The sequence below is a fragment of the Eutrema salsugineum genome, unplaced genomic scaffold, assembly GCF_000478725.1.
Source record: "Eutrema salsugineum unplaced genomic scaffold, Eutsalg1_0 scaffold_10, whole genome shotgun sequence".
Taxonomy (NCBI): Eukaryota; Viridiplantae; Streptophyta; class Magnoliopsida; order Brassicales; family Brassicaceae; genus Eutrema; species Eutrema salsugineum.
Genome location: NW_006256908.1, coordinates 9,190,476 through 9,323,785, shown reverse-complemented (window position 1 = coordinate 9,323,785; position 133,310 = coordinate 9,190,476). Strand labels below are relative to the sequence as shown.

The following is a 133,310-nucleotide window of genomic DNA, read 5'->3' as shown; positions in this document are numbered from 1 at the left end:
ATTACTTCAAAATCAATCTTGTATTCAGATATGAGAAATCATTTTGATGATGCATATAAATACAAAGAACAATACTAGAAAGACAAAATCAAACCTAAATGGAAGAAAAATGATATTATAGATCCAGAATCACTTAAACCAAAATTCCAATATTATAAAACTAAACGACATTTTCCAGAGAATAAAAGGAATTATTATTAAAAACAGTTGAAAAACATCAGTCGCGGTTGAAGATTGCTCGATTAAACAAATGACAATTGGTGAGGGCCAATACGATTATTAAATCGATAAACACAGATAGGATATTAGCTCATAGGATTTGAGGATAGAATCGAGTGAGGCAAATATGCCATCAATAGAGGAAGCAAGGATAACAAGACCCAGATCCACACAAAAAAACTCACATGATACGTACCAAATCAATTGAGAGAAACAACGTAAAATTGGGTATTCGAAAAGCAGTTTAAAGAGACTCAATATTACCTGAAATCGAGAGAAAAATAAACTGAAGGAAGCCCCAAGCGAAAATGATACGGCTTAAGGGAAGAAGAAGAAGAAGAAGAAGAAGAAGAAGAAGAAGAAGAAGAAGAAGAAGAAGAGAGAAACAATTGAAGGAGAAGCGGAAATGAGGCAGAAAAATGAATGGAGAGTAAATAAAAACGGGTCCAAAGGCTTCGAATTCGGCTCACCTCGTTTTTCCAGTTCTAAATTTATTATCATAAATGACCTTTTTAACCCTCTGCGGTTATCGCCAGTTTTGCAACTCGGTAAATGTATGATTTTCACGGGGTGATTCTGGATTTTAGTTTGGTTCGGTTTGGTTTTAGTTTAGATTTCGGTTTGTCCTTTGTGAACATTATAAGAAAACGCAGTGGCCATTGTTAAAGTGTTAAAGCCAATGAACAAGAAACAAATAAAAACAGAGTTCCATTTGTGAGATCAATGCGTTGGTTTTTGGAGTTTCTCTTTGGTTTGTGGCAGAGTTCTGTAAGATTGATTGAAGTCTAGGCTGATAGGTCTAAAAATTTCACATTATAGAACATAATCACATATCTATATATCAAGAAAGTTGCACTTGATTTATGCATTTGCAAATAAGTTATAGTTGCATTCTTATTTTAATAGATTTGTTTTTGGACGTGGTTCTGAGTTTAAAGGAAACTGAGCCTTGTTAACAAATCTCGTAGGTGTTTAGTTTATTTTACATTTTATGTTAGTGTTCTTTCTAATGGGGAAACTAATTGAATTTGGTTAAAAAAAAACAAAACCTTGGGTCTATTTGTGAGGTTGCTATCAGGTTTAAGGTTAAGTAAAAATATATAAATCCCACCGTTCACGGCAAGGTTTAGACATTCAAAAGTGCTTTGATCGGGCTGAGAAACTTGGTGACTCTTTGATCTTGAGATTCAACGGTGGGATTTGCATCCCAAATTGTTGGATACTTTATCTTGCCTTGCCAGATTTTTTATTAACTTCTTTATTCAATCGAAGACCAAATGGCGCAAGTGAAACTTCCCCATGCATGGGATTTCGTGGAAGAGATATTCTCTCGTGTTCCACTTCAATTTCTAGCTCGACATAGAACCGTTTGCAAACAATAGAACTTGCCCATCCTCAGTTCCTCATATGGACCAAATCCAAGTGGTAAACATCATCTCAATGATGATTTATAAAGTTAGATGTTTTCAGTTCTCTCTGTTTTTAAGAAAGGTCAACTTTCAGTGTTAAGTTGACTCATATAAGATGGAGATTATGGAGATTATGGTGACAAAAAATCAAAATTGCTGGGAATGGAGATAATGTGGTAAGGATGATGTTCATGACAGTTTATGTACGTATTGGTCATTGTTCTTATCCAAGTTACTTCATTAGTTAAAATAACTTCGAAAGGATCCTTCGAGTGTTGTAGTGATGAAAATCAAAAGCCTTGCATTTACATTGTGAGGGGCGATGCACTCAAGAAGATTCAATTAGATTTTGTTTGATAATCAGTTTAGACATAGTACCTATGAATAGTTGATCATCTAAGACTCCTTCTGATGTTTATATAAACATCATTAAAAATGGATAAATATGTAGTTCTGATTTCTTATAACTAATCATTTGCTACTATTTACATGAGATTTTTGTATTCTAAGTGAAACAAATACCAGAAAAATGGCCAGTAAAATATGAAACAAATAAGGAAGACAATTTTCGTTCATCAACTAATTTTTTTTCTTCTGAAATTTAGCTTTACCTTATTCCTACTCGGTCCTATATATCAGTATTTTATTTAATTTCCATTTACTTAAATACATTTTAAAGTAACATATATTCTATTATCAATTTTCACAATCATTATTTATATTATTTTTAATTTTGTAAAAACTATTTTATTTAATTTCCATTTACTTAGTAACTAGCTAATATACATAAATAATTTTTACAAAATAATATAAATAATGATTGTGAAAATTGATAATAGAATATATGTTACTTTAAAATTTATATAACCCAAATCAATGACAGAATATGTGTTGTACGTGTAATGTGTAAGAGACTTCATACTTTTACCATTTGTATTCTACAAACATGAATGTACCACTCCTCATTTAGTATGATAGAATCCAAAAAAATCTGTTTCTAACTATTATATTTTTAACCTTTTTTCTACTGACAAGAGAAAAGCTTATTCTACCAATGTTTCTTACATTTACCAATTCTGACTGAAAATTACAAACATGAATGTATATTTTATTAAAAATATTAGAGATAAATCAGGTAAATAGAAATGAGTATAAAAAGAGTAAATGACGATATAACGACATAAAGTTTGGATGTCATAGCAAAACTTCATTTTAAACCCAAAAATCCTCAACCACAACCTTCATTTAATAAATAAGACGGCGAAAAATAACATGTTACCAATATCTTTTTTCGTAACAGTTACATGAAAGGTAAGATAATCCAAAATCGCCAAGAAACACCAACAAACATTTTCTTTACCTGCAATCTATTCCCATTTTCTTAAATACCCATCAATTGTTTTGCTAATGGAGTACAAATACTTTAGTATATTTATCATTTAATATGAATATATGATAGAAACTAGAAAGAAAAACAAACAACTCTTACAATTCATAATCTTTAAATTTGTTATCTTGAAAATACTCTCATATAATTTAATATATAGTAGATATTTTTATATTCTCTTGAATATTATATATAGATATCTTACTAAAAAATAACAAAATATTCTATATAAGATATTATTTATTTCAGCTGAAATAATTATTTATTTAGATTGAATGCAACCATAAATTATAGAATCTTCAATAAGAGTTGGTCTTTCTATAAAAAAATATTGTGTTTAAAATTCGAGTGGTGACTTACAGTAATAATCCTAGACTAACATGAAATATTAGGTAGTAATAAACAAAACCAATCCTAAGCCTAAAAAAATATGATTGGGCTTGCGGTTTTAATTTTATATCTAATTAACCGACTATCAAAATTGGGCTTACGGTCTTAATTTTTATATCTAATTAATCGACTATTAAAATTGGGCTTACGATCTTAATTTTTATAGTAGTTAGTTTTCTACATTAGCACATCAAAGACATCAGCTTAAGTTAAGTTACTATTTCTTCGATATTTAGCAACTTAATTTTTTGTTTTTCAATGACCTTCCATCCTTCAGATTTTCAGGACCGGCTCAGGTAATAAATATGAGTTAGATGTGAAATTAAAGTCTAACGGCAACAATGTTTTTTTTTTTCAGGGGAAAAAAGGTTAGAATGCAAAAAGCGCACATGGCGTTTGGAAACGTAAAGGCAGACGTCAATTTGGTGCTTAACTTGCGAGAAGCAGAAAGGCATCGGCGATAATTTGTTTATTTTGTCGCCGAGATATTAACGATAAATTATATATCATAACGGTATTATGCCGCATGATGTCACATCGGGGTCTCCTTCTGAATTAATCAGAGGGTTTCAACTTTCAATACGTTATGTATGCCTTTAGACTCTCCTAGCCACAACCAACAAACTCGCTCAAATCTCCAATTCCTAACAAACCTGAAAAAATGCTTAAGTCAAAAAAATATACCCAAAAAACAATAAAAAAGAAAAGCTGACAATTTTCCTGATTAATATTCTTTACCACGTTGGATCTATCTATATACTTGGATCAATCATTAATTATCAATTCTTCTTCTTCTTCTTCTAATTATCTTTTCTCTCTATCTCTCTCTCTCTCTATCAAGAACAAGAGTTGTGTTTATTCTCTCTTTTTGGTGTCCTTTTTTTAGTTTCTCGAGTTTTGTAGATTTATTGATTATGTCGGAGATCACGAGCCTGAAGAAAGAAGAGGTAACGTTAGGTGATGAGGTTTCAGAGACGACGAAAGAAGACGCATTTTCAGACAGTAAACTCGTGGTTGAGATTTGTCGGAAAAGGAAGAGATCAGATGATGAAAAAGAAGAAGAAAAAGAAGAAGACGTGGAGGAAGAGAACGACGGATTTAAAACACCGACTCGTCCGGAGAATAGAATTGTGGTCAGAGAATGCCCACCGGCGCCGAGGAGAGGCCAAAATGAGTGTTCGGTGATGCACAGAGCTGGTAAAACAATGTCGTGCCGGAGACGGTTGAATTTCTCGCCGGAAGATGCCGCCAGCTCGTTTATAACGGATTTGCAGTGGAGGACGACGACAATGACGATCAAGAAATAAGTAAGAGATCAGAGAGAGACAGATGTTAACTTTTAGCTCTTATGATTTTATTATGAGTCACGTTTGGAAAATATCCGAACCTTTTTTTTTTTTTTTTGGCAAAAAGACAAAAACAAATTACTTGATTAAATTGGTATTGTGATTTTTAAGACTTCTTGATTCTCAAATATAGATTTCTGCAACCCTATACCCAAAAAGTTATAGATTTCTGTTTCGAGATGATGATTATTTGTCCATTGTTAGTTTTTTTTTTTACTTATGATCTCGATGACGTTTACTATATGTAATAGTTTCCACCCAGCTATTTGCTTCTATTGCTGATGTAGTGATGTTGTTCAGATCAATTTGGTTCTCAAATTCGAAATAACTTAAACATGTTTCTCACCTTTAATCTATACGATTGCTTATATATAGTCTTATGATCTTTTAAAACTTGAATTATTCGTATGATATTAGAGTTCGAAGTGCACAATCAGCTAATTTGCTTATATTGCTGATGTTGCTCAGATTAATTTGGTTCTCAAAGTCGAAATGACTTAAATATATATGTTTCTTATCTTTGTGTTAAGCCAGTATGGTTTGGCGATTGCTTATATAGTCTTGTGATCTTTTAAAACTTGAATTATTCGCATGAAATTAGAGTTCAAAGTGCACATTCAGTTAGTAGTACTTAGTCAACAATGTAACCAAACCAATAGGCAATAACCTTGAGATAGCGCGCGTAAGCTACGTTACATATTTTGTTGACAACTGTATTTTTATTTATATTCTTGTTTACCAATATTCACTCACAACGAAGATGATATGGTAAAGTTAAAGTAGGTAAAAGAAAGAGAGAGACAGATAGAGAAATAATGAAAGTAGAAAAGGGAGAGAAACATGAAGAAGAAGACAGGACAAGAAAAGAGAATGGATATAGAATTTTATAAACGCTTTAGAGGTCGAGGCCTTATTTAAGTTCCTTCGACTTCTAAAGTTGGAACATCCAATGCTAATTTTATCTAAAAAAGCCTACGACGAGAACTCTCAATCGTCTCATCATACCTTAAGCTTCTTCCTTTTCTTATGGATCTTCAAAATCTTTTTTGTTTAATATTTTCTTTCTTTTTTTCCATTTCTTTCTTTTATGGCCGTTATGTTCGTTTCGTCTACGTTACTCTCTTCTTTTGTGTAGCTTTCGGTTTTGTTGACCTGTCTCCTATTTTGTTAATTAATTGACCATTTAATAATTTGATTGCAGCTTGAATGAAACGTTATGGTGATCTCATTCCAAACAAACAAAAAAGAGAGAGAGAGATGGGAAAGGGAGATATATATCTTCACTCTGCCTAACAAATATAAAAGATTACTAAGTTAACATGAAAATATGTTTGATTATATAGCTCATACTACAAAATTTCACACAAACAATTACAAAATTTAATATCGTTTTGCTCTTCTTTAAAAAAAACAGATTCTTAATCAAGTTTAGATCGAATTCTATATTAATTCGTGAGATAATCCGTACACATCAAATTTTGTCAAAAATTAAACAATTTTAACTAATAGAAATACTCAGTGTTGGTCAAATGGGAAGATGCTTAAAGTTTCCAGCCATATTACTACTAAGGCGTCGGCCCAAATTTTCTATTTAACAATATATAATGATTAAAAAAGTGTTTCTTCCATTGAAAAGTTAAGAAACATGTTTTTCTTAGGAGATAGAACATGTTTATTTGTGAGTATTATATATATATAGTAGATAGAAAAACTAGCAAAATTTCGAGTAGAAATGTATGTAGGAACGAATGTTAAAGACTTAAAGTAGTGCATCTCACATTGATATTGGTATATGATCAGCTGGTTTTTACCAAAAAATATTATGATCAGCTGGTTTGGATAATTGATATTGGTGATAACCTTGCCATTTCCTGTTAGTTGTTCAAGAATTCTTTTTTTTTTTTTTTGGGCAAGTTTTAAGAATTCTTTTCTTAAATAGTCGTTTTTTAGTTTTAGTTTTCTCAAGATTCTGCACGACAGTACGAGGAGTATTTAAGGAGACTGTTGCATACATAGAAGAATATTGGGATAAGGTTTTGCTACCAACATTTTTCAATTAAATTTTACCACAACTTGGTTTCTCATCAATGACGCGTAACATAAAAAACAAAAAAAAATCTGATTGATTTACTAGAACTATGGTTACAGGTTCCTCTTAAGTCAATCAATACAGTGTAACAAATATGAAAAATTTCGCAAATTCTTCGCATATGGAACATATGGAACATACGTACATACGGCATTTGTTTTGGGATTTATGGCATATGAATTTGAAACTTGAAATATATCGTTAGTCCATCTATTACGAGAAAAGCATTCAAATCTTTACCCCCAAGTTATTGCTTTTAAATTTTGATTGCACATAACCAAAGTTGTCTTTTACGTCTACTATCTAACTTATCATGCTTTGTATATATATTGCAACTTTTTAGTAATAGGATGTATACATATATAATGTTTATGTGTACAAATAGGAATACAGACATTTACATGTGACCAGTGCTAACTAAGTAAGCATGTTTCTTTGTGTATGCGTGTCATAAAATACTACCAGAACACTAATCAACAGTAATGGCACATAAAATTCGATTCAACCGAACTTCACACATAAAAATATATTATCCAAATTCTTTGACCCAAAACCCTCGGCCACTTTAGAACATAAACTTTTTAGAAGCTCAGGAAAAAAAAACAATTAGTCTTGACTCTTTTCAGTTTGACAAAAACCATCATAGCTCGAATTAAGAAAAAAAAAAAAACTAATTATCAAACGAGATTGCTTTGGGCCTGTGCCTTATTCCATCAAATATAACTCGGTTCTAATTTTATTAAGTTTCCATAGGTTCAATCTAAAAGCCCAATAAATATTTAGCTAATAGGCCCAATTGGTAAAAAATCCTAGGGTTTTCCTTTTTGTCAATGTATACATATAAAACTCCTTTTTCTCAGTGATCGTTGTTTCGCAGCGGCTGCTTGTTGATCAGAGAAGAAGGTACGAGATCTGATCACTCCCTCCCTCTCTCTTTGATATCATTGTTTAAGTTCTCAAATCCATTTCTTCATTAGTTTCGTTAACGATTTGAGTTATTGCAGGTAAAAAAAATGGCAGCACCACAAGTGAAGACCGGTTTGTTCGTTGGATTGAACAAAGGCCACGTCGTCACCAGACGCGAATTGGCTCCTCGTCCTAATTCTCGCAAAGGGGTAATCAATCTAGCTTCCTTTAGACTTGAGAACTAATAGAGTCTTATAGATTGCTTGAATAGTGTTTCTGTGTTTGAGCTCTGTTTGACTGTATCTATCTTGGTTTCATGTTTTGTCTTCTTTGGAAGACGAGCTTAGAGATGGGAATATAACTTGCTTTAATTCTGCCACCATGTGAATTCATTAGGTTACTAGAGCTTGAAATGTTGGATTCTACATGTAATCTTGTTAATGTTGAGTTTCTGAGCTGAGAAATAGTGTTGTCTTGTGTGATTGCGTTGTTGACATTTTTGTTTTGGATTGGCTGCATCTTATTAGAAAACGAGCAAGAGGACATTGTTCATTAGAACATTGATAAGGGAGGTTTCTGGGTTTGCTCCTTATGAGAAGAGAATTCAGGAGCTTCTCAAGGTTGGCAAAGACAAGCGTGCTCTTAAGGTTGCTAAGAGAAAGTTGGGTACCCACAAGAGAGCCAAGAGGAAGAGAGAGGAGATGTCTGGTGTTCTCCGCAAGATGAGGTATCATGTTGATTTCATCTGCTTCAAAATCAGTTCTTTTTTTAACTTTTCTCTTCATTCCTCGAGATGTTCATCCATTGTTATGCATATTCATTTGCTAAAGATATGTGTCTTATTGTGTTTTATCGACAAAAGTAATGTTTACTGAATTTTGGTTTTTGTCTATCGACTTGCAGGTCTGGTGGTGGTGGTGTTTCCGAGAAGAAGAAGTGATCATATTAGTCTTCCTTTTGCGTTATGGGAGCTATGTTATTTTTGAAACTCTTAAGTTTTTGTTCGGTCTTGCTTGTACTTCCAAAAACCTCTCTTTGCTGTCTTTTGTTAGGAATGCGGATTAATGTTGTTGCACTCTGTTCCGTTTTATTAAAGCTTTTTAAACTTCTTTTATTGAGAGAATATGGCAAAAAATGCTCTTAACTCTTTTATTAGAAAACTACGATCGAATCCTTTTTCTTAAAGAGCCAAATTATGCAGTGTCAATGCTGTTCAACATTGGGAAACTTGTGTTATTTTGGGGTTTGTGATGGTCCTAGCTTAGATCTCTAATCTTTCTGATCCCCACTTATCTATTGGTTTTTTCAAGAACTGGAACCGAGCGGTGTTAGAAGCTTAATAATTGGCTTGATTAAAACTTGGGGATTTCCACAGGCACTCAGAAACATCTAGGGAACTCGGTAAAAACTTGATTAAAGAGTAAAGTTGGGGATTTTTAGAATTCTTCCAACCCAAATAACCTAAAGTTTAATAACATAGCTAAATGGCGTTAGTAGCACTAACTGACGCATTTCTTTTTACCATTTTTTCCTACTTATTATTGCTAAGGTTTTGAATTTGGTTCCCCTTTGTTCGTTTAGGAGATCCATTATCAAAGTAGGCCCCAATAATTGTAGCCCAATAACAACCAATACGGCTTTATTTGTAGTAATGAGCTACAAAAACAATCTATTTAGGGCCTCTTCAAGGAATTATAAACTCGTAGCTCAATCAAATATGTAATATAGTAGTGTCCCTAACAGCTTGCTGGTGATGGGTCTTCAGAGATTCCAAAGATTTAGTCGCTTTGAATCAGTACTAGTAGCTTATCTATTCGGTGGCTGAGAGTTTCCAAGCTCGCTTGGTTTTTTTCATTCCCTTTAGATGCTCACGCGTTGCAATGTATGATGTGAATTTACATGTTCAAAAGTTACTATAAGTTTCTATTTAAGACTTTTGATTGCCTAAAATACATCGTATCATTTAAAGATAAGAAAAAAATGGAATTGTACATACATATGTGCATGCACAATTATATAAATACAAATACGCTTGTGTACTTTTTAAAGTGTGGCTAATAAGGAATCTTTGGTCTGAAGATGAAGAACGTGTGTGGTTGATGACAACGTGAGGAAGAAACGTGACAAGGCAATACTACTAAGAGATTATAATCCCTTCTCCACTTTATCCACATGTATGATCCTTATATTTACATCGATCAATCACACCTAAAAGATGATAGAGACTCTGACTCTAGATCCTTTTATCTATTTTAAAAAAAAAACATGCACTTATTCACATATCCAATCATATTTCAATTATATATGATCAGAGGTCAAGAGAACCAATTAATTTGATTACAGTTTGGCTAAATGTGAATCTGTAACTACCAAGTCATGTTCAACTCTATGGTACGTATAGAGAATTAAATATAATTAAATTTAAAATGTCTTGCTCTTGGCAGAAAGAGATTATAATCATATTTTGTTGCAAAAAGAAAGTCCATGTTCAATTTAAATCCTTAGAATATCCATTGGAAACTTGTGGCATTTACATATGATAGATGTTACCGTCCAAGCCGCCACAATATCGTTATCTACACAAGACACAGGATATTTCCACTTCAAAGCGCGGGTACCAAAAAGATGCAGTTTTTGTTACAAGCAATTGCTAACGCAACGTAGGATTTTTGTTTTCTCAGATTCGGCAAAGATACGAAAATGGAATCTCAAATTTCATTGCCCTCTCATCAGGTATATACTTAGAGTTATACTGACCAGACTATTGTTGACCATAACACAATACAAAATCAATTTGCTGATGTGTCTGCATGGTTTGGACTTTGATCCGTCTTAGCGGAACTGGTCCTAGACACCTACAAGTCGGATCAAAACCTAGCCATATTATACTGATTTCTACATATTCTTTTACAACATATAGCATAGATGTTAATGTTGTCGTTACTCGTTACGAATAAGTAACAATATTGTAACTGCCTAACTGTCTGTAAAAAATGCAACTCTACATTTTTTCTGTTAACATCATGAAACCTAAATTATTTTTTAATATTTCCAAATAGATTGTGTCTTAATCAGGCGTTTAGGAACTCCTAGACGCCAATTTATATATCATCGATGTTCTTTTTCTGATTTTTATTTATTTTTATATATAATCTGTTATCAATGGGCTGTCTCGAGCCGATCGATTGATTTACTTCTTTTGGCCAAAATAGACGTGATTATGTATCCAAGCGACGTGGTCAATTAATGGCCAAGATCTACGGTTTTTTTATAACACATGGCATTATAGTAGCTAGTATCCAAAATTGGGAAGATCCTTGCAAGTGTTAGGATATTCAACTACAGTAACGCGATAGCATGATTCAGAATGTAGATATTCTTATTATAACACTTGTACCATTGCCATCAAAAAAATTTCAACACATATACTTATACTATTTGTATTTTACTTTACCATCGATAAATTTGAAATTTCAATTAACTTGCTTTAACAAGTATTTGTATATGTCAGAGGAACAAAAATAATTGCGAAATTATATATGTTTCTTTATTTATAGTCACAGGGAAACTAAGTTATCATTTACATGCTGTAAAAGTGAAAGCTGGTACACAAAAATGCTGGTCGTCGTCTATATATGCCTAGACCTTAGGCAGAAATCAATACATATGTGTGTATATAAATGCACAGAAATGCATACAATATCAGGTGACAAGATTTAGCTTGGATTTCTGAGCCACATGCTACAATGCTTCTGTTGGGGATTCCTCACATATAGTACTCAGTCTTGCAAGTTATAATATCTTATATATTTTGATTTTTCCTACCCTAATTTGTTTCATTATCGAAATTTTTGTAATCATATTTAACCTCTTCATTTGAGTGGAAAATTGAGTTTGAACCCCAAGTCCGAACTGAGTTATAGTAACCAATATATCAATATCATTAATTCTGGTCACCTCACCTAATTCAAATTATTATGTCAAACTGTCAATATGATAACTTGTGAAAATAAACAACTTTTGATAGTATGTTGATGATTATGTTTAGTAAATCAAAATAGCCAAATTATGGGAGATTGGGCAGGTTTTTATTGTGTGGCTTAGCTTTATAGGTTTGAATGTGCTTTATTCCATATCTGTGAGCAGCATTGGTACTTGCAAAAGCAGAAACAATCATCTAATTTAGATTCCTTTCTTTCACTGTGAACCAATCCTCCCTTTGTTTAGGACCCAACAAAATAATTTTTTATATAATATATCTCTGTCCTTTTGTTTTTGAATAATCCTTTCCGCGAGGGACAAGAGACTACATATTTCTCATTTCGTCTGTTTTTTTACAACTTTGGTTTACGAAAAATGAATGTTTTTTATTTCTGTTGTAAATATAAATTTTCAGTTCTACTTTACTTATTACTATTGAAGTCAATGGAGTGTAATTCTTACTTAAATTGATAAACTCAACTAAAATCATAAAACATCAAATTTAAACAAACAAAATATTTTGAATAAAGAAAGAGAGATATAGGAAATTTGTTGTTCTTTTAGTTATATACAATAATGAATACAACGTTAGAGTTTGGTACTTGAAGAACTAAATAATACTATAGAGCATTATTATTTTATCATAAATAATTTAAATACTGTAAAAGATGAATTATCATGGATTCATAATGTAGAAAGACAGTTAAAAAAAAAAAACTGTAAGTGGAATGGAACAAGGGAGGAAACTAATAATGATCAAATCAATAGATACTTGAGAATGAGTTCTTCTTCTAACACCTAAACAGTGAAAAAAATGGATGACGTGGCCCACACAAACTGATAAAAAAGCAAATTTGTCGCCTAGTGAACTGTGTACACTCGTTCCAAAGCGCGTCAAACTGACATCTCAAGATTAAAATTCTCGTCCCGACATTGATTCTCTGCTTCTGTCCTTAAATGTTTCATAGTCACATGTAAGAAAACCCGGCCGTCATCTCAATTCTCAAGTTTTGCTAAAGTAACATCTAATTATCTAAACTGTAAAATCTTATAACACAAAATATACTATAAATCGTACTCAAAATGGTAAAAGACAAAATCACCAACACGCTAATAAACAACATACTGAGATAGTACAGTAAATCAAACACACAATTTTAATTTTTCTCACACAATTACATCTCCATCGTTCCGAAATCAACCAAAGTAATGCGTAAGAAATCTATTTTTTTTTTTGTTTTTTACTTTTGGACATAAATAATGAAAGATGAAATCATTAAACCTAAGATTTTTTAAATCATTAAACCTAAGATTCTTTAAATCATCTCCAACGCAGGATGACAAGGGTATCACAAGTGGGCTTGCATTTTTATAAAGATTTAAAAATTAAAAATGAAATCTATTTTCAGTCATACGATAAACCTGTATAACTCGGATATCACTAAACATGTGGCATTTTTTTATTGGCTCGTGGGTGAAAAAAAAAAAATAATCTAATATTATTTTATTTTGATGATTCAAAAAAAAAAATTTAATAAATATCTATAAACTCTTCTCATGAATACCATGGTTGGAGATACCTTTACTCTTAATTCAGTTTCGTCACTTATTGGAAAGTTTTATAAATTGGTTTCGTCAATTCAACCCAGTCACAACAATCAATTGTTTTTTAAAAAAAAAAATAATAATAATAATCGCTATCTACATCTCTTTCGTTCCTCCATTATATTCTATGTAGCCTCGCGAATAAATCAATATTCCTTGTAAAGATCATGTGTTTTCTTGTGTGTACACACATACCTTTCAGTTAGACCAAAATACGTCTAAAATAAATAACTTATAAACTTTGTATCAGAGGTTAAGATTAATCCTTAAAGCTGTTATATTTATATTGTTTTCTCTTATTTTAATTGAAAATTGATCAAGACATACACCTGGATGATCCAACCATAAAACCAGAACTATTGATTTCAGATTACTTGATTTTGGGATTCATTTCTGATCAAAGTACAGATTTGAAGGAAATATGCTATTGGGTTGATTAAATTTACCACACACATAGACACGTTTATTGTCCCTTTCTAAATATATTTCCGCCAAACTTAACCAGACCTATCAAGCCAAGACTTCTTCAGATTTAGTTCCTAATTCAGAAATATCTTTTCATCATATCATGAGTCATGACAAGTCTCTAATACGTCTATTTGCTTGGTTCAAGTATTTCTCTTGTCATTGCATGTAGTATATTTTTTTTGGTAAGTTCCAATGTTACGCGCTGATTTAGACAAATAAAAATACCCAATACTAAAAAACTACGTACATACTCGTCTTCATACTCTGGTTTAGAACATAAGGTACATGTACAAGTAGCGATGTGAGAACTTTCAAATCAACTCAATAGTGAATTAGTGAATCTTTTCAGACATGGTTTCTGGCGAGATTAATTAAGCTCTGTGTATCATATAGGAGGCTGATCAACTCGTTAGAGATTCACATACTATTTAAATTTTTAGTCTAATTTCTTCCAATTATACACTTTATTCAAAGTCGAAAGCAAACTACGAAGAAACCTTTAGACCAAAATAGTGTTTTTTGGTTGTTTCGGTTTACAAATTATATAGGCTTCTAAGTATGCCCGTTAAAAAACGAACTTACAAAATCTAATAATTAACAACACACATTATGATCTAGGACAAAATAAACTTAATGTTTAGACGAAAATCAGTGAGAAACTAATGAGCTTACGCAAAATATGTATCATGATTTTAATTAAGATTGATAGATATGGATTCATGTAAATATAAGTTACTAATTAAGTAGTTTTGATACTAGTGATCAAACTCAAAAGATTACAAAGCAACAGTGTTGACAAAAAAGAACAAAGGGACAGTCTCAGACACATCCAATAGCTTAAGCTACATATATAGAACCGTAGATCGAGAACAAGAGAAGTCGTAAACAACATCAACCAAAACAAAACGCAAAGTAAAACAAAATTAAACTAAAACTAGTAACTAGGGTTTTCATCAATAAGTACCCATAAGTTGTTCTTTTTTTTTTGGTTGGAATCAACGAGAAGAGCCGAAAGTAGAAAGATCAGTCCAGGAAGAGCCATTACCATTGACATTAACCCATTTATAAGGATTATCTTCAACTTTAACCGAAGAAAACTGTGACGCCAGAGCAGCAGAGATTGACGCAGAAGTTATCCTCTGCGACTCAAAAGGGTAAAACCCATTTGAAGATGGATTAGGATTAGAAGAATCCTCCAAGTTTCCACCTCCAAGACTCGGCTGCATATGATGTGACGTCGATCTCCATTCATCAACACAGCTCATAAGCGAGCCACCAGAATTTCCCATGTGGATTGACCTCAAGTCTTGATTCAATCCTCCGTAGTTCAACAAGCTCATGCTGTTGTCAGTTTTTGTATTATCTGTCAGATCTCCGAGATGATGGTTATAAGTAGGATTCATTTGCCTCCCCGGAGACAAAATCTGGCTCAAGATACTCTCTTGGCTTCCTCCGTAGTTCGCCGAGAGAATCGCGCTTATGGTGGATGCATTCCCGGAGGCGGCGGAGGAGAAGCTTGTGTTGTTGCTAGTGGCGGTGCTGTTATTATTGTTGCTGCTTTTACTACGCCTGTTTCTCCGGCAACCACCACCCACAGGGACGTTACGTAGGGCCCCGCCACGTGTCCAGTATCTCCGGCAGGTTTTGCAGAAGTGGCGTGGCTGAGTGAGGCTGTAGTTGTTGAAGTAGCAGAACTTGGTGTTGGTGGATTCGCATCTTGGACATTTCAATGCAGCCTCGGGCATGGCTACGTTTGCTTGTCTTGCTCTGTCCACCATGGATCCTGGTCGGATCGAGCCGCCGCCTCCGCTCCCATTAGACGGCTGCGGTTGTGGCTGAAGCTGAGGACGAAGAATATGACCGCCACTACCTCCGGTTGCTGAGGCTCCTGAGCTGCTCTGATTGTAATTGCTCGTAGGAACCTAAAATAAATTTTGATATTGATAAGAAATGAGGAATTGTTGAGGAAATTGGACAAGAATATTCAAGAACATGCTATGTAAGATATTTTTTGTGTCTTTTACTTTTCTTGCTTTGAATCAAGATTACTCTTTTAGAGTTTGATTCCAATATTAGAACATACTGATTGCTAAGCAAGAAGATTTTTTTCTTTTCTTCTCTTTTTGATTCTTTGAATGAAGATATCTCTTTTTGATTTTGAGTCAAAAATTATAACATATAATTGCTAAACAAGAAGAATTTTTTTGTGTTCTATATAAGAAGTGAATATATGGAATAGTTAGGCACTTACTTGTTGCCAGTTGGATGAATCAAGATAAGCTTGGATGGAGGAGAAAACCATGGTTATACTCTCTTTGTTTTTCTCTTTTGATTTTATTCTTCAAAATTCCTAAAGTAAAGTTATATTCTTTTTTTCGTTCCTCTCTTTTTCTTGGTGGGTGATATGAGAACTAGAGTAGCGGAATCAGACCAAAGAGAAAACAAAGCGCAGAGAGAATGAGAACGAAGGGAGAGAAAGGAAGGTTGAGTGTGAGAATGAAGATGGCTAAAATTTAAAGTGGCTGAACCTTTATATATATTTATGTCCACATATATACATATGTACATAACAATAATTTTTATTGGGAATATTGAAGAAAATAAGTGTCATATATATGTAATTATTAGGGTTTGTGTTCCATATGGGGTGGGACTGACATGATTCTTTTTGTTTTTTCGCTTTAACTAGGGTTTAAATTTCTTATCACTAGTTTCATATAATATATTATAGACGTATATTTTCTTAGTACATAAGCTTTTATCTTGTGCCTTGTGATGGCCATCGCATCATAGATTCACACATTTAGACCGAGATTTATAGAGTAAAATCAACTTCGCCTTACCCATAATATTTGACTTATATTAATATAATTGTTATATGATACATAAAAAGTGTTCTTGACATAATTTCTATAGAGTAGAAAATCATCTTTAGCCAGTTAATAAATTTAATATCGCTTTGGATTGCTTTGTATAATTAATCCATATATGACAAGAATACTTTTTTGTATTTAGTTAATTAAGTAGAAAACAATTCAAAGACAACAATGTAATCGAAATGGATGAACTCCTTCAAATAAAGTTAACCCTTGTCTTAAAATAATGATCACAATTTGTTTTGGTATATATATTGATTCAACTTAAAGAATCGAATAATCTCTCGTTAATAGTGTGATTATATATAGTTGATTTCTGTGTAGATTGATCCGAGTAGAATATATGGAGTGAATTTAGGAGACAAAAGTGGTAAGTAGACCGAACTTCGAGGTGTTACACAATGATTATAATAGGATCGTTGATCAGATAATGATTTAGTATAATTATTTGAAAACAAAAAAAGAAGATCAAAGAGATTAAAAATAGGAAAAAGTGGGTAATATGGGTGCTTTGGTCGTTGGACGACAGCCGAAGCATCGTGACCGGTCCATCATGTTCCCTCTCTCTCTCTCTCTGCTTTGGTTTGCTTTTGTCTGCATGGCAATATCTGACTCTCTCGTAGATGTGATTGATCTGCACGCTCCCTCGAACCGCGTGAATCTTACTCTCTACATCTCCCTGTACGTTGATGTTTGGGCCTTGGGTTCACTTTCCAAAGTTTCTTTAGCTACCCCACGCAAAAACATTCCCCACATACTTCGATAGATTTTATACAGTTATATGGATCAGTAAATCACCTAGTAAAATCTCAAACGGCAAACAAAACTAATTTTGCAGATTTTAATATTTGCTCAGTGGATTAGTTTGTCACTAAAAGTATATCTTGTGTTTTGATTTTCAGTTTTAGATTTTATGTAAAATAGTTTCGTAAATAATGTCTTCCATTTTCTAATTTTAGGATCACGATACAAATCCTTAGCCATCAATTTGTCTGCGGTTCCATAATTCTTACCAATTTCAATTTTTTTTCCTAATTGCTATCTATGTGCAATCATTTTGCAAGTTTACAAATACTACTAATGTGAATATTCCGAGTTTTAAGTTTAGTTTAGGTAGTTTTGTTTTTCTCTCTTTGTTATTATCCTATTCCTTTCCGCATATTTTGTTTTCGTCGATTTTGTCATTTTGCACCCTTACTATTCTGAACTATGTCACAAACAAATACTATTTTGGTAGCCGTTTTGATAATTCGATTACATGCTGATTATAATTAAGTGAGCTAAATAACAGGAACCACATTCACATTGGAACAAAGAAATTTTCAAGATGAGATTTTCGTTACAATAAGTATCAATTCCATCTACTTGATCCGTATTATTTTCTCATCATTTCTAGGATAAAATACATTCACATTTAGGATAAACAAACTATTGATGACGACATTTTGGAACAAAACCTAAATTTTCTAGTGTTTTTACTTTACATATGCGTAGGTACTCTTTAGACTAATGAGAACACAGATATTGCAAGGTCAACTTACTTTGCATGAAAATAAAATCAATAATCAAGAGTTAGACAAACAAAGAACTATTTACATTGCTTAGCCCTGAAACTCTCATGATCAAGAAGCCTAACCATGAGCTTCTCAAGCCTCTTCCAACTCAACGTTGGCTTAACAACCTCCATAGTCTTCCACTCTAATCCACCGTCTTTTTGACCAAGCAGCTCGTCATCGATCTTATCGAGTATGGCACCATCCTCTTGAAACTCCCTTGCAAATGGCGCACCGCTTTGGACCATGTCACGAAAATCCTCAACCGTTAGATTCAGGGCACGCTCTTGGAAAAGCGGATCCCAGTGGGTGTAATGCAAGTCGTGGTTAACCGTTGTGTTCTGATAATCTCTGTTGTTGCACACAACTGTCTGAAAATAGCCTTCCGATGACAAAAGGAAGTTGGTGTAGTACATCAATAGCGTTCTTGGGAGATTGTCCCATCCCCAGATGCAGAACTCGAGGAAAGGTCTTGTTAGAGCTACGCTTGTTGACCCTATAAGAAGAGATTCATACGCACAAAATAAAGGAGAGGCAACAATTATACGTTTAGGATGAGAATGAACAAGCAATGAGAGTAAGTGTTTTACCCATGAAAAGTTTGAATGATGCAGGCAAAGATCTTCGTTCTTTAGCCCAAAAGACACCAGATTTCTTCAAATGGTAAAAGCCAGGATCGATAATGATTGGTCTTGCTCTTTGGTTTCTGCAAAATTTACAGTTGTTACACAAGAAGCGATGCAAATGATCTGTTTCTGAATACAAAACAGAGAACATTTCAGGTAGGTATACATAATATTAGCTCCCTCACTCTTTCCAACCGATGTTGCTTGTGTGCTCAATGAAGTTCAGGTAGCGAGGCAAGTATGAGAAGATGTGCAAAATATCTGAAACCGAAAAAACACAAGAAACAAAAGTAAAATAAGATCACTGAGCTGTATAACATTAAATGATAGATCAAAACCAGAACCAAAATTTAGACGCATTCTTATGTTTTGAATTAAACTCCACTGCTCAGAGACTAATTAAAGTCAATACACAGAAGCCAATCAACATCATATGTCTTTTGTACAAGTCAATAGTGCAAGAACACAGGAAGTTCAACTTCTGTACTTTAAATATCGATTGTATTCTAACATTACCAAACTTGCTCTGATCGGATTCCGTTGAAGGACACATCGAACAGAGATTTGAGTAGTAAGCATTCAAACAAGACATGAATTTTGAGGTTAAATCGGGTTAAGGGGACAATCAAAAGCATTGAGGATTCTTAATTCCTTTACGATCCAATATTTTATAGGGTACAAGAGAACTCAAACACACCATATATGAGATTGATCAACCAATCAAGTAGACTCCTAACTTCTTCTTCATTTGATTTTGGAATACAGAACATTGATTCTCGTTAAAGAAAGACAAGAACATCCACTTCTGATTTTATTTCACTTTGAATCTCAATTAAACTTATCATTACCAAACCAAAACATATTTTCTGACAGCATCCAAACACGAAGCACAGATTTAGGGGAATGGTTTAAAGTTAAGTAAAGCTTTACCATCTTGAGGCATGAGAGGATAATCAGAGGAACTAAGATTAATAAACCAATCCCAATCCTTAGCTTTCTTCAACAGAATCGCAACCCCATGAAGCGTGCTAGCTAACATCGTTGGACCTTTCTCCGTCACCAAATCAGCCAAACCCATAACCATAACGTTCTTCAACTTCTTCTTCTCCGACCTCACATACTTAGCAAGCTCCATCCTTTCTTCATCCGAAGCTTGAAGATCAAGATGAAGAAGATAGTAATTTCTCGGATGGTGTATTGCCCTGAGCAGCCGCTTCACACGTTTCCCATCTCCTTTTGTCCCAGTTACCAAGTACGCGAGCCTCGGTATCTTCGGATTTCCGGTCAAGCTTCGATTTGGGGATAAACCGGAGGACGAATCGGATGGTTTTCGAGAGGTTAGTGTTAAACCCAGAAGGAACAAGAGGAAAACGCCCAACACTGAAATCGCCGGTCGAGAACAAGAGCGAGGAGATGAAATGTGAGATCTTTTCATGACTCGGTTACAAAAATCGACAGCTTTACGATTCTACGGGACATGAGAATCAGATCTGAGCCGGCCGGTGGAGAGAGAGAGAGGAAAGCCGGGAAGAAGACGAAAGTATGGGTTTTTTTAATTTTGAAAAAAAAAAAATTGGTTACGTGGTGAGCGCCAAAAACGTTATCGTTTAATGAGAAGAAGGAAATGAATATGAACCGTTCGATTATTTTGGGATCTTCATATACCGTAGGATGAGCTTGCTGTAGTGCGTTTATGTGAGTTGTCGAGAGACGAGAGTCAACGTCAGATTTCCCATCACACACACTTTAGTATTGCTTACGGAATTACGAAGCAACCAAAGAAAATAAATAAATTCACAGACGCATTTTTTTTTGTTTTTACGAAATTGAAACAATTTGTTTACAGTCACAAAAAATATTTCAAAAATCATGAAATCGAAAAATAAAATTACAAAAACGAGGACATAAAATAAAAATATCAAACTAAACTGGAAGCATCAGGCAAACCTTGACGCCAATCGTCATCTCTACTGGTCGCCGAAACTCGGCGGTTTCCGCCGCTACGATTCACGTTACCGTTACCGTTAACGTTAACGTTAACGTCAGCGTCAGCTTCGGTCTGTTTAACGGAGACGTCTTCACGGCAAATGGGACAAGTGGGATGATCTTTAAGCCACTTCTCAATACAAGACACGTGGAACGCGTGCTTACACGGGCTTAGTCGCCGGATCTCCTCGCCGCCGGCGAACACCGATAGACACACGGTGCATTCGTTCCCGATCTCCTTGGAAGGCGTCTCTTTCTGGAATTTTACGCCGGAATCTAGCGCGGCGGCGGAGGCAGCGTCTCTCTCGGACGTGATATCCACGGCGACATGAGGTGGATCGTCGGAGGAAGAGCTGGTGCTGCGGCGGGAGGAAGAGGAGTTACGGCGGCCGGAAGAACAGGGGACGGCGAAGAAGAGAGCGTAAGCTAAGGCGGGAACGGCGACGATTGCGATGACGGCGAAGATTAATTTGAGAGGAGAGTAGTCGATGCTCCGGGGAGACGCCGGGAACGGTGGAGGAGGTCCGATGATGATGAAGGTGGAATTGGAAGTGATGGTTGTGCCGGGGAAGACGGTGGTGGGAACTGTAGCGGAGGAAGTCGGGACGACGGCGCCGGCGCCGGAGCCGAAGGCAGTGGTATTATTGAACATACTAACTATTATTGTGTGATACTTATGAAATTGGTGGGGAAGAGAGGTAGATAATAATGGAAAGTGCTTCTTACTAACTAAGTTTGGTTTTGTTTTTCCAAATTGTTTTTTTTTTCTCGACGAATGAATAGTCGACAATAAATATTTGTTAAATAAAGTGAAAAAAAAAAACTAAACCCGCCACGAGTAGTAGCAATAGGTCTTCCAAATGTTATTTGTAACGGCAGTTTACTACTAGATAATACACTAGATTTTCGGCAGGTTTTATAATTTGACAATCTCTAATGCAACAATCACTTTCTTAACTATTTAACAACAAAAAGCATTTAGTTATTACAGAACTCTTTTTCTGTTAAAAAAAAAAACTACATGTTTTTCATTAGTTCACATTGTTTTATTTGATTTTGATAGCATGTCTAGAGACTAGAGTAGACTTTTCTGCTAATAGTTTTTATTTATTTTTATATTATTTATACAAAGGAAAGAAGAAGGAGCCAAGGAGGATCTTCTTTGGTGTTTTGTTATGATGGTTACATGGGAGTAGTGGTTGGAAATTTGGTGCTTGTCGGTGCCACCAAAATTGTTTATTCTTTATTTTCCACCTAGTAATAATTTACTTATCTATATCTCTTGGTCTTCAGGTTTTAGGTCGTAAGCTAATGGGCCAGTTAATTGAGCTTTGAGGTGTATTGTAGACTAAGCCCGACAGAATATGAATGGAATATTGCATCTCAGGTTGCTTTCGTTATTACTTTCAACAAATGTGAAGTGAAATAATGGACACAAAATAGAGTAAGGAGCTGAAGAAAGTTTGGTTCATCTTTTTATATTATTTATTTTTCCCATCAATTATCATTATAGGAAAATCAGTCATTTTTTTTTTAATATGTATATTTATTTGATTCAAATTCAATGGTTTCGGATGCAAGGTTCTATAAAGGGATCCGATCAATGTGTTTAAAATCATCATATATAACAAATATTCAACTAGCCATAAAATTCTCCAATCATATCGAGAAGTTGTCATGAGTGACTGGTCAAAACCTAGCTACATATATGCATAAGTAGAATTTATGAAGAACTGTGAGAAGTTATAAATGATTTCGAGTTCTATATAAATCGATCTCAGAAAGAAGTTGAATAGATTTCAGTAAAATGTATAAAGAACTTGATCATTTTGAATATACATACGTGCGTAAGTTATTAGGAAAGATGTGACAACAAAGATGTGATATGTTTTATAATTGAAGAGAGTCAAGGTCTTTGTCAAAATTGATCATAAGTACAGATTTTATAGTTTCGAAATTATGAACATAATAAATCAATAGATGATTTTTTTTTTCTTGCTACTTTTCAGAATTGGTCTATGTTAGGTATCAAAATCAATATAAGAATAGATAACACGATTTTTTTATGTGGAATTATTTTCAATGTAACACGTACAGCTAAGGGATACTCCAAAAATATACTAGTAGAGACCTTAATCACATAAACAGCCACATGCATTACATGAAAGTGCAGAACTTTGAAAAAAAAAAAAGATCAACAATATGTAATTCTCACAAAAAGGAACGTGTACTGCTCTGCTCAGAGCCTCGGGCTCTGATCATCAAACTTCCTACAAATGGGATGCAGAAGAGGTCAAGAGGGTACGTACAATTCAGTTGATATTTGCCATTCAACGAAAGAGATTATACGTTGTTGAAGAAAATAAATAGATGTTGTTGGATTAACGAAATAGGAAAAACATCATCTTCTTATAAGATTGACAGGATGGATGTAAACCAAAAAAAAAAAAGTGTTGACAGGATGTATTATAAAAAAAATAACATATTTTGCTTAAAGGATATAATACGGCTAAGAAACATTAGTTCTTAAAAAAAATTAGATCTCAATTAGATTAGAAAAAAATAGATTTAGACCCTGTTCGTTTCTGTATCTGGATGTTACATCTAGCTGCAAATGTCTAAATGTTGTTTGTTTTTTTTAAAAAAAATTTGTGTTCAGATACAACATCTGGATGCAAATTGATTAGCATCTCAAAAATCTGGATATTATAGATGCTGAGAAATAGAGAGTTCAGATGCAGCGTTTGCATCTGGTTCATGTAAAAAACGAAAAATCTTGATTTTCCACCAAAACGTTAATTTTTGGTTTTTCGCCAAAAATAAAAACTCTCTGTTTCTCGCCAAAGACGAAAAATCTCGGTTTCTCATCAAAAACACAAAATCTCGATTTCTCGTCAAAAACGAAAATTCTCGGTTTCTTGCCAAAAACGCAAAATCTCGATTTTTCGCCAAAAACAAAAAATCTTGATTTTCCGCAAAAAACAAAAAATGTCCGTTTCTCGCCAAAAACGCAAAATCTCGATTTCTCGCAAAAAAAAAAAATCTCGGTTTCTCGACGAAAACGCAAAAATCTCGATTTTTCGCCAAAAACGAAAAAATCTACGTTTTTCACCAAAAAACTAGGTTTTTCGCTAATAAACAAAATCTCGATTTTTCGCTAAAAGCGAAAACTCTCGGTTTCTCGCCATAAACGCAAAATCACTGTTTCTCGTCAAAAACGTAAAATCTCGATTTCTCGCCAAAAACGAAAACTCTTGGTTTTTCGCCAAAAACGCAAAATCTCGATTTTTCGCCAAAAACGAAAAATCTCGGTTTTCCGCCAAAAACGAAAAATTTATGTTACTCGCCGAAAACGCAAAAATTCATTTTTTGCCAAAAAAGGAAAACTCTTGATTTCTCGAAAAAACGAAAAATCTCGATTTCTCGCAAAAACGTAAAAATTTAGATTTTCCGCCAAAACAAAAAATTTTTGCTTTCCCGCGAAAACGCAAATCTCAATTTCCCGCTGAAAACACAAAATCTCGATTTCCCATCAAAAATGAAAAATCTAGGTTTCTCGCCAAAAATACTAAATCTCGATTTCTCGCCAAAAACAAAAATTCTCGGTTTCTCACTAAAAACGCAAAATCTTGATTTTCCGCCAAAAAAAAAACTCTCGCTTTTCCGTCGAAAACGCAAAATCTCGATTTCTTGCCAAAAACGCAAAATCTCGATTTCTCGCTAAAAAAATAAATAATCTCGGTTTCGCCAAAACGCAAAATCTCGATTTCTCGCCAAAAACGTAAAATCTCGATTTTCCATTAAAAACGAAAACTCTTGGTGCCGAAAACGTAAAATCTTGATTTCCTGCCAAAAACACAATATCTTTATTTTCCGTCAAAAACTCAAAATTCGAGTAAAAAATTTGTCCGTCAAGTAAAAATTCATGTTTTTCCACAAAAAATGCAAAAAAAAAATTTAATGTATATTTAAAACTTAATTTGGTAAAAATATTATTTATTAAATAATAATAATTCTTTTTAGTCATTTTATATATTTTGCATCCAACTATTTTTCTAAATTCACAAACGAATAATTTAGTATCTAGACGTAGCATCTTGATGTAAAACCTAGTTTCAAAAACAAACAATATATAGATATTGTATCTATATGCTGATCTAAATGCAAAATCTAGATAACAAAACGAACAAGGCCTTAATCTTAACATGGAAACTGTTCAGTGAGCAATTTACTAGAAGTTTACAATACATGAAAGTCATTTTATAGATGATGGATGTTTATTTACGACTTTGTAGTAAACAAAAAAAAGGATGTTTATTTACGACGACGCGAATCCTTGTTTTTTTTTTCTGTTAACGAAAAGAGAATCTAGTTGACGGTGTGTATATAATGTATACATTCACACAGACACATCTACAAAACGTCGAAGACAATAAACAGTAATAGTCACCGTTAAGTAACGGCGGAAACTTTCCACGGTAGCATCCAGGGCAGGCGTTTACTTCCGTCCGTTTCTCTCTCTCTCTCTGGAAAAAGAAGAAGAAGAAAACTAAGATTTGTTGTGTTGGCGAAGCCACAGAGAGTAATGATCGATTTTGTTAGCTAATGAGTAATGATGATGACGATACCATCACCATCGTGCTCCCCTTAGCTTCTTCTTCTTCTTCTTCTGGGTTTATTTGTGCTTATTCTACAAGGTAAACCATAAACCCCCCCCCCCCCAAAGGAAAAAAAAATCCTTTTTTTATCTTTCCTCCGTGTGTCCTTATCTACAAAGGCTTAATCCGATTGAGTATCTTCTCCAAGTTTCGATTTTTGTGGGTTATTTTAAGGATCTAGAAGAAAAAATTGGGGAATTTATGTGGCGATTCGTGAGTATCTAGGAAGGGTAGATAAAGTTCTTGTTATTACAAACTCACGATTAGGGTTTCTTCATTGCGGAGGATTACAGGATTGGATTTTGAAATTGGGAATTCAAGGGGTTTAAAGTCGGGTCCTTTTTCAGGAGTTTGAGGAAGATGAGAATTGCAAGTGTTATTATGGTTATTGGAGATGAAATTTGTCTCTGGTGTGAGCTGAAATGGTAGATACTTGGTTTAACGTCTTGACGATGGAGAATCATCATCCTTCAACTCTCTTGTCAATGGATTCAAGTGCTTCTTCTCATGAGGAGCTTGATTTGGAGATGAATAACAGGCAATCTCTTCTCTCTGGCCCTCCTGACATCAATCTACCTCTCTCTGCTGAGAGAAGTCCTCCTCCGCAGCCATGGAACCTGGATTCTTGCGACATTTTGGATGTTGGGTTAGGTTCACAAGCATACGAGACTGAGAATTACATGAGTGTTGTCCCCAAGGTTGGACGTAAATGCGCAAAACGTGTTGATAGTATCTGGGGTGCTTGGTTTTTCTTCAGCTTCTACTTCAAGCCTGCTTTGAACGATAAATCAAAGGCGAAAATAGTCCGGGACAGCAACGGGATTTCTGGTTTCGACAAGTCAGATTTGAAGCTCGACGTGTTTCTAGTTCAGCACGATATGGAGAACATGTACATGTGGGTGTTTAAAGAAAGACCTGAGAACGCTCTCGGGAAGATGCAGCTGAGGAGTTACATGAACGGACATTCTAGGCAAGGAGATCGTTTGTTTCCGTTTAGTGTTGAAAAAGGATTTGTAAGGTCTCACAGGATGCAGAGGAAGCATTACAGAGGTTTGTCGAATCCGCAGTGTGTTCACGGGATTGAGCTTGTTCCTTTGCCGAACCTGACCTGTCTTGACGAGGAAGAGAGGAAAAGATGGATGGATCTCACGGGTCGGGATTTGAACTTCACGATTCCACCTGAAGCTAGTGACTTTGGTTCTTGGAGAAACCTTCCCAATACTGACTTTGAGCTCGAGAGGCATCCACCTCCGTTGAAGAATAATAACTCTGCAAGCCACTCTAAGAAACTACTCAATGGATCGGGGCTCAATCTCTCGACTCAACCATTAAACCATTCAAATGGTGAAGCCACCGATCTATCTCCCTCGAGCCACAAGAGGAGGAAAGACTTGTTCTCAAATGGGATCCATGAGGAGCAATGTAGCTTAACCGTGAACCCTCCACCTCCTGCTATCGAAGTTCATCAGAACGAGCTACAAAACTGGTCAAATGAGTTTAGCGGGGCCATGAAAAACGTGTATGGACCAGTTACTGCTGCGAAAACGATCTATGAGGACGAAGAAGGCTACTTGATCATAATCAGCCTTCCTTTTGTGGATTTGAACAGCGTTAAAGTCTCGTGGAGGAACACTCTCACACACGGGATCATTAAAGTTTCTTGCGTTAGCACATCGCGGATACCTTTCATGAAGAGACATGACAGAACATTCAAGCTAACTGATCCAGCCTCTGAGCATTGTCCACCAGGAGAATTTGTCAGAGAAATCCCTTTATCTACCCGAATCCCTGAAGATGCAAACATCGAAGCGTATTACGATGGACCCGGATCGGTTCTTGAGATTCTTGTACCGAAACTAAGAGCTGGACCTGAAGAGCATGAGGTGCAGGTGTGTTTCCGTCCACATCTCGGAGGAAACGATCTTATGTTGACATAAAAGGAGAGACATTTGTTACAGTTTTTCTCGTATTTAGAAGCTTATAGGAGTCAATCATATCTCATTGATATTGGCCAACTCATATATAGGCGTTTTCTTTCACTGTTTTAAATGGTATTTTTCATCACAGTGCATTCTTGTGTATGTTGCGTTGGAATCAACCCTAGCAGATTCTCAGTTTGGAGTTTGTACAAAGAAAGAAAAATTGTTGTGATCTCAAATAGCACGTTATATGTATCCGTTCTGAGTGCTGATTATGACGTTCAATCAAATATGTAACCAACCATTTTTTACTATAATAAAGATATTCTCGTTCATGCAATAGAAATGAATCATATCTCACAGAATTAGATACAATCGAAAGCTACTGATTAAGATCAAGCAAGAGCTGTCGAAGTGCATCAGCAGAGAGAGGTATGTTCAAACACTCTTGTCCATCGGAGTTTCTCTTGGTCTTAACCAGTTCGTGGTCTTTAAATTCAGTGAGATGAGAGTTTAAAGTCACTTGACTGCTCACAAAAAAGCGTTCCCGAGAGGCTGAATACAGATCATCAGTGGGCATGCCGTCCTCATCTGGGTGAGAAAGTTGATACTCAGCAAGAATCTTAAAGACGTTTTGAGCGTTTGGTGTTAAACTCTGTAAAACGATGGCCGCTGTTTTGGCGGTTTGGGCTGTGCTTCCCTGTGCAAGAACCAATGGGAAGAATACACATTCGACCTTGTATGGTGCAAATGTTGGGACATGGTGCCATAGCCAGTTAAACTGTTTGTGCACCATTTTCTTGTCCCACACTACCAATGGATAAAAGAAACATCGTATCGTGTCAGAGAAGCAGTACACAGAATATCTTAAAAGAAGCAATAGAACTCACCCATTATATAACAATTAAAAGGAAAGGGACAGAGAGAGAGATGGAGAAAACTACTTACATAATGGAGCATTCACATGGTCAATAGAGGCAATAATGCGTATGTGTGAACAAGAAGCAAGCTGGGCGAGAGTTTGCTGTGATTCAGGATCCCTTAGAGCTGGGCCGTCAATGTTATGAACAACAACGCATATGAAGCAGTCTTTGTCTTCGGACTGTGAGCCATGCAGAAAGGAAAGAATTTCATCAATGGAGCGTGAAGGGAATGTTTCTTGACCTTTAGACAAGCTTCCAGAACTCTTTCTTCTACATTTCAACAGCTCAGACAGAAGATCAGCTAACGCTAAAAGAACCTGAATTCACAACAAAGAAAAGAAGATTTCGTTATTCTTCTAACTATTTTTTTCCCAACCTGAAGACAATAGAGGTGTGCCAGAGAAAGAATAGCTGCATCCAAACTGACAAAAGAGTACCTGTTTTAGATTTACTGAAGGGAGGTAGCCATTGATGACCACAACGGAATACTCAGTCAAAGAAGCAGAAGCAAAATCTTCAATTAAAAGCTTTTTAGATCCAAAGCCGTACATTAGAAGGCCAAATCCACACCTGGAAGCAGCAAAACGAAATGATAAGACACAAAAGCATGATGATTCTGATGGAACATAAGTGCCTAACTTCTAGAGGAGAAGGTCCAAGAGTATGAGCAATCAATGTCTTTAAGAGTTATGGAAGCACCAGAAATAGAGATAAGCTTTGTTTATATTTTTCTGAGCAATCTCTAACCTCTAAGAGGAATGTTTTCTACAAAACAGAAGCATATGCTTTGTCAAATACAAGATCCTTCTCACCTGAGCTCAAAGACCCACTTTGGGTACATAGTCTTGTAATCGTTCAGAAGCTCAGAAATCTCTTTCTCGTGCTTGGTTTCAATATTTAATGCTGTTTCTCTAAGCTCCTGAAACATCGAAAAAGTTTGTACATCAACTTGTCAAGGAAAGCATTTGTGAAAAAAATATATTTTGGGAGAACATATCCAAAATCACCTGCTCATCAACAATATTAATATCAGAGAGCTTGTGCGCTGACCGCTTGCTTGAGCCACCCAATTCTTTTGCCAGAAAGTAGTTTCTTGAGAAACCACATTCATCTTCTTCTATGTTTTCAACGTCCTCCATTCTCGTGAGGCAAAGTAAAGAGCAATGCAACCTTAACTGAATTCCTCACTAGTCTCCTGAGACAGCAGCCATAAGAAGGAATCACTGAATTTTCTAAGCAGTAAGTCAGAAACTTACAACAAGACAATGACTAAATAATTTATCAACAACTTAGTTTATCCGTCAAGCTTGAATTCTGAATTCATAAACTGATATACCAATCAGAAAAACCGAAAACGATGATTTCTAATTATGTTTACTTCTATTAATCCAAACACTGATAATCAAAAACAAGCAATTCAATGAACCACAGCCGAAACTAGTTAAGTAATCGCATCATTTGAGCAGAAATACAATGTCCCTCAATGAAAGCATACAGAACGGTCAACAGTATCTCTAATTTCACTAAATGGAGAAACAACATCAATGGAACAAGTATCAAACTGATTAGAATGAGATCAGACCCAATCACCAAAATCTACAGAACGAGAATTACCTTCACAGAATCGGGACACTAGAAGAACAAACAAGTAAGAGCAGAAAAGTCAGCGAATCGTGGATTCGATTGTGCCACTCGGGCTTCAGTGCAAAGGGTTTCGACGCATAGGATTATGTCGGCGAGGCTCTGACGAGACGAGAAGTCGAGAACCAAAGATGAAACAAAAAAAAAAAAATGCCCTACGATTATGCCTCTCAATTTTCCCGCGCGTTTTTCCTCATCTTCCCGGTTAATTTTTCTCCTCAATTAAATACCAAGGAAATCTACGGTTCATAGCTACCAATATCCGTATGACACGGATAACAACAAATCCAACGGTCCGTATGTTATGCCCACAGACGCTGGCCAATAAGTTTAACATACGCGGATCGATATTAACAACCGTCGATTAAAAATAAAATCCAACGGATCGTATCCTCCCAAAAGTATAAAAAAACAGAAAACACAAAGATTTGTGCTCTTATATATATGACTTCCCATCATCTTCTTCAGATCTACAAATCGCAGTCTCGTTTACACGTGTGGAAATCAATTTCATTTTTTTCTGATTCTAAAATTTTTCAGAGAGAAAAATGTCTGGGCGAGGAAAGGGAGGAAAGGGATTGGGAAAGGGAGGAGCAAAGAGGCACAGGAAGGTTCTCAGGGACAATATTCAGGGAATCACGAAGCCGGCGATTCGTCGTTTAGCGAGAAGAGGTGGTGTGAAGCGTATTAGCGGATTGATCTACGAGGAGACTCGCGGTGTTCTCAAGATCTTTCTCGAGAACGTGATTCGCGACGCCGTCACTTACACTGAGCATGCTCGCCGGAAGACTGTAACGGCGATGGATGTTGTCTATGCGTTGAAGCGACAAGGACGAACGCTCTACGGATTCGGCGGCTGAGAGGATGGAATCGGATTTTTGTAAAGCACGTCTGTTTTCTTTTAGGTTTTTGTTGATTCGGGAGTTTATGATCTCTGTCAGATGTTGTTAGGGTTTCGTTTGAATGTTTGAATGATTTTAGTTGAATGAAAAACGCTTATTTGATTCGTCATTGTACTTGTTTATGCTCCCTTTGATATTGATTATCTATTTTGGCTTTTTACAAAAAAAAAACTCAGGCATTGTTAGCCTTAATCGTGTTACCTTCATAATCAAACTGGTTAACATAACATCTCTTCATTGATTCATTCTCATATGTTCACTGTTAGATAGCTTTGACATTTCACATTACGGAATAAGTATGAGCATCTGAGGCTTCGTAATAAGAGTAGTTCCTTTCGAAATCCAAAACTGTTTTCTGTGCGTTTCCAACATCATTGTCTCTGTTCTTCTGCATGCTATTTGGGCTTTATATTATGGTTATGGTCAAAGGCCTATTATGATATTGAAGGCCCAATTGTGCAGGGTTTCGTCCTTTCTAATCATTCCCTTGATAAACATTTTTACCTACAAGTGGCATCATGAGTTATCTTTTTAATTTTTTTTTTCTGACAAGAGACCTGAGTTTTTTTTTCCCACAAATAGATTATAATAATTTAAACTTAAAAAAGTCAGAATACAAAGTGTTTGTCAACCAAAATGGTGGATAAGTACTATTTGGGGGAAAAAAAATTATTGGGAGGACCCTTCTTAGCTAAAAGAGTAGCTGCTTCATTTGACGATCATTTAGTATAATGTAAAACAAATTTTGTTTAAATTTTTCCAGGATAAAATATCCTTTGTCAAGTTAAAAATTGAGAGAAGCAAATCAACCAGAATTTTGCAGTCTCCTTGATATGATCATATCCTATTATCCAGACGTTTTGTAAAACGACATGAGTTACCTGTTTTTTTTCTTTGATCAAAGACATGAGTTACCATGTATTCTTCATACTATGAAAATCAACTCTCTTTACATCACAACACAAGTGTGACAATATTATTTCTTTGCATACGTAGGCTCTCTGTTTTATTGACGTTTACAACAACGTAGAGTGACGGATTGTGTTGTTAGTTTTGTTGTCTTTCTGTGTTTCCGAGTCAAGAAAATATTTGCTTAAAAAGAGTCACCTTTATAGTGAATTAGTGATTACTCTTTGTTTTTATGTCCTCAACTTCCTTTTTCGTTAATACGATCTGATACAAGGAGCAAAGGAGTTGAAATGTTGTAGTCACTTAGAAGGATTATTGGTAACGTCCACTATAATTGTTTTATAGCTAGATTCTTGAATTCTTAGCTCTTTTTTTTTTTAATAGTACAAATACTCTTTTGTTAGCTTTAAGATCACGTTGCCTGTTGCCATTCACCTAACTCCTTAACTCTACTTACCTCCCCTAGAAATGAGAATTGATGTTGTTTCTTTCCTCTAAATATATTTTTATTACAAAATTATAGAATAATTACAAGGACAATTTTTTTAATGGTAAATATATCCATTCCACAAGAATCCACGTTAAAATTGAAACCACAACGACAATTATACTTGCATCACACTAAATATTCTATAAATTTGCATCTAATAGCCTTATAGATTTTTGGAATCAAATTCCAGATTTCCTGATATAAAAGCATTCTAATTAACATTATAATCAACCAGTACTCACAAAAAATGAGAATTGATTATGTTCGATTTACAAACGACGCACGGCTCTGTTTAGTGTTTAGTTTCTATATCCTACATACCTTTTTGTGCCATACTAATTTTTGTTATTTTGCGTGTGTGGTATAGGGATTCAACACGTAGCCATCGAGTGCTTAAAATATACATTCGTAGTGACTTGAGCAAATTCTCCACATTCTAATTGGAGCATGCAGACTCCAATAAGCTTTCACCTTATTGGTTTGATGACTAAATTGGCAGGGTATCTACAAGTCTACTGAATAAACCATTTGTTAATGATCCCTTTACACATTATCTACACTACAAGTCTATGGTATGATACGTTAAAATATACATTAATGAGACATACGACAAAAAACCATACATTTTTCTATTAAGATTATGGTTTTGAAATCGAGAAAGCAGGGCCCAGTCGATTGATATCATAGTATATGCTCTCTATCCACTTATACTATTTTATTTCTTTGACAATCATCATACTACTTTCGTAGTTGTATTATATATATAGATCCGTAGTTAGTGTGCACTATGTTCCACTATAACACATGTGTGCGCTTTGGTTGAATGATAATCAAAGTATGTTCCTTTGTCGCATGTGATACTCTTCTTTTGCGTTGAGATCATTTTCGTGGCCCAGCAAGATTGTGGGTGGCTAACTATGTAGTTGCAATTAGTGAGAGACACATTTTTTATTGTGACTCTAGCAAATCGCTTCTATCAATCTTAGAATTTTAGAAAGCAAAGCTTCAAGAATATTTCACGAAATTAAATTTTAATAACTCATTTGAAAGAAGGAAAAAGAAAGAGTATTCCGAGAAAGCTTGGCACTGTGATTTACGAGTTTGTTCACAAAACCAATCAATTTAGGCTGAAATTCTATGTCAAAAAATTGATTATGGTGTGGACAGGTTGTACAGAGCTTACCAGATCATTGATGAGAAGAAGAAAAAGTTTGAATTTATTTTTTAAAGACGAATGTAACGAATTTATTCTAGGAAACAACCTAAACCGATTTGTAACGAACCGGTTTAACCCCTTTAAAAATCAACTATAGCTCGATCTTAAAGAGAAAGTAGAAATCCTTAACTCCTCCAGAGAGTTTTTCTAAGAAGACTCCGACTCGATCGTGTATTCGTTTGTGTAAATTTATGAAAACAAAAAGAAGTCTCCACTAGAGTTTCACATATCTAAAACTCAAGGTTATATTTCTTGAATTGTGGACCACACCCCTTCAAAATTTTTTTTTTTTGGTCAACTATATAGACATTTAAATTAAATATCCAGAATGCAAGCCTATGTCGGAAAAAAAGAGGCTAGGAAAAAAATTTTGAGTGGAATATTAGAAGAAACTAAATTGACTGAAATTGACTCTCTCTTTGGATTACTCCAAAATCAACACTCTATGTTAAATTTGCATTCTTCTAAGGACCCCACCAAATAAGTAGAAAATAAATCTGAATTCCACTAAGAATTGTTTTTTTTTTTTTTTTGACAAAACGAAGAGTGTCAAAATAATATAAACCTAGTTCGAATAGAAAATCATCGAAAATATCAGAAAAAAAAACACGTCATGAGTCCAAAGGAAAATTGCATAATGGAAATCAGTTCCAAACAAAACTTAAAAAATGATTCGATGGCCTCAAAGGCACTTCATTGTTCAAATGTACGATTAAAACTCAAATTCTGATCCCAAACGAAATCACCAAGCTATGACCGAATGCCTAAACGAGTTTGATATCCTGACAAATTAACGTACGGAAGACGGCAGTACGCAAGTTTCATTTTGGTACTTGACATGTCCGTTTACTATGTGTTGTTGTAGAGAATGTCCAACAAGCAACAACCAGTGGCCGGCGACGAATATATAGTTGATTTTTGAGATATATATGATCATATGACGTTTGCTCCTACAGTTAATATATCTGAAGAATTTTTTTTTTTTGAAATAATATATCTGAAGAAGTTACAACCTCATATTTTTTGTTAGAAGGTTAATTTGTATATCCGATAATGTTGTTACAAAGCACATGTGCCATACAGTGCCTTTTCCGATACTCCTATTACATACTAAACAAAACAAGGCTAAGCAGTGTGAAGAGAAATAGCAGAAGTGGAATTATTCCATAGAAGCAATTGTGGAGAGAACTGTGAATGTTGAGTTATACGAAACCAAGAAGTGAGAAAAGTGTCACCCTTTTATGCTGTCTGAGGAGAAGGAGAGGAGGCTGCATCTTGATCCAACCCGGAAAGATTTTCTCTTATGATTTGATCAAGACCTCGTTATATTTGAGGTGTTTGGTTATTTTGATAAATCTTGGGGATTGATTTCTTCTACAGAAATATCAGCTATGCTGTGTTTGCTTAGCTGAAATGAGCTAGTGACTATTTTTTATAATTAATATAATGACAGCGAGCGGGTAATCTTTTTTAAAGTAATGTTTATTTTAAGTATGTCAGTGAGCACGATCGATAATAAGGACAAACAACATCACAAGAAAACAAGAATATTGTTGACCTCCAAAAAAGAAGGAATGTTTTTGCATGATTTAAATACAAAAAGAAAAGAAAAATCGTATAGAATGAGATGCGGATCTTCTTCAAAAATCTATTGTTGCAAATCTTAGTGGCTTTTCATCAACCTTTCTCCTGTTTCCGTCTATAAAAGAAGTATTCCATCTTTCCTAACTTGTCATAACTTCTCCAATCATCTCCAAACACCCCCAAAAGAAAGAAAAAAAACAAAATATCTACTTTACATGCAAAAAAGAAAAAAAGAATTCGCCTTAGGTTCACTTTTTTGAAAGAATTGTGAGTTTAGTTATAAGAAAATGATGGTAAATCAAACGAACATCAAAGCGGCGTCGGATGGAGTATGGGAAGGAGACAATCCTCTGAATTGTGCCTTTCCTCTCTTAATAGTGCAAGTCGCAATCGTCCTCTTTAGCAGCCGCTTCCTTGCCTTCCTCCTCAAGCCCCTACGTCAACCTCAAGTCGTCGCCGAGATCCTCGTAAGCTCTTTACACACACTATACATGCATATTCCTCAATATACATATTGCTTACATTAACGTCGAGTTTATCATAATATTCTCACAGGGAGGGATACTGCTTGGACCTTCAGCATTGGGGAGAAACAAATATTTCACTGAACTAGTGTTTCCGAAATGGAGCACTCCGATACTTGAGTCAGTAGCAAGTATAGGTCTCCTTTTCTTCCTCTTTCTTGTTGGTCTAGAACTAGACCTAGCAGTTCTAAGCCGCACAGGAAAGAAAGCTTTTGCTATATCTTTCGCAGGAATATGTCTCCCTTTTGCTTTAGGCGCAGCTATCTCTCTCTTCCTCCGTAGAGCCGTGGAAGAAGATCATGACTCGGCAGGGTATTGGCAATTCCTTCTCTTCATTGGAGTTGCTCTTTCCATCACAGCTTTTCCAGTCCTTGCTCGTATCTTAGCCGAGCTCAAGCTCTTGACCACAAGCGTTGGCCAAACGGCCTTAGCAGCTGCAGCCTTCAACGACATAGCCGCCTGGATCCTCCTTGCCTTAGCCGTGGCTCTCCCCGGTCGACACGACCACCAGAAACACGCCTCTCCGTTGATATCCTTATGGGTCCTTCTCTCGGGTCTTGCCTTTGTAGTCTTCATGATTTTTGTGGTTAGACCCGCCATGAAATGGATTGTCCGGTATGATGGTGGCGCAATGCACGAGGCTTGTATATGCCTAACACTAGCAGGAGTCATGGTGTCCGGTTTCATCACTGACCTAATCGGACTACACTCTATATTCGGGGCCTTTGTCTTTGGCCTGATCATCCCCAAAAGTGGGTGTTTTAGCCAGAGGCTCGTCGAGCGTATAGAGGACTTTGTGGCAGGGCTGCTGCTTCCGCTCTACTTTGCATCTAGTGGACTAAAGACGGATGTGAACAAGATCAGAGGCGCTGAGTCGTGGGGGATCTTGGCCTTAGTCATATCCACGGCTTGCGCAGGCAAGATCATAGGCACCTTCGTCATGGCCATGATGTGCGCTATACCGGCTCGTGAATCCCTCACTTTAGGGCTATTGATGAACACTAAAGGGCTCGTTGAGCTAGTTGTCCTCAACATCGGTCGAGAGAAGAAGGTACGTGCTAGTTTACTTTTTACGCAACACCACAATATTATTTTCTATATTTATTTGCGCTTTTAATGGATTTAAGATGAAGCTAAATTAGTAAGCTCTCTATAATAATTCTTATAATTTTAGATTATCACCAAAATTCTAAAATTCTAAAAGTACAAATAACCTTTAGTTTTAGAAAGTGGTTATATAAAAAAAAAATTAATATGTAAGTGTTGATTTACTGGCCAAGAATATAAAAATGTTTAGTACGAAATATATGTTTTGGACTTGATGTCTAAATGTTTGTGATGTATCAGGTGCTAAACGAGGAGATGTTCGCAATTCTAGTGGTGATGGCTATCGTCACAACCTTCATGACGACCCCATCAGTCATGGCTATATACAAACCATTGAACAATCGCGGTTCGGACTCTACATCTGATGGTAAGGAGAAGTTACGCATCTTAGCCTGCTTACGTGATCCCCGAGACGTCCCTTGTATAATCAAACTCGTCGAGTCTTTTGCTACGTCCAATGAATCAGTCAAAGTATATGTGATGTACTTGATGGAACTCACTGACCGATCATCCTCCATCTCTATGGTCCAAAGAACTAGAAGAAACGGTGTGCCGTTCATAGACAGGCTGTGTAAAGGGAGGTCACTTGACGAGATAGAAGCTGCGTTCAATATATACGGACAGGCCAGGGACCAGAAGCAACAGAGGATAAGGATACGACATTTGAAAAGTGTGTCGGCGTTGGGAACAATGCACGAGGATATATGCAATGTTGCGGAACATAAGAAGGCATGGATGATCATATTACCGTATATGGTAAATGGATGGGGTGTGGTTAATCAGAGGGTGATGGAGAATGTTAAATGCTCTGTGGTTTCGGTTCTAAACCGTAGAGAGGCTGGAGAAAGCAGTGCTAGTATAGGCCAAGGGACAAAAAGAGTAGGACTAGTGTTCGTTGGTGGACCTAACGATAGAAAAGCACTTGAGATTGGAAGAAGAATGGCCCAACACTCCAAGATCATAGTAACACTCTTGCGGTTCTTGGATAAGACCATAACTTCTTCGTATTGTGAAAAGGTGACAAATCATTTACCATTTGAAGTGATGTACAAATTGTTTACATTTTTGATGATATAACTAATAAAGGGTTGTGATGATGCAGGAGATTGATGAAGTAGCAGTGGAAGAATTCAAGAAACAATGTGAAGGTGTAGTGGTAGAGTATGAAGAGATAGTAGGTGAGGGAAATTTAGCAGAGATTATAAAGGCAATGGGAAGGAGGAAGGAGTATGAGCTTTTGATAATTGGAAATCGACAAGTAACAAGTAGTTATGAGATGGGAAGAGTAGAGGTTTCAACACTACTCATTCAAGGAGGCAGTGAGAAGGATACAGCTAAAACTATTACGGGAAATGATGTTTGAGACTAGGGAAGAGGATCCAGATACTTATGTCCATACAATGCTACCTCTAAATAATTTATCAGTGGAGTAGAATTTGTTGTAGCCGGTTATAACACTTTTCTCTTCTGTTTTCTTTCTCTTATATTTAAACAGTAGTATATGGTTACAAGCGACGTAATATCTCAGATAATACTATTTTATCACATTATATTATATGAGTTTTGAGTGCTGGTTATAAAATCCAAATCAGATATGTTAATTACCATTTGAACTCTACTAATGTCTCCTGCAAGCAATAAAAATGAATCTTATCACAGAGATTTACAATTGAGGCAATTGAGTTAATTTGTTAATTCATAAGTCTCTCCAAACTTCTCTTTATCTAAAAACAATCTGTCTCCAAATTTTCGTGTTTATGTGAGTTTATTGCTCATTGATAATTACAAATTTACAAATATATCTAAAAAGTTTCATAAGATCCTTTTCCTTCAACTTTTTTTCGTAAACAAATGATTAGTTTTTGAATAACACTAGTTTGATTTTACTATTTCTATAAATTCTTGACTGAATAACGAGATCTTTTAGATTATTTTGAATCATTTTTATTAAATTCCAGGTTGAATAACATCAGTATTTCTTTATTACACAAAATAACATCAGATTTAAAGAAGACATTAAATAACATCTGAACTTTTCGGTGAAGCTGCCGCGAACTTCGCACGTGCCAAAAAACAAACACGGTACGAAAGAAAACGCGAGTTACCACGTTTATTAGCGAGCGAGCGAGCGAAAAAACGCATCAGTCTCATCAGAATCTGGACCTGGATCAGATCTGTTCGGGTCGGGTCAAAATCAGATCGGAATTAGTCGGTGATCGGAGGTCCCGGCAATCATGGCGGCGGCGAGACGATTACGAACACTCCAATCTCAGCCGGAGAACAAGGTATGCGTCGATTGCTCCCAGAAGAATCCTCAATGGGCATCGGTTTCCTACGGAATCTTCATGTGCTTGGAGTGCTCCGGCAAGCACAGGGGCTTAGGCGTTCACATCTCCTTCGTCCGATCCGTCACCATGGATTCGTGGTCCGAGATCCAGATCAAGAAGATGGAAGCCGGCGGCAACGAGCGGCTCAACAAATTCCTCGCGCAGTACGGGATCTCTAAGGAGACTGATATCGTCGCCAAGTATAATTCCAACGCCGCCTCCGTGTATCGCGATCGGATCCAGGCTTTAGCCGAGGGACGACAATGGAGGGACCCGCCGGTTGTCAAGGAATCGAACGGAGGCGGAGGGATGAGTAAGAAGCCTCCGTTGTCGCAGGGCAACGGAAACAATGGCGGATGGGATAATTGGGACAATGATGATTCCTTCAGATCTCCAACCGATATGAGGCGGAATCAATCGGCGACTGATTTTAGGGCATCGGGAGCTCGCGGTGCTCCGGCGAAGTCGAGATCGTCGGAGGATATCTACTCGAGGTCTCAGCTTGAGGCTTCGGCTGCGAACAAGGAGAGTTTCTTCGCGAAGAGGATGGCTGAGAATGAGTCTAAGCCTGAGGGTCTTCCTCCTTCGCAAGGAGGCAAGTATGTTGGATTCGGATCAAGCCCTGGTCCAGCTCCGAGAAGCAATCAACAGGGCGGTGATGTTTTCTCTGTCATGTCTGAGGTAAAATTCGATACTTTTGAGATTGATTTGATTAGATTGAAATGTTGAGTTGAGTGGATTCTCTCTTTTATCTATGTGATTGTGTTCATTTTACTCATCACATATGCAAATAGGGGTTCGGAAGATTGTCTCTCGTTGCTGCATCTGCTGCGAATGTTGTTCAGTCAGGAACCATGGAGTTCACTTCCAAGGTACTTTCTTTAATATCGTTTATGTTCTATCCTGTGCTTGATTGGCTTAGGTTGTAATCAGTAACTTCTTGAAACTCACAGTTGATTTAAAAGTGAAGACATTTCTTCGTAACAGAGTTCCATGTTAGTTTATACTGGGAGGGATCGTGAATAAATGTTTGGTATCTGATTGACAAAAGATATGAGGAGAGTCTTGTATTTTGGCTTAATACTAGAACACACTAAGTAGACTTAGCTCTCCTTTTCATTTCAAAGATTAAAAGATTAAGCATTCAATGTCTAAAAGGTTCGTTTTCGACATTGTTATAGAACACAAAAATTAGAGTCTTGCTTAGCTGCGTAGTCTTCTAGTTAGATCAACTAAACTCTGGATAGAGCATAATCTTCTTTACATTTCCTTTGCCAAATACTTAGCGAGAACCCTGGAGAGTAAGTCAAATTGAGATAAGAATCCTTTGCTCGTTGCAGGTCAAAGAAGGTGGCTTAGATCACACGGTGAGTGAGACTGTTAATGTTGTTGCGAGTAAGACAACAGAGATAGGACAGAGGACTTGGGGGATCATGAAAGGAGTAATGGCAATTGCTTCCCAGAAGGTTGAAGAGTTCACTAAAGAAGAAACATCATCATGGAATCAACAGAATAAGAACGAGGGCAACGGTTACTACCAGAACAAAACAGCAAATCCGTCTCTTGGAGGATCACATTCATCATCATCATCAAGCGGTCACCAGAACAATTATCGTAACTCGAATTCTTGGGATGACTGGGGAGAAGAGAACAACAATACCAAAAAGGAAGCAGCACAAAAGGTGTCGACTTCTAATGATGATGATGGCGGTTGGGCTGGGTGGGATGATGATAATGATACTAAAGATGATGATGGTTACGATGGCTATTATCAGAGTGCAGGCGATAAGAAATCTGTAGGTCACAATGGGAAATCAGACACTGCTTGGACTGGTGGAGGTTTTCTCTAGCGGTAAGCAGGAATCATTATAAACTTAATCGCAACATTTTGATATCGATACAATCGTAATAACACTCTTCTCTAAATCCACAGGTGTTTCAGGATTATGTTGAAGGAAGTTGTACAATTAAGGAAAAAGCAAAGCCTGTGTTGTGTTTGCTCTGTCACAAAGAGAGATAGAGCAGAGAGTGGTCATCTTAACCATTTGTAGCCATTACAGGTCTGTTTTTTTTTTTTTTTTTCACATTATCGATTGCTTGGCGTTCAAATCATCGATCGTCATTATTTGTTCTTCTACAATATATAGTTTCTTTATATCGTCATTATATTTGTACAAGGTTTTTAGGGGACTGTTTGCTAATCTATTTGGGTTAGTCTTCAGCTCTGTTTTTGAGATGCAAACTTTTATTTACTTGAAATTTGTAATGACCACAAACAATTTTTCCATTTTATTTTCTTCTTTCTCAATCATAGATCTTTTTTGTCAGGTTGCATTCCAATTTGGTTCCCAAATAATAGTCGTCTATTAATTTTTATTTTTTGAAAGAAATTCACACTGGATATTTTTCTTCTTTTCGTCAAAGGTAGAATACGTTTTATGTCCTCTAAATGGTGGTGTTTTTTTGGAAGAATCTAAATGGTGGCGTTGAGCATTGTTGAACAGTTTTAAAAGAAAATTATGTGTTCACACTCAGAATATTCGTTAGCCGAAGATATGTCTGTTTAAAATATTATGAAACGTAAGGAAGACTAATGGTATCATATTTTGTTCGTTAATATATGTTTCACAATTTTAAGTATCATTTTGGGTACAAAAGACGAAAAAATTAGATGAGGCAATGATGAGAGGATAACCAAAAAAAAGGATGAGGCAATGATGAGAAGATATAAAAAAAAAGATGAGCCAGTGATGGAGTTATATATAAAAGAAAGAAAATATCCCGTGAAGTTACTCAAGGAGTCAAGGATATGCAATTAGACTTAGAAAACTACAAACGGTTATGTTGTAAAAAATATGAGACAAAAGTCCATATGCTTATTTTTTTCTTTTGGTGCAAATCCATATGCTATTTGAGACACAAGAAAATATAAGTAACAATTTTTAAGAATATCAAAAGTCTGTTATGATAAAATGATCAAGGTTACAAGAATGTTTTTTATAGGTTTGAATGAAAACTTAATTTTGTAAAGTAGAAGGGAAAGTGGCAAATGTATAATATTAAGATTTATTTAGAGTTTTAGACTAGTTTTACTATATTAGTAGATTTTCTCCTTTTCTAATTATTCAACAAAATCTTAGCATTAAATATAATTAGCTGTCAGCTAAAAACTTAATGACCACCTGTCAACAGCAATTACTCTTCGATCTATCTACTCACGCGTGAGCCTATTTATAAGGCAAATATGCTCTGCTCCGCTCATTACCATCCATCCTACCTCTAAAAAAACTTCTTTTCCATTCTTCTTCACAATCTGCAACATTTTTGGTTAAAAGCTATGGGAATATATGGAATGGTGACAGGAAAAGCAGGAAAGAGTGGATTTGGATCAGCTTCAACTGCTGAAGATGTCACTCACTCCATTGACGCCAATCCTCTCACTGCCATCATCACAGGTTTTTTTTTTTTTTTTTTGCCATCTGATATTTTCTAAATTATGGAAGAAAAAAGAAAATTCGTTATTGCTATACGTTTTGGTGCCGTGGAAGACATGATGCCAAGAATAATAGAATCATTTTAGTCAAATTTACGAAGTTTTATGAATGTAAGATGTCCCTATGTACTTAATGGTGGAAGAAAAAGTCAAACTTCTAAGATTAGCCACACAAACTCCAAATGTCCCTATATACTTATAATGGTGAAAGAGTTGGGATTTTGTTTCTTCCTTTTTGAAATTTTAACAGCCACACAAACACCAAATTTCCTTTCCTTTTTCTCGTGATAGATTCTTTGTCATTAATCATACCTTTTTTTGGTATCTTCTCTCAATTTAAGTTTGAGCTACGAAGTACAGTTTTCGAACTTAATCCGAGACAGAAGCCTAGTTGTATATCAGTATTCTAGCTCTTTTAACAAAACTCGTTTAGTCTTTTTTTGTTCTTATGTAATTAAAGAGAATAGAGTCGAATTTAAACATATAACTAAATGAAAATAGAAAACTGAACACTGAAGATGTTTTTAAAAAAAAGAAAGAAACCTGAACCAAAATATGAGAAAATTTGATTTGATAATATTTTTGGTAATATGTTTTTTTTATTGTTTTAGAGGAAATTGTGAAAAATCCAATGTTTCATACAGTATACCATTGTTAGACATAAAGTGTGATTTTTTATTTGCAATGTTTCAGCTACTTTTTAGAAAGTTAGTTTTGTTTCTATGCATACATCTTAATTATTATTTTTTGTTCTCGTATCAACATACATCTTAATTTGTTAAAGCCGAAAAAATATAAGTAACCTGTGTTTTTAATTTGTACACCCATTTGTACGATCAATTTTCATTTTTTTTTTTTGCCTATCGTTAATGGACACAAAATTATAAAAAATGAAAATGAAAAAAAGGTGGAACAAGTGGGATTGGGTTGGAAGCAGCAAGAGTGTTAGGAATGAGAGGAGCTCATGTCATCATTGCCGCAAGAAACACAAAAGCTGCTAATGAATCTAAAGAGATGATTCTTCAGATGAACCCTAATGCTCGTATCGATTATCTTCAACTCGATCTCTCTTCCATCAAATCAGTCAGATCCTTTGTCCATCAATTTATAGCCCTTAATCTCCCTCTCAACATACTCATGTATGAATATTATGATTTTATTCTTTTCAGTGATTAAGATTATAATTTTGGGATATTTATATTTTTGTATTATCTTGGAAATGTTAGAAACAATGCAGGTGTTATGTTTTGTCCTTTCCAACTCACTGAAGATGGGATTGAATCACAATTCGCAACAAACCACATTGGTAAGATCTTATATTGTTCTATCATTCCTAGTAGGAAAACAATATTGAATTGCACAATATTTTGAGTATAGACGATAAATAAACCATTTTAATATTATTCTATATATATATATATATGTATTATAATGGAATCCAGGTCATTTTCTGCTGACGAATCTGCTTCTGGACAAAATGAAGAGTAGCGCAAGAGAAAGTGGAATCGAAGGAAGGATTGTGAATTTGTCATCTGTTGCTCATACTTATACTTACCCTGATGGTATCAAGTTTAATAGCATCAACGACCCTGATGGGTAAGTTTTAAATTAAAAAAAATTATTTTGAAATGAGATTGATGATTATATAAAATTTTCAATTAATGTTAAACCTATTGTATGCTGTCAATACTTAGATATTCGGAGAAAAAGGCTTATGGACAGTCCAAACTCGCAAACTTATTGCATTCCAATGCACTCTCTCGTAAACTACAGGTAACAAAGTTTCATAGTTACGCAAGCAAAAAGAAATTGCGATATCATATAATGATGGATATATATAAACTAATCAACTTAATATGATTTGGTTGTGTAGGAAGAAGGTGTAAACATCACAGTAAATTCGGTACACCCTGGACTTGTCACCACTAATCTCTTTCGCCACTCCGGTTTAGGAATGGGTACGCCGGTTATTTTTTATATTGTCATTTGAATTATATTATATATTTTTTTATGTTCTTAAGAATAATAAAAAAATCGACATTTACGTATTCAGCGGTCTTCAAGGCTATGAGTTTCTTCTTATGGAAAAACATACCTCAGGTGAATTTAAATTCTCTCAAATTCCAACATTTTTACTTTTGTTTTCTTGGATTCCTCTCTGTGATGTTTTTTTTTTTAAATATATATACTAAAAGTTGTTAATTTTGGCGGCAATGTCAGGGAGCAGCAACAACATGCTACGTGGCACTTCATCCTGATCTCAAAGGCGTCACCGGAAAGTACTTCGCCGACTGTAACATCACCACTCCGAGCAAATTTGCTACCGACGATTCTCTCGCCGATAAACTTTGGGATTTCAGTACCAAACTCATCGATTCTCTCCCCTAATTAATTATGAACCATCTAAGCAAGAATGTGTAATTTGTTTTTGTCATCCGATTTTCTTATACATTCACAATTTGTCACCCATACATTTTTACATTGATTTTTCATTTAGCACCGGATATTTATGCATCGAACGAATATACTAGAATTCGAAAAAAAAATCAACGAATAATATTGTGTGAAAACAAGAATAGAAGGAGAAAACTTAAATAAATGTAATAAAACCCCTAATATATTTCACTATATTTTGTTTTACCAATTATTTCTACAAATGAAATTAAGAGACTACAATACAAGGTTATAAAGGATGAACATAACCCAAACCATTTAATAGGCCTAAATTAATGGGCTTCTTCTTCCTCCCAAAGGCCCATAGTTCGTACGACGACGGCAGAAACAGCCACCACAATGGCAGCAAAAACCGGCGGCACAACGAGGTCCATTTTCGACCTCCGGAAAAGATTCGCCGGCAAACAAAACACCTCCGTAGGAATATCCAGCGGCACCAAAACAGCGGTGTCGGATCCGCACCGCCGCGAGAACTCCACCGAAGAAGAAGACGGGTAAATCGCCGACACGAAGGCGAACTCTGGTGCGAGCGAGATAATCGCGACGGTGATCGTCAGAAACGCCGTCCAAGTGATGCCGTAGACGAAAATCGGAATCCGCCACGCGAATCGATTGGTCAGAGACGAGAATAGACGGCGAATCATCGATTAAAGTTCAAAGGTTTCTTCTCTAACGCATGATCGTCTCTCTCTATTGAATTATACTTCCATTGATTGTGAATACTTCCGCCATAGAAATGGAGTAGCTTTGTAGAAAGAGAGGATAACCTAATCTTACCTGCTCTTTAGATTTCTTCAACGACGAATGAGGAAAATTGAAAACGACCATACTTATCGCCGTTTTTGTTACCGCTTGATGATGTCGTCATTTACCTTTTCAACAAAATGCATTTTTACAGTTTCATAACATTTATAGGGACAGATTTTCTAGCAAAGAAGAGAGTACAAAAATATCCGACCAACATCTTACAGTTTTTAAGTTCTCAGTGAGCTTACTCCATACCATAACTAAAGTAATTAAACTTAAAAGTACATGTTCTTGCAAAACTTACTGGTACCAGCTTAAATTATTTAGAACCTGGGATTGGCGATATAGGATTACAAACATTAGCTGATTAGAATAATGCATCTAGATATAGCATTTAAGTGCAGTTTCTAGATTTTGTTAGCTTTTGTATCTGGATGCGTCTAAATGCAAAATTGTTCGTTTGTGTTTTTTTCTTTTTAATAAAAAATTAGATACAAAATATGAAGCGATTTAAAGAGGCATGTTTTCATTTATAAACAATTAGTTTTAAAATGCAACAAAAAATCATTAAGCAACTTTTCTTTGTGGAAGTAGTATGTTTATGTTTTTTTTGGACACTCTAACAAAAACATCTAAAAGAAAAAGAAAAAGAAATAAAAAATCTCACATATATACGTGGATATTTCACCAAGTATAAATAAAGGTGCATTAAAATTGTTCTCGTCCTTTCTTCCAAGATGTTATCAGCAACTGCCACGATTTTCTTTCCTTTTGATGTCCCCTTTTTCTTTTAATTTACATAAAGTCACCCCATAAGTTTTAATTCTTAAATAATCTCCATATTTTTAAATGTACCACAAGTTCTCTATCGATCACCACAATTCAAAACAAGATCCAATTTTTCCTAATAATTCTTGTGATAGACTTAAAAACTTTGGATCTTGTAGATAGTTGTGAAATTTATCAGTATTATGTTTTTTTTTCTTAATAGAGTAAATCAATTAAATAACGTACACTGTAAGTCTTTAAGGGACTGTTTTGCAATTAACTATTTTGTTTTTCATTTGTGATTATTGTTTTCTTCTTTTGTCGCGTAAATACTATAAAAAACCCTAAAAATTAGTAGTACAAAGAAAATCACATTTTAAACCTTTAAGGTTGGAAAAGATAACAGTTTAAACCTTGAGGGAATTTCACTCACACTTTAAACCTTCATACTATTTATATATACACTTTAAACCTTCAATCTGGCCAATTTGTTCGAGTCGCCGCCGAACTTGACGGAACAGTAACGCGCTGTCACGGAATAATTAACTACCGTTTAGTTTACTAAAACGTGGGTTATTTCAAAATTATTTTTAATCAAAACTAAGTACTCAATTAATTTTTATCAATTAGAAAAAAGAAAAACAGCATAACCAACCAAATAAAAAAACCCAACTCGATTTGGGAATAGGGTTCGTCGTTGTTCTAAAACCCAGAAAATTGAAGGAGAGAAATAAGAAGTATTGGTGACAGAAAACGGACGAAGAAGACCATAGAAAGAAGAAAAGGTAAGTCTTTTATCTAATTAGTTTCTTTTCTGCTATTGTTGGGGACGAAGAAAACCAAAGCATTAGGACAATTTTTAATGCAACAGAAAAAGAAACACTGTAACGAAAAGTTTGTTACATATAGCCGATAGTTAAGACCTGAACGACCTAAAAAAAAAAAAAAACAGTGGCACCAAAAACACACTAATCCTGAGCATCTTCTTGTCCCTGGTTTTCTGGAGCGTGGGGGTTGAGTTGAGACCTATCATAAACTCTGTTCCTAAATACTTCAAAGGGACGATCCACATATGGGCTCCAAAAAGTTCCGATGCCGGACGGAATCTTCTCAGCCGTTTTTTTTATCTTCAGGGGTCGTCCCCTTGAAGGGTTTTTCACATGTGGTTTTACTTGATTTGATGAATCTGATGGTTGTGGGGCACTACAAATAACTGGAGTTGGTGAGCTTCCTTCACCTGCTATTCTAGACTTTTTTGCTTGCTGCGACATATGAGAATAAGTTACTAAGGCAAATTCAAAAAAAAATTGAATGAGAGATCAAAGACACATAAATTACCGGTTGTGAGCTACTTCCACTGACTGGAGCTTTTCTTCCTCTTTGCTTAGGTGGTGGTTTTGGCTGACTCTGAATTAAAAAAAAAAAAATCAATCAGAAGACTAATGAAGAACAAGCAAAAATAAAGACATAGCCAGAAGTTGTGTTACAAAAAAAAACAAAAATGTACCTCAGCTGGATGTTTACGGGGTCTACCACGTCTATTTTTCGGTCCCTCTACAACTACTGGTTCATTTTTGCAACTTGTCTTAATGTGACCAGCTTGGCCACATTGGTTGCAGTGTGGAATTCTTCCATGTCTTGTGGCTTTACCAGGATTTTGTAGAGATTCAAAAGGTTCCTTTCTCCTCTCTCTGGTTGGTGGTCGGCCTCTTGGCTTGCGAAACTCAGGTACACTAATTGGAGGTTTGTGTGTCTTCTTCCATAGCTTGTCACCATTGACAGGTTTGATATTTTCTTCATATGTTTTTTTCAAGACACGAGTGTAATAATAATCAGCAACGTAACGCACCGGATCATCTTGGTTATCATCTAGAACGCACACAGCATGCTTACATGGAATTCCTGGCATAAGCATTCAAAATAAATTAATGAGATATCTCAACAAACAGTGAATTAAATGAAAATATATTAACTCCATACCTGTAAGATCCCATTTGCGACAAGCACATTGATGAGTGGACAAATTCACCGTATATCCACAGTCAAATTCGTTAACCTCATACACACTCTTGCTGCTGCGTAATGTAGAACAATACTTCTTCTCAATCCTTGCTTTCTCCAATAAAGCCATTGTTATTGGTGTAACAACAGTGTCACACTTGTCTGCTTTTAGAGACCTCCTTGAAATTCTTCTCATAGCCTGTCTTCTTACATCTTGTAGCATGTTAAGCACAGGCTTCGCTCTTGCCATCTTGATGGTTCTATTAAATGCCTCTGATAAGTTGTTGTGCACATCAGCACAATGAGACTCCACATTGAAAAATGCCCAACACCATCGTTCTGGTTGTGTATCTAACAAAGCATGATACGCAGCAGGATCGTATGCCTCCACAGAATTTATCTTCTCCTCAAATTCGCATTCAGTGTAGCTATATGCAACTCCCCAAAACAGAGCCTTATACTCTGATCTTGAAAAACCTTTCTTTTTCCAATTAGCATATATGTGTCTAGCACACATACGATGCTCTGCGTGTGGAAGTTCAGCCTCTATAGCCAGCACTAAACCCTGCATATTCCATAATAAATCAGTTGATAAAAGTTTTAAAAACCTTTTAAACTAGATACTTCCGTGACTCAAGTAATTGATTCTAAATGAGGAGAATATTACCTTTTGCTTATCAGAAATAATAGTCAATTTATCTCCATTCCCTATGCCAAGATCTTGCTTAAGCTTCCTCACAAACCAACCCCAAGTGTCTTTGTTTTCGCCTCTAACTACTGCCCATGCAATAGGGTACATCCTATTATCAGCGTCTCTACCAACAGCTGCAAGCAAATCTCCATTCAACTCCCATTTGAGGAAACAACCATCTAAACCAATCACCGGTCTACAACAATTTTTCCAAGTAGTACATAATTCTTCAAAGCAGATGTAGAAGCAATCGAACATGTTTACGCCATTGACCTCGACAGTATTAAGCTCCGTGGTGATACGCGGATGTGTTCGTATGAGCTCAGCCTCATAATCCCAGAGTTTACCAAATTGAGTAGTTTGAGCTTCAAGAATAGAATCCAATGCAATACGTCTTCCTCTAAAGCACTTAGACATTGGAACCACGATGTCATACCTGGCTTTTATAGCATCTTTGATCTCTGCTGCAGGCAATGCAATGTTCCTTCTTATCTCTTCTCTAAATAACCCAGCAATGACACCTTGTTTCAACATTGAAACCCTGCTCGATTTCCCATGACAGTGTCGCATGTGACAAACTTTGACCATCCATTTGTTAATAGGTTTCTCATAGGAACAAAACACTCTGAACTTACACTTATCACCACAGCAAATCACAGCTATCCTGTTTGCTTCTGACTTAGCCATCTTTACATCATATTGTGTCTTCAATGAATAACGCAAAAGCTGCTCCTTAAACTCTAAGCCGCTATTAAACTTCTGAAATAGCCAAATGTATGGTTCCTTATCCAAATCGCCATGGAACTGGTCTTTTCCTTTCTTATTTCTCCTTCTTGCACGTTTTGGATTAGCCCATTGTTCCCATTCCTCCTCGGATTCTACTGGCGTATCTGGATAATTTGCATTCTCCTCTAAAACACATTCCTCCTCACTTTCTTCAGCTTCTCTCGCTGCTGCATCTTTTTCATCAGTATTTGTATATGCCTCTTTCTCTGGTCTTACCATTGAACCTTCCTCAAAGAGTAACCTAAAACGAGCATCGTTAGCACCATCACCAGCATCTAAAACAACTTCGTCTCCATCATCAGCCTGATTTACATTCTCATTTCTATTCAAATCCGAAGCTACCACATTCTGATCTCTAGATTCAGCCAATTTCTCAGTAAAAAATTCATCTTCACCATCGCCCTTGTCTTGAGCCTCAGCCTCAGCTTCACCTTCGGCATCATATCCTTCGTCATGTATTTCATCCTCAGATTGCTCAGGTTCTTCATCCTCTTTTGGCCTCTCCACATCTACATCACTGTCTGAGTTATACTCTTCATTCTGCCCTTCTTCACCATCTGAACTGAAGTTTCTATCATCATGAAGATCTTCACGTTCTATACTTGGAAGATGATGAATTGCTGCAGCCTCACTGTTTTCTGAAATATCATGCTCCATAAAAATGTCAAGGTGGGATGAACTTTGCCCTAACAGAACCAAAGGAAACATATCTTCGAGAGCATCATCAAATACATAGTTAACTGTCTTCAGCTCTTTTCCTGCCTCTTTGTACCATATGAACCTGATCGGTGCATTCAACTTTGCGTTAAGCTTGCAGAAGTCAGAAAAGAACTTCCATGTAATTTCTGAGACTTTCCAGTTGACAATTTCAGAACCCAACTCTCCATTGTAGCTGTATTCGTCACCTTCTTTCTTCATAGATCCACCAAAGTGGATTGTGAGTTTTATGGTCGAATTGTCACTGTAAATAACGAATATGAAGTTGAACGAAGATATATGAAGGAAGAGACATAAAAATCACAAACCCAGAAATCAATGAATGAAGAAGAATTGAACAGCATAAGGACGAAGAAAGCAACAATACCTCATTTCGACTTGAACGCATGTGACTCTTCGTTCAATTTTCTCCTATTTCTCTCCTTCAATTTTCTGGGTTTTAGAACAACGACAAACCTATTCCCAAATCGAGTTGGGTTTTTTTATTTGGTTGGTTATGCTGTTTTTCTATTTTATAATTGATAAAAATTAATTGAATACTTAGTTTTGATTAAAAATAATTTTGAAATAACCCACGTTTTAGTAAACTAAACGGTAGTTAATTATTCCGTGACAGCGCGTTACTGTTCCGTTAAGTTCGGCGGCGACTCGAACAAATTGGCCAGATTGAAGGTTTAAAATGTATATATAAATAGTATGAAGGTTTAAAGTGTGAGTGAAATTCCTTTAAGGTTTAAACTGTTATTTTTTCAAATCTTGAAGGTTTAAAATGCGATTTTCCCTAAAAAAAAATATCAGATAGTTTTTCTTTTTTTTTTTGTTTCTCTCTCTCTGCTTTGAAAAGTAATCTGGACCGCGAACAAAGCTTTTCGTTTCTGGTTCGTTGCCGCCTTGCACGTTCCTTCTACTTGCTTCTCTCTGCTTCTCTCTCTCTCCCATCTTATCTCATAGCCGTAACCCTAACCCTAAACTTCTCTGTCTTCCTCTTATCTCCTTCCAATTTCGTTCCGGATTCGAATCTCGTACCATCATCTGCAGATCTTTTAGATCCGTAATATTTGAAACCCGACCTCTAATTCCCTTCTGTTGATTGAAAGCTGTCTTCTTCGTTTGATTCCTCGTATGGATTGATTTTCTTGTAATTTCGTCGTTTCTGGGTTGAATTAGATTACTAAATCCATCTCTTCTGGATTGTATTCCTCGTCGGAAACCCGTAGTTTTCTTCCCAGAATTGGATTGGAATCTGAATTCGAGTTTTACGGATTGGATTCGCAATTCCAGTGGAACCGTTCGTGGAGTTGGAACTGTTCAACGCTTACCTGATTCGAATTCCAAAGGTTTCAGATCTAACTTTTAGTCAGTCTCAGTGCTGTTTCTATTGGATGCAATCGTGTGAAATTGAGCATTCCCGAAGAAGATTTCTCGGATGGGAGAAGAAGGAACTGTTTGTTTGGAGATGCCAATGGAAGGAGCTATGGTGGAAGGGAACTCATCAATTGGGGAACTGAAAAGAGAGCGTCTTTATACCGGAGAAGAAGCCATCGAAGGAGAAGATTTTCCCAACAAGAAACAAGCGAAAGAGGCTTCCAACGATGATATCATATCTGAGATTTCGAACCCCGTCGCATCTCCGGTAGAAAGCACTTCTCGATTTCGCGATGTCTCCAGTAAATCCGGTTCGGGTGATCCGGTCGAGTGCGGTGAGGTAACCGGTACTTGCTCCGGCAGTGATTTCGGCTCCGGAGAGACTATAAGCGACGGGAACGACGTATCCGTAGCAGGTAGCCCTCCAACAGAGCAATCGAGTGATGAGTTAGCTTCTAGTTTTGTGTTGGAGATTCCGAAGCATCTTAGCTCGACTGGAATCACGAAGATCACGTTTAAGTTCAGTAGAAAAAAAGAGGATTTTTACGATTTGCCCGTGAAAAAGGATCATGCATGGGACGGTGTCGCAGCTTCCCGGTGGGATGTGAAGATGCCGAAGAAGATTGTTTCTAGCAGCTACCCATCTAATGTGAAGAAGCTGTTGGCGACGGGGATTCTCGACGGTGCTCGAGTGAAGTATATTTCACTCCCACCGGTGGTAATTTCCGAAACTCTGTTTTTCTTGTCGATATTGGGTTTCGATTTTAGTTCATTTGTTGGTGACTTATAACTCTTATTTCACTTTTAATGGCTAACAGAGAGAGCTTCAGGGGATAATCCATTCGGGTGGGTATTTGTGTGGCTGTACGACTTGCAATTTCTCAAAAGTAAGTTTGCTCTTCGCGGTCGTTATGGTTTTCTTGTTTCTATGATTAGGTATGATTTAACGATGGTGCCATGTTTTGTTATGTAAAAAGGTTCTAAGTGCGTTTGAGTTTGAGCAGCATGCCGGTGCAAAAACTAGACATCCGAATAATCACATATTTTTGGAGAATGGAAGGGCTGTCTATAACATAGTTCAAGAACTGAAGACTGCTCCTCGTGATGTTCTCGAGGAAGTTATAAGGAATGTGGCTGGCTCTGCTTTGAGTGAGGAGGGCTTACAAGCTTGGAAAGGTGATGGCCAGGTGTCTAGATTTTTGGTGCACCTATGCTTTCTTTCAGCATTTTAAAGCGCTCTCCATAGATTTTCTTTTGCATTCGTTTGCTTTTTGATGAGTGCTGAGCCTGATTTGTTGTTCTTTCCTGCAGCAAGTTTCCAACAGAGTAATTGCATGTCTGACAGGAACCAGTTCATGGAACATTCCCTTGTCAGGTACTATACCTTCTACTTGTGTTTATTACTTGATCTGTTTTGCGGGTTATATTTGGAATTGATATTCAGTGATACTTGGACCCGTAGTGACTTGTTCTGTTTTTTAATTTTTCTGGCTAATGCACCCTAAGTTACCATTTAGTGTTACTATCTGAAAGTGATTCATGTGAAAGCTGCAGTTATCTTGGTCCTGATCCTGGTCAAGCTCTTGATGAAAGTCAGAGTCTCACTCCATGCTCTCTGGATAATCGTTATTTTCGAGAGAAAACATATGCAAAGGACACTTTAGATGAGCCGAAGCGGATAGCAAAGAAGTATGCGTCTTTGATATCTTCATTTACAAATTATTTACTGTAGTAATCTAGGTGCCACTTCTTGTCCTTGTGGACAATTATATAGGTAGGTAACGGAAGTTTATTTGGTCGCTAATACTGCAGGCTTACTTCTCATGTATCTGGTACGGGTTGCCATAAGAAAGTTACTGAAGGAAGCAATAGAAAAAGGTTTGTGTTGCTTTTCTATCATTCTCATCACTTGTGTCTGTTAGCATTTGAATCTTTAAACGCAATCAGACATTGATGAAGAAGATACAATCCTATGTTTCTAGGGACAATGATTTACATCGGTTGCTGTTTATGCCTAATGGGCTTCCGGATGGGACTGAATTGGCTTACTATGTGAAATCGCAGGTTTGTTATTCCAGACAAATTACATGTTCTGCTTATTTTCACTGATTGAGTTAAGTTTAGCTTAGTTAACATTTTTCTCCCCTGCAGAAACTACTACAGGGTTACAAGCAAGGAAGTGGTATAGTATGTAGCTGCTGCAGCAAAGAGGTAAATAATGGATGCAGTCGCTATGTGGATTGTCCATCAGACTCAGTTTGAACTTCGGAGATGGTTTTATTTATATGTTTTTTGTATGTATGTATAACAGATTAGTCCTTCGCAATTTGAAGCGCATGCTGGAATGGCTGGTAGACGACAACCGTGAGTTTTCTAATAAACATGTTATATTCCCTAATGTTGGAATGCGTATCTGAAGTGTTACTATCTTTTGTAGATATCGTCATATCTTTATCTCTTCCGGATTATCATTGCATGACATAGCCTTGTCATTGGCGAATGGACATGTCATTACAACTGGTGACAGTGATGATATGTGTTCTATTTGTGGGGATGGTGGAGATTTGCTGCTTTGTGCTGGATGTCCTCAAGCATTCCATACAGGTATATGTAGGATAAGCTGGAGTATAGTATTCTTACTCGTGTACTCTACTATATTAAAACACGTAACTTCTAGGTTTCAAACTGAAAGTTGCTAAAGCTCAGATTCCAAAATGATTTCCTAAATCAAGAAGCATACGAAACATTAAATTAGCTCTCTTACACCATTTTCGTTTGAGATTAAATAATAACTTACTGTAATGATTTCTGGAACAACATCTCTTAAATATCAACTCTCGTATTATTCTCTGGTTCTGATCCTTCATTGTCTCTTTTCATATGCAGCTTGTTTGAAATTTCAGTCTATGCCTGAGGGTACATGGTACTGTTCGAGCTGCAATGATGGAACTTTCTCTAGTAAAAAGGCTACTGCCCCTGATCCTTCTGGCAACTCTAAGCCTATAGTTATAAGACTGACAAGAGTCGTTAAAGCTCCCGAAAGCGAAATTGGTGGCTGTGTGTTCTGCAGGTTGGTTGCATACTTATAGTCAACTTTCTCGTATGGATTTTAACAGTTGTGAAAAATTTAAATACATGTGCAAGCGGCAAGCCACTGCACTAATCACTTTTGATTACTGTTCACGAAGTGGAATCTACATTTGGATGATTGTTTTCTGGAGACACATCTTTCTATATATCATTTGTGCCTTTGTGGTGCTTATTGCTTACTGTGTTTCGCTCTCGTTTTATTGTTAATAGGTCCCATGATTTTAGCATCGGAAAATTTGATGATAGGACTGTTATTCTCTGTGACCAGGTACTCTCTTGATTCCTGATTTTTTTTATTCAACTCTTCCCGTTACCAGTTCAGGCGTTTATGATAGCCCTCTTCTTCTATTATTTTGTAGTGTGAGAAAGAGTACCATGTTGGTTGCCTTAGAGGGAATGGGCTCTGTGATTTGAAAGTAAGTTGTGTAAGACTGTCTCCTTCTGGTTTGTGTTCACGAGGTCATTCAACTTTCTAAACTTCTTCCCTGAATGCTGTAGGAAATTCCACAGGAGAAATGGTTCTGCTGTAATGACTGCAGCAGGATTCACTCAGCAGTTCAGAGTTCTGTTTCATGTGGGCCACAAACTATACCTCCACTTTTGTTAGACATCATATGCAGAAAAGACAGAGAAAAAGGAGTATTTACCGAGAACGGGGATACAGTCCAATGGAGGATACTTAGTGGAAAAAGTCGACACCCAGAGCATCTGCGCTTGCTTTCACGAGCGGCTGTTATCTTCAGGGTATGTCTTGACTTCAGATGCGTTCCAATTATCTTTTGGTGTATTACCTGTTAGAGATGTGCTCTCGGGCTATATGTTCAATCAATTTCTCGCTTCAAAATTAGACCTTAAAAAAATACGTATAACAAACATGCCGCCTAATTCTTTGTCTGTGTAATCTTCTAGGAGTGTTTTGATCCCATTGTTGCGAAGTCTGGTCGTGATCTAATTCCTGTCATGGTGTTTGGGTAAGTTCGATGTAATAAATTCTGATACAATAGCTATGTTTTGACAGTAGTTGATTCGTCTTGTAAATTAATTCTTATGACACATTTGCAGGAGAAATATATCAGGCCAGGAGTTTGGAGGAATGTACTGTTTGGTCCTGATTGTAAAGTATGTTTGCTGCTGTTGATGCATTTTCTCTTTCTGTTTACTTCTGATTTTTCACTTACAACTTCTCGGTTTCCTATGCTAATCGTTTTTGTTCTCATGATGCGCCGTATAGTTCTCTTGTTGTTTCTGCTGCGCTGCTGAGAATTTTTGGTCAGCAAGTTGCTGAACTTCCAATTGTAGCCACAAGCAGAGAGTACCAAGGAAGGGTAAAGCTTGTGTTTATCCACTTTGTTTCTCTTCTCTTGTGACCTATGGATTAAATTACTTTACTGTGTAAAATGGTCATTAGGGCTACTTCCAAGGGCTGTTTGCTTGTGTGGAGAATCTTCTATCTTCTCTAAATGTTGAGAACCTGGTCCTTCCGGCAGCTGAAGAAGCGGAGTCTATATGGACAAAGAAGTTTGGCTTTACAAAAATGACTGACCAGCAAGTAAGTGAATTTTTTTTCTCGGATCACTATTTGGATATGATTGGATTTGTGTTTATTAAATTCAGTATTCATTCACACAAGTGGGAAAATCAAATAGTTTTAAGAGATCCATATGCATATGTACATTTGGTTTAGTAAGTATTGATATCCACCAATTGGGTAGCAAGATGGTAACAAACAATTACAAATGGTGTTTTGCAGTTGCAGAAGTACCAAAAGGAAATGCAGCTAACAATCTTTAACGGAACCTCGATGCTGGAGAAGAAAGTACCAAAGAGTTTATCCGAATCAACAGCTAACATCTAATCTGTAAAAGATTCCTCTGGAATTTGGTGTTCGGATCTTTCCTCCTTTTTTTTTTTTGTTTTGGTGCTTTCTGATATCTTTTGTAGTGTTTTGGTTCCTTTTTGAAAATAGATTGTAGGTTGACAAAGGAGTCCCATAACAGTTCCATGTTTGTAAAGACCAAAGAGAAGATAACAATAAAATAAATAGAACAGTCATAAGGATTTGTAGACTTGTGTAGAACCTACTAACTTATAGAAAATAATACTTTCAGTCATAAATCTTCTTTCGTTAAATAAGTTGTGTGAATGTTATGTGATATTGGATTGAAATGTTTAGCACAAAGTTGAACTAAATTCATGAGGAGAGATATTTGGTTGGTTGCATAGCTTCGGCGGTAGAACATTTGTCTTCAACGTAAAATGCAGGAAATTTATCAAAAATATCATTCTTTCATCTTCTGTTCACCTCTGTAAAACAGAGGAAACGGCGCCGTTTGAATGATTCGTTTCAGTTAATTAAAAAAATTAATATCCTTGATAAGCCCTAAAACTATTCACTCTGTTCTTCTCTCAATCTGTTTTCTTTCTCTCACTTGCTACAATGGCGTTCGTTTCCACTTTTCGCCGCGTCATTGCCGGATCCAACAGCCTTTTGTCATCGCCATCCTCCTGGGCTCGCCACTGCTCAACTCTTACAACTCCCAAGCTCTTCGTAAGCGGTAATTTCTCTCTGGAATCGTTTTTATACAAAAGTAGATAGATTCAGCTTTAGGGACGGATTCTGGAGTTTTGACATAGATGATCGGTTATGAGATATGCAAGATTGGATTGTTTTGGTATGTTCTCTTATAGATGCTAGGTGTTTGTTTGTGTTGTATGTGTATCAGTGTGGGATAATTTTGGGAAATGATCAACCAGAAGCTATCTCCTACTTGTCCACTGTAGTATTTTGTGTCTTTAATCAACATGAAAGTTTAGAACTTCTCTCCAATTTCCCATTTTCCTGATAATAAATTTTGTGAGTATTAAGAGTACTTGGAGGTTTTTGGTGAGTGTCATAAGGATGAGGAAGTTCTTAAAGAACAAGAATGTTTTTGAGTAGTGGATTTTCCTTAAGGACCGTGTTTATTTATTTGTCTGGATGGCTATAAATTTGTTTACTTTATGAGACTCTTTAAGGCCTTCAAGACAAGGAATTGTTATTCCATTATATGAAATTCTTATATCCTTGTGCCTTGAATAGGTCTCTCCAGACTCACAACAAATGAAAAGCTTCAGGATGCATTTGCTCCGTTTGGGGAGCTACTGGATGGTAACGCTACTCTCTCCTTTGTATTCATCACCTCTTGGATTCCTTATCAAACACATACATTATATCAAATCTCACAGACTTGCTATTTTGGTGTTGTTGCAGCTAGAGTGATCACAGACAGGGAGACCGGGAGATCAAAGGGTTTCGCTTTTGTGACATATGCAACGATAGATGATGCAGAGAAGGCCAAGGAAGGAATGAATGCAAAGTTCCTGGATGGTTGGGTGATCTTTGTGGATCCTGCAAGACCTAGAGAGCCAAGACGGCCTCCGCAGCAGGAGCATCATCAGGCTTCCGCTGGATCCGGTTTTACAACCAACAAAACTATTGGGTGGTGTAAATGAACAAAATCCAAACATTTTGGATCTTTTATTTAATGAAATGAAAGTAGCTTCTTTAAGCCATTCGTTTATCTGAGGCAGAGGCAAATCCCTCTTAGACCTTAACTTATGTTCTTGAAACATCATATGATGCAAAAGGTTACAAAACTGGATAAAGTTATGTAGTAGTAGTAACTAACAAGAAGAAGTCATACTCTTTTCGCTAACAATTCCAAACGCAAAAAAAAAGGAAAAAAAAAAAAAAAACAAAAACTGGATGTGGCAAAAAACGGCGGTTGGTCTCTAGGGTTTAACTTTTAATGTTTGATTTTCAGACAAAAAGTACAAAAAGAAGAACAGTTAATTAGAATCTGCAGCTTCCTGATCTCAAATTCAGCGACTTTTCTCAAAACGATGCATTCCTGTTATAATACTCACTTCGCCTCCCTCAAGCTTCCCCATTTCTTCGCGCCTAAGGTCTCTTCTCTCATTCTCCATCGCCTGATTGGTCGCTGATTAAGAAGAAAAGTTTTGAAATTTGGAAATTTTTTTTTCCATGTCTCAGAGTTTTGTGGCGTCTTCGCGGTGGGAATTAAGAGTGTTCGCAGTGGCAACCAGTGTTGAGGAGGCGTCTGGTCACATACCAGCGGCTCCAATTTCTCTACCTGAAGGCTCATGGAAACAGGTTTTTACTTTGCGTTTAAAATTATCATCTTTTTGATTCAAAATCTGAATCTTCTTGTTGCTATTGTTGTTTAGATAGCTGGTGGAGTTACAGCTGCTAAAGGGTTTAAAGCTGCTGGTATGTATGCTGGATTACGAGCTTCAGGAAAGAAGCCTGATCTCGCTCTTGTAACCTGTGATGTTGATGCTGTAGCTGCAGGTCCAATGCTACCTTTTGATTCTTGCCCTTAAATTGTATTCAGAGGTACAAAAATTCTGACTTTATTCGTGAGAATTTTATCAGGGGTGTTTACTATGAATGTGGTTGCTGCTGCTCCTGTAGTTTACTGCAAAAAGGTTCTTGATACTTCGAAAACGGTAATTTCTCTTCCTAATTATTTGAGTTTCAGACTTAGACCAAAAGCATTTTGTGCGTCCGAGCTTTGAACCAGTAAGCTTTGAAAATTTTCAGGCGCGTGCAGTGTTGATCAATGCCGGTCAAGCCAATGCAGCCACGGTAAGATATCTTAGATGTAGTCCGATGGTGTCAATAAGTAGAGATCTCGAGCTATGCTGTGTTACGAGTTAATGCATATTATACTGAAATAGCCTGAATTTTATACTTCTTAGCTATGCATCACTCATTTTTTGTTGTTACATGTATTGAGACCATTCCTTTTTCAGGGTGACGCTGGTTACCAAGATATGTTAGATTGTGTTGGCTCTCTTGCCACGGTATGCCTTTTGGTGTCTTTTATCCCCGTGTCTCTCGCAAACCTCGTATCCTTCATCATTGTTCTTTATTGTTGCAGCTACTTAAAGTGAATCCAGAGGAAGTGTTAATTGAGTCAACTGGGGTTATTGGCCAGAGGATAAAAAAGGTACAACAGATTTCTCATTAATTTTCCGTGCAAGTGGTCTATTAACTTTGCATCACTCGTAATTCTCACTCCTACGATCTCAATAACGTTTTGCAGAAAGAGCTTCTCCAAGCTCTTCCAACACTAATCAACTCGATATCAGACTCTGTTGAACAGTAATCTTCCCGTCTCTTTCTCTCTCTCGCAGCTCTTATGTTACAGTCGGCACTTTATATTTCATCCTCTTAACGAAATCAATTTGATATACAGGGCAGATTCTGCTGCTATAGCAATCACGACAACGGATCTTGTAAGCAAGAGCGTCGCAGTTGAATCACAGGTAGGTTCAAGAAACACAGTTGTGTTCTCTTGCAATTTCATATATCTTACAAATATTTGAGATTGCTCAGGTCGGAGGAACCACGATTCGAGTTGGGGGTATGGCAAAAGGCTCCGGAATGATCCATCCAAATATGGCAACTATGCTAGGTGTATGTTCACTTTCTTTTGGTCACAATATACACACATTGATGCTAAACAAAAACCAAATCGATATTTTATTTTTTTCTCAGGTAATCACAACAGACGCCCTAGTTGAAAGTGATGTCTGGAGAAAGATGGTAAAGGTTGCAGTAAACCGAAGTTTCAACCAGATCACAGTAAGTTACACAATTTGAGACATAGTTGTAAATGTGTTATTTTCATTTCCAGGATCTGATTAATGAAAGCATGGTCTTATAGGTAGATGGGGACACGAGTACTAACGACACAGTTATTGCTTTGGCGAGTGGGCTATCTGGATCACCTTTTATATCTTCTTTGAACTGTAAGGAAGCTGCTCAGCTTCAGGCATGCCTTGATGCGGTATGTATTGTTTTTTTTTTTTTTGCTATTTGTCGAACAGTTGTTCATAAGCTGATCTTAACATAAACTCCAAAAATATATATATATATATATATATATATATATATATATATATATATATATATTCTTCAGGTGATGCAAGGACTCGCCAAATCAATAGCTTGGGATGGCGAAGGCGCAACATGTCTCATTGAGGTTTCATAAATGTTTTAGTGAAAAACGTTTTTTTTTTCCCTACCCTCTGGTTGAAAACAAGCCTTAACGGTTAACACAAAATCACCAGGTAACAGTAAAAGGAGCTGAAACTGAAGCAGAAGCAGCGAAAATTGCACGCTCGGTGGCTGGCTCTTCATTGGTCAAAGTATGAGATCGGAAATAGAGACATACATGAATGGATCAAAGTGAGCCTTCTTGTTTCTAACTAATAGTAAACGTCTGTTGTTGCTGGTTGTGACAGGCAGCTGTTTATGGGAGAGATCCGAACTGGGGACGCATAGCTGCAGCTGCTGGCTACGCCGGTGTTTCTTTCCAGATGGATAAGCTTAGAATATCACTCGGGGAGTTTTCTCTCATGGAGAGTGGTCAACCTCTTCCTTTTGACAGGTTTATCTTACAACTGATTTTGTCCTCTCAATGGCAAAGTGAAGTTAGATCATGTTCTTACATACAGAGATGTATGTATATACACAGGGATGGAGCCAGTAACTACCTCAAGAAAGCCGGCGAGGTTCATGGAACTGTTACAATCGATTTGTCCGTAGGTAAGTGCTTGTTTTTAGTAGCCAATTAGATGAAAACCATGTGTTGTGGATGTGAGTTCAGTTTTGTCCGGTGAACAGGTGAAGGTGCAGCCACCGGAAAGGCGTGGGGGTGCGATCTTAGCTATGACTATGTCAAGATCAACGCTGAGTATACCTCCTGAGACTTCTGAGACCGAGAGACAGAATTTCATGTATTGTTGTTGTGTTATTATGATCTCAATTTATAAACTAATTTTGCTTCAAATAAGACAACATCATCAATAACAAAGTTTCATTGAGTTCTTCACAAAAGTGAAACTGAATCCCATATAAAAAAAAAAAAAAAAACAAACAAGCAACAAACTTCAAGAAAACTTCACATGTGTGTTTTTTATCATCCATTACCCGAAAAAGAAACTCACACAGAAAAGCTGTGTACAAGAAACACACACACAAAGAGATTTGTTGATTATTTATTTAACAAGAGGACGCCAAGCTCGTAGATGTGATGAAGGTGTGCTTGATTATGAGCAGCCAATGGCAATCAAGAAGATGCTGCAACTATAGGCATCTGAGTTACCCAATCAAATTTCTCGCGACTGTGTTTGCGAGAAGCTTGCTTCTTGTCCTTGCCACTACGAGAGGAAGAGTTGTCTTTGCTCTTCTGTCCTTTCTTTCCGGTCTTCCTGTGGTTGTCTTTGCTCTTGGGTTTGTGTTGCTGTTTCTTGCTTCTTGTGTGCGAAGCTATGGAGGGAGGAGGATCATACACGTCCTCAGCCCACGAAACACTTGACTTCCTCAGTGACAAGCCGTGCTTCTCCCGACTGCCTTTTATGGCCGGGATGAGAACAACTGGTGTCTGTTGTCAATTCACCAAACAACAAATAGGTGAGAAACAATCAGCACAGAATACACAGCCTTGGCTTGAGAGATGTGACAAGAGTAACACTACGAAATCAAATCTGAATGATCATAGAGAAAACACACATCCCAAGTCCACAGGACTCTTTATTTCTTACTAACGTACAAACTATGGAATTCCAGAAACAGTGATTTCTTAAATCAAAAGTTATCTCCTTGCTTGGACTATTTATGGAGACTATTGTAGACTTATTTGTACTGAGAAAGTGATAATAGGCTTGCACACAAAAAGAAACAAGGCACAAATCTATCTTAAGTAACACGAGGTGACTTACAGTAGTAAAGTTCTCATCCTTGTCGTCATCATCTGAAGATGAGGGAGGTAAAGTGGATTTGCCGAAATCTGTCTCAGCGGATTCTTCATTCGCAGTTTGGTTTATATAACCAGTTTCATCGCCATCAGACTCCTGAGAATCTTCAGATCCAGCAAACGAGGAATGCTTGGAGCCATTAGAGCACTGCGTGGGGCTCGAAGTCGAGATCCCAAAGTTTGCATCTTTGAAATCCAACGTACCACAAACAGAGCTCATATTCAACTATAGCAGATGATAGGTCACAGTAGCAGTAACTACAAAGTTCAAAGTTATCATGAGTAAAATGATCTTCATGCACAGATTTCATTCACAAACATGAGAAAAACGATCAAATTTAGCAAAAATTAAGCCCAAGAGAAGTCAAAGAGAGGAAATTTTCATACCTTTGTGGGTTGCAACTTGCAGATCGAAAAAGTCACCAACGATGAAGCAAAGATTCTGTATCTGAAGATTATGATTCACAAGCTTTTTCTTCCAAGTTGAGCTAGGAGAATCTCAAGGACCAGATGAGCACAAGAGATAAAAAGTTTGAAAGAGAGCAGCAGAGAAGAAGACTAAGAGTGGAAGAAAATCGAAATGTTAACTAAGATTACCACGCCAATCACACTTTTCAAGAGGTTTCAGACGATGCGAACACAAACCAGAATGATAAGGAGTCAACGAAGGAATCAAAGAGAGGAGAAGGAGAACGAGTAGCTTAGAGGGCACCGAAGGCATTATATCTATGCTCTCCGAAACCCTAGAACCGAACGGAAAAGCCCTAATTCTCGAATTTCGATCCAAAAAAAAAACGCAGAGATCTCAGAAACTTCGATGCCGACAGAAAACACCAAAAAAGAGAGAGGATAATTCTCCGAAATGACTCGCGAAACTCTAAAATCGGATCATGGAAACCAGAAAAATCAAAGGAGAAATGTATCCACACCTAATCTGCGCGTGAGGAGGAAGACAAAAGACAAGAAGCTAATTAGAGAAGACGGAGAAGAGGAAGAAGAAGACGGAACAAAGACAGAATATGACGTTTTTTAAATAGAAAAATAAGGAATCTTAGAATCAACGGCGATAGATGTGGCGGCCTACTTTAGAGAGATTCTCAACTGTACACGTGTCACAACTTTTTTTATTTATGGGTCATTAAGACAAGTTTTGTTCTAATGGGCCGAGAATCATAAATTGCTATTTGAGGAAACAAATTTTACCAAACTACCTAATCAAGCCCGTATGTTAGGCCGTCGATCTATAATCTGCGCTAACTGATTACAGATGCAAAGTCCCTTGATTCAACAGCTTATCCGTTTGTTTACATAATTTTTTACCTTTTGTTTATTATTATTATTTGAAAAAACACTTTTAGCGTTGTGAACAATGCGTTTACCATCATATCTTTTCTTTTTAAGAAAGCATCAATTTGGGAATTCTTAGTCTCAAACGCAAGTCATACAAAGAACACAAAATTCGCATTCTAAAACGCAGCTGTTACAATAATTAAATCTCAATGGGAAGGAATCGTTATATATCAGCTCTTCACATTTCCCATAAAATATCACGCGTACCTGTTACAAATTCAATAATCAAGAAAGTGTGGCAATAATGAGAACAAGTTCGGACTTTTTTGTTAACCAAAACAAAAAGTTTGATTTTTGATAATTGATCAAGTTGGAATTATCCACTTTTCAGGGAATCAGGCTATATAAAAAACAAACCCAAAGGATAAACATACTCTTCATAAATCTCGAATCAAACCCAAACATTAATCAGGAAATTTACAGAAAGAAATCTCTTAAGAGCTAGTGAATTTGGTAACAGCCTTGGTGCCTTCAGATACGGCGTGCTTAGCGAGCTCTCCAGGCAAGACCAATCTCACGGCGGTCTGGATCTCCCTCGAAGTAATGGTCGGCTTTTTGTTGTACCTAGCGAGCTTAGACGATTCCTGAGCGAGTTTCTCGAAGATGTCGTTGATGAAACTGTTCATAATCCCCATCGCTTTCCCGGAGATTCCAATGTCTGGATGAACCTGTTTCAGGACCTTGAAGATGTAGATCTTGTATGTCTCCACGCTCTTCTTCGATTTCTTCTTCTTCTTCTCACTCCCTCCTTCTTTTCCGATCTTCTTCTCCGCCTTTGGCCGCTTCTCCGCCGGAGCTTTCTCCGCTGGTTTCTTCTCCGCTGCCTTGGGCGCCATTAGAGATGATCTGAAATTTGAGTGATTTGATTGAGAGTGTTTGTTACGAGAACTTCGCGTCGATGATGAGTGAATGAATGATTGAGAATGAGATTTGTTTATATAGAGATATATGCTTGCTTTTCTATTGGATATTTGTGTTTCGCGAGGATTGATGACGTGGTAGTAATGAATGAACGGTCACGATTATCTGATCTCTACAATCTGCGGCCTCGGTCCTTATATTGGATTGGGCCTATGGAGTAGCTGAAATTGAGCCCAAGGTAGCAATTATATGATGTTTCACTAATTGAGTTGGGTTGTGCGGACTTGGGTTTTACTCTCCCGAGCTACGTTCGATTTAGATTTTGCTTCCTACATGTATTTCAAACTCTTTATTTTTGTACTCTCCTAAAGACTAATCCAAAATACTATGATAGTAATGGTTCATCTGTTTTTTGTTGATTTTTGTTTAATATTTGAATCAATAAACAGAAAAAATAACATTATAAGTTTTAAATATATAACAATCATAAAATAACTTAAAATTTGTATATTTATTATTGTAAATGTGAAATATGTGTTGTGGAACAAATAAAAAAAAAAGGGTAAGTAAGCCACACAATTTGAAACTGAAAAGGAAAGTTGTTGCGGTAGTTTTGGAAGATGAACTTGTTCTTGTGTTATTTTAAGATTTTTAAAATATATATCTTTGATGTAATAAATTTAAAGTGGGTCACATTTGGTTGTTTCATGCTTGATGCATGATCATATCCAGCTGTGATTTTTTCGCTGAATATAAATCAACACTGAGAGACATAGATTTCAAAGAAGAAGAAGAAGAGGAGATAGATATGGCCATGAATCCATGACCATGAAGAAGCCTCTGCAGGCTATGAAGTACAATGTGGTAACTGTATCTTCTTCTTTTTCTTGTTTTTGTTTCTAAAGTAGATGAGCTTACGTAACTATTCCTTCCCTTCTTTTAGCTTATCAAGATTGATAAAATGTTGGTAAAACAGGTTGATGCATTCACCGAGCCAAACTTTAAGGGGAACCAAGCAGGATCATGCTTTCTTGAAGAGGAACATGAGAGAGACGACGCATGGAACTAAGGCATCTGCTCATAGTGTATTTTCAAACGGTTTGGTTAATTCAGACAAGGTCGAGTTTGTAACACGATCAGGGATTCTTACAGCCAAGCGGGTTCCAGATACTTTAGAGCTCGGTAATAGTGAACTAAAAGGAGGATCAATCTTGATCAAATTGGATTTCCATGTGATTCCAACTTGTGATATCAATATCAGTGACGCCTCCAGCTTATTTTCCAAAGCCTTGAACGGAGCTACCATTGTTGATGTCCGAGGAACCACGACTGATAAAACTATATCCAAAGCAAGTTCAACCGATAAAAACATAGTATGCCTTGTTTCTCAAGAAACCTTTTCTATGTATCTGGTTTTCATGCGTGCTCCAGACACAGCTTTTGTAAGTCAAGATTACGCTAAAACAGAGCCCTTTCATCACCGTCACAGCTTTTCCAGTGAGATATACTCTCTGCTTCTACTTATCATAATGAACCTTCAGTGTTTCACATTTACGTCAAGCCTGAAATGTTGAATTCCGCGGCGAGAGATTGAAGCCATGCGTCGTCTCTCTCATGCTTCTCTGTAAGTATGCACATTGCTGCGTGGTTTCCCTTTGAATACTGATCCGGGAACCAAGCAGAAGTGTGCATTCTTGCAGAGGAGCATGAGAGAGACGACGAATGGCTTCAATCTCTCGCTGCCGAATTTAACATTTCTGGAAGAAGACATACAAGGAGTTCTAAAAGAAAGCACACATATGGATAAGAGTACTTTAGGCTTTGCGTAGGATTGGAACACTGAAGATTCATTATGATAATTAAGGAGAAGCAAAGAGTTTTTGCTCACTGGCAAAGCTGTGACTATTATGCAAGGCTCTCTCTTAGCATAGTTTTGACTTCAAAATTCAAGATTTCGATCGACATCTGGAAGCAAGATTGAATCAAGTTGTTTAATAAAATGATAGAAATCAAATGTATGATCATCTTCTTTATAGTGAACTTATCTAGCTGTAATGCTCATTAGTGAACATGTCTAGATAAGTTTGAAATTTTCTTCTTTGAGAAAAAACATAGTTCGTGTTTTTTGTTTTATTTTTAGAACTCTTACTTTTCCTTTGATTGGGTTTCCCCATATGCTAATAATATATGATCCATTTGTACTACAAATTTTGTAGTTCTGTGAAATATATTCAGCTGTGACTCTGTGATCGAGTGAGCCTGTGACGTAAGCAGGACTAAAATCCATTAGAATTGTATATTTTAACAACTCTCTTGCGCCAAAATGAGCTAACAACTCTTCTCATGTCTTTGTGTTGATATATCAGACAATACATTTTCTGTTGAAATTGGGATTGCTTTCCTCTAATTGTGTTACTTGACATCCGATCCGAACAAAATTAATTTAGTCCATAAACCACCTTTATACCAATTTATTTACCTCGATGCATTTTGGATTGCAATAACAATTACTGGTTGACAATTCATTGTGCTCTTGCTCTTCGTAGCCACAAACAGTATCACGATCAACCAAGCTGATCTGTCTCCAGGAACATATCTCCATATCTATATGTTTCGGAACCATAACTAATTAGTCAGTTTTTACCAAAAAAAAAAAAAAAACTAATTAGTCAGTAACAATCAAGAGAAGACAGGTTAGAATTTTTGGTATGTGATTGGAAATGATTTGCACGTCTCCATGTAATGGGTTCATCTTTTGCTTTTTTCTTTTTTTGGTCACAATGCATTTATAGGTGATACCTATTCTCTGCTTTATAGTTCACAGATCAAGACATACATACTTGCATCTCCTAATCGTCCTTTATTTTTGCTGATTCCATAATAAAGCAAAGCCAAATCGTATTAGCATTTAGATTAGCATAATTTACTTTCAAACAATATCCGTTTCCTTTTTATATTCTGCTTTATCAAAATGTAATTCGATAATCAACACGAATAAACCATTTGGAATCTATATATATCTTTAAAATAAGTTCGATGAATAAGCTTTTCTCATGATTGGTGTTACAACATAATCTATGAAGAATCTATTAATGTGTCATGATTAAAACTATTAATAATTTTTAAAAAAAAAAAGTTTGTGAGTGGTGATAATAGATAGGGCAAAGAAGCACGGAGGTTAATTAAATCTGATGAAGAACGCACCGAAGAAATAAAGCTGCAAGTGGTGATAAGACTGATGTCTGAGTCGACTTACACCATTTTTATGAAGACAGACACACTCCAAAGTAATGTTCCCACCAATCACCAACTACTTCACTTAGATTTGTTCTCCATATCTCACACACATCTTCTTCCTCACTCATCTTTCTAATCAGTATATATTGCTTTTTTTTCTACCTACATCTTTTCATTACTAATTACTTCATTTAAACTGCTCCCTTTTTAAAATTCTAAAATTAAGTAACTTCATTTAAAATTTAGAAAAACTGGCTTCTTGGGGTTTTAACACTAAACGAAATTATGAAGATAAATAAGTCTGATAATTATAGCAGACACTAGAGATTTCTCCTCATATTATACAAAAAAAGGCTTAAGTCATTATCTCCATAGCTAAGACAGCTAGCATCTGGCAATCTCATAGCTCATCATATTATATTTCTGGCTCTCTCATGAGTCTCATCTCATGTCCTGATATTTTACTTTAAATCTCATATTATATAAGATGTGATCTTCCTAACACGCATTTGTGATATGATATATCATATTGGTACATATCGACCTGATCCAATTATTGGACAATCATACTATCTCATGCAACATACACATATTAAATTAACTAAACTCTGATACTGTGCTAATGTACATATAAGAGTTCAAGTCAAAATAAATTGAAAGTGTGTAAATTAGCCTGTCCTTTGCATATTACTGTGTGATACATCTTCTATCAAATGTGAGATTCTTTACAATAGCAAGAAAGCGAAACAATGATTATAGACTACACTCCGAAAATGTAAAAAGAAAATAAGTGGTTTATACATTTTTATGTATGTTTCAGTCCTCAAACAAACGAAGAAGATTAGGATGAAATAATTGTAGATTATATAATATTTTTAAAATTTCCTTCCTAAGGAAATTAAAGGCTATAAAGAAAAGTTTAATTTAAAAATGGGTAATCGTTACACTGGCACTCGTGACCATTATTAGTGAGTATAATATTCTGAGACTCTCTAAAGCATGTCCCTAACAACACCATATATAATCACACTAAAGCATGTCCCTCCATATACAATCATGGCCAATAAATTCATGATGCCTATGTAGGTCTCTGGGGATTTGTAGCATATTAAATAATGTAGATATTAAATAGTGATATGAGATCGACTGAAATGTAATACATAAATCCATAATTTGGGAGTAAGAAAACAGACTGTTGAACGTAGTCGTGCATATAGGTATAATGGGATCTTATTCGGAGATCTATGAGCAAGTCCATTTTCATTTTCTAATGATATATTAGAAAATAAATAGTATAATTCCACTAAATAGATGTTCATAAGCTTCATTTAAGTTAAATCTTATAATTGGTGTATAATTTCTGATAAAAAGAAAGTACTTAAAGAAAGGCAGTGCCCATATGTCTTAAAATGAGGACCGCCCAAAGCATTAGCACACACAATAATGCTAGAAAAAAGCATTAAGACAATAATGTGGAAGAAAGCATTACAAAACAAGTTAAAAGAAAAAGAGCAATAGGGAAACTTGATCAGAAGAAGACGATCACTACGTATTTTTGTTTGTTGTATCTTTGACCATATAAATTAATGGATCCCATTCTTCACCTTTTGCTTTCGATGCCTACATTCAATTTGGAGCTTTCAAAACAGACTTAACTATGCGGTTTCGTATAGTACGTCACTACGTCCACATATATATCTAGTAGATATTATAGGTCATTAGATTTTAGACATGCGTTAGTTGGTGGAATAAACTCGCATTTACATTTAACAATCCTATTAAGTAGCGTATACGACATTATGAGTTTTTACCTTGGTTTTTTTGTAGATTTTTTTTTGTGTGCGTGTGTGTGTGTAAAATAACCCATTTTGTTTCTTGGAATTTCTACCCTTGTTAAAGTTTGGGATTTAAGGTGAAAAAGATAAGAGAATAAATAAACTGCAAATATATCAAAGAAAAATTCTTGATCGCTTTGAATTAATTGCAGTTCGTTTATTCTTCTCTTATCTTTTTTTTTTAATGGTGCACCACACGGAATCTTGCTTTTTTGTCAGCCCAAAAGGGAAAGAAGATGATATTTAGAATCCCCAGTGTTATCTTGCACGTCTCCTATTGGCTCTTACAAAGCACGTTTAAGGTTTTGGTTAACTTGAACTTATAATTATGTTAATAAGATTTTTTATATATGCATAGGACATATATATTATGTATATATTAACGTATATGTATGCATATAGTAGCATGTGTATGATCATTTTAAGATTTAATGTTAAATTGTATGTGTGGCTAAGTGGCTTGACTCAACTTTGAAAGAGTCCATTCTTTTTAACTAGAAATTTACACAGGGGGAAGAAATAAGTGCTGTCTGTTCATGACTAAAATATACTCATGTTTCTTTTTTGTTGATTTTTTTTAGTTTAAGAAAAAAAAACTAGTTACGTACAATTGTCTTTGGGATATGCTAATTCTATGTTGTGTTATTTTACTTTATAATTGTAATTAATTCATAACATTGTATATTTGGAGAATTAATTGTTTAGGATGATTTTTAAGTCATAAGAGAGTAAGAGACTGATCAGCAACAGAGAGCCATGTGGCGAATCTCTAGGAGGAGAGAAATTGTTCGGAAGGCCACCAACAAATTCCTTCACCCGGAGAATGTTTTCCCTCGTGTACATCTCACATGATGCTTTACAATGGAGGCACTTGTAGTTTTTATGTTTGATTTGCGCGTGTAGAATCATTAAAATACAGATGGGAATATGCATATGAACGTATCATGTGCAAACTTGTTGAGCCTGCATCTCTCATTTAGTGCGGAGTTACGAACCTAACACTCATGGCGTCAGTCACAAGTTTTTATGTTTAGTTCTAAGAAATGCTAATAGTTTTCTGTCAGTATAAGAATTTGTAACCGTATAAGAGACGTTTCTATCATCAACTACCAAACCAACGTAGCATATATAGCTCCCGACACCAAGCCCAATCATAAGGTCTATTACCTTGAGTTAATTAAGTAACCCTACAAAAACTCCCTTATCTCGACAATGAGAGGATGTCAGAAAATTATGCTTAGGCCAATAGTGTTCGGCAATAATAAGGGAATATTTCTGTAAAAGAACCAAACAATCCATGGGTTTGACTCAGTCTTTTTAAGTTTCAAACTATTTTCACATTCCTAAGCTTAGAGGTTTGGATTGCTTTTTATTGTTGTCCATTGCCCTTTTGGAGCCAATAATTATGAAGATAATAATAATTAAATACTCAACTGTACAATTGTGTATATCGTTTTTCGATCCTTAAATCGTACATGGATTCATACCTGCCAAGTGCAGAATAACGAATCAATATTGATAGAGAACCGATCCTACTTTCTCAGAAAACAAAGTTATATGCAAAGAAAACAATGAAAGTGATTCCACCAGAAATTAAGTGGCAAAATGAGAACAGTGCAAAGGACCCAAAATATTGGCAATTATTTTTTTTTTTGTTGTTGTCCAAAAAATATTGGCAATTATTCGCACTTACGACAATAATTATTCCATGAATTAAAATAGAATAGGAAAAACTTGATAAAAAAGGAAAAAGCAAAAATCTAACCAATAATAACTCTACCCAACAGTGTCGGTATATCGTGACTCATTAATCATTTAGATAGTTTATACTTTCTACTTGAAAGAACTCGACGCATCAACACCTATCCTAGAGTTAGGCGACCATAAATGTGCTTTAGACATTTATGAAAAACAAATAATACTACTGATGAAGAAAGTACAAAATCATAACTCTTAATTCCGAGCAGTCCTGATTCCGAGTACAGTTGAAGTAAATCTTAGTAGCTCTTAATTTCACAAAAGCTAGCCGCTAGAATTTTCTTGTGACGATATAATCACTTATACTTCTAATTTTTATATATAAAAAGAACTCGTGAAAACTCTCGCACCATCTAAACTCCGTCTAAAATCTCTTGGATTAAAGGTCTAATCATGTTGTAATGTTTTAGTAAAATTATCATCAAAAATGTTTGAAGATCGTTAATTTCGTAAAAAATATCCGATGAATAAATTCCAACCATAATTAGAACACTAAATACCAAAGTACCATTTAAAGTTACTATATATTTATTAGTGAAATAATAAAAGACTTAAATACATTGAAATCTAGCCTATAGCATTTCTATAATTCTATGTAACAATGCAATTCGATCTGTGTGGAAAATACATCTATGGTATTGGTAGTCATACAGTTAAGAACCAACGATGTACAACCAGGCATAAATACATTGTTAGAATCAAGAAAATAAATTGAATGAGAGAATATTGATACAAAGTGCGTTAGATTTCGATCAAATATGGGTACCCACAGCCAACTTTTTTGTTTCTTGAGTTAGGCTATGTGAAGATCAAATACAAATTCTCAAATTTGTACATCTTTTGGTTCTAGTTGATAAGGTAGAGAAATAGGGCCCATAATTTCAGGGTAGGGTATGACAACTTGCCTCGAAATATATAACAAACAAAAACAATAACATTCCACACATATTTTTATATTATATATTTACAATAACATATACACGTATAAGTTTCCGTAGAGAGAAGAATGTTAACATCACATCCTTTTATCCCTTTCCCTATATAAAGAGAGAAAACCAAGACAGTCATAACAAATCATCCAATTAAAACAAACCTACCTCCCATATCTCTATTGCTACTACTTTTAAATATAATTAACAGGGATAGAGAGTTAGATTGTTGATCTTAAGTTATTAGGATGGAGGAAGTAAAGAAGAGGGACTGTATGGAGAAGGCAAGGCCGTTTATTTCAGTGGTATTGCTGCAAGTAGGATTAGCAGGAATGGACATTCTCTCAAAAGCTGTACTAAACAAAGGCATGAGTAATTATGTACTCGTCGTTTACCGTCATGCCGTTGCTACAGTCGTTATGGCCCCGTTCGCATTCTATTTCGACAAGTATTTTCTACCTCTTTTCTTTATATCAACGTTTTTAATTCAAAATTTGGTTTGTAGTTTCAAGACCATGATCGTAGATTATCATTTAGTTTGATCTATATCGAAAATTGAGTATGCATTACATATTTTCTAAACGTTTTTGTTTCCATAAATATATTTATAATCAATGCAAGTGGAAAATGCATACGTAAATGTGAAGAAACAAATGTGTAGAAACAATTGCGACCCTGTTCAACAAAACGGATTATTTATTAAAAAGATGAAACTCATATATATTGGGTTTTATTTTTATTTTTAATTGTGTGGGGTTGTGCATGGACTTTTAGTGTGTTGAAAGGATGAAAATAGCGAAAAGAAAGAACGAGGCTTGTGACGTAGTTAATTTGATAAGAAAGGGTCAGACATATTGTAAAAGACAAAAACACTTGTAACGGTTTTTATCTTTGCTTTTCTGTGGCTTCCATCACTGCCATGCATTCAATGTGAGTACTTCACATATTTTTTAGTGCTTCTATTAAACATTTAATGCGTAATCAAATAGTGGTTATGCTCAGTACTATGATTGTAATCCAGTAATTTTGACACATATTAGGAACCAATTTGTATAAGTCCTTTTTTGACAATGATTCTAAAATAAGGATAAGTCCCTCTCCTTCATTAAAAAAAAAAAGGATGATACAAAGTGCGTTAATATATAGGTTTTAAAAAAAAGTATGTTAATATGGTTCAAAAGTTTGGAATCTCTATGGCTGAAAAAATAATTGAACAAACGTTCTAATATAATTTAATGGCTATGATGTAAAAAGCAGGAAAGTTAGACCAAAGATGACGTTGATGATATTCTTCAAGATATCACTTCTTGGTTTACTCGAGTAATATTTTAATTTAGTTCATCTTCATTCTTCCACAAATCTCCAATTTTTTTTTTTTTTTGGCTTGAATTTGATTTATTTTTTTCTTTCATGTTTTATGTAATATAACAGGCCAGTGATCGATCAGAATTTATACTACCTGGGGATGAAATATACGACGGCTACATTTGCAACTGCCATGTACAATGTTTTACCCGCAATCACTTTCGTCCTCGCATATATATTCGGGCTCGAAAGAGTGAAGCTACGGTGCATTAGGAGCGCAGGTAAAGTGGTTGGGACATTGGCTACAGTTGGAGGAGCTATGATCATGACTCTTGTAAAAGGCCCAGTTCTCGACCTCTTTTGGACTAAAGGATCCTCTGCACAGAACACAAATGGGACTGATATTCACAGCGCCATCAAAGGCGCAGTTTTGGTCACAATTGGTTGTTTCAGTTATGCATGTTTCATGATTCTCCAAGTAAGGCAGACAAATTTTTCTTTTTTCTATTTTTGGTAAAAATACTGATTGAGAATTTGATGATAAAACAATGTTTTTTCAGGCTGTCACGTTGAGGACTTACCCAGCCGAGCTCTCACTCACGGCATGGATATGCCTAATGGGGACAATCGAAGGAACTGCCGTGGCGCTAGTGATGGAGAAGGGAAACCCTGGCGCATGGGCCATTGGTTGGGACACTAAACTTCTTACAGCCACCTATAGTGTAAGATTTCAGACATGTGTCAGAAAAACCAATGACTCATATATTGTTTTGTAGGCTGTCAATAAGTTAAATTGTTGGAATGTAATATGCATGCAGGGGATAGTGTGTTCAGCGCTTGCTTACTATATTGGAGGAGTGGTGATGAAAACCAGAGGTCCTGTGTTTGTAACAGCTTTTAGTCCTCTTTGCATGATCATAGTAGCAATTATGTCGACTGTCATCTTTGCTGAGCAGATGTACTTGGGAAGGTAAGGAAACAACTAAAAAACAACATCAAACATGACTTTAATAATCAAGATTGAATTAAAAAATCATGAAAATTTCTTCTTCTTTGCCAGGGTTCTTGGTGCGGTGGTTATATGTGCAGGACTATATCTTGTAATATGGGGCAAAGGAAAGGATTATGAATATCCTTCCACACTGCAAACAGATGATGTATTAACACAACCAAAGTTAGAACTGATTAGAAATGGGAAGGATAATGTTGATCATGAAGTCATTAATGTCATCAAGCAAGGTGAACAAAGAAAAACAGTTGTAGAAACAGTTTAATTGTACAATCTCCGACACAAATGTTTTTCATGGAAGAGTCATTCTATTATGCTTCAGAGCAACTGTAGGATAGAATTACTAACTACAATGGGAGGAAAATAATTGTACAAGAGGATAAGAGATGGCAAAAAAAAAAAAGAGATGAAACTATTGGACTCAAGTAATAAACAATGAATATGATTATATCAGTGTTTACACCAAGATTGCTATCTATACCTTTAATGCATAGAATATATATCGAAAATGAAGTTACCATTCTCCTTATAATTAATTGTTTTAACCTCGTCATTCTTCACTATTTCACTAAAGATATTAGAAATGGCAAAGTTCTACCACATAGAGGCACCATCATACTGTTTAGAACTGTCTCGGAACAAGGAGAAAAGATGGCACTTAAGCTGAGTAGATGGCCGACAGTGCCATCTAAACCAGACATAGTAAACCCTGAGTCTGTGTTTATAATCTTCTAAATAAGTAGAAACCTAGTGAACAAACTTAAAAGCAATGTGAAACGCTATATATAATTCTCAATGAGAAAACTAAAAATCACTTCATTTATATGGAAAAGGAAAATGGAGAATAAAAGGATGGTTCGTTTTGAATATATAAAAATATTCATTCATCTTTAATTTATGATGAATGAAGTATATAATGTAAAATTGGGCTCATATTACTTCTCTAATTGAAGGGATGATTTCCCTTGGTAACGAGTTTATGAGCAATGAGTACAACAAGACTTTGCAAAGATGATTCAGAGTAGCTTTCCTTCTTCCTTCCCGTAAATACGCTGAAGTTCCCGTGTCGCAGCTAAATATGATTCTGAAGATACAAATTGAAGGACATAAAGACCAGTTGCTTCCGTATAAGTAATTCAAAAATAGTTTGTCAAAAACGGCATGAACTATTCACCTTTCCACAGTCGAAAGGATATTTGGTTGATAGTAGAGATTTGATGATTAGAAATTCCAGAGTGGATAACTACTCCATGACTGCGAAAGTGGTTGTAGCCGTCAGAGAATCATATACTATTTGGAAGCTTTCCTAGGAGCCTGCTATGGTCAGGATAAAATATTCTTTTGTACAAATGCGTACAACAGATCAAGCAGTTTAACCGTTTTTTTTCTTTGTTCTATGAAACATCTAACGCAATGGGGAAGGGGAGTTGTAGTAGGAACAAGGCATGTTATAACAGGAGGTATAAGTTCATTATTAATTATAGCTTCTCTTTTGTCTTGAACAATCTTCAATACGTACATGTTATTGAATTTATCTTTCTTCTGAAAAGAAATTCAATGTTACATCTCATGGTAATGGAACATTGTCCGCTTCTAGAGAATTCGTTGTCTTTATTTACTTAGCCAATGATGGCAATTTTGAGCAACCTCTTGTTGACTTCTACTGATGTGTATATGCGATTTTCGAGAGGGTACTTTAAGTTTGTTGAGTAAACGTTAGTGTGATATATATTATCAGGAGTTATATATCGAGAATGCCATCTATTGATGGAGGAACAAACAGCTTTCCGTTTACTAATATCGAATGTTCGTGCAAAAAAGCAGGTGGCTAGAAGTGAAGTGTTAGAAGAGGTAATAACGTATTTGAACGAACTAGAGAAAGGAAATAATTAAGAAAACTCATAATTAACTTGGAGTCGCCTTTGAACGAACTAGAGAAAATACATTGGCAAAATATTTAACTTCAGTTGATAGAACAAATGATATTACAAAAACAAAAATCTTTACATTTGCTTCACAAAAATGCTTCGAGTATTTTAAAAAGTTTTGAATTTCAATAACTTCCCTACAGTAGTGCTTCTTGGACCAGATCTAATTTTTAAAACTCACTCATTTTGATATCCATGTGGAAATTTCAATTCTGCTTGTTTTTTTTTTTTTGTAACAAGCTAGTCAATTATGCTTGTTTAATATTGCTCAAATCAACAAGTGTATAATATAAGAATTCGCATTATTAATAGTGATATTATAAATAAACTCTTTTAATAGTTTTTTTTTATAATATAATTAAACACAATCTGTTAAAAGATTCCCGCAGTGTAGAATTAAGTAATCGTGGCCTTCCACAATTTAGGGAATCTGTTGCTAAACAGATTATGCATTTGTTCTCTATAAGGATGATAAACCTCAAAACCTTATCGCCTTATTCCGCAGGTATAATTGAGTGTTTAAGAATTCAATTACTTGTTTACTATTCCAGTGTGAGTTTTAGGTGAGTACAGTTTTTTTGTTTTTTTTTTTTACAATTCTGGTGGTACATATAAGGAAGATGGCCTGCATAAAAATGGTGATGCCCTTTGTTTTAGTAATATTTCTCCAAGTAGGGTTTGCGGGAATGGATATTCTCACAAAAGCCGTACTCAATGAAGGCATAAGTACATTCATACTTGCTGCCTACCGTCATCTACCATAGCTATGAGCCCTTTCGCTACTCCTATATTCTTTATATAAATTTCTTTATAAAAAAACAAAATTGAATGTTTGGTCAGTGTCAATCATTGAATGTGAGTTCTTTACATTTTTTTACATAATTTTGTCATTACAAAAAAATAAACGAATTCAGTCAAAAATGGAATATGTATCGGTCGTTAATCCAGTAATTTTAGTAATTTTAACACAGATAGATGAGATTTGAATGAAGTTCACTTCTTTTTTTTTCTTTTCTTGAGTTTTCTAATAATTTTTTATTATTAAATTTTTCTCAATAAAGATTTTTTTTCTCATATGAACACAAGTCGTTAATAAGAATTTTAATTAGAATTGCAATAAAATATAATGTTTAATTGGTAATGATGTAAAAAACAGGGAGGTGAGACCAAAGATGACATGGATGGTCTTTTTCAAGATAACACTGCTTGGCTTACTCGAGTAATATTTCTTTTTTATTCAGTTCGGTTTTTCCAACACATTATCTGAATCCAATTTGTTTCAATTTGTTGCATAAATATTTTTTTCGGAATATAATAGACCAGTGATCGATCAGAATCTATTCTGTCTGGGAATGGAGTATACAACAGCAACGTTTGCAACTGCCCTATATAACACCCTTCCTGCAGTCACATTCATCCTCGCCTTGATATTTAAACTCGAAAGACTGAAGCTTCGGAGTATCAGAAGCGTGGGTAAAGTGGTCGGGACAGCGGTTACAGTTGGAGGAGCTATGGTCATGACACTTGTCAAAGGTCCAGTTCTCAACCTCTTCTGGACCAAAGAACCATCTGCACAAAACACAGCCGGGACCGATATTCACAACTCCATCAAAGGCGCAATTTTTGTCACAATTGGTTGTTTTAGCTATGCATGTTTTCATATCCTCCAAGTAAGATATTTAAGTATATGCATGTTTCAATTTTAGAAGGTTAAAACACACATATATTTTTTTAATTAATTTTAACGATGAATCAAAAGTTTTTTTCAGGCAATTACCTTAAAGATTTATCCGGCCGAACTCTCTCTTACAGCATTGATATGCCTAATGGGGACTATAGAAGGAGCAATTGTGGCATTAGTAATGGAGAGAGGAAATCTTAGCGCTTGGACCATTGGTTGGGACATGAAACTTCTTACAGTCAGCTACAGTGTAAGTTTTAAACATGTCTTAATTAGTAAAACAATGTCTCATGTTTGTAAGCTATTCCTCCTAATTTTTAAAATCATTCGGAATTATTTTAAAAAAAAATTAGGGGATAGTTTGTTCAGCCCTTGGTTACTACATTGGAGGAGTGGTGATGAGAACCAATGGTCCCATGTTTGTAACAGCTTTCAAAACTCTTTGTATGATTGCAGTAGCAATTATGTCAAGCATCATTTTTTCTGAACAAATGTATTTGGGAAGGTAAGTAAATACACCAAACAAAAACAACATAGACGAGTTAGATAATCAAGATAAAACGAAATATAATGAAATTTTTTTGTCTTGGTAGGGTCCTTGATGCGGCGGTTATATGTGCCGGACTTTATCTTGAAATATGGGTTAAAACCAAAGACTATGAAAATCCTTTCACACCACAAACAGAGGAAGAATCAACCCAACCAAAGTTAAAACTGATCAGAAATGGAAAGGATAGTGCTGATCATGAAGTCATTACTTTCAGCAAGCAATGTGAAAAGAAAAGAACCGTTGTAGAAACCGCTTAAAATGTACAATATCGGCACAAATGTTTTTGGTGGAAGAGTCATCTTCAGAAGCAACTTTAGGATAGAACTACTTACCACAATTGGAGGAAAAGAAATGCAAAACAAAAGAAAGATGACTATTGTATTCAAATAATAAACAATGAATGTGATTATTATAGTGTCTTCGCTACACCAAGAATGCTTCTAAAGTTATCATTCTCCTAAAAGTTAATTGTTTTTATCTCATCAGTTCTTCATTATCTAACCAAAGAGATTAGAAATGGCAAAATTCTACACATAAGAGGCACAATCATACTGTACCGAGTAAATGGCCTATATTGCCATTTAAACCAAAAATCATCAATCATGACTACTAAACCAACCTAGTGGACAAACTTAGAAGCAAAGTGAAAACTCTAGAATTGAGAATAGAAGGATGGTTAGTTGTGAAAATATACAGGTTTACATTCATCTTTAGGTTTTGATGAATGAAGTAATGTAAAACTATGCTAATATTAATTCTCCAATATAAAGGAAAAATCATTAATTCTCCACTGGTAGAGTTTATCAGCAATGCGTACAACAAGACTTTACATAGATAATTCAGAGTAGCTTTCCTTCTTCCTTCCCGTAAATACGCTGAAGTTCCCGTGTAGCAGCTAAATATGTTTCTGAAATACAGATGTAAGGACATAAAATTAGAAAAAAGACCAGCTGGTTTCGTTTACGTAATTCAAAATTATCTTGTCAAATATGGCATGAAACTATTCACCTTTCCACAGACGAAAAGATTTTTGGTTGATACTAGAGCCAGTCATTGTTGGGATAACATTGAACAGCATATCTTGTGTACTTCTGAGCTCTTGAACTATCCCGTAGATGGTTTTCCCATTCTCAAAGTATATATGATTATTTGGATGCTTTGTCTTGCAACCAGCGTGCCGTTCAAATTCATATGCATTGACCACCTGGAGAAAAACATTTTCTGTCAAGAGGCAGAGTCCTCAAGTAATCTTGCATGATTCAATACAATATGTAGCTTACCTTAGAGAAATTACATGAGTCGCATCCACATTGATATCCAGAACCCTTGATAACACCACGCAGCTCCTTCTGGAAACAGCAAAAGAAAAATTATAAACCAATGCCTTTGATTTGCAAATCTTTGGGAAATACAGCGCATTTATATTAGCTACCTCACGAGACCAAGCAATATATTTTACTGGAACTCCATCGAGCATACCGGTAGATAGCAAACTCCTTACATTAGAAGGAAAACTATTGCTCTGAACTTTCTTTGATACTTTTGTCTCTTCATTCTCCGCAGAAACAAGCACGTTGCTTCTAGATCCAACCAAATCTTTGCTAGCTGGATTTTCATGTAATTCAGGTGTGGACTGAGCCATCATAAATTCATACTTGGATCTTATCCTTGCAGAGTTATTTGCATCATCATCAATGGAACCACCAAAAGATATGATTGTACTCTGTCCCTTGCTACAAGAGTCTTGCACGACGTTACCGTTCCTGTTATATACACCATCCCTACATACAGGTGTGCTCTCTTTGTGAAACATGTTACCCTTTGATGCAGCACTATCGTCAACATGGTTATATGTTTGACCCATGGATATTACATTACTGTCAACCTTGTCGAAAGCAATATCAGAAGCAAAATTGTTACTATCATTGTAGGGAGGCAGCAGTATATTTTCATTACCCTTACTGTATGGTTGACCCATTGATATAAAGACGTCATTTTCCCTGTCATAACTTTCACTGATTATATTCTCTTCTTCCTTACCAAATGCAATACCCATGCACATGGAATTCTCATCAACCGGCCTGTACGCATTAGTAGACGATACAAAACTCTCGGAATCCTTCACCTGGCTAACTTTCACTTTTCTGATCCCACCATAGCTGACTGCAGACTGTGGATCCTCAAATGTGTGGGACATGGATAAAGCAAAGGAGTGATCACCGTAAGGTTCCTCAATCCCACTCCTTCCTGGAGTGACCTTCTCGGTGTCAAATAACCGTTCAGTAAATTGACCAGGAATAGACTGAAAACAGAAGGTGTTTCCCCATGATGGGACGTTTGAGTTAATCACTCCAGAAAACAAGTTGGTGGTAGGAGTTTCATGCGCATGTTTCTTGTTAATTGGAAGTAAATCTGCCTCTGAGCCATCCAAAAGCCATTGATGAGGACGCTTCGAAGCATTATCATAAGAAGCCATTTTGCCATCACTCTTAGCCATCCAAAAACTTTGGTTTGGAAAAGACTGCAACACAAAGATAAAAGAGCTGAGCATATATTGTCATCACTAGAGCTTACCTTTCAATCCAAGTAATAGCTTCAAACTCACAAAAAATCAATTAAAAATCAGACGTTATTCCATTACCAAATTACGAAAAGTGGACTCTTTGATACACACATGTTTCAATAACCAATCATAAAGCTTTGTCCAAGTAAATGATCTTGCCCGTATACTATTCATTTCCACTAAAGTTTCTTGCCCCCACAAAAGTTAGATATCTTAACGAGAAACTCGAAAAAAATTAATACAAAACCAATATAAAGTTTCATACTGTCATAACATATCCCTCGATTGTTCTCCCAATGTTTCTTCGTATGGGACCTTAACTCTGCACTTGCAGAAGTAAAGCAGACATTCAGAATTGAAACTGGAGAGTGGCTTCAACTTGAAGAATACCAAACAGCAAACGGAGAAGAAAACCAGATAACTATCGTAGCTCAATATGATCATCAACACAAACGATGTATACAGACAGAAAATTCGAATTCGTGACTACATAGACTAGAATCAAATCCACATTTCCCGTAAAAAAGATCACACTAACATAACCAGGTACCCGACAGACTCTTAAACTTCAAAATCGGAAGGTAGTGAGGTACACTTTTCAGATATTAGCAATCCTAAAAGCAAAACAAAAGAACAAGAACTCAAAAAACGAACAGTCCAACACACACTATTTATTTGTCCAAATAAGAAAGAAACTCACATCTGCAATATCGAGTCACCTGTGGCCAAATAAGATTTTCCACAATGTCGTCGGCGAAGTTAACTACAGAGAGAGGACGATCGGGAATCTCGCCGGCGAAGTGTGACCAACACTGCGATTTTTAAATTCTTTTAATTTTGTTTCGTTTCGATGCGTCGTCTCGGAATTATAATTTTTTCATCTAAAGCCTTCACTGCTCTGCACGACGATTGGAGAAGCTGAAACGATTTGGGCTTTTTCATGTTTGGGCCCCTTATGGAGTACATAATAGAAGTCGTTTTTTTACCATTTTACTTTTATTAAACAAAAGCGTATATTTTTTGTTTTACTTTATAAACAAAAGTCAACTACTAAAATTCCACAATTGTAAACCAAAAAGCTCCCTATCTTTTCTACACAAAATTTAGCTAATACAGGGAAACAAAGAAAAAAGAGTTAACCCAATATTAAGAAAAAAACTTAACAATCTTGCTTTTGCCAATTTGAAAGCTCCACTGTCCAATCCTAGGAATCCATGTGTCATCTCTTCTTTGGCAACATGAAAACATCCAAAATGTAACAGAAAACAAAAGAACAAAGAAACTAATAAATTATTAGGAAGCAGACGATATAAGTCTAGGGTGTGTGTCTATACAACTTTGTGCACGTGTGAGCAACAAGATCTCTTCAGCCTGGACTTTTCCGTGGCACGTGTATGGCAAGACCGGGTTAGGACGATGGTTTTGGTTAAGCGGTTTAGTTCTCCGGTTGGATTGATTCAGAGTTATAATATCAATATGAACCGAAAATAGAGATTGAACCCGGTCTGTGGGTCCGAGAATCTCGACTCTCCTCTCACGTACCAAATTTGTTTCAACCCGTCACCTTTCCACAGTATTCGATCACACCTGAAATAAATGATTTTGAAGATAACATTAGAAAAAAAAAAAAACAACATAAAATGTTCAATAAAAAAATGTCAATATTCATGTATATAATGTCTTTCGATGGTGGAAACTTACCAAGCTGGTATTCTACGCTTTTCCTTTGATTTTTCGGTTTGGACAACATAATTATCCGAGTTTATTAGATATTTATATGTTGGTGCGAAATAAATCCTTCCTTCTTCCCATCCCTGAAAAATTCTACCAGCTTTTTGTTCTATCTTTAGCTGCAAAGTGAAAACGAAAAAAAGAAGTTTTAGTTTAACTATACTCTTAAAAAAGTAATTATATAAACAACCAATAAATTTGAAATGAAAAGTTATTGACCTGATCTTTATCAAGAAGTGCTTCCCAATCATGATTCCTAAGCTGTTCATGCACGTCACTGCTCGCCCTTAGCCGATAATTCAAATCTCCGAGCCATATTACTTTACTGTAAACACAACCACATGATAAAACGATTAATATATATATTTTAAAGGAAATATGGTATTCGATTTCTGACGTTATAACACTGTTCGTAGACTTACTCGTGGTCCATTATCGTTTCGGGGCAAGAATCTTTAGAAGAACGCGAAAATCTTGTCCTCTTTAATATTTCCGTCACATCTAAGTTCCTTCGGACCTCGTCGCCTTCTTTTTCTCCAGACGTAAGATGCGTACAAACAAAGCATAAACTCGTCTCATGCAATGACATGCTGATCGATATCGAGCCCTACACAGAGTAATAAATGGTTGCATCGTTAGCTATTAAGCCTTAGAAGCGTTACAAAAGCTAACAATTAACTATATGCAAATCTTGGACTAACCTTGTTTCCAAGATATCCCATAATGCCACGACCAACGCATGAAACCTTGAGGTTGGTAATACGTTTCCGGAGATCATCTCTTACCCACACACACAAAAAGATCCCCACCATCTGTTTACTCGCTGCAAGAGAATAGCCTCGAGGAGGGGTCGAATTGCATGCAACTGAGTTATCATCCGGAAGATTGGAGAAGCTGAGACGGGGCTGTTGTGATGATTTCGTAAGTTCGATGGAGGTTCTGTGATTTTGAGAAAGTTCGAGGTCATTTTGTGATAAGTTGTTGTTGTTGTTCAAGGCTTCTCGGATCAAAGACAACCACTTAGCCGCAGGGCCATTGTCCTCGGCTCCAAGTACGTTTCCGGCATTTAACGGCACGATTTCTTGAAACCTAAACAAAAAATAAAGTCAATGATTATATGATTATAGTAACAAATATATTAAACGAAAAAGAACGTTAATTAATATGATTAGACGCATACCCTAGCACGTAAATATCGGCATCAGCGGGAGATTTAAGCCAATCTTTTAGGTCTAATCCTTCATGTGGCGACTTCCCTCCCACGTTCCATGTCCCGACGAACATTCTAATCATCAACAATTAAAACAAATTAGTTAATAACTATAGTCTAATTATAAATAAATAAAGAACTAATTTATACATAATACATGTATATATATAATCATGAGAATTATTTATTACTTGAGATCAAGTTTGTCATCAACACGTGTCACATGTTGTTCACCGGTTGATTGATTTATATCCCCATTTGCTTGGCCCAACCAACCTATCTCAACCACAAAACATAAACAAAATCAATTAAATACGTATTTTACTCTTTAAAAAATTATAAAATTATGATCAGACAAAGAAATGTATAAAACAGAAACTGATGAATTGACAATATAGCAAGTACACCTAAAACGGAAGACTTTTTGTTAACGTATAGGCTAAACCTAATTTCTCACCCTACATGTGGATACAGATGTTACAACTAATCTCATTTTATTACTTAACTTACTTTATAACACGATTTTCAAGAGAAAATCTCGGTTCCCTTTCAACGATTACTTGCCGTCGTTTTTAACACTGATGTCTAATACTGCTAAAAATGGACCCAAAGCTCTGTACGGACTGTCCCAATTTCAAGTACGGTTTCCGGCCAATAGATACGACGCCGTTTTCGATGCCCCAAAACTATATATTAAATTAAAATAAAAGTCTTGTTTTCATGAGCTGTTTATCAATATTAATAATTATTTTTACCTTGAAACTTTTCCGGCACGATCATGTAGTAATCACCGTCGGAGCAACTTTTCCTCCTCGTCTGAGTCAGCTCCATCTTCCCTGCAAATAGAAAAAAAAAATAAAGAAACAGAAAATAACAACCTCCGTTAAGTCGATGTGAAATTAAGAAAACGGCGCGGAGTCCAGTAACGAATTTATAAAACAGCACGAGCTTATCTATTACCTTTGACTGAGTAATCTGAGTGAAATTCGTAAGCGCTGCTACGTAAGTTTAGCCACTTCCTCACGACGGTTCTTGGCCAAGAAGACTGCAAAACGCGGCCGTTTTTTAGCGACAAGATACATAAGAAGAGTAGAAAACGACGGGTAGTTTAAGAACGTACCTTAGATTTCAAGATCTTCCCCATATTTCTGTAATAGAACGCTCTGCCGTTTTTTCCGCCACCGTTTTTTGTACAAAGTCAGAAACCAGAATCTGAGGATGATACAGGATGAGGATCTGGTAATTAAGAGGTAAGCAAGATATTAATACGCGTAAACGAAAACGAAATTAATGAAAACTAATGACGAAACCACTAAGAATAATATTTATTGAGCAATTTGGGTCCAATCAAAGAACAAGAAAGACAGAAATTAAAATTTAAAATAAGAACACGCAGACAAAATTTGAACCAAAAATAAATACTAGTAGCAAAGAAATTCAACGGGAAATAGAAAAAACCCTAGTTGCAGGAGAATCTGAGACAGATATTTTAAAAACTAGAAAAATAATCAATACCAAGGTCTTAATTAAGGAAGTAATTATAGTATAAAAGCATGTTGGAAAATACAATTAACACATGTCATGACGCGGAAGAAGCCATGTTCTTCCTTTTTCGATGGAAAAGACTTTTGGTTTAAGCTTCGTTTCTTCTTTACAGAGAGGAAAAACAGAGTAAACTAAAACAGAGGCAGATTTTCTTTTCTTTTTTCTCAATTATCTCGAAATAAAATACAGGTTTGGATTGACCTATATCCAAAAGTTGCAAATCTTACTCATTTTTACTTTCTTGAAAAATTAGAGAAAACAAAAGAAAACTGGAAGAATGTAAGATATAATTTATATTAATTTTGTGGAACAAAAAAAGGAATTAATGAGAAGCTAATTATCTGAAAATACGAGTGTACCTATGTATATATTTAAGGAACACAACTTTGCATTTGATAAATGAGAGTAAGGATAATGAAATGAAAAATATTTATTTAAAAACCAACTTTTTCTGTGGTATGGTGTTGAAGGAGAAAATAAGGAAACAGAGCTGTCATGAAGAGAAAAAACAGAGCAAGTACAGAAGACGAAAGGGCGCAGAAAATTCAAGCAACGACATTAGTAATTTCAGACAATAGACAGTTTGTCCGAAAACGACTTCGTCAACGAATAAATCAGAAATTACATCAGTAATAATTGCATACTTAAAGGAAGAGCTTTACTTACATGAGTATAAGCTATACAAAGCGATGTTTTGTGAACGAAAATGGAGAAGGGCCAGTTTAAATTTTGGGAGTTTTCTCGATTTTTTTTTTCCTCGTTGCTGAGGGAAAAAAGTTGTCAGAGAATTGAGAGAGAAAAGTTGTGAAGGATGAAGAGAGACGTTGTGCTCTTATACGGCGACGTTTTGAGGGGCCTCTGGAGAAGAACGGGTGAAAATGGCCGATCTGTCAATGGAATTTTTAAAAGTTGTGTTATGTGTGAGGTGGACTGATTGGACCAATATAGTCAATATTTAATGTGTGATATTTCAATAGTTAATGATACTTTACATTAACAAGGCGAGGTAAGATACGGAAATCGTGTTAAATCAGGTTTAGACAAAAAAAAAAGAAGTTTTGATAAGAACTAAGAAGCAATAAATGTAGTATATAAGTGTGAAACTGGAAACAACTTATAGATGGTTTTACATAAAATCATAAGATTACTGCTACAATACTCATCCATCAATTCGAGTTTAAAAGTTTTGGTTCTACTCTCGTAGATTTATAAGGTAAAAAGTTTTAGCAGATAAAAAATAATTTAGATTTATAGTTGTGTAAAATAATTTTGGAAAACTTACCATTTCAAAAATTAGATTGTAAAAATTTCAAGAAACTACGGAATTGGAGCCGATTCTGCATATTAGAATTTAGATCTAATTGTTTTGTTCTCAAATATTTGTTTTAAAAAATTAATTATGTAAAGAAATATATCCAACAATATATCTTACTAAATTCTAGAGATTTCAAAAGTGGGTGTCGATAAGACGAACAAAATTTTCCACAAAACAGGCAATGTGATTAAGATAGATAACTAAGCTGTATGGAAAAAAAAAATGTAAACTAGCTCCCTATTTATAATAAGATGTCGACACGGTAATCTAGCCAATTTAATCATAAGCCTTGTTATAGTTTTCATTATTTTTAAGCGTCTATGCTTTTGTGTGTACTACTATCGAGTTTTCACAAAGTATTAAACTATAGTATGAGTCTGGATATAATGTCTTGACGTATATTCGATTCATATACTGATAAAACACGATTCCAAAATGTTAATTACTTCTAGTGAAAGGGCATTAATTAGCAAGTTTCCATTCTGTAGTTAGTAAAAAAGAATGTAATTAATGGGACTCGCTTAAAATCACATAACCTAAGTATTTATGGAATACATAAGTTAAAGATTTATAAATTCAAAAAAAAAAAAAAAGATTTATAAACTCCAGTCAACTCCTTCGCATCTCTCTCATGAATATCCTTGTGCGTTTGACTTCTTGGAACAAGATTCACATTAAGCCCACGGTTTTGTATTATGAATATAATAAAAGCAACTAGTAACTATTTACAATACGAAAATTAACTAATCTTACGACTAATTATGAGCTCAACTTTTCAGTCGTCTTCCCCAGTATTTGTTTATAAAATTTTAAAATTCCTTCGAAACTTTATATGTAAATGAAATCAAAATTAACCTTTTCAGGGCAGTTTAACATGTGACATTTTGAGTATCTAAAAAATTTTAAGTTTCATTCCAATACTAACAAATCATTATTTGAAAATAAATTAATTTGTTTCCTTTATTGTCAGGCAAAATTAATATAAATATATATCTTAAATTCCTTTTTAGTACTTTTCCTAAAAAAGAAAACAAGATATTTTTAGCAAAAAAAAAAATTAAAAGATGCTTTTTCTGACGTGGTAAAAAAATGTACAAATTAAACTGCAAATGCCAGTGCCAGTGTTGACACACATCGTACAATTTCTTGGTCAAATCAGTTATGTTCTTTTGAAAATGTGTACTATTCTGCATTTATCTTCAAACTTGCTATTTTCCATTAAAACAATTAAGATAGAAATAGAACCACTTTTGCTACACGACTTTTTTTTTCTTTGCTAAAAATGATACACGATTTTTCTTTTAAGAAATAAACCTTTAAATTGCCAGTCCTACATTAATTTTTTTGTTTAAGGATTTACCTAAATTAATAAGTAGAAAAGGTTACAAAGAAGCAAGCATATACCAGTCGTACATTATTCACATAGTTACTGACATAAACGTCTAACTGTTAAAAAGTACTGTAGTAAAGTGTTCGTTTAGGACATTCAATAGAATTGGATGTTTGGAACAATAATTAGTTGAGGATACAATCAAACGAAGCTGCGTTGATTATGTATAAACGAGAAAATGTAAAAAAAAAAGGTATAAACGAAAAAATAATTAAGATCTCAGAGGAAATTGGTGAAGTGTTAAAATTGGTGCAAGGAGTAATTAAATTCGAAGAAATGATTCGCATTATGGGATTGTTTTCATTTATACTTTGATACTTCAAACATGTAAGAAGAGCAAGCCAATTATTTCTCCTTATACCCAACATGCAATGCTATTGGACTAACGTTCATGAATATTAAAGTGTACATAAATACATAATTACACACACATATATATATATATATATATATATATATATATATATACTCAGGACTGCATATACTTCTGCACCGTTACCAGAAAGAAAAGAATCCTTGAACGTTTTAAACATTTGATTGTTAATTTATAATTTATTACTATTAAAGCCATATATATAAATGCACTCATAGCGATATAGCAATATATGTGTGATAAAAAAAACGTCGGAAATATTGAACTTTTTGAAGGTCCCTTTTGACTAACCCACAAAAAAACCTAGGAATCGTCATAGTGCTTCATACTCGGACATGTGTTCTAACTCCTTTATTATTATAGTCTTGATTACAAATCAGAATCCCACAAACCAGCATTTAAATATAGTTAATGACCAACTAATCACATAATCTCAGACGACACGTCCTGATTTATCTACGGTCCGAATATTAACGCAACATTTATAGATCAGGTAGGTTAAATTCTCGCATTTATTGATCTTCTGTCCCTTTCACCATTGATATGATCTTATCGATCCATTTCTATGGTGATATGAAAATTTATGTCCCCCAATGTATTAACAACTATTAACCTCTCCTCTAACGCTTATTAACTTATTAATCTATTTTGTGCTTTCGGAGTTTTAGATGTTTGACTAGTCGAAGAAGCTTCCAATGTGCATAACTTTTATCGATTATATATTTCTACATTTGGTTAGTTAACTTTTAAAAGATTTAACATCATGCAACCGTGGCTTATTTTCACGGGTTTACGTAGATGAATTGAAAGAATGCGGGCGACCTAACATGTACGTCGGATTTTAGACTTAGCGAAAAGCCAGGTTTAATTATCTTAAACCTCTTGATATTCCCTACCGCTCATATTATCCAAATTTCAATTCCGATAAAAATTTCATAATATTACTGTTAGCATATACTTTTATTACTAACATATACTTTTATGATTCAATCGGTGAACTTAACTAGTTCGATGAACAATAATATTATTGAATATTTGTGTGTACTATATGATGCCTTTAACATATTGTTGTTTCAGTAGAAACATAGGTTAAAACAAAGTGCAATTGGCAGATATCTAACCGAGATAAAATTTAGACGATCAGACGCATCATAAACTGAAAGTTTGAAACCTCTTTATAAACATTCCGGAACACTGGAAATAAAATCGTTAAAAAACACTGGAAATAAAATTGAGATAAAATTGTAGATATTTTAAAATCGTTATATTAGATCCATATTATTGAAAAAAATTACCTAGGTTATCTAACTAGAGCCAGTCTACGAATCATCTATATATACATCTAATACATTTTTTTTACAAGGGTTCAATAATACAGTGCCTCCATGTGTAAGAAGAATAACAAGAAAAATTAGATATGACTATGATCACCCATCATCTTAAAAAATGTGTATTAGTTTACTTTTCACTAGACATTTTCGAGGTAAAGGATTAAGACATCGATCTATATATATATATATATATATATATATTGATGAAAGTATACATTTTCTTTATTAAAGTGCATATTGTATGTATGCTATATATTGGCCTAAAAGTGGATTACTGAATCAATGTAAAAAGACAACACAATTTGCATCAGCTAAGATGAGTTTTATCAATCAACAGTTACATTTTAGTCAAATATATATAAAAAAAAAAAATCTAAATGACCTAAGCCGTATCATTATAACTTAAAAAGAGCTACGATAAAATAGAATATGTCAACTTTTCACTTACGACCTTAGAATTTGCAAATAATAGATTCATATTTTCCGAGTATCCAAAAAGGACAAATGCATCGGTCGTGTTCTCATCCGCTATGGATTAATTTAGTTATGCCTGGCTCTGATAATTAGATACATATTATGTTCTAATCGTAGATAACTTATGATTAACTTTATGCGAATTATACTACCCCATGGGAATGTATATAGTTGATTTAGCTATCCTTAATGTACATAAATTTTTAAAACCGTATAGGCATGAAATTGGACAGCAAAAATATGTCGAGGTTAAATTCTTGATCACATGTGTCATTAAAGTCATATTTTCAGCCATTAAATAATAAAACAAGGTGGTTGACAGATATAAAAAGACTAAAACAAGTAAAGTTCGTAAAAAGACAAATACTATAAGCTTAGTTGGCGATTACACAAGTTTCAAATTTAAAGAAGATAATGAGTCGTGGTCACAAACTTTTACTAGGTGTCGTTTAATCCCAAATTTTAGGCCCGAGTAACAACAAGAGTATACATCCACTAATTAAACACACGAAAACAGAGTTGAAACACGAAACTAAGTTACTAGGTGTCGTTTAATCCTAAATTTTGATAAAAGAGATCTTGAAACCTTGCAATCAAAGCTATCATAACCGTAGATTTAATACATAAAATGGGACCAGTTGAAAATGCTACACACTCTCGTATTTAAGTTCAACTCAATTTTGCAATGAATAATAGTTATAAATTTTTGTTTATAAATTTTATTTCTGTTTTCATTAAGATCAATAGTTAAAAAGAAAATAGATAACAATCATTCAGTTTAGCTATTAATTAAGAAAAGTCATTCGGTAAAACTCAATTGGTTATTACAACGATTCTTGCTATCGACTTGTAAACTACGAGCACTAAAGTTTCCCTTAAGACACTACCAAATCTAAACGTTTATTTTGTTTCATCCGCAAAATCTCGATAATATTAAAATATGATTGGAAGAATATGTTAATTAGTTAAATACCGAAAAAGCCAACGAGCGTTTGAGATGGAATGGAACAATGAAAAGTGGGTTTGGTTAGTTAATCTACAAACGGCGAATAAAAATCAGAAAAGGCTAAAGAACTAAAGTGTATTCCAATTATTAGAATTCTAACGATATGATTAGTGATTAGTGCCTACAATCAAGTGTTCTGATAATTAATCTCACTTGCTAAAAAGCTAAGTTCCCAAATAGATGCACATGCCCGATATATATATTTTTTTTAAAAGGTGAATGGAAAACAATAATTAGTGGTAATGCTGATCTTAGAAGGATGTAAAAATGCCATGCATGAGAAATGTATTGCAGAAGAAAATTCAGGTTTAGAATGGTACTATGTCAATGTGAATGTGGGTATAGAACTCAGAGTCCATCAATAAAGTCTCGATTATTGAAATATCTTTACTTGTGTTAATATACATTTAATTGTGCTTCCAATTTATCTAATTAATGAGTCAATTCCAACCAACATATATATATATATATATATGATTTACTTGTACATTTAAACAAAGATCGGATATGAATGAATACTATGAAAAGAGCTTAAAGTACTTGTTTTGTTAGAAAATAACTGTTAGCAAAGGATTACTTAACTAATTAATCATTCGAAAGGCATACTACTCGCAATACTCTAGCTCGTTCTCTCTTACCTTGTAATTACTTAGTATCAACGCTTGATTTATATATAGTAAAACGTAATCTCATATTTAGTTTGCTTTATGCTGTCTTTAAAATGCCCATTACAAACTTACGGCTTCAGATAACACTTTTGCTAAAGCTCATTTTTTGTAATTATTATTGTTAAGCTGTTTGTTTTTTGAAAACAAGAACCCAAGTAATGAATGTTTCTTGTGATAATAGAGTTTAAAGATCAATGATTGGGATCTAAAAATTGTATGAGAAGGGGAAGTTGGTACCACCACTCTCCTAGAAAGTGCACTCATATGGCCAGCTTTGGCAGGCAAGTGACCCACTCTTCTTATATTTTTTGCCCCTTTTAATCAGCGTGAATCGTGATTTAATATAACTCTCATTCTACGTTATTCTTAGAAGTTTAAAGTAGAAAAGCATTTAGCATTACATGCCACACATATTCTATATAATACTTCGGTATTACAAACATAAACGTAAAAGTAAATGCTGCGAAAAAATGTAAAAGTAAATAATTATGCAGTAAGCTTATAAAATGAAAACCTGATTTAAATTACGAATATGTAAAATAAATTGAATCAACGAAAATAGTAAATACAATTTCTTTAAATAAAAATATGGTGTACTGATTATAGATTAAAAAAAAAAATTCATTTTTGTGAAAAATTGAATATTTTGATTTTATGTTTTTTTTTTGTAAATACGACATGATAGGAAATAATAAAAGTTCAATTTAGGAAAAAAAATGGAAGCTAGTATAACTGGAAATGGCTAATAATTAAGTACAATGAAGTTCTATATAAACTGTATAAAGTTACCATTTAAACACTTTTAGATATTTCTTCAATAACTTGTTATTTATTTACGTTTGAATATAAGTGATGGATATATATCAAATTTAGATATTATTATTATTATAGATAAAACAGTTAAAAAAATAAAACCAATACTACTTGGTGTGATTGTTGTTGGACCTCGACTGCTATGAGTGTGGTTATAGTTGGAAACAATCGCAAATAACTGTTGCGATTTGGGTGGGCCAGCTTGATATTTGTGGACTTTAATTGCATATTCCTAATTTTTGTTATTGTTGGTTTTGATCTCTCTCTCTCTCTTTTTCTTTTTTTTTTTTTAAAAAAAAACTTTTCAATCGTTATATTAGTGTGTTTGAATCTTACTTGTTTTTCCTGCATTTTAAATAAGTTGTCAATAGTGCATTTGCATAGCACGTTTTGCATGTTTTTAGGTGATTTGGAGCTTAGGAAGACACTAGGATTGGATGCAAGGGAGGAATATCAAAAAATGAAGAAAATCAAGTCGGGGAGTAGAGCTGAAATCGGCATTTACCTCCATTGTGCCAACCGATCCCGCGACCAATAATCTGAATATATGTTGGGTTCGACCCAATTCTTTATCTCTTGAATCTTTTTAATTATGCTTGTTTATTATTTTCATTTGTCTTCGTTTGCCGTTGGTTTATGTGAGTAATCCATCTCTGGGTAAGAGTTTAGTATATTAATTAGGATGGTTTAGTAATTGGTTGATATATAATGTTTTTGTCTAGATTTTTAAAATCCTTGATTTAGCATGTGTTGAATTCTAGTATTTTGCTTGATCATTCAAATGTAGACCAAACGGATTTCACATTCGACAGTGTTCAATGAAATATTCGAATGAATCTCAAATTGGATTTGTGAATTGGGTTAAAACTTTTACACAACAGCAGCTGGAGCTAGTTTTAGAAATCTATTCCAAATTCAAACTATATTACTAAGTGTTATCTTATATTATTAATTGAGAAGGACATTTAAAAAACAATTTTTACTTGATGTGTGATTTACAAGAGTGTCATGCTGATGTGTCGTCATGAGAGAGTTTCTCAACACACATATAAAAAAGTGATTGCTTTACTAAAATAATTACATCATGCTATTAATATTAATTTGGTTAGAGATTAATTTTTATCAACTATACATTTAATACTCAACATTTAATTTGTAAAAATATTCTCTCTCTTTCTATTTCTTATCAATATATTTATAAAAATTTAATACATACTATTACTTATGCTACTAAACATTATATTTCTTTATCTTATTTTTCTTTGATCTTAATTTTGTTAAACAAACAATTACATTAATTCAATAAAAAATCAAAAAAATTTCATATATTATAATTCTATTTTTTATATCAAAACTAAAATATCTTAATCATATGTTAAACCGGTTAGATAGAACTTATTAATATAATTTAGTATATTCAAAATGTGTAATTTCATTCATAAAATTACTAATAATTATCTAATTTTTATGTAATTGTATTAAAAGATAAATATAATTATAATTATTATTTACAATTATATAATCAGCACATAAATTTGTAATTATAAATATCAGCTAATATTTTTGTAGTCGTATTCATAAACATTATATTTATATATTTGAATATAAAAAATATGGTTAATATTTATCTCGTACAAGGTGATTAGGGTAATCACCTAATATACTTATATGAGACATTCCAAGTATGCATATGTAGAGTATCCCGGGAAGATGATATAACTTAACATAGCAACCGTTTGTTTAGACAAACATAGAAACCGGTTATATATATTTTAATATTTATTGGCTACAAATGATAACATCTACTTCATAAATCTCTCTTATTTTAAATAGTATATCTTTTATAAGAAAATAATATCCACACCATGGTTATGATCACTTTTAAACAAGAGTAATTACATTTTGTATATACCATACCATTTACAAATTCTATAAGTTTGATACATATTTTTTTTACATTTTCTAACTATTAAAATCATAGATAGATTACAATATAATAAAAAAATCAAAGAGTTGGGTCATTTGCATCATACTCGAGTTTACTATATCATGCACAATTATCCAAAATTACTGTGATCGATTCTGTTGATTTGGCCATTTGACTCTTCTACCGTTTGAATGTTTCTATAATATATTATGCATGACATAATTAGTGTTTTGAATAACGAGTTTTAATGAGATTTGAACTGACGTAGCGACATTCGGTTAATCATAATTAGCTAAGCAATGACGTGAATATTCTCCTTTTAGTTTCTCATTCACAAGATTCACATGGAATGCACTTCACGCCGAAGCAGGGTGTAGTTAAACTCTCTTATTATTAACTTAAGTGAGCATTATATTGATATTAGTCATATTATATATAGTTAATGTAAGAACATTGCATTGAGGTCATTAATTAAAATCTTTTGATGACTCAATAACCCACTTAGACCAATAAATAATTCTCTTACAATCTCTGATGCAGACAATTAATTGAACTTGGACCATCGGGTTTGTTGGGATTAATTTCCATCTTTACTAATGTCCTAAAATGTTGGAAAGCACCACTAACGACCCAAATTACAGAAGAATACAATCAAAACATATTAATTATATTATTTAACCAATGATTTGTTCAAATAAATGGGATATTCCGCGTACTAGTTAATACAACCTATTCATACTAACAAGTGTTGTGTTGATATATTATACGTTAATGTGAGATACGTGATTCATGCATCAAATATATACTTTATCTATTGTTTTAAAATAGGCAATTTTAGTGGTCACACACAAAAATAGTCCATTTATAACCAATATAGCTGAGCAATAACGAGCATTTGATAGATTAGCGAGTGGAGAATATGCTCTTCTAAGATAATGCACCATGCATACGATGCTGAGAAAACAAACGTCTTATCTCATATGATTCTATAAATTGACAATGATGTCCATGTTTGGCTATGGTTATATAAATTTAAGTCATGAAACAAGCAAAACAATTACTCAACAACGACCAGCCTAAAATCTAACACGGCTGATAATAAATCCTAGAGGTCAACTGGACTTGGTCTTACAAATTCAGCTGTTTTAGCGTTAAACATCCTTTCTTAACCCATTTTTTTCATCAGATCAGATGAGAATTAAAGATTCTACCTTAATTAATTAGCACAACGGTCTCAAATGCATGGATCCACAATTACGTATATGTATATGCTGAATCGAGGTGTCCCTTACTGCCTTACACACATAGACCTTTAAATACAGTCTCTAAATTTTCAAAATCAAACTCGTAACCAGTACGCGAACTCTAATTCTTATATACTAATATATAATATTTTTAAAACAATTTTTTTTTTGCTAAAACTCAAAAGAAGAATATAAGCAAAATATAATAAAAATAAAGAGAAAAAGGTCAAAATTATTATATTACGATATAATTAAATTGTTCATTTTTTTTAACATTTTGTAAAATATTGATAGACTTTTCTTAATAGTTCATTTTTTTGATCCTGTAAAAGAAATATTCTACGTCCACCACTGAATTAGTAAAATACTATAAAAGTATATATTGCTCATGTTTAAAGTGGCGCATGCAAGTATTATATGGTTGTCTTTTATATATGTGTACTCGTTCGCATGAATATTTTTTCGTAAACTATAGATGTGGACCATGCGATGATACTATGGTAATGGTAGTGGTCGAGAAGTGGTGGCGATCACATGTTACTATAATTCTTTTTAATTAGTTGCTAATATTGGCAATTGATTGTGTGCTCCAAAACAGAAGACCTTTGACTTTCTTCAATGCCCAAACTATTCTTTGTCAACTATTAACACTAGGTCGGGTAAAAAAATATATATACTAGAAAAGAAAAAGTCAAACCAAAATTCTTCCTCGATGGTAACAAAAACAAGTCCATGTTTTAGGAATAAAGAAATATCGATCCTTTTGAATGGACATGGAACCTGCCCTATGCATGAATTTGTACGCGTTTATTATATATATATATATATATATATATAAATATATATAAACACACATGGAGATTGGGGAAGGCACATAGTGATTGGGAGGGGCAGTTATCCACCATGACAATTTTAATTTAAATATGTAATTGCTTAAGATTTTTTTTATAATGCTCCTTGTTAATATATTATATTATGCATATTATTTAGTTTTTACCCCGGATAAAAACAAGTTCTAGATCCGGGGTTGCATGGAACTAATTAATGTTTTCAGATATGCATATGAACTTGCAGCAAAACAATGAAAAAAAAAACTTACAGCAAAACAATGAATATCTCTGTTAGATGTGTTGCATATCAAATATTGCGCATTAACTACTACTAGGAGGAGCGAAACCGAATAAAAAGTTTTATGCCAAAATTCTGCAAAGACTATCTCCTTTATTACAGTTTATGCTTCTCGATTTATCTTTCTTTACTTAAACTACAAAGTCCCTTTTTGTCTATTATAAGGTATCTCTATAGAGAGAACTCTATAATCTACGTATGTATATGATTGATATATTGCGTGTGTACTCTTTTTTTCACTATTCTCTTGACTCAGACACTCAGTTGGAAATCTCCAAATGATATCTCTGTAAAGGAAACTAAAGAGATGACAATAATAATAACCTAGGAAAAAAAAAACTATATATATAAGACAATAATCTATGTACACGAAAGATTTAAAAACCTTACCTTAGATACACCTCAAAATCTCCAGGTACGTACATAGATGATTGAGCTTTACTATAAAGCTCACCTGGTTGTGACCCAGTGATCACATAACTAATCACATAATATGTAGTGATGAATCTAAAAATCTCTTTTTAACAACTTGGGTCCAGTATTGAAAATTTTGGACCCAGCTTTTGGCCCAGGAACGAAAATAATTCAACTAACTTTATTGACCAAAAAAATAAAAAATCCAACTAACTTACATGACAACCAAGTAACTCACAATGAACATAACATTTGAAAGAATCCTTAAAAGAATGAGAGAATTACAATACAAAAGAATTGCAATAACCTAAATGATTAAGAAAGAAAAAAGCTAAACAACAAACTTCATATCTATGTTCGGAAAAAAAGTCTTCCCAAAAATAATTTCAAGATCATTCTCTAAAGGAGTTAGATTCAAATCCAAAGACAGAACCCTCTTGCTACTACTGCATCGTTTCAAAACCGGCATGGTAGGAATCACCGGAGAGATCAGCTGCGATGGCTCGACTGTCATGCTTGACCTATGCCGTCTCATGTGACCGCCTAAAGCCTGTCCGGTCCCAAAACTCTGACCGCATATCGAACACTCGTGCATATGATTTCCTTTGTTATTGTTGCTAAGATGTTTCACGTCTTTCTGCTCAACGGTTAGCTTCGGCTTCTTATGGCTTGCCCGGTGGCCACCAAGGGCTTGGAAAGAAGAAAATCTCCGGTTACACGTTTTGCATTCGAAACGATTACTTGTGTTGCTCTCGGTAAAATGGTTAACACCAATGTGTTTGACCATGGAGGTTTGTGATAGTATCATTAGACATTTAGCAATGTCTAGATTCTTGATGGATTCTTCGTACTCAGATCTTTCTCTCTTCATACTATCTATTTTTGGTAAAGATTTTGAGAATTAAGGAAGCAGAGTAAGTTAAGGATTGAGTTTTTGTTTGTCAAAAATTAAAAGAAAAAATGAATTGAGAGAGTTTGTAATGAAAGTTGAGAACTTAGGAGTAACGTATATTTATAAGAGAAATACCTAAAAGTTTGACTTTCTTGTAGTTTGAACAAAAGAAGTCGTCTAAACTAATATTCTAACAACAAGCAGCACTGATTGTTTGACTTGGCGATAAATTGACATTTTCAATATCACCCTTCGACGGCTAGACGCAGATGCATACCACGCGGGTTGAATAGTAGGGGCATTATCGTCTTTAACTTTAAGTAATGCATCATCATCACAGATTTCACAGAAACATCTATTTGCTAAAAGTGTGTGAATCTAATGAAAAGAGGCAGAGTCAACAAATGTATACAAACACAGAATAAATCCAGCAACTTGGTTTCATAATTGGACTTCCTTGCCACAGTCATTATTTTAATATCAACATCGATATATTAAATTATATCATAACCTTCTGCTTTCTTTAGTCAAGGATTTTAAACCCAAAATAGTTATAGACTAATCATTGGAAAATACAGCCGTCATGTATTACATGGTTGAAGAGAAAAAAACATCCACTGGAATTTTACTATGTTTAAGTAACTGAATGATGTTTGAATACAGAGCAAATTAATCTTAAATTTTTTAACATTATTATGTTTGAAGAGAAGATTCATTTTGTTTTGAACACTTGCAATGGAGACCAGTTTTAAAGCCTTTAGATACATTGTCCATCTAGATGGTAAGAGCTCAAGAGACTCTCAAGAATATTCTTTCTATATTTTATTATTGCGAACGTCATCAGTGATGGAATCGTGACGACAGCAATAGCATTTGACAGATAAGCAAGTCAAAGCAAAGTAAGTGGTGTGGATTAGAGAGATGGAATCTTGGCGACAGTTACACACTCTTAAATCTACTAAACTCATCCAGTTAATGAACTTAACTGCCAAAGCTTGAAGCTGTTCTTTTTTTGTCTAAACAAAATCATATGTTTACTTCCAAGAATGGAGTTCTGTCGTTACTTTCGTCTTGTCTCTGTTTAGTTGATCTTTTCTCCATGCTTGTGTAATCTTCGCTGAGAATGATCTTCGAAAAGGAAGTCCTCATCTCCTCAATCGAAGCCAGGCTTGGCACCTTTATGGTCTGTTTCTTTGGCGTTTCGTTCTTGTGCTGATCAACCTGGCCATTGTATTAAAAAGCTTACACATAGAGAAGGAATTCCTAGTGTTTTCTATATTTTTCTTTATGTTGTTATGATTGCTTTAGTACCTGATAGTCTCTTATCAGAGACTGTTCTGCTTTGTTTCTAACATTCGATATGGCTTTTCCATGATTCTCTTGCAGTAACGTGACCTGCTTCACGCAAGTCTCGACTATGGCTTCCGTTGTTTCTTTGTTCTCACGGTCTTGAATCAATGAGTCTGTAAAACTAAAGATTAGGAAAGCGGTTCTTGAGTAGTAAAGGTGCAAGGATTTAGCGTTGTTACCGTTAACAGCTGCCTGAAGTTCATTAGTCCCAGTTACAAAGTTAGCATCCATTGTGGAGAATGTGGATGCAAGCTCATCATGCATCCTGTCATTTTCTTTTGCCATGTCCCTATAAGTAGAAAGTTTTATTCAATGAAATGATGTGGAAGCAACAAATAGAAAAGTACGGACACATAACGAAACATTTTACCCCATTGTGACATTAACTTCTTGTTGGTACTTCGTGTTAAGGTTCTTTATGCCTGTCTCAGTGACTTCCCAGAGTTTTTTAGACTCACTGGCCCTTCCCAGACTGCAATTTAGACAATGTTTGTAAGAAAAACTAGAATGTGATTCGAAAGAAGTAGAGAGGAGTTGGAATTTGTACCAATCTTCAAGGTAACTGTCCATGACTGTGATAGACTCTGCTGAAGCTATTGTGTTTTCAGTGAACTGGGTTTTAGCTTTCTTTAGATAGTCACACAATTCCTTCTTTGCACCAATCGAGACTTGTTGCATGCCAGATATTTGGTCGTGCAGTCTCTTCTCTTCCTCTGTGTCATGTTCCCGGATACTGCGTGATGCATCAGAGACCTAGAAACACGTAAAAACCATCATCAAAACTGCTGAAGAATTATGGCCTAATGGGGTTGTGAATGGGTAAATACTAACCATTGCATTTTTCTTTGAAGTTATTTTTGATAATATCAGACTGATATCATCTAATGCTTGTTTCTCCTCTCTTTCAGCTTCTTCCTGTTTTTAGTAATGACGAGTTTCATGTGAACCTCTCAAAACATATCTAATTGAAAGTTTATAAGAGTTTATCCCAAACTCACCTTAAACCTCATTTCAAAAGCAGCAAGTTGTTTCGATTTCTCTGTTTGGCTTGCTCTAATGGCTTCGACCATGCCGTGAGCTTGATTGTAGATGTTACTAAAAATGGTTGAAGCCGCGTCGGAAATTTCTTGTGCAGATCTCATGCTTCTGATCAAGCCCTGGATAAGTTGAAAAAAGAATGAAATTTTCAGGAAAGTAATTCAACTGACAAGAAACCAGCATATAATTTTTTACAACACCTGCTCTTGTTGTCTTGCAGCAAGAGCTAAGAGCTCCCTTTGATCCTTAAGTGAATCCCGGATTTCCTGAGCGACTTTAGCAGCCTCTGTTGCTGATGCAGTGAGAAACTGAGAAGAGAAAGGCACTTCAATTATTACCTAAAAAGAGGATGAGAAATAGAAACATTTTAATTATATCACTCTGTCTTGTTCATACTTGCTCAACAGCCTCTATTTGTGATCCTATAGAGGAGTTCATCTTCTCCAGATCAGAGGAGGCTTTCTTTTGTAGCATTTCAGAAAGTTCCTTCAAGGCTGTTACTCCTGAAGTATAAATATCTGCTGTTTTCCCAATTCTTGATTCAAGATCGCGTGTTGCCTGCATGTGTAAAACAACTACTTGTGTGATCCAAAGATCCAAAGCAAAAAGTGAAATGACAAGGTATTACAGTCTTGTCTTACGTCATATTTATGAGCAAGATATGAGTGGGTGTGTTCTTCCATAGTTCTTAATTGTTGCTGTTGCTGAGAGACTGATCCAAGAACTGTTCTGTGTAAATCTTTAAGATTTTGATCAAGCTGTGAACCAAATTTAAGAAGCATGCTCTGGTTTTCGGATTCCAGCTTGTCCTTTTGGTCTGCAGAAATAAGTAAAATCAGCACTTGACAGATATTGTTTCCAGCCGTAGACATAGGAAAGGAGAAGTACCTAATCTTGTGAACAGCGAACTTATATCATGTGACGCATGTTGCAAATCAGAACGTAACCCCTTTGCACGTTCGATCAAAGAAGTCTCTGTCCAAGAAAATGTCATTAGAACGAATCAAGCAACAAACAAACCCAAGAAAGCGGCCGGAAGCCTCTAAACCCAAGAAGTGTTACCTGAGGCTTTCATTGTGGAGATGATGGCTTCCCTTTCCTTTAACTTTGAGATAACTTGGACATAGTTCTCTTTGAGATCAAGCAATTCCTTGTTATTAATATCTAGGTTTCTCTGGACCACAAATGTTTGAAAATTCAAGAAAATTCTCAATGAAAGCATGAGTAATCTAGAAAGTAAATCAGTGAAGTCATCCTTATCACCTTGCAGTCCTTAAGGTCACTTTCAACATCCAGTAACTTCTCTTTCTCAGTCACATAAAGGTCACGGAACTTGGAAGCTTCCTGCATAAGAGAAGCCACTTTAGTTTCATCGGAAAAAAATTAGTTTAGTTTCTAACAGATGGAAGAGAAAAGGTGAGGCATACGTACACTTTCAGTGAGATTTAAATCATTCTCCAGCTGTTCTATCCTCTCGATTCTTGCCTGAGACAAAAGAATCATTATTCCGATCAAGAAATGAATACAGACTTAAGGTTCGTCCTTCAAACTTACCTTCTTTTCAGCCTCTTCTTGTGCATATCTTTCCTGTGCGATGTAAATGCCATTTCTATCCCTTGCCGCTCTTACATCTGCATCAATTGTACAGCAATTATAACTAATACACTAGCTCATTCGAAAAGATACATATAGACAGAATTTTATGTGTGTAAACCTTCTTTCATTCTCTGAAGCTCCAAGTATAGGTCTTTAAGCAACACCGCCTTGGATAATTTCTGGTTTGCCTGCAGAGACAAGTTTAGTCGGAAGGAAGAAAATAAATGGTACATTGATACATCAATTTGAGATATCGTAAACAAAACCTCGGGTTTGTTCTTGATGTTCTTGGCACGATAGGCATAATCCAAAGTGCTTAAAGTCTCTTCTAAGGAATGAGCAGATGGAGAGATTGTAGCAATGATACAAGTTTTTGTCTTCCCTCCTAGAGAGTCCCGTAAAAGCCTTGTCAGCTTACTATCCCTGCAAAGAAGAATATCCACAATCACACTTCCACACACACAAACATTATCAAAGTAGAATTCATTTAGTTGTAGAACAAGGGCAGTGCCTGTAAGGTATATGAGAAGAATGTTCCACAAGCGCGTTAATCACACGGCCTAGTGTAAGCAAGCTCTTGTTTATCTCCCCTGCTTCTCTTGCGCGACAATCCCGAGATCCTGAGCGTAAAATATTCTCGGATCCTGCTAGATCCACAAGGTTAAGCTTGCCACATTTGATTAGCTCTTCGTCTCCCATAGACTCTTCCTTTATATGGACTGTGATTGTAAATACTGAATGAGAGCGACTGCTTCGCTTATTCAGCAAAGTATCTGCGGTGCGTCTTTTGGATGAGCCTCGTTCAAGAAGAGCATATATATCGTTAGCGCTGTACACAACTTCTTCTTCAAGACCTCTTAAAACCACACAACCTTTCCCGTCCTCCATCAAAGAAACGGGCTTCCTCTGCTTATCCTCAGAGGATCTAAAGGACTCATCTTGAGCTAACAAGTCTGTAACTTCTTCATTGTAGAGTTCCAAGAAGGTTACTTTCATATTGTAATCAGCGTTTTGCGCCTCAAGAGTCTCGAAAATATGCCGAACAGCTCTTGGAATCACCCCTGCGTCTGCAGGTAAATCTCCTCCCTACAAATCAATATTTTTTTCAGACAAGAGCTTGAATCAAAAGACTAGCATAAGCAGGGAAACTCAATTATACCTTTTTCCGCATTCCACCTTCCATAGTGTAAGTCTTCCCTGTTCCTGTTTGCCCATAAGCAAACACAGTGCAGCTAAAACCTTCCAAGACTTCATGAACAATAGGTGCAATGGATTGGTCATAGATAGACCGTTGTTGTGCCTTAGGACCAAAAACCTAGAACAACATAATAATCAATCAGACAAAAAGAGCCGATCTTTAGTATAAGTTATTAAGGAACAAATCAAGGAGGAAAAAAAAATAGAACCTTGTCGAAAGTGAAAACACGGTCCACTTGCTTATTAGCAACACTGTGAAGAACATTGACTTCTTTCCTCTGTTCGTTACAAGAGATCACTCTGGGGACATTTGATTTCTGCTCCTCTTCACTTAGTGGCCTGCATCGGAGAATCACTTGAACATTGACCTCTTTGTCTCTTTCGAGGCGGCTAGTGAAAGAATCAGTTCGTCTTCTCTCAGGACGAGGAGTGAAGAACGGCGCAGGAGACGGGATCACACCTAGTCCGCTTTTCCTTGAAACCTCGGGAGTAAACGACATAGCTGATTTCGATTTTCTGATGATCAAAATGATAAAAAACACTGTAGAATTCAAATCGAAATCTTTTACAAAACTCCAAATTAAGGTAGGATTTAAGTAAACTGAAGACCTAATCAATTGAGAAAGCTAATAAATTCAGAATCCATCATCAGAGCAAGAGATCCACTTACAGAAACACAGCCGAAACTTGAAGTGGAGCCCGTGTAAAGAAAAATCGGAATCCAACACAAAAAGATTTAGGGATCTTTCTTTGAGATCGAAAGATTGAAACTTTTTTTTTCTTCCCTTTTTTTGTTCTCAGAATAATTTCGTTTCAAATTTGAAAAACTGGGGTTAGTAACCGTAAGGGGAATATCGGAGCGTAGTGTGTAAGAAGAGATGTGGGCCCGGCTGGCTCCAAAATTCGAAATTAGTCGACCACTCTACTTTCTCATTTTTCAAAAGTTAAAAGCCTAAAAAGCAAATGGCCATATAAGTTAATCATCAAATGTATGTTCAAAACATGTAAGCTCATGTCTCGGCATTCATATTTTTCCAGAATGCAAAATACATTTAGATAACAATATAGATAATAGATCAATGTTTGCTGTTTTTTTTAATTAAAAAAAAATGATAATAGATCATGGAACTATTTTTATCAAATTTTGGAACATTAAAACAAAAAAACTGTGGGTTAGAGACTGAGCAGGGCTGATCCATAAAACACCAAATCAGCAGGGCCGGTCATGTAGATGTGGTTGTCTTCTTCTTTCCACTCTATCTCCAACGGTCCACCTGGTAGATCCACCGTGCATTTCTGTTCCACCATTCCAAAAACACAAAAATAAACACAGAGATTAAGAGCTCGAACTCATCATCTATCTTAATTTAAGCATAATGGAAAAAGGAATCCCAGCTGCTCTGGTCACATCTCTTAATAAGTTTGAGACAATGCTACTGAATATTAGTTTGACTGACACAACTTCATGCTTCTTAATTGATTGCTACATATCTTATCTAGCAATTGTGTGTGTGATTCGAACTTACTCTGTCTGTTCGACCTTCAAGTACTGCTGCAACAACCAACGCACAAGCTCCTGTTCCACAAGCCAAAGTTGCTCCTGCAATTTGAGCTTATGCTTTTAAGTATATAATGAGGATATATAGAGGACTTTTCTACTAAGAAACTGATGCCGAGGATTTCTGGGACTTGGCTAACCTGCACCACGCTCCCAGACACGCATTTTCAAATGTGAACGTGACAAGACCTCCACGAATTCTGCAGATAAAGTTTAAAGAGATATAATCACTTATGAGAAATTGCAAAGAAATATTGCTGAATCTGCAATGTTTGAATGAATCTCCTAACCTGTGTTAGTTCGAGCTGGGAACATCTCATGGTGCTCGAACTTGGGACCAATCTCTGACAACTTCAAATCATCAACTCTCAAGTTCTAGTCAATTCAAACAGAAAAAATCACAAACTATATGAGTAGCTTCCAATTTGCATCTCATATCTACATCACTACGTACAGAATCTCCTTTGAGAAAAGTACCACGAGTAGCAAACACGCACCTGACCACCCGTAGTGCCAAATGTGATACAATGAGGGTTGCCCATGCTTACACATGTCACATTCCAGCTTACTCCATCAACTACTAATTCCGCAGCAACAACAGACTCACCTTTGTTTCCTGCCAATCTCGTGGGCACATCTTCAGCTCTGAGGATCGGTTCTCCCATATCAACCTTAACCTGTACCCATATTAAGGCTTTACCAGTTTAACTGAGGAATAAAAAAAGCTTTACTAGGAAATTTTTTGTTTTTTCAACTTCTACTTGAATGAAAGCTTGTTACTTCACCTGCCCATCATCTTGAATTTCTGGAATGATCAGACCAGCACCAGTATGTATTGTAAAACTGCCATAAGAAAAACAAAAAAAACTTGAGAATCATCGCAAGTGTGACCCTTTTTATCAGAAATATCTGATAGATCTATCTATGAATATAATACCTATGCTTCCCCTGAAGATTCTCAATCTCAGCAATGAATCTAGCGAAGCATCGAACTCCATTTCCACACATCTAACCAAAACAGAAAGACTTTGATTTTTTTTATAGCTTTCAAAATCCGAACTGATTCGGTTAATCAACACAGGCAAAATTAAAAGACTTTTACCTCAGGTTCACTACCATCAGAGTTGAATATTCGCATGGTGTAATCTGTGCCATTAATGCCTGGCATTGCAAAGATTACTCCATCGGCACCAACACCGAAGTTTCGATCACACAGCTTCACCGCTTGCTCCTGCGTTATCTTAGGTTCCGATGAATCCCGATTATCTACCTAATTCATCACAAAAACTTCTCGATTAACAGAGTTCTATTGAGTCTAGGCAATTTCGATCGGAGAAAAATAAAATATCTGGCGGTACCAAAATGAAATCGTTTCCAAGGCCATGATACTTGACAAAATGAAGAACTCCGCTTTCTCTCTTATCTAAGAAACTTTCCGGCGAGATTTTATCGGCGGCGAAGGCGCTAATGGAGCCGGCCGATACGCGAAGAGTTGGACTTCCGGCGGAGAAGTTTCTCCTTGAGAGATTGAACCGAAGAGAAGGTAGCGATCCAATGGTCCTGGAGAAGGCAGGTGAGTATCGACGCAATTGCGGCGCAACAGTGACAGTGCTCGTGGCGGCTATCTCCATCGATGCTTCAGCTTCTTTTTTTTTTCCTTCTTCTCCGGCCTCCGCAGTATGCTCTTACGCCTTCCGGATCATGAGTCGAACCGGTTTTATGAGACTCTTTTAATTTTAGGAAGAAAAAAATTATGAACCGGTTTTTCCCTCTTTTTTACTTTTCTTTTCTCACTCTCTCTCACATGTATTTTTTTTTTTATAATTTGACCGTCACTCTCCCATATGGAATGCATTAACACAACCGTATATTTAATTTCCCTTTTAATTAATGAACTTCCTTAATTAAAAGTTGAAAGATCCATTTGTAAAATATGCAATAGCTCTGAGAAATAAAGAAGATGACGATGATAAAACCTTTTGTTTCCATATATTCATTATCACTAGTAAGACGAAATCCCTCGTTATAATTGCTAATTAAATGATACATTTTAGCCTCCTTAAAAATCCCAATTTTCTTAAACCTCCAATCTTCGTTCTCGATTGAAGCTCCATGGATAGTTTGGCGTAAAAGATCTTAAAATATCTAGGTAATTGATATTTTTCCTTCTTATTAGTGTATATTTTCCAAGAACAAAGACAACTTAATCAGCTGTGACCATTAAAAAATGTTTTGAATTTTGTGCAGAGCAGGATTTCTCAAGGAAAAAAAAATAAAGATGTATGAAGAAATTCTGCAAGATTTATCTTGTCAGTTGACAATTGCTCACCGAGAAAAACACGAATCAAGCGAACGTCTGCGACAGTCGCTCCTTCAAATCGCTAAACTAGAGAAACTCGTCAACAACATTTTGTTGTCCGGCCAACAACAAGTACCTCCTTATTATTACACAGAAGCCATAGATGAAACTAACCGTCTTCAAAACTGCAACTACATTCACTTCTCCGGCGATTCTCCGTCGGGATTCTCCATCGCATCGCCGCTGGATAACTTTGTCTCGAGCCCACCAGGTGAAAATGACTCGCCGGCGATCTCTGATTCTGCTTCTTACGGCTCCTCGTCAAATCAGATGGGTTTTGATGTTCATAACAGGAGAGATTTTGAGACCGTTGTGCTGGAGATTATCGGAGGAGTGTTGCCGGAGAACGGTAAGTTTTTTCATTCTGTCAGTGAAGCTGGACAGCTGCTTCAGTCACTGCTCGTAACCGGTCCGGTTCCGAAATGGATAAATCCTCCGGTTTAAAGACCGGTTCTGAGTAATAGTATCGGCCATTCAACCACCGGGAATTGGAAAGATGCAGGTTTGGAGTTGGGTTCAGGGATGTTAAACCGGTCTTTCCCATGCAAAAAGGCACGGTTTAGCTTGATGTATTAAGTTCCGCATGAAATTTAATTCCGTTCGGTACATGTTTAATTTGTTTTTTTTTTTTTTCGTGTTGGGAACACATTGTATCTCATCTGTTTGGTCTTCTGGTTCATAAAAGACAGGAAATTTTGGCGTCTCATATCATAACACGAGGCTAGAAATTGGTTGTTTTTAGAAATTTACATTCTCAGAATCATAGACACCGTGTCAAATACAAGTTATAATTAATTTTCTCTATTAATACGTCAGATATTCAATAACTTAAAAATGTGTTACACTTAGTAAGTTAGTTTTATGCTTTAATTTAGATATAGGTTGTTGGTCATTTGGTTGTTTGATTGTCGTGAGTTTTCATAAGTTTTTGATTTAAGTCAAATTATTGGATTCAAGTAGGTTATGTGATTACTGGTCAGATTTATTAGTTTGTATAGTTTGTGAAAAAAAAAAATTGTGTGATTTGGACTATATAGATGAAAATTAGTTTAGATTCAGTACCCCCAAAAGTTTTCTACAAACTGTTGGGTTGTCTTATCCTTTTAAACGTGTTTACAATCAATACTTGTTCATTACATCGCTTAATTACTTAACAAAGCTCAAAAGTAAGATAATTATTAATCAATTATGTACTAACTAGATGTATTAATAATAAAAAAAAACTTTGGTGTAGAATGCTGTCTCTTTGGAGTGTTATGTATGGTTGGGTAATTCTACAGATCCTCCCTTCCTGAAATAGATAAATTTGAAGAGAAAGTAATGCAAGTTTAAATGTACATAGTTGCTAATTTTCAATTGTAGGATTAAAACGGATCATTGAAGGAAGGAAAATTTTATTTGATCGGAGTCCTTCTGCAAGATGGAGCAATATATTTGATCGGTCACCAAGTATGTAACTATGACATTTTCTCTACGGATATGAAACTCCCAGAGTTTAGTCTGAAACGATCGATGGTTAGATAGATTCAAAAGGAACTGGCTCATAATAGGTCAACAGATTTTGGAGAATAGCTTGGGTTTTCTTCAGAGTTGTGTATAAGTTGGATGCTTTATAAGAGTTTAACTTTTTCTTCGTTGGGCTGTGAACCTCGTACTAGAAATATCAGAACATTTTTTAGTCTTTCGTAATGCCACGTAAGAAAAAACAGATTTTTTCTAGACATTTTTTTTTTGTTGGTAAGCATTTCTCTACACTGGTCTGTCTGACTGCTGACGTAGCATTTTCGTGCCGTTCTGGCAAATGCGTTTGTTGAAAATAAAAAAAATTCCATAAAAGGAAAAAAAATGAGCGATGGCCGGGAAAAAAAAAAGGCTTTGGAAAAAGAGGAAATTAGAGTATAATTTTTTTTTCCGCCCAACCCTAATAAAAAAGCCTCGACGCCATTTCTTCTTCTCCCTCGCGCCTCCTTCACTGTCTCTCTCTCTCAAACTCGCGCCCATCCTATCGATTTCCCAGGTATGCTTCGATTTTCCTCTCACACAATTCATTTCTATACACAAGTTTTCTACCTTCGATCTTATAGCGCGGAGAGATTGATAAACCCTAATCGCCTCTGTTCGATTGTAGAAAGTTTTAACCTTTGAATAGTCTGTGTTAATCGAAATTAGTCATGGATCGGACTTGTGATCGCTGTGTCTTAGAAACCCTAATTTATAGGTTCCACTGATTTATGGACTCAAAAAATTGAAATGATGAATATTTCGGCCTGATTTGCCCTTCATGTATTGTTACTTTTTTTTTATTCGTCGATCAATCAATCAATCTTCTTATTATTATTACGTCACTTACAGGTTGATATCATCGTTACCTGAGGGGACTATTTGGTAAAGTTTGGGTTTTTAATTGATGGGAACACCAGAAGCATCTCGAGAGCCTTGCCCTGACCGTATCCTCGATGACATCGGTGGTGCGTTTGGTATGGGAGCTGTTGGAGGAGCCGCCTTTCACTTCCTTAAAGGGACATACAATTCCCCGAAAGGAGGTCGCTTTGTTGGAGGAACACAAGCGGTGAGCATGAACGCTCCTCGTATTGGAGGCAGCTTCGCTGTTTGGGGAGGTCTATTCTCGACATTTGATTGCACCATGGTGTACATCAGGCAGAAGGAGGATCCATGGAACTCAATCATTGCAGGTGCTGCAACCGGAGGGTTCCTGTCGATGAGACAAGGGCCTACAGCAGCTGTAAGATCAGCCATTTTTGGAGGAGTTTTGCTTGGTTTGATTGAAGGAGCAGGGATTATGTTGAACAAGCTAATGACTCCGCCTCAGCCTGGTCAAATGATGGAGGAGCAGCCTGTTCCTGGAATGCCCGGGATGCAGGGGATGCCTGGAATGCCTGGAATGCAGATGCCGAATCAAGGACAGATGATGCCGGAGAATACTGCTTCATCATCATCATGGTTGGGAGGGCTTTTTGGTAAGAAGAATGATGAGCAGCAAACGAGCAGCGGAAGTGAAACAAAGGTATTAGAGAGTTTTGATGCACCTCCGGTGCCGTCATTTGAATACAAGTAAGCTTGTGGATGGATCTCTCTGTTATCCTAAATCGTTGCCTTCTCTGCCTTCAAAGTCTGTTTAGTGTATGCACTTCAACGGTCTGTTTTAGTTTTATAGTTGTCGGTCTATCTGCAGAATTCTCCTTGTTCATGGGAGAATCTACACACTCTCCTTCTCTCTCTATCTTCTTTCGATTAAAGTTGTGTTCGACGTGCTGTGTGCGCAGTCTTGGAGGAATATTCTCATTGTGAAATCATTCCCCAACTATTGTTGGTTCTTAAATAATGTAGTTTTAGATTTTTATAATAGGCCCCAGTGGGAATGTTTGAGGATTTGAGCAATGAAAATGAATCCTTTGAAGTTCAATGGAATTATTTGGTCCAGTATTTAAGTGTTAGCTTGATTATAGAATCACTCTAGAGTTTTCTTCATCCAACAACCCAAACACTGTCGATTATGTAGACGAAGCAAGTTCTTGATACTGTTAGCTCTCGGAAACCTCATCAAACTGTATGCAAAAAGATCAAATTTTTTGGCAAGATCTTATTTGAAGCTATACATAGACAAAAGCTCAAAAACAGAGTGGTTTGCAAAATCATATTTTTGGTTTGAAGATTTTGCAGAAGAACGTACATGGTTTCAATCCAAGCAGATACTCTGCATATTCGCGAATCACAAAAGCAAACATACTTGTCAAAGATGAAACACCATATGGACTCTTTTAGGAGGTCACTAACATTATACGGATTATGGAAAGAGATTAGCATTTGATTTGTGAAAAAAACACATTTCCTTTGGATACTATCCGCTCTAGTTTCGGGCTTATAAAAAGACCCGAATTCGGATACGTCTTTCTTTCCAATACGGCGTCGTACCATACAGAGTTACAGCACACTCGAAGGTGAAGGCGTATTGATCTTCTTCCTCGATCTCGCTGTTGGGTTTTTAGGGTTTATCTCTCTCTCTCTCTCTGTACTGTATAATCATGGTGTCTCTGGGGAAGCTACAGCTCAATCAACAGCCTGTTCACCTCTCTCTCACTCAATTCTCTTCATCAATCCCCCAAAATCCTTCGTCGCTTTCCTTCCGATCCTTACGCCGATCAGATTCGTCCTTCAAATGCGCTACCATCAGAGCTTCGTCATCGAAATCTCAAGACTCGACACTCCCAGTCTTGCAATCACTACCTTCCCGTCTCCTCAAATCCACCTGCATCACCTTCACCGCTGCAGCGGCGCTGTTCTTCGCGAATCTCCAGCTCAGACCTCCGCCGGCGATTGCAGCTCCTCTCGCGGCGACGCCCTCAGTGGGATCTCTTAAACAGAAAAGCGGAGACCTTTCGTTTGAAGAAGAAGAGAGATCGATAGAAGAGCATCTCGCTTCTCACCCTGAAGACGTGGAAGCTCTACGTTCGTTGATGGAGGTAAGGATCAAATCTCGGAAGCTTATAGAAGCAATAGAGGTGATCGATCGTTTGATAGAATTGGAACCAGAGGAAAAAGAGTGGCCAGTTTTGAAAGCCAATATCTTTAGTCACAGTGGAGATTTAGAGTCTGCCAAAAGTGGATTTGAAGAGATTATAGCCAAGGATCCGCTTCGCGTCGAAGCCTATCACGGACTGGTTATGGCTTGTTCCGATTCAGGTGATGATTTGATTGCGGTGGAGAAGAGAATTCAGGAGGCAATGGAGAGGTGCAAGAAAGAGAAGAATCGTAAGGACCTTAGGGATTTTAAGCTTCTTGTGGCGCAGATTCGGGTCATTGAGGGGAAGCATAACGAAGCACTGAAGCTGTATCAGGAGCTAGTGAAGGAAGAACCGAGAGATTTCAGGCCGTATCTGTGTCAAGGGATTATATACACGGTGCTCAAGAAGCAAGAAGAGGCGGAGAAACAGTTTGAGAAGTTCAGGAAACTTGTCCCAAGGAATCATCCTTACAGGGAGTATTTTATGGATAATATGGTTGCTACGAAGCTCTTTGCGGAGAAGGTGCAGCGAGAGATGTCTGGATCAAAGAGTTGAATGGGCAATGGTAATGAGAAGAAGAATGTTTGGTACTTGGCAGGCTTGAATGTGACTTTGTTGGTTGTGTTGCAGGCTTTTCTTGGTGATTTAGATGTTTGTAGAACGTAGTTGAGCATGAATTGTTTGCCAAGATCTTGTGTCGATGCATGAATTGAATACTAAATGTGGAAGCTTGGAATTTCTTGCAGTGTTTTCTTTAGATGTGTATGCATTATGAGCTATTGTCATGTTGAGATTGTTGTTTGAGTGGTGGTAATGATCTCCTATGGTTCTCTATTTCCAATTGTACCGGCCGGTTTAATAATGAGGAAAAAAAATACGGAAACGAAAATTAAAGAAAACGAAAAAAAAAAAACTTATTTGTCCGTCTTCATTTTGTACAGATTTGTTTAAAAATTTTAATTTGAACTTTCAAAATCACATCAAAGCCCCCTCGCAATGTCTCTTACGCCGAAGTCGTCCTCTCTCTCTCTCTCTGCCCAGTCTCTTTCGCTCTCGTGTTCTTCTCTTGTCGATATCTCTCTGTGAATTAATTTAAGAGAATCGCCACCATTTTCTAATTTTTTTTCAAATGCTCCATGAATTCTGGGAAATGTTCTTTTGATTTGTATCTGCTCCAGCAAATTTCCCGGAATTTCCGATTTAGCTTACCCTCTTGATAATATACCTTATCTTCAATTCAAATGACCTGAAATGTTTTCCGGGGAGATTTTCTTCTTCCGATTACGACGAGTGAGTGAAAGATGAACGCATTTCGTCTCGCCAATCTAAATTTAGAGCAGATCGACTTGTTTTCACAGTAGGCAATTGTTGTCAAGGTTAGAATTGCTCCTCTCTCTCTTCCCTTTCCCTCTTTTCTTCCATATTTGGCTTTCGATAAAACGCTAGAAAATGAAGTTAATCGCTCTATCTTCTGCTGGACCACATATTTATTACTCGAATTTGCGTTGATTCAACTGTCAAATTTCCCCAAGAAGTTTCGAAATTTTCTCACCAGCCAAAAAAAAAATCGTGTTCTGATAATTTCTTATTTGTGTTGTTGGAGGATTTCAATTACTGAGTAATGTAGCTTATCATCAGTTACGAGTGTACTGTTAATTTTTCAATAACTCAAATTGGTTTATTGATAAGCTCTGATTCTGGAGGAATAAACAAACACCGCTCCTGTTTCGTTTCTTGAGTAAAAACTACAGATTGATAGAAAGTTTGTGATCTTTCTGTTGAAAACTCCTGTCTTTGCTTGTTTGGTAGTGTCATGATTGGCTTAACTTGTTTATTACTTTGATTTCAACTGGTTTATGGTATATAAATTACACGTAACGATTGCTCATAAACTTTGCTTTATTATGCTCTCTTCCCAAATTTTTCTTTGTGCTAAAAAAATCAAACGCATTCTGATTGTTGGATCCATTTCCAGGCAGAAATCTCTCTATATGTATCTTTTGAATTTAACTCTTGCCGCTGCGACGCTCTAGGTGTAGACAAGGTAAGCATTTTCTTTTAGGTAACAATCATATAGACATCCCTGCACACATACACACGATGTACTGATCGCTTGATGTTGGCGTTTGTAGTTGGGAAAGCTGAAAACTGCTCACTAAATCAGTGGAGTTACAATGAAAAGTTTGTTAACACAAGAAATGTCAGTGCAAAACGGGTCTAGAAGTAGATCTCCCAGCATTATAGCGAGATTGATGGGTCTTGATGGGCTGCCTCCTCAGAGTTCTCCTCACAGGGAAGACAAGTCTGTAGAGAATCAACAACGCAGGCCGATAAGATCTGAAAAGGCTCTTGGGAAAAAAACCTATGGTGACCATGAATCTTCTAGTAGGGGCTTAATGGACGAGCAGAGATTCAAAGATGTCTTTGAAGTATTGGACGCTGAAAAGGAGAGTAGAAGTTTGCATCAGAGGAGGGTGAATGCTAATCTCACTGAGGCAGAGATGGCGTTTATACGCCAGAAGTTCATGGAGGCTAAGCGTCTATCGACTGATGAGAAACTTCGTTATTCTAAAGAGTTCAATGAGACTCTTGAGGCTCTAGACTCCAACAAGGACCTCTTACTGAAGTTCATTCATCATCCAGATTCATTATTCACAGAACATTTGCCTGATCTTCAAAGCATAGCTCCAAAACCACATTGCAGTCAAGCTACCACTTTGAAGTTGTCCAACAGCCCAAATCATGTAGATAATGTCAGAACTCTGAAAGTGGACAGAGAGCTGGTAGGGAGGAGTCACAGATCACATCAATGGCATGGTGGTGGTGCTAATCCCTGCCATTCTAACACTAGGAGCGTTCCGTATGACGATACAGTTGACCTATCAAAGAAGCAGCGGAAAAAGAGAAGTGGTTTAAAACCGACCGAAATTGTTGTCCTGAAACCTAATCTTGGGAAGTCACAGACCACTGGTAGAACTCTTCCATCACAGAGCTCTTCTTCTGATGAGGTCAGGGCAGATCGCAGGCTTCCATGCACCAGCAACCAGGAGTCAAAAGCATTTGGAGGTTTGAAAGCTAAAGAAGATGTTACTATTTTAAGACACAAGCCAAGAGATCCCAGAGCAATTGCTAGGATTGTGTCAAGGCAAATGAAGGCAAGTTGTGGCAATTCCATGAACTTTGAGATTTCAAGGTTTAGAGGTTACGCAGGGGATGAAAGCTCATCTGGGAGTGATTCTTCAAGTGAATCTAAGTTAGTGTCAGTGATTTCAGGAGCAAGAACTGACGTTGCCCGCAAGAAGCAACGTCGATATCTGCCTTCCAGGTCACCAGAATCATCTGTGAGTAAGGAGGCCATGAGGAGACTGTCGGAGAGGTGGAAGATGGCACACAAGTCTGAGCGAGAGATAGAAATTAGAAGAAGAAACACATTGGCTGAAATGCTTGCAACCTCAGACAGAGAGTCGAGACCAGCAGGTTTTGATGGGATCACTTTCGAAGAGGGGATTGGTAAAAGACTTGAGTGCAATGTTGGACCGTCTGAGTTGCCAGAGCCGATTAGAATTAGCAGCAGAGATGGTTGGAAAGGTACTGGTAGAAGAAACCTTTCGAAGCCCAGAACGATCATGCATGAGGACAGAACTTGTGGTTACACGATTGTGCTCCCTAAGAAGTTAATCACTCGAGATGAATTAGAGAAGGGGAGTTGTTTTCACCATAGGGAATATTTCTTTTCTAACAATTCCACGCCCTTTAGTGTTAGTTCTCAATTTCCAGACAGTAGCTCGTCAGAGATCAACAGACCAAGTTCAAGTAAAATTCTTCAAGTGGACGGTGAGCTATCCGAAGATAAGCTTCCTTCTATAAAAACAGTTAATGCAGATTCAGAAAATGGTTCATACTATGAGGATGCTAAGAGTACTCCATCCTTGGAATCACTCCATTTGTCAGAAGTTACCTCGTTAACTGACCATGTAAGTGAGAAATAATGTTTCAACATCATGGGTTTGTGTTCCAGAGCCTACTCTATTGGCTGTTGGACTGACAGATCTTTTATTATTTTGATGAATTTCCAGGATATTTCGGGCAGCTTAACCGAAGAAGTCGATCATTCTTCTATTCCTCAACTACAGCCTCAGGAGAGTGCAGAGGAAGGAAATCAACTAAGTCCCGTTTCAATCCTACAAACTTCTTCTCATGACGAGTTTTCATCCAGTTCCGAGTGCTTTGAGAGTCTTAGCGCGGATCTCCAAGGTATCTCAATCATATCTTATTGGTGGTCCTTTGATTCGTTCCCTGTTTAAGTATTTTCCTCTTTTATGTTGTTACGTTTTCAGTCAGCAATTCGAAAAATGGCCTTTGCATATACTAGTTTGATTCTGTGGATAGCGAAAACACTAAAATGTTTCAACAATTGAAAAATGTTTGTAAGGATTTCTCTTTCATTTCCAGGGCTCAGAATGCAGCTTCAGCAACTCAAACGCGAGTCAGGTACGTACAACGAGGACCCCATGCTCATTTCAAGCGATGAAGACTCAAATCAAGATGAATCATCCATAGTAACAGATAAGACGGTGATCACCCAAGAGCCAGGAGAAGACTGGAAGTCACTATACTTAGCTGATGTCTTAGCAAACTGCAAGTTCAGTGACTTGAGCCCTCAAAGCTTCGTGGAAACATGGCACTCTTTTGAATCACCTGTAGATCCATCCTTGTTTGAGAATCTTGAGAAGAAGTACACATACTCCAGTTTGAAAACCTCAAGCCGATTAGAAAGGAAGCTTCTTTTTGATAGGATAAACAGTGAGATTCTTGAGTTCTTCGAGCAGTTCAAGGATCTGCAACCCACAAAGGTCTGCCCAAAATGGGAGATAAACAAGATACAAGAAACTCTGCGCGAGATGGTCACTATAAAGTTCATGAAACCAAGTAGAGAGACAAAGGAGAAGAGGTTGCAGTGGCCGAGCTTGGAAGATGACATTGAAGTGATAGGCAAGGAGATTGAAGAAATGTTGACAGATGGACTCATAGCAGAGCTAGTGATATGAGAAATCTCGTAAAAAAGTATTTGATTGTTCTAGAAAGTTACATAATATCTTATATGTATTATACTAAAACATTTGTGAAAATGTAAACATGTAATGACAAGGATAAGTAAGTGCAGTAAAGTACCATTGATTTTACAACAAGAGACAAAGAAAGATAAGACAGTAAAAGTAAACTAAGGATTCTGAGTTCCAATATTTGGAGTTGGGATTGTTGGAGTTGTCCAAAATTGGGCATTTTTAACCTTTGAGATGCTATCCAATATTTCTAATGGGGTGATATCTCCAGTCACAGTCACTTTCTTTGCAGCAAAATCAATGTTGAAGGATGTCACACCTACAAAGGAAACAAATTCATTTAGTTACCCAACTTTAGACCAAAACCGGATCGAAAATAATGAACCAGACCGGCTCGGGTATGAACACAATAACCAAACCAAAGTGGGCCTGGAGAAAATTGGAACAGAATCCAGTTCTCTGATTCGGGTTCTTTTTTACCAAATTTGAGCCAAGCTTACTTTTAATTTTGATTCATAATTTTATTAAACCGAAACATAACCAAAAAACAAGAAGCAAGTGGCATAGTCGTAAATAGAAGAATAATTCATCACCTTGCATTCTGGCCAGATGTTTCCTAACTTTTCCTTCACAGCCTCTGCAGTGGAGAGACACTTTGAGAACAACGACCTGCTGCTCCTGAAAACGAAATTCTTATCAAATTACCCTCTTATCACCACTTTATTTACAGTTCTGCCACTCATTCCACCAAACAACTTACCTTGTCATCAGAACAGCCACCACTAGTCTTCTTCTCCGTCAACAACGACGAGGGCTTTATCTCTTCACCAGCAGCATGAGACTGAGGAGGAGCTGCCGTCTTAACCGGGTCCTGACCCGAAGACTCGGAAAGAAAATCCGGGTCGGATCCCAAAAGATACCTTGTAGAACCAGGAGGGGTTTTGACAAAGTCACATGCGGGTCTCGCAACACAGCTGAAACTCTTCCTCGCCAAGCTTATGTCGTTTGTTATGAGCTTCAACAACGCCGCCGCTCCACCTCCGCCTCCGCCACCGCCGGTGCTTTTCCGGCCAGTGAAACTCCTCCTCCCTTTATAGATCTCTAGTTTCTTATCACTGATCTCTCCCTCGGCGGGGGAAGCCGGTATTCTGATGTAGTCGTCGACGGAGGATCTCCGGCCATCTTTAATGATCGGATTGTGGCGGTCGATAGCTCGTCCTATGCTTTGTTCATCCTCGACGGTGGTGGTGGTTGGTTTGTGATGAATGTGGTCCATGCTTGAACATATGGCTGTTGATGCTTGCGAAGCGCAGAACATACGTCCCTTCATTTTGTTTTTCTTCTTTGACAGTAAGAAAACCAAACAGGAAAAAATAATACCAAAATGCTGTAATTAAGAAAGAGCTTAACGAAATGTTGATGATGAGAATGTTAATATATATATGTATCTGTGCGTCATATCATATGATGAGGATGTCTTTACTCCTCCTATATAGAGACTAGAGGAGAGAGAGAGAGAGAGAATTGGATTGGAATAGAGACAAAGAGAGTTAAAAGTGTAACGCTCGTATGATAACGAGTTATTTGTCCATATATGTATCTTGCATTTTGTTATTTTTTCTTTGTATGCAAATATTGCCTTGCATTCACCGTCCCTAAGAAAACAAAAGCATCAATCAATTATTATCATGATTGTTTTTTTAGGGTTCGAGCCCAGCCGCAGTCAATAATTAAGGTCATCACGTGACCCAAAATGTTAAATTAATTTATTCTTGTATTAAGAGACAATACATGGTTACAAATATGACGAAACTAAAGACTATTTAGCTGTGCTATATAATCACACTAATTAGGAGTATAGAGAGTGTACCTTTGTTTTTGGTTGGCACTGACTACTTGCATTAGTTAGGGCATTTTCCAAAAAAAAAAGACACCAACTAATTTTATGAGGAAAACCTAAAAGGTCTCTAAGCAAACGAGTCTCTATATCAACACTTTATAAACACATAATCTTCGAAAGCAAACGATTAAGTATTATTATTAGTTTTTAATATGTTGGATGCTCACTGTCACTGGATGCATATGCCGGGCGTGGACCGTGGGACACATCTTTCACGAGCCTTTTCCAAATCCTACTTCAATCCTCTTATTTATTTCATTTTTGTTTTTTTGTCGATTCTTATTTATTATAATAAATGAAACACTGTATCTGTGTCAGAGAGAGAGACGAGACATATGGTAACGGTCGGAAAGAAAAACAGATAAAAATAAAATCTTGAGAAAAGAGTATTAGTGGAATTTTCCTTATAAAACGGACAACGTGATGCTTGAATGTTAGAGCCGGACAGAGCTTTTGTAGGATTACCACAATTTATCTATCTTTGTTCTCAACCTTTCACTAATTTATTTACTAATGTGGATCTTTTATTGAGATCTGCAACAACTAGAAACACGAGGAATATTCTGTCTTTGGATTTACAAAACAAATGAGGTTTTATCCGGTTTTAACCTTTAAGCTCTTACTAGGTGAAAAGACGTAATCGTGTGCTGCTCTTAGTCCTTAACTAAAATTCAGCTCAAAACTCCTACATGATATTATATAAGGAGTGATTTACACTAAAAGACACTTTTACAACTTCTTCTTACAAAAAAAAACACTTTCAGCTATTATGATACTTTTTCTATACTTTAAACACTGTTCACACCAAAATAATCTGAAATTGGTCCTGTGTTAACGAGAACGGTAGATGCAACTTGTGGATACCGAATTAAACCCCAAATTTTAAAAACATTAATTATTTTCCCCTTCAGTTGTGCTGTATTTTTCTGTAGTGTAAAAGATATAAAATAATTTTTTTTGTTAGATTGAATTCTAATTTTATTTTGTCATTGTTTTAAGACCCATTATGTTATACTTTCTTTATCAAACAAGAAATTTTTCAAATAACCTTTATAAAAAAAAATTAAAACAACAGAAATCTATTTAGATATCCATTCACTAAATACGATGTGGATGATGCATGATGGACATATAACATGGATACGATTGCGTGGATATATTTTCAATCATATATTTGACGTGTATATACATTTTATATTGTCCACACTATGGACATGATCGTGTGGATATGTTTTTTATTGATAGATTCGATATGGATATACATATTATATTATCAATAACCTATCCACATGATCATGTCCAAATTATAGACAATATAAAATGTATATCCACGTCGAATAAATGAATGAAAACCTATCCACATAATTGTGTCCAAGTTATATGTCCATCACGCATCATCCACATCGTATTTTGTGAATGGATATCTAAGTAGATTTCTGATTTTTTTAAAATTTTTATAAAGGTTATTTGAAAAGTTTCTTGTTTGATAAATAAAGTATAGCATAATGGATCTTAAAAGAATGACAAAATAAAATTAGAATTCATTTTAACAAAAAAAAATATTTTAAATATTTCACAATACAGAAAAATACAAAAGGGGAAAAATAATTACTAGTTTTAAAATCTGGGTTTAATTCGGTATCCACAAGTTCATATCCACCATTATCGTGAACACAAGGACAATTTCGGAATGAAAAATAGAAAAGTCACCTAATAGCTAAAAGTGCCTTATAGTGTAATATGAGTTTGAAAAGTGCCTTTTACTGTAATTATTTCTTATATAAGATAGATGAATAACACTCAAATACATAATGTCGTACATAACGTGTAATGCATATTACTTAATTTGGCAGGATTACAAAGATAGTATAAAATTTTATCAAAATTTTAAAATGATCTAGATTTTTTTTCAAATTAGTCAATAAAACAAAGTCTATTCTTAAACTCTAATTTCTGAACGTTGTTAACCCATGGAAATCAAACTCTAAGCTCTAAGAACTAAATCCTAAATTCTAAAATATAACCTTAACCTTTAAAATCTAAATAGCTAATTTAAAAAGTTTCAACATACATTAACTTATCTTAAAATGAGTAAAATACGCATGATTTTGGTTACTAGACTATCATTCTTAAACTTGACTCAACAATAGTTTCTGTATAGCTCCTGTCATCTAATCCTATTTATCAAGTTGTTAGAAATCCCTTTAGGCTTTGCAAAATATGGGCTTTATTAATTAGACACGGTTGGTTATTCACAGTCTGGGTTAAGCATTGATTAAAGCCCAATTGGCCCAATTATGGCTTTCGCGCGAGCCCACGGAATCGTTGGGCGGAGAGAGCCGCGAAGAGGAAAGCGACCTCGCCGGAGTCGATCGCAAATGGTGTAGCAGTGATCTTTCCGACTATTCTTGCCTCGTGGTTTTAGAAATTTGTCGTTTTCTCTTGTATGAAGCTACGGTCAGAAGTTCACGAGCTGCGAGACTAGACGAAGACAGAGCCAGCTTAAGGACCTTACCCGGAAACTTTCTCTCCTCCGTGTCGCCAAAATCACCGGAAAAAATCCGAAATTATGTCAGACTGCGACTTTCATGTATGAGGCGAATTTGTATCTAGTTTCGTTTGTATGGTTTTTGAATTTGTTAAAGCGTTTTCATTATATCAGTTATGTTCAGCTTTGGAGAGCTCATTACATACTTGATTTGATAGCTGAAATTGATGTCGTTATGCGTTCTTGCTGCTTCAACAGATGTTCTCTGATCAAAGTTTGAACCTTTTTTGTTTTTGCTGATCAAAGTTTGAACCTTAAATGTGTATTTCTGGTGATGATCTCTATTTCTAACGAGGCAAATTAATCTTGTTGGTTTTGCAGATTGATTTTGATAATGTAGCACCTGAAGCGTCCAAGAAGAAGTAGAAGTATATTCCCTTTCTCTTTGATCTTCAATGCAGAGAAAATCGGAAGCTATATGCAATCAGCTCACAAAGCTACAGGTTTGTTTACATTATTGTTAGGAAATTTATGTAAACAGAATTGTTAGGCAAACATTTCAATCACTCCTATATTCACGTACTTTGTTCTGTTCTCTTGGATGGGCTTATTGACGCAAGAAGATATCTCAGGAAAACTGATGTGACATTAAACATTGTGTTACTTTGAATCTATGCATCTTCTTTTACCATCTCAACTTGTTTGATACATCATACATACAAAAGTAAAATCATTTGGATGATGCTACTGGACTTTTCTCGGAAACTGCATCATTTCTGTAGACATTCGGTTTCTGCTTTTGTAAATCTTGTCGTCCTATCACATTCCTTGTTGAGGAATGTTTCATACAGACAATTATTTTTTTGTCAATGCATTATTGAAGGCTAAAAATGCATACATTCTTAAGCTGAATTACGTGATCAAAGTTAAGTTAAAACATAGTAGTCCCCACTACATGTTCACAACAAAAAGAAATATATTTTCTTGTCAGCCTTTTTTCTTACAGAATTTGACTAACTTCAGGGATGTGATATTTCTCTTTTGAATGAGAATAGACTTTAGTGATTCTATCTAAGGGGTATATTCAATGGTTGCTTCACAATCCAGCTTGGAGGATAACAAAGTAAATGGAAATCTTATGATTGCAATCTATCATATTCGGTGCTCTTTCTTTAGTTAGGTGTGTGTTGGGTCGGGACTCTTGACAAAAGCTACAAGTATACAGTACCAAACGGAGAAATCCATTAGAGAGGAAAAAAGCTTTCTTGATCAGGGAAGAAGACAAGCTATCCACAGAAAAGTAAGTGGTCCGAAAACTCATACTTGCTTGTGATTACGAAAAGACTCTCTTTTTGTCATTGTCTCTCTGTCTATTTGCTTTCAATTTCACTTGTGTCTCATTGCACATCACATAATATGAGGTCATAATAATTTAAACCAATTCGAGAGGATGTGGCTCGTAATTGATGTAAAGTTAGGTTCATGCTTATTTGGTGAAATGGATGATTGAGAAGCAGAACCGAGAAGTTCGTATAAGTGAGATGGATTTTAGTAGTTAGCGTTTACTGTTCAGATAGCTGAGAAGTGTATAAACAGTTGAAACCAGTTATGATAAGTGAAGTGGGTTCCATGTACAGACATAATTGGTGTTCTTGCTTTATTTCCATTTAAGTTGGAGACACAGGATAACTCTTTGAGTCTTCTCTTTTCTGAATTGTCCCCAAAATAGGTTTAATTATTATTCGATTTATTTATTTGTAGTATCTACGAGTCTGCGTCACATGTTCTGAATCTTGTAATATTTTTTTTTGTTTAAATTCGTACGAATAGACTGACAAGATTTTAGTTCGTCAATTCAACTTTTGAATGGTCAAAACTCAAGAACTGTGGAAAGGCTCACTTCATCTTCTGGTTCCTGTTGTTGATCATGTGGATTTTTGGACTTTATTACGAGGGGAACAGTTTATTTGAAGTATATTATGAAATTTAATTTTATAATAATAGAATGGGGTAACAGTAAGTAATTAATACGTTATGTATTATTGTTTTTGTTTAGCATGCTTTTAAGAGAATACTTGCAACTGTGTTGTACAATTATTACCAACATGTGTTACTATGAGTGTAATGAATTTATGGTATAGTATTTATATAATTATATTTATTTTTATTTTTACAGATAACAAATTCTTTTAAAAAAAATTGCATAAACTTACATAGCATGTGCCACTGATTTCTAAGTCTTCCCAAAAATCGATCCAAAACAAATTTACGAGACAAGTCCCAGTCAGAAGGAAACCGTCGAAGGATTGGAAAATCTCTGCATTTGATCCCAGCAAAAGAGTAAGTTACGAAGTATATCTAGGTGCATCAGTAGAAAGGAAATCACCTTTGATTTTTCCTCAGGAAAGAGTTACTGAATTTGCAATTTTTAGCTTCCGGTTCTCGCGCGAAGCTAAAGCAATGAAATGTTGTAATTCAGGTTTAGCATTTAAACACCAAAATGGTTAACTTTAACTAGGTAGTGACAGAAATATGGTTCAAGAAAACATAAACATAGGTGAGATTAGCTCTTCACTTTCTGACTAAAGTGAGAATTTTTTTTTACGTGTTTCATATTTTTTTGTTGTTTTGAATTTGTTGTTAATAGTTAATTAACTAGTCGCACTTTAATAACAAGTAAAGTTTATGTGTTTTTTTATCATTAACAAGCTACTTTTAATAGTTACTTTTATGTAAAATAATTAAATCATAGCTTAACTTTAACAAGTTATTATAAGCTTAACTTTAACAAGTTATTATAAGCTTAACTTTAACAAGTTATTATAAGCTTAACTTTAACAAGTTATTATAAGCTTAACTATCAATCTATCATGCATGGAAAACGAAAGCTACACACTTTCATGCAGCTGACACTCATCATGCCTCCCATGGACTCCAAAGATTTTCAACTAGATTTGATTTCTCCACGCGGATTTCATATTTGTCTATTTAACTAATCGAAATAGTACAAGATGATTTTTTTTTTTTACAAAATGCACAACCACATGATATTAATCATGTATACATGTATATTGTATATAAATGATTATAAGCACTTTGCACTTACATTTATCTACTGGTACCATGCATGTAAATAGTCTTATCTTTGGTCATTGCGACTATTGTTATCTTGTACTTTCATTCACTGCTCACACATTTCAAACAACTTATATTTGTTATACAAAAATCTCGCACTATCTAATTTATGGCTTTGAATAAATCAAATAAATCATCAATGGGACCAAATATCTTGTAGTGATAAACATCAAGAAGCTCACAATCATTGAAACCTTTATATTTTCAATATTTTTCAAAGACACTTTGAGTTATTCCTTTTTTTTGTTTGTGGGGTTACATTTAAGATTTATATGAATGTAAAGTTGGACCCGAAAAAAATGGGCCTATTTTTGCTTTTCCATCTTCTACATGTACGTACTAGACAATTTAAATAAAAAAAGTGTAACATATTGACCTATATTTACTTTGCATGGTATCTCTATGATTACAAATTCGTTGGGAAAAAAATGATTTAATTTTAATGTTTGACAAAAAAATACAACCTATATTGTTTAATAAACATATAATAGACACCAGAGGGCTCATAGAGAGAGATATCCTATTGCTGTAAAGTCGCTTTTATTAAGTTTGCTTCCTCCGTTTCTTTTGGGTCCACTCAAAATTCCTTTTCTATAGCTTAACCCAAAAAAACTCCTCTAGCTTAAATGTTCCTGACATGTTAATTTTTTATGGAATCTGTTAATATGGCGGAGTTATAGTTATTAAAACAAAGTATATTATCAATCTGAAAATTGCAAACCATAAATCTGTGTTTTTTAGTGGTCCAAAGCTTTCTATGGTGTTAAATAGTAAAATTTGCTAATAATTATTCGGAACTTAAACTAATATAGTGATGTATCATGAAAAGAGTCAATGATATTTTCTGGAAGCTCTCTATTATTTTAGTCAGTTCATTGAATTCACGACATAAATTTGTATTCCATCTCTTTCAAATTGTTACATGTTTTGGAGTTTTGTTTTGTTGTACTACGTTTTCTATTTACCCATTATACTCTACTTCTTAAGTTATCTCTACTTAATTACTTTTAGATAAAAATTTAACAAAAATTGATATAAACAAGCATCAACTTATAATTGCAAGTTGCAACTAATTGTTTAATATGTGTGAAGAAAACCTAAAGCTTCTAATAATCTCTTGAAAGTAATCGAGAAAAACTAAAAGACTCAAAGTTATTAAACAGGAAAAGCGTTACGGGAATTTATAGTTTGCACAAAACGATATGTTACTAGACACCACATAGATTGGTTAGAAATTGGAACTGTTGTTCTTCTAAATTTCAGATTGTATACGATGTTGCCCATCGCTATAAAAGTTTGAATTTATTATAGCCATCTACTCCACTCGATTATAGGATACATTTCCGTCTATTAATTTATCTATCAATTGTTCATTTGCTTTCACAAGCGAAATCTGCTTTCCATGTTTTAAATTTTAATATTAAGCTTTAAAGGTCGAATTAAAGTTGAAATTATGGGTTTAATATTAAGCCACAGTTTCTCAAAACCGAAGTCATTCCACTAATATTCAAAAATTTATTATATCCCAAGTTGTATCCTTTTACTTTACTGCCATTTTCTAATGGCAAAGAGCCTTTGATATGAATTTATATATAATTTACCGTATGCAAACATTTTTAACGGATTATAATAGAAAAATAATTATATAACTCATATAATAAATGCCAAAGAAAAAAACTAGTGACATGTGATCTCTAGGCTCTAGCTGATGAGTAACATAAATGCCAAAGGTCTTAGAGTTTAGCACCATAGAACAAGAACAACACGAAATTACTATTATTAGCATGGCAAAGCAAAATGCTCATGATTACGCATTGAAATAGTTGTAAATTAATCCACTTGATGTCAAAAAAAAAAAGAAAAAAAAAAGAACACACTAAATTGAAATTAGCTAACTAAATTAATCCACTTGATGTCAAAAAAAGAAAAAGAAAAAAAAGAACACACTAAATTGAAATTAGCTCAAGCAGTACAACATCTTGATGTTTACTAAAATCATCCTCTATGTCATGTGTCATAAATGCATATTCACGGAACAATATCTTTTATAAAAAACGCAGAGAAGAGTTATTGTTAAAAAGTCAAAACAGGATTACATATAAATTTCAAATGTTTTCTTTAAATAGAATGTTTTGGTAAGTGTCACTATTTTCTTTTGTCATCGTATATCATATGACTAATAGTTTATTATCTTCAGGATGAAATTACAAAAAAAAAACGAGAAACTTTAGCATTCGTTAGTTACTAACTCAAAACTAAAAAAGCTAACGAATTAACGTCCCAACTCCCAAACGAAAAAGAAAGCAGTGTTCTGTTCACAACCCAAATTAGAACCTTGAAATTAGTAAATTTTGTAGCATTAACATAGAAAGAAGCCTCAAATTCAGCAAACTTCTAAAAAACAAAACACACAATGGAATCTAATACAAAAAGAAGGAAAAAAAAAACAGAGTAGAAGAAAAAAGTTCTCTTTTTTTTGAACTTTTTGTGTCCTTTTTTTTTGGAAAATGAGAATCAGAGAGAGAGAGAGAGCGTCACAGATCCGTCAAATTTCTGGGAAATTTTCATCCTTTTTCAAGTTCGCTGCAAGTGGAAACAGAGGTTCTTGAAGAAGAGATCTCAGAATCACCGACATTGCTTTTCCTAGTGGTGGTAAACGACTGCTTACAATGCTCAATCGCTCCTTCAATGGAGTTATCAACCTCAGAGCTCGCGTTGCTGCTTCTCATCAGCGTCTGCAGATCCAACGACCCGTTCGATCCGAAGCTGAACGACGAAGACAGCGAAGAAGAAGAAGAGGAGGAAGTAGAAGAAGAAGACGAAGAACACTTCACTTGAGAATGCCTCTGTATCACACCAGAGAACGATCTCCTGTGTAGCAATTGAGTATCGTTGATGTTTGGGGACTCTGTTTTTCCAAATGGGTTCTTCCTTTTCGAGGATTTAGAGGGCTTTATGTCTTCAATTTTGAATTTTGGATGGATCTCTGAGGAATCTGAGCATCCTGGTCTGGAGAAGAGAGCTTTGATGTAAGCGCGTGAGGCCTTGAGCTTCTGAGTTAAAGATGAATGCTTTATCTTTCTGCTCCAACTGTTTCCAAGATTCTCGTTGTTCTCGATGAATCTCTTGAGCTCCGTTGAAATCTCGAAGAAACATTGCTCGTCTGTGCCGCTCACGTCGATCTCGCTGCTACTGAATCTCCGCGGCGAGGATACGGCGGCGCGTGGGGAAATCGGAGTATCTACTTTGGCGGCGGCGGCGGAGGAAGAGGCGAGAAGCTTTTGGACCATTTGGAGACGAGGAGGGAGGTGGAGAGGGAGGAGTTGACCTTTGTAGAAAAGCTCGTCGGCCGGAGATGTGGTGGATTCGCCGGAAGCTACGGTGGAGGAGCACATTTGAAACTCGAATTCTCGGCTGTGCGGCGGCGAGGAAGTGACGGCGAAGCTGATGAAGCTTGGGGACGTAGAAGAAGAAGAGAGATTGACCTCCATGTCTATGTAACCATCATCGCAATCGTTGGACACAACTTGTGTTCTTGATTCAGGTTCATGCAAATCCATAGTTTATGTATGTATCTGTGTATGTATCCGTGTATATGTGTCTGAAATCTGAATCTTTCTTTACTTTCTCTCTCTCTCTCTCTCTTTCTTTGTGTGGTTTACTTACTTCAAGGGGGACTGGGAACTGAGAAGAGAGCTCATGGGAGGTTGGGAGGAGGGAAAGAGCATCTTTTAAAGTGACCATTCTTTTATTTATTGTTATTTTTTTCCTTTTTATTTTTATTTATAAAAAAAATATTAAATGCCTAGGTGGCTACTTCTACTTTTTTGTTTCTCCCAATTTTATAACATTTGAATTTTATTTTTAGTATAAATAGTATTGGTAGACAAGAATATATTTGCAATACATCCAAACTATGTAAATTCTTTTATCTTTTCAAAAAGGTTTATCTATGACCACCAATTTCTTTAGTGGTTCCCTTATTGTATTTTTGTATAGCGATCTCAAACTTTACCGTTGCATACATTTTATATTTAAGTGAATGAAAAAAAAAAACTCAACATTTTAATATATTATGTTCTGCAGCGTATGAATTTGCATTGGCTATTACTTACTACTAGAATTTGCATAGCTTCATGCATCACCATTCTGTCTTGTTGCTGCTACATCTCAAAAAAGGAATTCACAATTTGCCGAAATTCAAAGATTAACTGTGGAGCTCAACAGGAAGATCATCAAGGAGTCAAGGACGTCGTTAAGCCAACAACATTTATTTTTTTCTTCATTTTGCTTAATTCGTTCGTCTTTTCAATTGTTGTATATAATTTTTTTCACGGCACAATTGTTGTATATAAATAGTCGTTTTTCAAAAAGAAAAACAAATTGGAAATGCATTTGAATTAGTTACGAACGGAGAGGATCGATGAAGTATAATCTCAGACAAAAAAATGTTCAACAAGTGTCGAAATACTGACTTCAATTCAGTATTAATGAGTTGAAGTCAATAGGTCAGATCTATATAACTTAACAGATTGAATATTCAGTTCGACATAAAATACTGCATATTTATTTGTCAAAATATCATGATTTACTGTTTTTTATTTTTCGATGGTATAAATCATAATGGTTCAAAATTTGTTACAAGCAATGATGCATGTAGAATTGCTCTAGCATGTAATGTATATAAAAGTGTTCAACAAGCGTCGAAATGATGATTATTAATTTATTAGCTTTGGTGAATTACAATGGTGGATAATCTCACGTTAAATTATTGAATAATCTATGGTGAGACACACAACTAATGTTATTTTTGAACCAGATGAATTTGACTTTATGTTTTACTGTCTAGCTCACATACGCACACAGCACACTATCATATTTGAATCTGCTATACTAATACAAATCACTGTTGTTTAAGCTCCGGTTCATATAGATTGGGTTTAATATTGCAATAAAATGATATTACATATATTAATTCGACGTCTAATGAGTTTGTGAATCTATTTTGAGGTCCTCAATAGATTATGTTCCCATTCCTCGTACTTACCCCCTCCCCCTTCGCAACCTTAAACTGTTTTTCGATTTTCGTTTCCTTGATAAATACTCCATTTAATTTAGCCAGTAACCTCACTAAAACCAAAGTCTAGACTTTAATTTGAATATACTAAATTGTTCACCGTAATCCAATATTACTAAACCTAATATATATTCAAACTACGTCTATGATACATGGACGTAGATCAAAATTTATTACTACATGATCTTTAAACAAACTTTATGAGAATTGACGGACCATTACTATAATCAATCACGACTGTACATTCGTAAACACACAAGAATAGTCTTTTACAAAATACTTAATATTTCAGTATAAACCTAAATCCCACAAACCACAGCAAGTTTGAATACTAGCTTCCTTTATAAATTTGTACAGGGAACAAACTAAAATACATGATTGACAAATGACAATCATCCGGTAAATACAAAGTTTCTCTAAGCCAATCTACTAGTACGAACTGATTCCACACATAAAATATTTATGAACTGAATATACGTTAACTATTTTGGTTTGCAAACAAAACAATTTTTTTTCTAACAACAAAAACTTCTTCTTAACATATATATTATAAGTATAACTGTCATGCTTGTAGATTTGTAATTTCAGCCAAAAAGTTTGTATACTACGATATTTCTATGCGCGCATAATCCTTTCCCTCGTGTCTCATTGGCCACGATAACAACGGTCACGTGAATGGTAAAAGAGCACAAGCGGTAGGTGACAAAAGTCGCAATCTTTTCTTATAGAAAAGAAAAAAAATCACAATCTTTTTTTTTTGTCAAAAAAAATCACAATCTTTTATGTTACAATTTACAATTAAAATGCATAATACTGTTTCTTTTTTCTTTTGACTAAATAAAATGCACAACTCTTTGTTTCTACTTTCTACATACAATCACAAAGTTATCTTTTAAATCTGAAAAGGGTAATAATTGTTGCAGGTTGTGGGTAAGTGGATAGCTCCTTTCATCCCCACACTCCTATACTATTTTCTCAAGTCCTTTCGCTTTCTACTTTCTTTAATCATTAAATAACCGCATGTAAGATTATATACCTTCCTTTTTTTACCTGAGTAATGAAGTTAGAAATGAGATCATGCCAGTGGACTTAGAAAAACTGATTTTAGCACTTTGTACTTTTTATTTACACTTGAGATCATTAGAGGTTGGATTCTGTTACGAAAAAAAAAAGAAATCATTAGAGGTTGGAATTTTAGTCAAAAATCTGTTACAACTTTATAGTAGATTACGCCTGATTAACTAAATAATCTTTATAAAAAATACTGATACATTAGGCACCTAATATTAATATGACTACAAAACACGAAAAAATTCAATGAAATTTGCAAAATCAGTAGTTAAATCTTGGATACTTTTTGGAATACAGAACCATAATCTTAAATACCTTAAAACAACAAATAAATGGTTTATTCAAAACGCAGTGGAACACACAAATTAGCGTGTAGGCAAATATATTACAAAGATAGACTGTGTGTTCGGTATTTTCTGTATGCTATGCTGCATACGAAGTAACCATATTGGGAGCCATATTATATATAATTCATCGTAACAGAAGCAGAGGTTTAGTTAATTAGTTGGTAATTCCGTACAAATGATGTCTAAGTTGGTGTTGGAGAGAATTGGAGTGGGAACTCTGTCGTACACAGCGAAGTACCTAAAAAAGCAGAGTGACTTCTTCTCTGTTTCAATCATTGAAACACCTCATAAAGTAAATGCCTACCACTTTTAATTTCCCTTTTCGCAAATTGTTTGTTAAATACTACTTTCTAACATATTTTTCCCGGAAGGATTTAATGTTAGCATTCTGAGATTATAAATGGAGTAAGAATGGTGAGAGCAACTACATTTTCAAAATTTCAAAATATCCCAAACTGTAAAAATAAACTAACAGATGACAATGCCAATGACACGCATATTAATTCGAGCCACACCCAATCCAAAATCTTAAAATATCTCTCACTTATACATGGTTTAAATAAGGTGATAAAGAAAGTAAGAAATGAAATATGATTGCAAAAGTAAAATTAACAAAGAACCATAAAGTTGGAATAAGATTCAGAGTAAGTTGTAAACAAATCCTTAAATAATTTAGATCCCACTAATGAGTTAATGGAGTGAGTAGTGGGAAGCCTCTCAGTCAAAACATATGCACACCATAAAACCACCACATTTCATATGAATGTGGGCCTACCTTTTTCCTTTATTCTGTTATTGTATATTTACTTCTCCTTATAATAAGTGGACTTGAAATTGTAATGTGCATTCATATTTTTTTAGTTACCACGTAATTCGAATTTGAACCTCTCGAAAATATTGTTAAAATATAAGGAAATCGAACTGTTCAGGTAGGACTAGGCCAAGACATCAAATGATAACAACAAAAACCATTACACTGCTTTTGCAGTATCAAACAAAAAAAGTGTCATTCAACGATCAAATCGGATCTCATTACAGTTGCTGACCTTTTTTTTTCTTTCTTTTGTGATCCAGTTGAAGCAAACAAGCTCTGTGCCAGTGCATACAAAAGACATGTTATAATATCGAATGACAAAATTAAAACAGAGAATAATGGTTTGAT

The 133,310-nt window shown here is 35.5% G+C and overlaps 31 protein-coding genes and 1 pseudogene across 36 annotated transcripts in view; 17 read left to right on the top strand and 15 right to left on the bottom strand.

Annotated features, from left to right (window-relative positions):
- LOC18026976 (actin-1) overlaps window positions 1-658 on the bottom strand; it is a 2,444-nt gene extending 1,786 nt beyond the window's left edge. Inside the window, exon 1 of the mRNA XM_006410889.2 lies at window positions 484-658. The gene's annotated coding sequence lies outside the window, so the exon portion shown is untranslated. The remainder of the gene's footprint in view (window positions 1-483) is intronic.
- A 3,569-nt stretch (window positions 659-4,227) lies between these two features.
- LOC18026975 (cyclin-dependent protein kinase inhibitor SMR12) lies at window positions 4,228-4,924 on the top strand. The gene has a single exon (XM_024148424.1). The coding sequence runs from the start codon at window positions 4,320-4,322 to the stop codon at window positions 4,710-4,712; it is 393 nt and encodes a 130-aa protein (XP_024004192.1). The 5' UTR covers window positions 4,228-4,319; the 3' UTR covers window positions 4,713-4,924.
- Window positions 4,925-7,695: 2,771 nt separating this feature from the next.
- On the top strand, window positions 7,696-8,890 carry LOC18026974 (60S ribosomal protein L36-2). 2 transcript variants are annotated; one of them, XM_006410887.2, is made up of 4 exons: window positions 7,696-7,743; window positions 7,845-7,955; window positions 8,274-8,473; window positions 8,650-8,874. In XM_006410887.2, the coding sequence occupies exons 2-4, from the start codon at window positions 7,854-7,856 to the stop codon at window positions 8,684-8,686; spliced, it is 339 nt and encodes a 112-aa protein (XP_006410950.1). In that variant the 5' UTR covers window positions 7,696-7,743; window positions 7,845-7,853; the 3' UTR covers window positions 8,687-8,874. The 2 variants fall into 2 exon arrangements, with proteins under 2 accessions (XP_006410950.1, XP_024003734.1); XM_024147966.1 differs by having other exon boundaries at window positions 7,705-7,745; window positions 7,848-7,955; window positions 8,650-8,890.
- A 5,724-nt stretch (window positions 8,891-14,614) lies between these two features.
- LOC18026973 (dof zinc finger protein DOF2.4) lies at window positions 14,615-16,190 on the bottom strand. The gene is made up of 2 exons (XM_006410886.2): window positions 16,052-16,190; window positions 14,615-15,722 (listed from the first exon to the last, which is right to left on the bottom strand). The coding sequence occupies exons 1-2, from the start codon at window positions 16,100-16,102 to the stop codon at window positions 14,796-14,798; spliced, it is 978 nt and encodes a 325-aa protein (XP_006410949.1). The 5' UTR covers window positions 16,103-16,190; the 3' UTR covers window positions 14,615-14,795.
- Window positions 16,191-18,069: 1,879 nt separating this feature from the next.
- Window positions 18,070-20,403, bottom strand: LOC18026972 (beta-glucuronosyltransferase GlcAT14C). The gene is made up of 4 exons (XM_006410885.2): window positions 19,786-20,403; window positions 19,041-19,116; window positions 18,820-18,935; window positions 18,070-18,725 (listed from the first exon to the last, which is right to left on the bottom strand). Exons 1-4 carry the CDS (start codon window positions 20,288-20,290, stop codon window positions 18,265-18,267), a joined length of 1,158 nt encoding a protein of 385 aa, XP_006410948.1. The 5' UTR covers window positions 20,291-20,403; the 3' UTR covers window positions 18,070-18,264.
- Window positions 20,404-20,660: 257 nt separating this feature from the next.
- On the bottom strand, window positions 20,661-22,006 carry LOC18026971 (RING-H2 finger protein ATL33). The gene has a single exon (XM_006410884.2). The coding sequence runs from the start codon at window positions 21,491-21,493 to the stop codon at window positions 20,774-20,776; it is 720 nt and encodes a 239-aa protein (XP_006410947.1). The 5' UTR covers window positions 21,494-22,006; the 3' UTR covers window positions 20,661-20,773.
- A 3,345-nt stretch (window positions 22,007-25,351) lies between these two features.
- Window positions 25,352-27,751, top strand: LOC18026970. The gene has a single exon (XM_006410883.2). The coding sequence runs from the start codon at window positions 25,922-25,924 to the stop codon at window positions 27,434-27,436; it is 1,515 nt and encodes a 504-aa protein (XP_006410946.2). The 5' UTR covers window positions 25,352-25,921; the 3' UTR covers window positions 27,437-27,751.
- LOC18026969 (origin of replication complex subunit 2) lies at window positions 27,752-30,165 on the bottom strand. Of its 2 annotated transcripts, none has more exons than XM_024161015.1 (6): window positions 29,956-30,165; window positions 29,349-29,536; window positions 29,154-29,260; window positions 28,779-28,911; window positions 28,367-28,658; window positions 27,752-28,228 (listed from the first exon to the last, which is right to left on the bottom strand). In XM_024161015.1, the coding sequence occupies exons 2-6, from the start codon at window positions 29,478-29,480 to the stop codon at window positions 27,801-27,803; spliced, it is 1,092 nt and encodes a 363-aa protein (XP_024016783.1). In that variant the 5' UTR covers window positions 29,481-29,536; window positions 29,956-30,165; the 3' UTR covers window positions 27,752-27,800. The 2 variants fall into 2 exon arrangements, with proteins under 2 accessions (XP_024016783.1, XP_006410945.1); XM_006410882.2 differs by having other exon boundaries at window positions 29,349-29,533; window positions 29,956-29,983.
- Window positions 30,166-30,454: 289 nt separating this feature from the next.
- LOC18026968 (histone H4) lies at window positions 30,455-30,993 on the top strand. Its single transcript, XM_006410881.2, has one exon. The coding sequence runs from the start codon at window positions 30,531-30,533 to the stop codon at window positions 30,840-30,842; it is 312 nt and encodes a 103-aa protein (XP_006410944.1). The 5' UTR covers window positions 30,455-30,530; the 3' UTR covers window positions 30,843-30,993.
- A 4,377-nt stretch (window positions 30,994-35,370) lies between these two features.
- Window positions 35,371-38,129, top strand: LOC18026967 (cation/H(+) antiporter 20). The gene is made up of 4 exons (XM_024148238.1): window positions 35,371-35,550; window positions 35,639-36,658; window positions 36,955-37,760; window positions 37,801-38,129. Exons 1-4 carry the CDS (start codon window positions 35,371-35,373, stop codon window positions 38,075-38,077), a joined length of 2,283 nt encoding a protein of 760 aa, XP_024004006.1. The 3' UTR covers window positions 38,078-38,129.
- Window positions 38,130-38,832: 703 nt separating this feature from the next.
- LOC18026966 (ADP-ribosylation factor GTPase-activating protein AGD7) lies at window positions 38,833-41,350 on the top strand. The gene is made up of 4 exons (XM_006410879.2): window positions 38,833-39,722; window positions 39,836-39,913; window positions 40,382-40,893; window positions 40,975-41,350. The coding sequence occupies exons 1-3, from the start codon at window positions 38,949-38,951 to the stop codon at window positions 40,889-40,891; spliced, it is 1,362 nt and encodes a 453-aa protein (XP_006410942.1). The 5' UTR covers window positions 38,833-38,948; the 3' UTR covers window positions 40,892-40,893; window positions 40,975-41,350.
- Window positions 41,351-42,282: 932 nt separating this feature from the next.
- LOC18026965 (short-chain dehydrogenase TIC 32, chloroplastic) lies at window positions 42,283-45,069 on the top strand. Its single transcript, XM_006410878.2, has 8 exons — window positions 42,283-42,496; window positions 43,442-43,673; window positions 43,761-43,840; window positions 43,977-44,130; window positions 44,229-44,307; window positions 44,408-44,492; window positions 44,588-44,634; window positions 44,755-45,069. Exons 1-8 carry the CDS (start codon window positions 42,379-42,381, stop codon window positions 44,920-44,922), a joined length of 963 nt encoding a protein of 320 aa, XP_006410941.1. The 5' UTR covers window positions 42,283-42,378; the 3' UTR covers window positions 44,923-45,069.
- Window positions 45,070-45,110: 41 nt separating this feature from the next.
- LOC18026964 lies at window positions 45,111-45,834 on the bottom strand. The gene has a single exon (XM_006410877.2). It carries the CDS (start codon window positions 45,630-45,632, stop codon window positions 45,261-45,263), a length of 372 nt encoding a protein of 123 aa, XP_006410940.1. The 5' UTR covers window positions 45,633-45,834; the 3' UTR covers window positions 45,111-45,260.
- A 5,716-nt stretch (window positions 45,835-51,550) lies between these two features.
- LOC18026862 lies at window positions 51,551-57,264 on the top strand. Its single transcript, XM_006410876.2, has 19 exons — window positions 51,551-52,781; window positions 52,882-52,950; window positions 53,041-53,239; window positions 53,375-53,438; window positions 53,618-53,752; window positions 53,876-53,941; window positions 54,046-54,127; window positions 54,215-54,274; window positions 54,375-54,427; window positions 54,501-54,667; window positions 54,950-55,133; window positions 55,364-55,421; window positions 55,513-55,569; window positions 55,652-55,897; window positions 56,063-56,124; window positions 56,216-56,272; window positions 56,385-56,478; window positions 56,562-56,702; window positions 56,904-57,264. The coding sequence occupies exons 1-19, from the start codon at window positions 52,125-52,127 to the stop codon at window positions 57,006-57,008; spliced, it is 2,556 nt and encodes an 851-aa protein (XP_006410939.1). The 5' UTR covers window positions 51,551-52,124; the 3' UTR covers window positions 57,009-57,264.
- A 288-nt stretch (window positions 57,265-57,552) lies between these two features.
- Window positions 57,553-58,747, top strand: LOC112081479 (organelle RRM domain-containing protein 2, mitochondrial). 2 transcript variants are annotated; one of them, XM_024148221.1, is made up of 3 exons: window positions 57,553-57,708; window positions 58,233-58,301; window positions 58,404-58,747. In XM_024148221.1, the coding sequence occupies exons 1-3, from the start codon at window positions 57,591-57,593 to the stop codon at window positions 58,643-58,645; spliced, it is 429 nt and encodes a 142-aa protein (XP_024003989.1). In that variant the 5' UTR covers window positions 57,553-57,590; the 3' UTR covers window positions 58,646-58,747. The 2 variants fall into 2 exon arrangements, with proteins under 2 accessions (XP_024003989.1, XP_024003988.1); XM_024148220.1 differs by having other exon boundaries at window positions 57,565-57,708; window positions 58,233-58,747.
- Window positions 58,748-58,976: 229 nt separating this feature from the next.
- Window positions 58,977-62,060, top strand: LOC18026861 (arginine biosynthesis bifunctional protein ArgJ, chloroplastic). Its single transcript, XM_006410875.2, has 17 exons — window positions 58,977-59,098; window positions 59,187-59,306; window positions 59,381-59,504; window positions 59,589-59,662; window positions 59,757-59,801; window positions 59,969-60,019; window positions 60,097-60,165; window positions 60,262-60,320; window positions 60,415-60,484; window positions 60,555-60,635; window positions 60,717-60,803; window positions 60,886-61,008; window positions 61,141-61,203; window positions 61,292-61,369; window positions 61,466-61,611; window positions 61,699-61,769; window positions 61,848-62,060. Exons 1-17 carry the CDS (start codon window positions 59,036-59,038, stop codon window positions 61,928-61,930), a joined length of 1,407 nt encoding a protein of 468 aa, XP_006410938.1. The 5' UTR covers window positions 58,977-59,035; the 3' UTR covers window positions 61,931-62,060.
- Window positions 62,027-63,956, bottom strand: LOC18026860. The gene is made up of 3 exons (XM_006410872.2): window positions 63,367-63,956; window positions 62,945-63,237; window positions 62,027-62,607 (listed from the first exon to the last, which is right to left on the bottom strand). Exons 2-3 carry the CDS (start codon window positions 63,197-63,199, stop codon window positions 62,293-62,295), a joined length of 570 nt encoding a protein of 189 aa, XP_006410935.1. The 5' UTR covers window positions 63,200-63,237; window positions 63,367-63,956; the 3' UTR covers window positions 62,027-62,292.
- Window positions 63,957-64,653: 697 nt separating this feature from the next.
- Window positions 64,654-65,234, bottom strand: LOC18026859 (histone H2B.8). The gene has a single exon (XM_006410871.2). The coding sequence runs from the start codon at window positions 65,163-65,165 to the stop codon at window positions 64,764-64,766; it is 402 nt and encodes a 133-aa protein (XP_006410934.1). The 5' UTR covers window positions 65,166-65,234; the 3' UTR covers window positions 64,654-64,763.
- A 784-nt stretch (window positions 65,235-66,018) lies between these two features.
- LOC112081603 lies at window positions 66,019-66,764 on the top strand (annotated as a pseudogene).
- A 6,346-nt stretch (window positions 66,765-73,110) lies between these two features.
- Window positions 73,111-75,556, top strand: LOC18026858 (WAT1-related protein At2g37460). Of its 2 annotated transcripts, none has more exons than XM_006410870.2 (6): window positions 73,111-73,397; window positions 74,207-74,269; window positions 74,381-74,732; window positions 74,815-74,976; window positions 75,073-75,224; window positions 75,315-75,556. In XM_006410870.2, the coding sequence occupies exons 1-6, from the start codon at window positions 73,198-73,200 to the stop codon at window positions 75,526-75,528; spliced, it is 1,143 nt and encodes a 380-aa protein (XP_006410933.1). In that variant the 5' UTR covers window positions 73,111-73,197; the 3' UTR covers window positions 75,529-75,556. The 2 variants fall into 2 exon arrangements, with proteins under 2 accessions (XP_006410933.1, XP_006410932.2); XM_006410869.2 differs by having other exon boundaries at window positions 74,204-74,269.
- Window positions 75,557-76,279: 723 nt separating this feature from the next.
- LOC18026856 lies at window positions 76,280-81,898 on the bottom strand. Its single transcript, XM_024148385.1, has 4 exons — window positions 80,855-81,898; window positions 80,703-80,768; window positions 80,431-80,626; window positions 76,280-76,347 (listed from the first exon to the last, which is right to left on the bottom strand). The coding sequence occupies exons 1-4, from the start codon at window positions 81,896-81,898 to the stop codon at window positions 76,280-76,282; spliced, it is 1,374 nt and encodes a 457-aa protein (XP_024004153.1).
- Window positions 77,812-79,679, top strand: LOC18026857 (WAT1-related protein At2g37450). Its single transcript, XM_006410868.2, has 5 exons — window positions 77,812-77,951; window positions 78,588-78,861; window positions 78,961-79,122; window positions 79,226-79,377; window positions 79,466-79,679. Exons 1-5 carry the CDS (start codon window positions 77,812-77,814, stop codon window positions 79,677-79,679), a joined length of 942 nt encoding a protein of 313 aa, XP_006410931.2.
- A 1,104-nt stretch (window positions 81,899-83,002) lies between the features above and the next one.
- Window positions 83,003-87,176, bottom strand: LOC18026855 (type I inositol polyphosphate 5-phosphatase 8). Its single transcript, XM_006410866.2, is given in 12 exon segments — window positions 83,003-83,485; window positions 83,488-83,572; window positions 83,687-83,835; window positions 83,936-84,041; window positions 84,139-84,323; window positions 84,418-84,805; window positions 84,897-85,001; window positions 85,118-85,202; window positions 85,682-85,762; window positions 85,887-85,971; window positions 86,047-86,162; window positions 87,138-87,176. Coding segments are annotated over 11 exon segments (1,500 nt in total). The 5' UTR covers window positions 86,071-86,162; window positions 87,138-87,176; the 3' UTR covers window positions 83,003-83,278.
- Window positions 87,177-98,741: 11,565 nt separating this feature from the next.
- LOC18026854 (zinc finger protein ZAT11) lies at window positions 98,742-99,530 on the bottom strand. Its single transcript, XM_006410865.2, has one exon. The coding sequence runs from the start codon at window positions 99,423-99,425 to the stop codon at window positions 98,886-98,888; it is 540 nt and encodes a 179-aa protein (XP_006410928.1). The 5' UTR covers window positions 99,426-99,530; the 3' UTR covers window positions 98,742-98,885.
- Window positions 99,531-100,346: 816 nt separating this feature from the next.
- LOC18026853 (kinesin-like protein KIN-5B) lies at window positions 100,347-105,413 on the bottom strand. The gene is made up of 21 exons (XM_006410864.2): window positions 105,298-105,413; window positions 104,837-105,143; window positions 104,590-104,745; window positions 103,942-104,516; window positions 103,697-103,853; window positions 103,549-103,618; window positions 103,389-103,465; window positions 103,266-103,319; window positions 103,098-103,178; window positions 102,897-103,008; window positions 102,723-102,809; window positions 102,476-102,651; window positions 102,231-102,392; window positions 102,035-102,142; window positions 101,795-101,953; window positions 101,628-101,711; window positions 101,344-101,549; window positions 101,167-101,268; window positions 100,976-101,085; window positions 100,758-100,909; window positions 100,347-100,667 (listed from the first exon to the last, which is right to left on the bottom strand). The coding sequence occupies exons 2-21, from the start codon at window positions 105,125-105,127 to the stop codon at window positions 100,473-100,475; spliced, it is 3,114 nt and encodes a 1,037-aa protein (XP_006410927.1). The 5' UTR covers window positions 105,128-105,143; window positions 105,298-105,413; the 3' UTR covers window positions 100,347-100,472.
- A 224-nt stretch (window positions 105,414-105,637) lies between these two features.
- On the bottom strand, window positions 105,638-107,874 carry LOC18026852 (diaminopimelate epimerase, chloroplastic). Its single transcript, XM_006410863.2, has 9 exons — window positions 107,544-107,874; window positions 107,288-107,455; window positions 107,123-107,193; window positions 106,971-107,028; window positions 106,683-106,862; window positions 106,476-106,560; window positions 106,326-106,385; window positions 106,154-106,227; window positions 105,638-105,923 (listed from the first exon to the last, which is right to left on the bottom strand). Exons 1-9 carry the CDS (start codon window positions 107,814-107,816, stop codon window positions 105,801-105,803), a joined length of 1,092 nt encoding a protein of 363 aa, XP_006410926.1. The 5' UTR covers window positions 107,817-107,874; the 3' UTR covers window positions 105,638-105,800.
- A 589-nt stretch (window positions 107,875-108,463) lies between these two features.
- On the top strand, window positions 108,464-108,988 carry LOC18026851. Its single transcript, XM_024148384.1, has one exon. It carries the CDS (start codon window positions 108,464-108,466, stop codon window positions 108,986-108,988), a length of 525 nt encoding a protein of 174 aa, XP_024004152.1.
- Window positions 108,989-110,406: 1,418 nt separating this feature from the next.
- Window positions 110,407-111,968, top strand: LOC18026850 (mitochondrial import inner membrane translocase subunit TIM17-2). Its single transcript, XM_006410861.2, has 2 exons — window positions 110,407-110,561; window positions 110,897-111,968. The coding sequence occupies exon 2, from the start codon at window positions 110,952-110,954 to the stop codon at window positions 111,618-111,620; it is 669 nt and encodes a 222-aa protein (XP_006410924.1). The 5' UTR covers window positions 110,407-110,561; window positions 110,897-110,951; the 3' UTR covers window positions 111,621-111,968.
- Window positions 111,969-112,458: 490 nt separating this feature from the next.
- LOC18026849 (protein SLOW GREEN 1, chloroplastic) lies at window positions 112,459-113,901 on the top strand. Its single transcript, XM_006410860.2, has one exon. It carries the CDS (start codon window positions 112,588-112,590, stop codon window positions 113,620-113,622), a length of 1,035 nt encoding a protein of 344 aa, XP_006410923.1. The 5' UTR covers window positions 112,459-112,587; the 3' UTR covers window positions 113,623-113,901.
- A 202-nt stretch (window positions 113,902-114,103) lies between these two features.
- On the top strand, window positions 114,104-118,150 carry LOC18026848. Of its 2 annotated transcripts, none has more exons than XM_024148026.1 (5): window positions 114,104-114,443; window positions 115,047-115,111; window positions 115,200-117,041; window positions 117,144-117,321; window positions 117,520-118,150. In XM_024148026.1, the coding sequence occupies exons 3-5, from the start codon at window positions 115,242-115,244 to the stop codon at window positions 118,113-118,115; spliced, it is 2,574 nt and encodes an 857-aa protein (XP_024003794.1). In that variant the 5' UTR covers window positions 114,104-114,443; window positions 115,047-115,111; window positions 115,200-115,241; the 3' UTR covers window positions 118,116-118,150. The 2 variants fall into 2 exon arrangements, with proteins under 2 accessions (XP_024003794.1, XP_006410922.2); XM_006410859.2 differs by having other exon boundaries at window positions 115,043-115,111.
- Window positions 118,151-118,235: 85 nt separating this feature from the next.
- On the bottom strand, window positions 118,236-119,588 carry LOC18026847 (protein SODIUM POTASSIUM ROOT DEFECTIVE 2). Its single transcript, XM_006410858.2, has 3 exons — window positions 118,891-119,588; window positions 118,724-118,808; window positions 118,236-118,449 (listed from the first exon to the last, which is right to left on the bottom strand). Exons 1-3 carry the CDS (start codon window positions 119,458-119,460, stop codon window positions 118,289-118,291), a joined length of 816 nt encoding a protein of 271 aa, XP_006410921.1. The 5' UTR covers window positions 119,461-119,588; the 3' UTR covers window positions 118,236-118,288.
- Window positions 119,589-128,017: 8,429 nt separating this feature from the next.
- LOC18026846 (probable membrane-associated kinase regulator 3) lies at window positions 128,018-129,327 on the bottom strand. The gene has a single exon (XM_006410857.2). The coding sequence runs from the start codon at window positions 129,211-129,213 to the stop codon at window positions 128,218-128,220; it is 996 nt and encodes a 331-aa protein (XP_006410920.1). The 5' UTR covers window positions 129,214-129,327; the 3' UTR covers window positions 128,018-128,217.
- Window positions 129,328-133,310: the final 3,983 nt, after the last annotated feature.

What these genes read in the sequence shown, in the direction of transcription:
- LOC18026858 (XM_006410869.2), top strand. Translation starts at nt 73,198, where the DNA reads ATGGAGGAAGTAAAGAAGAGGGACTGTATGGAGAAGGCAAGGCCGTTT. An exon ending in TTCGCATTCTATTTCGACAA is followed by an intron (nt 73,398 to 74,203) that starts GTATTTTCTACC and finishes TGATGTAAAAAG; the next exon opens with CAGGAAAGTTAGACCAAAGA. An exon ending in CATGTTTCATGATTCTCCAA is followed by an intron (nt 74,733 to 74,814) that starts GTAAGGCAGACA and finishes ATGTTTTTTCAG; the next exon opens with GCTGTCACGTTGAGGACTTA.
- LOC18026849 (XM_006410860.2), top strand. Translation starts at nt 112,588, where the DNA reads ATGGTGTCTCTGGGGAAGCTACAGCTCAATCAACAGCCTGTTCACCTC.
- LOC18026975 (XM_024148424.1), top strand. Translation starts at nt 4,320, where the DNA reads ATGTCGGAGATCACGAGCCTGAAGAAAGAAGAGGTAACGTTAGGTGAT.
- LOC18026850 (XM_006410861.2), top strand. Translation starts at nt 110,952, where the DNA reads ATGGGAACACCAGAAGCATCTCGAGAGCCTTGCCCTGACCGTATCCTC.
- LOC18026859 (XM_006410871.2), bottom strand. Translation starts at nt 65,165, where the DNA reads ATGGCGCCCAAGGCAGCGGAGAAGAAACCAGCGGAGAAAGCTCCGGCG.
- LOC18026964 (XM_006410877.2), bottom strand. Translation starts at nt 45,632, where the DNA reads ATGATTCGCCGTCTATTCTCGTCTCTGACCAATCGATTCGCGTGGCGG.
- LOC18026848 (XM_024148026.1), top strand. Translation starts at nt 115,242, where the DNA reads ATGAAAAGTTTGTTAACACAAGAAATGTCAGTGCAAAACGGGTCTAGA. An exon ending in TTACCTCGTTAACTGACCAT is followed by an intron (nt 117,042 to 117,143) that starts GTAAGTGAGAAA and finishes ATGAATTTCCAG; the next exon opens with GATATTTCGGGCAGCTTAAC. An exon ending in TCTTAGCGCGGATCTCCAAG is followed by an intron (nt 117,322 to 117,519) that starts GTATCTCAATCA and finishes TTTCATTTCCAG; the next exon opens with GGCTCAGAATGCAGCTTCAG.
- LOC18026862 (XM_006410876.2), top strand. Translation starts at nt 52,125, where the DNA reads ATGGGAGAAGAAGGAACTGTTTGTTTGGAGATGCCAATGGAAGGAGCT. An exon ending in GAGCGGCTGTTATCTTCAGG is followed by an intron (nt 55,898 to 56,062) that starts GTATGTCTTGAC and finishes GTAATCTTCTAG; the next exon opens with GAGTGTTTTGATCCCATTGT. An exon ending in CAAAAATGACTGACCAGCAA is followed by an intron (nt 56,703 to 56,903) that starts GTAAGTGAATTT and finishes GGTGTTTTGCAG; the next exon opens with TTGCAGAAGTACCAAAAGGA.
- LOC18026846 (XM_006410857.2), bottom strand. Translation starts at nt 129,213, where the DNA reads ATGGATTTGCATGAACCTGAATCAAGAACACAAGTTGTGTCCAACGAT.
- LOC18026856 (XM_024148385.1), bottom strand. Translation starts at nt 81,898, where the DNA reads ATGGCTTCTTATGATAATGCTTCGAAGCGTCCTCATCAATGGCTTTTG. An exon ending in ATATTGCTTGGTCTCGTGAG is followed by an intron (nt 80,769 to 80,854) that starts GTAGCTAATATA and finishes TGTTTCCAGAAG; the next exon opens with GAGCTGCGTGGTGTTATCAA. An exon ending in ATCTTTTCGTCTGTGGAAAG is followed by an intron (nt 76,348 to 80,430) that starts GTGAATAGTTTC and finishes TTGTATCTTCAG; the next exon opens with AATCATATTTAGCTGCGACA.
- LOC18026966 (XM_006410879.2), top strand. Translation starts at nt 38,949, where the DNA reads ATGGCGGCGGCGAGACGATTACGAACACTCCAATCTCAGCCGGAGAAC. An exon ending in TTTTCTCTGTCATGTCTGAG is followed by an intron (nt 39,723 to 39,835) that starts GTAAAATTCGAT and finishes ATATGCAAATAG; the next exon opens with GGGTTCGGAAGATTGTCTCT. An exon ending in CCATGGAGTTCACTTCCAAG is followed by an intron (nt 39,914 to 40,381) that starts GTACTTTCTTTA and finishes TGCTCGTTGCAG; the next exon opens with GTCAAAGAAGGTGGCTTAGA.
- LOC18026965 (XM_006410878.2), top strand. Translation starts at nt 42,379, where the DNA reads ATGGGAATATATGGAATGGTGACAGGAAAAGCAGGAAAGAGTGGATTT. An exon ending in ATTCGCAACAAACCACATTG is followed by an intron (nt 43,841 to 43,976) that starts GTAAGATCTTAT and finishes AATGGAATCCAG; the next exon opens with GTCATTTTCTGCTGACGAAT. An exon ending in AGCATCAACGACCCTGATGG is followed by an intron (nt 44,131 to 44,228) that starts GTAAGTTTTAAA and finishes GTCAATACTTAG; the next exon opens with ATATTCGGAGAAAAAGGCTT.
- LOC18026861 (XM_006410875.2), top strand. Translation starts at nt 59,036, where the DNA reads ATGCATTCCTGTTATAATACTCACTTCGCCTCCCTCAAGCTTCCCCAT. An exon ending in TTGGCCAGAGGATAAAAAAG is followed by an intron (nt 60,166 to 60,261) that starts GTACAACAGATT and finishes AACGTTTTGCAG; the next exon opens with AAAGAGCTTCTCCAAGCTCT. An exon ending in GCGTCGCAGTTGAATCACAG is followed by an intron (nt 60,485 to 60,554) that starts GTAGGTTCAAGA and finishes GAGATTGCTCAG; the next exon opens with GTCGGAGGAACCACGATTCG.
- LOC18026851 (XM_024148384.1), top strand. Translation starts at nt 108,464, where the DNA reads ATGTATGAAGAAATTCTGCAAGATTTATCTTGTCAGTTGACAATTGCT.
- LOC18026853 (XM_006410864.2), bottom strand. Translation starts at nt 105,127, where the DNA reads ATGTCGTTTACTCCCGAGGTTTCAAGGAAAAGCGGACTAGGTGTGATC. An exon ending in TTCGCTGTTCACAAGATTAG is followed by an intron (nt 102,652 to 102,722) that starts GTACTTCTCCTT and finishes TTATTTCTGCAG; the next exon opens with ACCAAAAGGACAAGCTGGAA. An exon ending in GACAGTTACCTTGAAGATTG is followed by an intron (nt 101,269 to 101,343) that starts GTACAAATTCCA and finishes TCTAAATTGCAG; the next exon opens with TCTGGGAAGGGCCAGTGAGT.
- LOC18026968 (XM_006410881.2), top strand. Translation starts at nt 30,531, where the DNA reads ATGTCTGGGCGAGGAAAGGGAGGAAAGGGATTGGGAAAGGGAGGAGCA.
- LOC18026974 (XM_024147966.1), top strand. Translation starts at nt 7,854, where the DNA reads ATGGCAGCACCACAAGTGAAGACCGGTTTGTTCGTTGGATTGAACAAA. An exon ending in GTCCTAATTCTCGCAAAGGG is followed by an intron (nt 7,956 to 8,273) that starts GTAATCAATCTA and finishes GCATCTTATTAG; the next exon opens with AAAACGAGCAAGAGGACATT. An exon ending in GGTGTTCTCCGCAAGATGAG is followed by an intron (nt 8,474 to 8,649) that starts GTATCATGTTGA and finishes ATCGACTTGCAG; the next exon opens with GTCTGGTGGTGGTGGTGTTT.
- LOC18026852 (XM_006410863.2), bottom strand. Translation starts at nt 107,816, where the DNA reads ATGGAGATAGCCGCCACGAGCACTGTCACTGTTGCGCCGCAATTGCGT. An exon ending in TGTCTGGGAGCGTGGTGCAG is followed by an intron (nt 106,228 to 106,325) that starts GTTAGCCAAGTC and finishes CTCAAATTGCAG; the next exon opens with GAGCAACTTTGGCTTGTGGA. An exon ending in TTGAAGGTCGAACAGACAGA is followed by an intron (nt 105,924 to 106,153) that starts GTAAGTTCGAAT and finishes ATGGTGGAACAG; the next exon opens with AAATGCACGGTGGATCTACC.
- LOC112081479 (XM_024148220.1), top strand. Translation starts at nt 57,591, where the DNA reads ATGGCGTTCGTTTCCACTTTTCGCCGCGTCATTGCCGGATCCAACAGC. An exon ending in TCCCAAGCTCTTCGTAAGCG is followed by an intron (nt 57,709 to 58,232) that starts GTAATTTCTCTC and finishes TGCCTTGAATAG; the next exon opens with GTCTCTCCAGACTCACAACA.
- LOC18026973 (XM_006410886.2), bottom strand. Translation starts at nt 16,102, where the DNA reads ATGGTTTTCTCCTCCATCCAAGCTTATCTTGATTCATCCAACTGGCAA. An exon ending in ATTCATCCAACTGGCAACAA is followed by an intron (nt 15,723 to 16,051) that starts GTAAGTGCCTAA and finishes AATTTATTTTAG; the next exon opens with GTTCCTACGAGCAATTACAA.
- LOC18026854 (XM_006410865.2), bottom strand. Translation starts at nt 99,425, where the DNA reads ATGAAGAGAGAAAGATCTGAGTACGAAGAATCCATCAAGAATCTAGAC.
- LOC18026970 (XM_006410883.2), top strand. Translation starts at nt 25,922, where the DNA reads ATGGTAGATACTTGGTTTAACGTCTTGACGATGGAGAATCATCATCCT.
- LOC18026860 (XM_006410872.2), bottom strand. Translation starts at nt 63,199, where the DNA reads ATGAGCTCTGTTTGTGGTACGTTGGATTTCAAAGATGCAAACTTTGGG. An exon ending in AGGATGAGAACTTTACTACT is followed by an intron (nt 62,608 to 62,944) that starts GTAAGTCACCTC and finishes AATTGACAACAG; the next exon opens with ACACCAGTTGTTCTCATCCC.
- LOC18026971 (XM_006410884.2), bottom strand. Translation starts at nt 21,493, where the DNA reads ATGTTCAATAATACCACTGCCTTCGGCTCCGGCGCCGGCGCCGTCGTC.
- LOC18026847 (XM_006410858.2), bottom strand. Translation starts at nt 119,460, where the DNA reads ATGAAGGGACGTATGTTCTGCGCTTCGCAAGCATCAACAGCCATATGT. An exon ending in GTGGCTGTTCTGATGACAAG is followed by an intron (nt 118,809 to 118,890) that starts GTAAGTTGTTTG and finishes TTTCGTTTTCAG; the next exon opens with GAGCAGCAGGTCGTTGTTCT. An exon ending in ACATCTGGCCAGAATGCAAG is followed by an intron (nt 118,450 to 118,723) that starts GTGATGAATTAT and finishes TTTCCTTTGTAG; the next exon opens with GTGTGACATCCTTCAACATT.
- LOC18026857 (XM_006410868.2), top strand. Translation starts at nt 77,812, where the DNA reads ATGGCCTGCATAAAAATGGTGATGCCCTTTGTTTTAGTAATATTTCTC. An exon ending in GCTGCCTACCGTCATCTACC is followed by an intron (nt 77,952 to 78,587) that starts ATAGCTATGAGC and finishes CCTATATAACAC; the next exon opens with CCTTCCTGCAGTCACATTCA. An exon ending in GAACAAATGTATTTGGGAAG is followed by an intron (nt 79,378 to 79,465) that starts GTAAGTAAATAC and finishes TTGTCTTGGTAG; the next exon opens with GGTCCTTGATGCGGCGGTTA.
- LOC18026967 (XM_024148238.1), top strand. Translation starts at nt 35,371, where the DNA reads ATGATGGTAAATCAAACGAACATCAAAGCGGCGTCGGATGGAGTATGG. An exon ending in AAGTCGTCGCCGAGATCCTC is followed by an intron (nt 35,551 to 35,638) that starts GTAAGCTCTTTA and finishes ATATTCTCACAG; the next exon opens with GGAGGGATACTGCTTGGACC. An exon ending in CATTTACCATTTGAAGTGAT is followed by an intron (nt 37,761 to 37,800) that starts GTACAAATTGTT and finishes TAACTAATAAAG; the next exon opens with GGTTGTGATGATGCAGGAGA.
- LOC18026972 (XM_006410885.2), bottom strand. Translation starts at nt 20,290, where the DNA reads ATGAAAAGATCTCACATTTCATCTCCTCGCTCTTGTTCTCGACCGGCG. An exon ending in TCCTCTCATGCCTCAAGATG is followed by an intron (nt 19,117 to 19,785) that starts GTAAAGCTTTAC and finishes TTTCGGTTTCAG; the next exon opens with ATATTTTGCACATCTTCTCA. An exon ending in AGCAACATCGGTTGGAAAGA is followed by an intron (nt 18,936 to 19,040) that starts GTGAGGGAGCTA and finishes TAAATTTTGCAG; the next exon opens with AAACCAAAGAGCAAGACCAA.
- LOC18026969 (XM_024161015.1), bottom strand. Translation starts at nt 29,480, where the DNA reads ATGGAGGACGTTGAAAACATAGAAGAAGATGAATGTGGTTTCTCAAGA. An exon ending in AAGTGGGTCTTTGAGCTCAG is followed by an intron (nt 28,912 to 29,153) that starts GTGAGAAGGATC and finishes TGCTGCTTCCAG; the next exon opens with GTGTGGATTTGGCCTTCTAA. An exon ending in CCATGTGAATGCTCCATTAT is followed by an intron (nt 28,229 to 28,366) that starts GTAAGTAGTTTT and finishes ATCCATTGGTAG; the next exon opens with TGTGGGACAAGAAAATGGTG.